Raw genomic sequence first — 112,500 nt, 5'->3', positions numbered from 1 at the left:
TCTTTGTCGGTAATTACTTTTTGGCAAACAAAAGAAATATGTATTTCCTCATACAATACAGACAACACATATAACACATGAATTGTTGTGTTGTTTTGTGCAAAAATTGCTTTAAGGTAATTACTTAATTTAATTTAAAAAAAAAAATTGAATTTAACAAAACACCAGTTTCATCACAATCTTTAACTTTATTATTGAGATTTGTGCAAACCCAAACAACAGGGAGTTAGAATTAACAATGGATATGGATCCCACTCAAAATCTGCGGAAATTCTGATTGAGATTTGAACCATTATTTCTGGATAGTCTGTAGTCTCTGGGCACATGAGAGAAAACAATTTAGAGATGTGCTATAAAGACAAATATGAGGTTGTTTTATCCCAGTCAGAAAAAAAGAGAAGGAAATAAGATAAGTGAGAAACAGACTCTAAAGCTCCCACTGCTGTCTCAAGGAACTCACTGCATTAATAACTTTATATTCATATTTAGTTTTTTAAGAAGGAGCAATTTATCAGAAGCCACGGCGAGATATTACAAAGGCTGGTTTGAAAATATACTATTTAGGATGAGAATAATATATACAAACACATGTAAAAGAAGTACAGATGTTGTAGGTGACACAATTGAATATTTGACACGATTATACATTTTCAAAAGATCTTATTGCTGCTAGGTAGCCACTTAAATCCTTAAGTTAATAACCCGAAACATAAGGCATAATATTATTCTATGAATCCATCAATAAATTAGAATAATGTCATTGAGCAGCCTTAAAAAATGTTCTTTAAACTGACATGACATTTTTTGTTCCATTTCCAAATGACCGCTGGCTGAGATTGCTGGCTCTCGTATTAATTCTCAGGTTTTCAAGGGAAAATATATCTATCATAAGTAAAAATAATGAAGTTGAAGAGCTGATGCCCCGAGGAGCAGTCACAAAGAATTATATCTTTCTATAACACAGGACACAGGCAAAAGATAAGTACCTGTCAGTTGGCATACTTTCTGCCACATGTGCCTATCAATAAAAGAGATTATTTTCTCCAGTTATTACAACAAAGATCTGGGGGGCTCGAAGATTGCACCTTTAATGAGAAGAAATGATTTCCTCCTGCACACTCATAACCACTCTTGAAGTAAGTGAGCTGAAATGCCATCAATTTCCCCTCTTTCTCAAATTCTTTCAAGAAGTTATTAAAATGAAATATTGCCAACATTAATTTACAGGGATTATTTACTACATTTTAACAGGATTATGGTGTGCAAAGCTTGATTTGGGATCCACACCCTGTATTGTGATATCGTGGTTTAGCAGTCAAATTGTGCAGACTTCTTGTAATTAACAGTGGCAAAATACGTAGATCATTGCCAAATGATATGCCGGTCCACAGCTAATCTTTCTTCCTGAAATATTGGAATACGGAAGCCGGCGTCCAGTGGATGGAAACTTGGATTTTCTCTCCATTGGTATAGAGGACGGCTTCTGATTCTGTGTGCACCACATTTCTGTGAAAGAGACTCTAGTTCAAATTGCAGGTGACTTCATCGTTGCTGTGTTTGTTATTGAATTGTAAAATGTCAGGTGCAGTGATGTCTAATAGAGCCGACATTGATCTCATGTCTGTCGTCGCTTTTCCTCACAGACACAGTTTTGGAGCCACGGTGTGTAATGCACTGGAACAACCATATAGATGCCTCAGTAATGACGATATAAAGAATGCGCGTGTATGAACCACAATGACAGCAGAGAAATAACTCGTGCAGCTTATCATATTCAGCAGAAAATCCAACACTTGCAGAACACATCTATTTAATCTGAAAACATGGCTGGTTCATGAAATGTGCCATTAGTTATACTGATGAAGGAGCATGACTTCATACCTTAATTGGGAAGTAATGTGAAGGTCCTCCGAACAAATCTATTATGAATGGTCCTGCGAGACATCACATGCAGGGGTCCTTCAGACATCCCACACTCTTTAGCCACATCATCACGCTGTGCCTGGTCATATAGTGTTGTGGACATTTTCCATGTTCTTTGTTACAACAGAAAGGGTCACTTTGAAGGTAATGGCTTTTGCACATTGTATTTACACCTGCTTTGTTTGCTTGTGTGTGTGGGAAGAAACTGAATCTATAAAAGGATGTGAAACAGGGAAAGCAATCAAAAATCTGGCCTTCACTCTCACTGTGCTGCTAAGAACATTTTTACAAGGCTAGGAGCTGTTGAAGCAGCATCTCTGTCTCTCTCAAGATGTTCACATGATAATTCCACATATAAGGTACATGGTTTTCTTCGGCCTCTTCTCTTGCAAAGTAAATCGCTGTCCAAGTTACCAACAACGTTTAAAAGTATGGCAGCACACAACGTTAACATGTTCCTCCTGATCCATGAAAAAGTCTCGAACTTCCAGCATTTTAATTCAAGCACGCTGAAGTTGTTTGTATGAAAAAAAAGTATGGAAAAAAATAAAATGGGTCAAGTGGAACAGTGCCCCTTGACAGTCCTTTTCAAAATGGAAAAGAGAGGGCTCACATACAAACTCTAACAGGAGACACAAATGAACATGAATATCTAAAAGCAGACCTCTACACTTTGATATTAGTGCAGACAGGTGTAAAAATATACATAGCTAACACAGAGCAATAATAAGAGATTTATGTATGTAGGGCGCAAAGGAAATGCCGAGCTGTTGCCTGCTGCTGTCAGGTTCATTTTCTTGTTGCGTCATTCACCGTGCCAGCGCACAGTGAAGCCAAATATGGCAGAATCCTCTATTTCTCCTACCACGTGCATCATGATCTCTTGTCAGGCAAACAGATGTATGAGCACCATGGATTGTTGGATGTTTGTATAAGAAATGAGTAAACAAGTTGAAATATTCCCCCCTTAATTTGATGCACAATGCATCCTGACAGCTAATTCAATTCATGCAGATTTAAGATCCAGTGGCACATGTCGGGCCCTTTCTGCTCAGATAAATAAGTTAGTTTAGTGGCTGGCGGCTAATAACTCCATATCACCACTTACCATGGCGAATCAGGCGTTTCTATTTGTCCTGTAATATTATCACCTCATTCTGACCCTATCTAACCTTTTACCTGTACAGTCAATACACTCAGAGGCGATAAAAGAACCACGAGTGAATGGAGTGTGTGTAATGTTGCAGCCAGCAGCGATTACAGAGGTAACACGAACACTTGGAAGCGATACTGAGACAGGGCTTTTTGTGCCTCCTAAATTGCTGGACAGCTCCAGGGCTGACATTTAAAACATAACATCACCAAACAAAAACACATTAAAAGAGAAAAGCTGAGCAGGGGGCTTTAAGCAAAACCTGAAATTCAAGTTTTGGCGAAGGCAACTGACCCAAATTTCCTGCCCCTTCTTCTCCTTAACATGCTTCTGCAAGCCTGGGCCCTGGGGTGACGTATCCCTTACACAGGGATTGCCAGTGCATTTACATAGCATGGTTAATGAGAGATCAACACCAGGAAAGCGCCTTGAATATAAAGCTTTCTTGTAAAAATAATGAGCGAGCGATTGATCCATACTCAAACAAGTCGGTTTGCTGAGTTAATACCAAAGGCAGATTATAGCCAGTGCCAAAAGTGCCCTGGCGTGCGACGCCTTTTGCTTAGAGGGTCCCCAAACTTGTCATCACATTAGCACATGGTCAAGGAGTACATCCTACCACTCTCATAATCTGCTTTCCTGCACAATTAGCCTTCTATAATAAGGCAGCTGCCTGACAGCCCGCAGGGAGAAAAGAGGGAAATCACTGAGTTTCACATAGGACGGATAGATCGTTTACCGCCACTGAAATATAGCCTCTGAGGTGATTCTCTCTTTAGCTCCTACTGGTCACAGGTCTGAACGTTATGACAACATGGAGGCTTGCTCTTCTTTATTGTACCAAGCATCTATTGCACTTTGATGAAGCCAGACAAAGGAGGGTAAGGGAGTGTGAGGGTGCAGAAGAGGGAGAGAGAGAGAGAGAGAGAGAGAGAGAGAGAGAGAGAGAGAGAGAGAGAGAGAGAGAGAGAGAGAGAGAGAGAGAGAGAGAGAGAGAGAGAGGGAGCACCCGTGGCCAGGCTAGATGTGTTTTTTAGCTGAGGAAATCTGAAAGAATCAGATGTTGGTGACGGTAGAATGGCAGGGGATGGCAAGTTTTCTGAATAAAATAATAGATAATTTCATTCTGACAAAGGCGAGGAAACTATGGCCAAGAGAACAAAATAGCAGGTAGGGATAGAGAAGGGAAGGGTTTTGAAAAGAATAAGAAGAATTCAGTGCTGCTTCTTGCAGGGAAAAGAAAAAAAAAAACATTGATGACACCCGGTTCCATTCTTCCGCTCTCCCCTTTCTCTGCTCCTCGCCTCGCAGCACGGCGGGCTAAGCTGGGAGCTGTAATGTCATTAAATTGCAAATGCTTTTTTTTCATTTCCGACACACACTGTTTACTTATCTGGCAAAAACATATGTTGGAAGGAATCCGTTAAATTCTGCCCATTGCCTTGGGTGAAAGTGCAATAGAAACGGGCCCACTGAGCTCCTTCTGTCGTCTCCTTTTAGCACTTTGCCTTATCTACAAGGCTGCTTAGCAGCAAACTGGCGAGTTCAATGAAAAATGAAGATACAGTGCAAGATTAGGGAAGAACAGTGAGGGGAGAAATGCTTGGAGAGAGGGTCATCCCATTGCAAATGATTTCACTCCTCTCCATCTGCATAAATGACTATTTTTAAGGCATCTCCAGCGTCTGTATATTTTTCTCACTCTGCCACACATTTAATTTCACGCCCCGTGTTCTGAATATGCTTAAATGCATATCTCTGATGCACCTTTAAGCCAGAGGAAAGAGGATGGGGGGGAGTGGGGAGGGTACGAAAGCAAAATTAAAGATAAAATGGTGTGATTTGCACTACAAGTCTATTACTTTATGGCATTTACATATAGTTTACCTCTGCAATTCCAAGATTTTTTTTCTACCACCTTCCTATCAGTATTTGGGCTTGTATAAATATGTATAAATCTTTGTTGAGAAAAAATAGAATTCCTAGCACTGCACTGGAAAGTTTGAAGGGTGCACTTTCTTGCTTCAACTTCTTCTCTTGCTCCCATGAGATTGTCAGCATATCTGCTGGGGGGTGTTCTCTCCCTGCTTGCCCCAACAAAGACACAGGCTTCAAGCACTTTGTGCCCCATGATCGCAGATACTCCTCCCCTCAGTGGAAGGAGAGGGGAGAGGGATCCCGGGTCAAGACTTGGCCATGGCTTTCGAAGAAGGGCCGGATGCGAGCAAGGAGCAGCATCCTTGTCAAACAAGTGGGTAAAGCACACCGTGGTCTCAGAATATGTCATGACGATTGTCATCAACGGTATTTACAGTGGACCCCAGACTCCTGGGGGATGGGGAATATCGACATGTGTGCTGCTACTGCAATCAGGTGGATGTGTTGTTCTTCGGAAGAAGTTTGAGCTGTGAGGGAAAAGCCCACCCTTACCAGCAGAGAGGAGGAAGGCTGTGAATTGGCCTGGGAATGAAAAGGATGGAGAGAGAGAGAGAGAAAGAGAGAGAGAGAGAGAGAGAGAGAGAGAGAGAGAGAGAGAGAGAGAGAGAGAGAGAGAGAGAGAGAGAGAGAGAGAGGGAGAGAGGGAGGCTATTCAGAGCACGATTCCTTTCCTTCATTGTCTGGCCCGCTTAGATTTGAATACGCTCACTCAAAGCAGACGAGAAAAATGCTTCAGACCCTCGCATTGTTGGCTTTCTCTCTCTTCTTTTCTATTTGCAATTAAATGCATTTCAAATGGAACAACTGTACAGAAAGCATTTGTGATAAGAAGGAATTCCATTGCCTTTAACCTCCTTTGTAATGGCTTTGCAATTTTTGAGCACTCTTATTATGAGAATTGCACAATCAAAACATATCTTTGAATAGAAAATGCCATACAACTTAAGTATTGCTTCATTGAAAATTAAATTGCATTTAAAATCATTTTTAGTTCTCTGTGTTCCTCATTTCTTAAGCCAATCTCTGTTTTTCTGGGTTTTTTTGTGCGCAACATTGTGCCTTGACAGGACCCTTGTGTCCTGAGCAGTATCATACACACTGGTCCTAAGCATGGGATGAGATCAGTCAATTAGAATTAATGTCATCTGGTCATTTACAGCTAAACACCCTCCATATGTATTGTGCTTGCTTTGTGTGCAAAGCATCAACTGCAAAACCAATCTCATCCTCCAGACATGAATTTTTGAAGGATTTGAACGCTGTAAATAACTCCAAACCCTCTCTTACGAGGTTTACCCCTGGAGCACTTTGTAACTTATCAGGGCTGCCTTGTGCCTCCTCTAATGCTTGCATTATGCTCAAATGTAAATCGGTAAGCTGCCAGAGAGGTGGGCGGGAATCACTGAAGAAAGAATCACTGAAGGGTCTAGCCAATATTCTGATTGGGGCATAGCAAAATAAACAGTATAGTTTTGTTTTTTTCAGAAGGAAAATGTTTAGTTTTTGTTGTTGTTTGTGAACAAAAATGTATCACACTACTATGTTTTATTCTCAAACAATAGTCCTTTAGTGTGACACACTTCCAGCAATTTTAGCTTAAGTAATAATAGGTGAGACTCCCGCCTTCGAAATATTATAATATTAGAAAAAGTTGTTGAGGGTTGTGGGTTTTCATTTTCCAAATGCCAACATTAATATTAAAGGAAACTCTAATATACTCTGAGTAAATGATGCCCAGGGGTCTGTTTTGTATTTCTAATATCCATCTCTAATGGTACATGAGACTGATTAGTAATTGGGACAGACTCATTTAAATGCATGTAATGAGCATTATAGGTTTCCCATATACTGTGCACTTCTTACTGATGAAAATGGATAGCATCTTCATCAATTTGAACGCATGTTGACCTTTATGGGCAATTAATCTACAACACAGTTCTTCATGCTGCTTGTCCTTGAATTTGCTTTATAGCGTAATGACTATATCATTGGCATCTCCCAAATAATTGACCTCAAGCATGCTTTGCAGCATAACTATTAATCTTATTTTCCAGTGAATAATTTTATCAGTTTGCTGGAGAAGTGGGTTATACAAGTACAAACTAGTGCAGAGGAATATGTGGCCCCTAGATATTAATTTGGCGATGGATAGGAGTCTTAAAGAGGATTAAAACTCTATGCAGGCTAGTCATTTCATTTAACTGCATACCACCCAGCCCACTGTATATACTGTCAGTCACTGCTTGGCATGCTTTATATTTGAAATGGTGACAGTTAAAGTACAAAGATGTCCAATACTAGACTATTTCATGGCATATTTCTGGGAGCATCCTGAAGGAAATGCAAACTGTTCGGGCCATTCCAGTGAACCAGGTCCATCAGAAACAGCAACACTGCCCCCCTGCTATTGTCTGTAGTCACTGCATCCTCCTCTCTGTCTGCACCGTACCACTGTCACCAGAATATATTGTCATAGTGAATATAAAGGCAATACTATACATATAACCATTACCGTAAGTAGTGTTATTTAAGTGTTGATATTTGCATCGGATATTTTCTAATGATCTTCTTTTTGACATTTGTTTTTTCTTCATGACCAAAAACCACAATGGCTACAACTCGAAATGTTCTCATAATATCAGAAAAAACACGACAGAGAAGAGACTTTTGTAGGAGATGTAGTCAAAGTTGTTTTGTGATACAAGCAGTGAAAATGTAAGATACATCATACAATGTGGATTCAATGTGTTCTCATAGGAAAGAAAAAATGTCAGAAGAGGAGAGACATGTTGAGTTCTTAAAAATCAGGCGACCAGGACGTGTTAAAGTTTTATCAGAATGTTGGAATAATTACCACAATTGATTATTGTAAACTTATATTGACCTATAGGCAGTTTTTATTTTGAAAATGAGGTTGTTTCATCATGTCTGTTTAAATAAAGAAAAAAATGTATATTGTATACGGTTCAGTGCTCGCTGAACAACATTTCCGTGACCATCCTTGTCCATTTTCCATCGTTTTTTTTAAGTATTGTATTTCACAAAGGAATTCGATTAAAGACTAATTAAAAAATAACAAAAAAAATTGAAGATACGCATGTGAATATGGAAAAGAAACCTAAAAGCCCAGCAGGGTTTGCCAAGTGGCTCTTCAAATTACACAGCATTAATGAAATAAGACCAAATAAAACACATAACACATGCTTTTTAACAGGTTCTAGGACACTAAGCTCTGTTCTTCATAAATGTAACTGAAGTGGTCTCAATTAAAAATGTAAAAGGCCTTCTCTTATTTATCTAGCACATATTCCTGTAAAACAGATGCAGAGTGGGGGTGTTAAGTGCAATATTCACAACACTGTCAAGAAAATGGAGCCATATCTTCATCCATGGTAACAAGACCATTTCACAAATGAATAATCACTTCCTTCTGTGATTCTGTTTGAAAGACTAATAACAGATGGTTTTAAGTGTAATGCCTGCATTATGCACTATTATGCACATCCGTGAAGAAAGAATCCAAATAAAAAGAGAGTGTGTAGATGCAATGAGTTTTACCACTACTAAGTGATATGCAAATTCAAAATATGCTCTAGGCAGTATTCCTTTGTTTGTTGTTATACATATATTTCTCCAAGTTGTCACTTCAAAATATCCCCACATAAATATACTGACAGTTATTCATTTGTTATCCTGAACTGATTGGCAGAAGTTTCCAGATAAAACATCTTCTAAATATTAGACCCATTTTCCCTTTATTAAAACTATTCGTCTTTCACACAAGCGCGCTAATATATGTGAAAGTTGGTTTCTTCGTGGCTCTCTGGCACCATCCTGTGTTTCAGTAGGAATAATGGCTTCTGTTTATTCACACATTTTTGATGGAGTCAGTTTTGGGGAGAACATTTTTTCCAACAGCCAGGTCAAATAATGGAGAATAATAAAAAACGTAACACAATATGGATATTTATACAACTCTGTTCAGCAGTTCACACTACAGTTACAATAATGGTCGATCAGACGACTGGTTCAATTCAGGGATATTGGATGTCTTACTTTTTTTTTCAAAATAAATCACTTAAATACAAAACGTTGATACATAATAGATATAATAATAGAGAACTTTATAAAAAAATAAAAAATAAATATAATATTTGAAAAACAAATAATAATAAAACACACTTGCAGCTGCTATATAGATGTAATATATACTAATCCAGTGTTGGTTTTTATTTTTACGGTCAGTAAATTATGGATATTAACAATTCTGTTTCTGTTCTCATCTTTATTTTTAAAAATGTAAAAACTATATGAAAAAACATTTAACTGCTACTATGTATCCTTTGTTAAATGTAAAAATACTTAATTATAAGGAATCCATCGGAAATCACATTACTTTTGGCCCTCAAAAACACATGATTGCAGTGTAGTATGTGTGAGTTTGGATTAAAGGTGCTCCCTCATGTCATTTACTTACTCCTAAATTGGTTTGCTAAACCTTTAAGCGTGTCTGTTTTTTTTCTTCTTGTTTAATACCATTTGATTTTATCTTGTCTTTAATTTTATTTATGGAATATGCTTTTTGCATGCAAAACATACCATTTTTCAAAACATGATAAGCCATTACTGTGATGAATGACAATGAAGTAATTGGTAAATGCGTTAGAATCCCATATACTTTAAGTCTTATGACTCTTTTTTTTCTTTCACTTACACACTCACAGACTTATTTTTATGTACATAAATGTGAAATTATTTCTATAGAGGAATGCCATCTGACTTCTTCCAGGAATTCTGCTCACTAATCCTGTTGAGTGCAGTGAACCCCACACAGCCTGTTGTGTAAAAGACTCAGTGGTCACACATGAGATTTCTCATGAGGCCATGTTCATGTCTGTCTGTGGGCAGACTGTCATTTTTATCTGAGGCTTAAAAGCATTTTGGACGTGGACACTGATTCTAAATCTGACACTTTTCCAGTCAGATTTTGACTGGAAAACAACATTGAATATGATTTTCTTTTAAAGTTTGGATTCAATATTGTGATCATGAACACGCTTCATTATTATTTTCATGCATTTACAGTGAAATACAATGTGGATATAAATGCAAGTAGGCAAACATACTAAATATATGATGGACGTATTAAGAACAGCTTCATCAATTAAGAATACACTCGACAAATATAATAGCAGGGGAGGGATTAGAATGGGACACATTTCCAAATCTTTATGTATCACTTAATCTTGCCTCAGTTAGGATGTATATATCACTTATCAATTTATAGCTTTCATTACAACAGTATATTTTTTTTGGACGCACTTTCTAACTTTCTCTTCAGTATAGCGGAATACAGACTTTTCTTATATGCACTTATGCTACCAGCAGTCACATGTCAGGCCAGAGGAATGCATTAGGAGTGCAAAGTCAATGAGATAAAGCATCAGGAGTTTCTCCCATTATAAAGCTTCTTTTATGGGTGTAGGGCTCCTGATTCTGAACAAAGGCTGCTTAAATAACATGATAGCTGAGTGAAAACAAATAATGCCCACACTACACAATCATCCTCTTCCATCGTGACTTCTGGTTTATCGTTTTAATCACAAGCACAACCTTATGGGTGCTTTTCTTATATATGAATGTGTGTGAAGGGTTTGGATTTGACCTTCATGGCATGTGTGTTAAAAACAAACAAAATTGTAATGAGAAAGAATTTAGATGAGTTTTAACATTTTGACAAATTGAACCCCCAAAAAGGGAAATTCATAAAACAAAAATATGCAGAAAGAAAATACAAAACATATAAAAGAGGAAGTTATTCAACAGAGACAATTTGTAAAAACTACATCCATCTCCCTAAATTCAGTTTAAATTGTCTTATAGTCTATGCTTTCAAACCTGTATTGATAAGACTTATACACAGTAAATCTATTCATTTCTCCTTATCAGAAAGATGAAAGGAGAACAGCATCATCCACTCGATTATTTGAATAACTCTCTGACGCTGTTAGTCATTTTTCCACGAATCATGAATGGAGAAGGAATGTTCTGCCTTTTTGGCGTTTTAGTTGCTCACACTCATTCAAAGAAACTCAATTTAGAGCTTTTTAAGAAACCACACCAGCAGTTTAGTCCGTTTTATTCTATTTACTCTAAATTGACACATCTTCCCATACCTTCTAACCACCTTGAAGCTTAAGCTGTTGATTAATTTTTATTATGCGCACACAGTTTTACAGATCTCAGTGTTGGTTGATGTATTTTTTAACGATGCACTGCAGTACAAAACACTATTAGTTGCCACAATAAGCAATACATGTCTAATATCTTTTTAAAACCTTGTTTTTATAAACTAAATTTGTGTAGTTATTTATTGTTTAATAATGTGAAATACAGTGACAGTATCATACATTCACAATAAGTACTCAAGTACTGTTTCAATGAGAATATAGCAGTTTAAAAATACTCCACAAGTAAAAAACCTGCATTCAAATCCCACTTTAAAAAGTACAGTTGTATTCTGAGCAAAATATGTTAATTACTGGTTCAGCAGTAAAATGTTCTGATTTAACATCACATGTGACACTATGAGATGCTCACACCGTTGCGTGAGTGCATATTCAGTCCGGTGATTTACCATAAGCCTCCACCAGAGGGTCACAAGTAAACCCTGAGTGGTGAGACAATGGGGTATAACATTCTCTTTTTTAATTACTTTTATCTCCTGAAATCATTTAAGATTGTCAATGTCTGTTTTCTAAACCCATCAAATGTTTTGCTGTAATATCTCAATCTAAAAAGCTGTCAGAAAAATGTTGTACAGTAAAACGCATAGTCGTTAACTCAGAAATGTATGGAAGCAGTACATGTGGCATCAAATGGAAATACTTCAGTAAAGTTCAAGTTTCTCACCTCAGAAGCTTTGCACACGATGGCGGTGAAAAGTTTAATAAATTAAACAAAAAATATGAATGGACCTGCTAAAATAACAAGCTCCAAAACATCTGAAACCTGACCCTTCTGGCTGGATTAAAGTGATTAATCCTCCAAAAAATGTATGTAACAGATTTACAGAAACAGCTCCGGATCAGAAGCAGATTTTTCTAGATAACTGAGAATGACACAACAAATCCATTATTTTGTTTTGAGACAAAGCTTCTATTTCACATGTAGTTCCAGAAGTATCTCTACATTATGTTTGTTCACACATTAATACATTTGATATTTATTTTGGATTTGTGCACACGTGGCTGTACAGTCTACTCAGTTTTATTATTTGAAGTAATACAGCCGACAGTCTAATATTTTTTGTATGAAGTGTCCATACAACTGTTTAGTCCCTTCGGGCAGTTTCTTGGTATTCATCCAAATCCTAGTGCAGCTCACTGCTCTGCTGTCAGGTGATGATCACAAGACCGAAGGCTTAATCCTCCTCAGCTCTACATAAGCGAGAACATAAATTAGAGTCTTTCTTAATGTGCATGTAACCGACTGGAACGCAACATGATTTGGCTTTAAGTGTTGTTTTCACAGATGTTTAAACTATCACTGAATCTAATTTAAAGATACACAACTGGGGACCGAAGCAGACTGGGATTCCACACTCTTCAGGGGGAACTAATCGACCGTCTTCTTGCTGGAAGTTGATCTACGGACTGATTTGTCACCACTAACTGGAGGAAACAAACAGGTGAAATAGGATGAATGCTCTGGGTTTTGGTCTTCTTTATATGCTCCTCTGGCTTGAGCCTGCAGAGGCTCAGTTCCCCCGCGTGTGCTGCACAGTGGAGGGGATCACGTCCAAGCAGTGCTGCCCCGCTCTGGGCTCAGATTCTGCCAATGTGTGCGGCTCTCTGTCAGGAAGAGGAAACTGCTCAGCTGTCAGAGTCGACAGCAAACCCTGGGGAGGACCGTACAGATTGAGAAATGTTGATGACAGAGAGAGGTGGCCGACTAAATTCTTCAATCAGACTTGCAGATGTACTGGTGAGTCATGTGCACTTGTATTAAATATTTCCCTGTGTCATGCTAAACCGAAATAAACTCAATAAAATCAATATGATTTGATACATTAAGTTTGGTCTCTGTGTTTTAGGTAACTTTGCAGGTTATGACTGTGGTCAGTGCAAATTTGGCTGGACCGGACCAAACTGTGACCAGAGGAAAGCCCCTGTGGAACGGAAAAACATCCACTCCCTGACCCCCGAAGAGCTCCAGGAGTTCCTCAATGTCCTAGAACTGTCTAAGACCACAACCCAACCAGACTACGTCATTGCCACCCAGCACTGGCTGGGACTACTGGGACCAAGTGGAACTGAGCCCCAGTTTGTCAACATTTCCATCTACGACTTCTTTGTCTGGCAACATTACTATTCTGTCCGGGACACTCTTCTGGGTAACTAAGCACGGTCACATTTCTTGACTAAAAAAACAATTGTAACTGTTTATGTGATTGATTTATCAGGAACATGATAGGAGTATCAGGTTTACAAAAATATTAGGAACGTGTGTATTTTTTTTTTAAACTAGCTCTGCACTGTGTGGCACTATTTAAGATTGCGCCAAGCATTTCCAGATTTTATCAGTTCATATAAGATGTAGACCTAATCCATAATACTGTTGAGCACATAGATTTGAGGTATATGCAGATTTATAAGGGTAGAGTTAAATATATATATATATTGTCGATCATAATTGAAAAAGCAGGCCTTTGTTACCATTTTCCACATTGTTATCAAAGCAATACAAGTTGAAAATCTGAAAAATCGTGGATTGTTACAGATTTTGGTGTTAAAAAAACATTAAGAGGAGCAGCAAATTGTGTTTTCAAAATGTTTTTTTACTGTGACTTTAACAATTTATATTATTTGCAAAACAATTAAAAAGTAATTTGTTAACTCATGAACAAAAGGTATAGTATTCATAATTATTTGACACGTTAGTGTGTGATGTGCATCATTATTGCCTCGTGATCAGTTTTCTTCCCTGTAGGACCCGGTCGTCCCTTCAAAGCCATTGATTTCTCACACAAAGGACCAGCATTCATCACCTGGCACAGGTATCACCTCCTCAGCTTAGAAAGAGAGTTACAGGTATGTGTAATCTTCTGAAAACATGTTTTTAAACTAATTGAATCCCATGAATGGGAGGAATAAGAAAAACTATGGTTTATATATATTTTTTATTCAACCAACCGGTTCGAATATACAAGACTAATGTGACAGTGAAAATGTAAATTTCTCAGTTGGGGGTGCGATTTTCATTAAGTTATATAATATTTGTTTATCCTAAACTGCAGTAAGAATACCTTGGAGTTTATGTATTCTAGAACGAATGTAGAAGACTTCTGAGATGCAAAAATATTGGTCCAAAATCTAAAAAATGCCAGTGAGAGACAAAAAAGCTGCTAGGATATATAGATGTGACCGGATCCAAGCTGGGGAAGTCACAGTTCCAGTGTAGCAATCAGAGATTGCATATTAGCTGTTAATTAAATGTGTCTATTGCCTGCAGAGATTGACTGGCAACGAGAACTTTGGGATCCCATTCTGGAACTTTGCCACGGGACAAAAGGAGTGTGATGTTTGTACTGACTCTATGCTCGGGGGCCGAAACCTTGACAACCCGTCTCTCATCAGCAACCAGTCCAGATTCTCCAGATGGGGGGTGGTATGTGACAGGTTAGCGAGGGGAAAAGGGGATAGAATTGAGACTGTTGGGCAAATGAATGCATGTTTTTATTGGTAGAAACCACAATATTTCTGTTATTTCGTTAATTTTCAGTTTGGACGAGTACAATCGCCTGGTAACTCTCTGTAATGGCACCAATGAGGGTTCCATTCAGAGAGGGATCATGGGCGGAGGTAACATGTCTCTGCCCACCATGACCGATGTCAGAAGTTGCCTTGGAATCAAAGACTTCGACAGCCCTCCATACTTCACCAACTCCTCCTCTAGTTTTAGGTACAACTCATCTGTCATAGTAGAAAAAATATACCTCCTGCTTCTTTGCAAAACTACTGTTGAACAGACTTTGTTACCAACAGAAATGCTCTGGAGGGGTTTGAAAAACCAGATGGAGAACTGGACGAATCCGTCACTAACCTTCACAACCTCGTCCATTCCATGCTCAATGGAACCAGCGCTTTGTCTCACTCTGCTGCCAATGACCCCATCTTCCTGGTCAGAGTCTGATTTTATGTTGTAACTTCAGGTAACACGGTAGCTTTGCTGTTGCTAAAATCCCTGTGTTTTTTTTAGGTGCTCCATGCATTCACTGATGCCATTTTTGATGAGTGGATGAAAAGGTTTGTTCCATCCAACGCCACCTACCCAGATGAGATGGCCCCCATTGGCCACAACAGGGACTACAACATGGTTCCCTTCTTCCCTCCGATCACCAACGAGGAGATATACGTTACATCTGAGCAGCTGGGATACTCTTATGCCATTGGCCTGGATGGTGAGCAAGTGTTAATTTTTGAGGAAATACGTTTCACATTCTCACAGCTAGATGAGGCGATCGACTCCATTGTCATTTTTGGCTGGTAAATGTAAGGCTATCTTAGCTTAGCAAAAAGACTGCAAACGGGAACAGTTAGCCTGGCTCTACAAAAAGTAACACAAATCAACCCCACAGCACCTCTAAAGTCAACTAATTAACATGTTTTCTCACTATTATCTTTGTTTAATCTGCACATCTCAAACTATTCTTTTAAACTCACTGACTCCCACCTCAAATCGGACTACAAGGGTATAGGATTGTCTCTAAAGTTTGTTGAGCTCTTGAGTGACAAACAGCTGGCAAAGAAGAGAAACACGTCTTATGAAAGAATTACATCATGTAATACTGTAATCATTCTGCTTTTACATTATTATTGTTTTAGCTTGAGTATACATGCTTGCGGGAGCTATTGTTGGGTGGCTCAAAATTTTAAATTAGCCATCAGAGGGCAGTTTTTGTTGCAAAACACAGTGAGGCCTATGAGATTTGAAGTAAGAAATTTCAGTTCATTGCTGAGCAATGTTGAGTTGTTTATGTCAATTTATAGTCTCCTGTAAACCTCTCAAATCCCCATTCTAAACCTCTTATTTGAACAAATATGACTGATATTTTCATTTAGTTTGTATATTTTGCTGCAAAGTATCAATGACCATCTCCACTTGTGCTTCATCTTTACAGACGCAGATGGAGGGCGGGCTGTGTTTGTGCTGGGCTCCACTCTGGGGGGAGTCTTCATTGGTCTCTTGGCACTTGTCCTTATCTTTGTGCTCTACCTGCGTCAACGGAGAAACAGAGGCTTTGAACCTCTGATAAAAGCAGACTTCACAAATAGAAAGTACACAGATGAAGCATAGATGTTCTGTACAAACCTTGTACAAGGTTATACAAACCTGAGAAGGATGGAGCAGCCAATCACCAATATTCTGTATGCCCTACTGTGATGCAAGAGAAAAATATGAACCCTAAATCAGGACAAATGTTTTAGAGATCAAATCTATGTAAAACACTTATGCGATTCATGTAATATCCATTAAAACATATTATTAGAAATGTCCCAAGACCAATCAAAATGAATGTATACTTTAACTGGTTACATACAGTTTTTTTTATCTTATAAATGCACATAATTTTATGCACATTTTACAACACAAATATACAATACATATCTATTGGAATGTTTTAATAAATATTTATTCTCAATAAGAGTAACAAAACACGAATGCAATCATCTCAATTGCACTGGAAAACAATAAGGCATATTTGCTCAACTAGTTGTTTGCATTTCTTAATTTGAAATTAGATTCAAACGCCAAACCAACCGCATTATGATTTGACCCCATACAGAAATGCATTGATTGTAAAAAAAAAAAAAAAAGAATGTTGGAAATAAAATTTTTCAGATAATTTGTCCCTCCAGGCATCCATTTTCAATATTTTATAGCAAAAATAGTACGATTAAAAGTTCAATGATACAAAACATAAAAAGGGCATCCTGTAAGGTCAATATTCATAATAAAGAATCCTTTTGAATGACACCTTTGACATATTTTCTCTATATTTTCTGTACGTGCAATGAGAATGCAAACGCTGACTTAAATGCAATAAAGAAACGCAGAACAAATATTCACTGATATACTGTGCAGGGCATAACACTGGTTAATTCCTTGGCTTTGTAAGCTTAGCTGGGCTGCTGTTATGGAGCTGAGGGGCTCTCAGAGAACAGTGGACGTACATACAGGCTGGGTTTTGTCCGCCCCCCTCAGCAGTGCCAGGCCTCTCACATTCTCTGTAAGTACGCTCTACTGAGGAGCTTCACTGAAGCATTCAGGCCTGTCCGGTCTCCACAGATTCTCATTTCACAGGTGACTGTGGTCGGCTTCCAGTATGTCTGTGCTGCAGACACAACCGTTCAAGCTTTACAGATAAATCTAGAGGCCCTTTCTTTGCATTTCCTGTAACCACTTTGTGCTGTTTGCAACTTCCTCTCCTAATAATTCCCCCACACTTAAAATACCTGTGGTAATACATTTGCAGAAATAGCAAAAGATAACTTTTTATTCCTGTCTAACAGTATTTCAGTTTTGTAGCGTTTTAAACACTACAATTAATTATAATAGCTATAACATCCAAACTCTGATAGTAGTTACAGGATAAGCTTTGCATATTCAATCACGCATGCAAAAGTGGCACCTTTTTAGATCCTCTATGCAAATTAAGAATTCCTGAAACTTAAAAAATATGTAATATTTGTGACAATATTTGTAGACTAATCTGAGAATACAGAACAAAACAATTTTAGCTCCAATTACTGGAAATTAATGTAAAAATTGCAGCGGCAGACTTCCATCTGTGATGGTGATTCTGTATTGAAAGGGTGTGCTTTTCATGCTGCAATCTCCATTTACACATTTACAGACCAGGGTCATGATTTTCAATTACTGTGCCTTGATAAAGCTTATTCATGTCCACAGAGTATGTTTTACATATATTTTATAAATGGTTGATTTGATTAACTCTTTCCTGATGGGCATTGCTTGCAGATCAATAGTGCTGGAAAGTCGTGAGATAGAACTTAGGCACTGGGTGACTACTTAGAGACAAGAACCTGTATTGAAAACAAAATAAAAGAAATATATTATTGATGAATGAAAACATATACGTTAGTGAGGATTAAATTTTGTTTAGTCCTCTCAAACATTAATTAATTAATTAATTACTCTCCGGGACATGCACCCCACAGCACCACAGAACCAGCATCACTATGACAGCATCATTGCATGTTGGTGATACCTTCTGTTTGTCAATACTTGTTCCACATTAATTCAGCCGAAGCTGTCTACTCCTGAAGCCAAGCTTGAGAAACCAGCATGATATGAGAATATTGTGCAGATAATACATTTGTTGCAAGGCAAATGAGTATATAAAAAGTAAATCTTATCCCTTTTAACAAAATGTGAGTTTTAGCAAAAGGCAGCTGTTGAACACAGCAGGCCCATGACCAACCGATGTTATACCTAACCTAAGCTCTTGTCAAATGGTTGACATTACTGAGAAATAAAATATAAAGGAACATGATTCACTGGTTGCATCTGCTCCAAAAATCATTAATTGGCACATGATTTAATGACATGGAACGAGGATTCAATCAAAATAGCTGGAAATCAAATGTTTCAGAATTGTAGGTCATTATCCCTTGTATTTGTTTCAAAATATAATGTTAACCAAACATTAAACCTCTTATAGGTAGATCAAATAACCACATTCTCAACATTTGTTCAACACAACAATTTTTGCAGAAAGAAAATTGAAACAAACAAAGTGCGTGTTATATTTTTCCACATGGAGACCTACATTAATACCTGCCATATGTGCAAGAAATCTCTGAAGCAGAGTTTGTTGGTTTGGCATCAGTGTTAGGTGGTGAAATGATGCCATAAAATATCAAGCATAAGGATGGCGCTGCACAATCTTTGGGAAAGTGGGAAATCACGATGTATGACTAGAGTCCTCTTGCCTCCAGACTGGCAGCCTGAATACTGTCTGCTTGAGTGTAGCTCCAATCTGCCTGAATACAAAAACTGCAAAAAGAAAAGAAAAAAAACTCAGCATGTCCATGTTTAGCCGGTTCCTCCAACATTATCTCCATTGTCGGTGGAGTGCCAGGGCGAAGAGGGACAAAATGGTTGGCAGGGCTAGAGAGGGTGCACAGAGCGAGGCAGCGTCATCCACCGGCCCGCTCCGGTCGGCTTCCACCATCGGGGCTTCGGTGGCAGCAACGTTCATTTCTGTGGGGCAGACCTCTGTGCAGCCGCTGCCACTGGCTGAGCCGCTACCTTCATCACCTGCAACAACAAACACACGCCAAACTGAGCATATCACTGAAAATGGAATATGAATCAACAATACAAGCAGATTTTACAATCATTCACTCTTCTTTATGCAACTTTTTCCAGTTTGACTTAAGCTGAACACACAAGCAGATAAAATATTGGTTAATGGAGGTGCATCAAGAAAAGAAATGGCATGTACAATGGCAGTTTGTATCTGTTTTTGACTCTCTGTGAATCCCAATTTGATTATTTTTCTTTGGATGGATGGGCTTTGTTGGAGTGGAATTAAATGAAGGAGAATACCGCACATCCAACACGCTGCCTCCAGGTTTCCCCATACCTTGATGAAGACTGGAACTGGTGGCATTTTTTTCTATACACTGCCTGTGTTAGTTATTTGCACCTGCAGTGGCTCCTGCGGCTTTACTGATGTTGATTACCTCCGCTTCAAGGTCAGGTAGTATTTCAAAGTAGACAGCTTATCAAGATGAGTGGCATGGTGGAGAATGAACTTGACCAAACAGGGAGACCAAGACTAAAAATACATTTTCCTCCAAAAGTAGCATGTATCACATGTGTGTGTGTGTGTGTGTGTGTGTGTGTGTGTGTGTGTGTGTGTGTGTGTGAGGTAAATGCCAATTGCTTACTCGAGTCTTGAAAGTAGATATCATTGCCGTTATAGGCGTTTTTCAACTTGTTGGTCATCACCCTCAGAGCCATGATCTGCTGGCGTATGAGTGTGTCTGGGCGGGTGATGTCCACGACCACCTCAGGATTGTTCACCTGGTGGGTCAGTCCATCCTTCTGAACTTCAGGGAAGTACCTTGAGGTTAAAAATACAACAAAGGGAACTTTTTTTTTGACAAGAAGCTTGTGAAAAGAACATGAACTCTGGTGAGGGCTCATTAGTCAATGAGAAACAATATTTGTAACATTAGACAAACATATTGAGTTATGTTAAGCTACGAGTCTAATTTATATACAGCACTTAAGAATAGCCTTTTGAGGTTTTAACAACAACATTTTCCTCAATCACGCTTGACCTAATAATCATTCAAGGTAATATTCTGACATATTTGTGAGATATTTCCCCAGGAAAAACATGTCAGCTGCCTGCATTCCTGTCTGATATATAAGCAGCAGGCCACCATGTGAGGCCATTCCAGAGATTGTCTCACACAACAGCACTTGTTTCCCATAATCCCGGGTCACTCTGGGTGCCATACACCTTTGACATCTCAGTGAGTTAGTTCACATTTTATGTTTTCTTTTTGGTCAGAGAAAATGACAGCAGCTTCCTTATGCAATACCAATATAGAGGGTTAAATTATCAGCTTCAAGGGCTATTCAAAGAATTTAAAATATGAATGCTGATCATAAATCATACATTGTATGAATAAAAGTAGCACAAATCAATTAACTGTGACCTCAGCCATGGCTACGGGCATTTTGAGCACTCGTGCAAATGTTTTCCTTGACAATGAAATCAGATTATCATCACGCAACATGGTGGCTGCCCATGTTCAAGAAGAATGAAAACACTACTCCATAACATAACCGACAATTTGTAAAAGTCATTAAAAAAGGAAATTATACTTTATGGTATACTATGTTGTAATCAGAACGATCAACTAGTGTATTTCAGAGACAACTTCCTTTTGTTTGTATTGCAAGCTTCTGCACGGTTGTGTTTTAATCAAGGAAAGTAAGTAATCTGGTCCTTAATTCTAGGATCAGACTGATTAGGATTAGTGGAGTTAAACAGACTTTGGACTTCTACGTAACCTTTTGTATTAGTCTGCGCCCCCCTGGGCCATGGTGCACTTACCTGCCCTTGGTGTGTCCATTCCAGCACTCCTCATCACTGGCGTTTCCAGCGGTCACTCTGTCCTCCACACATATCGCCTCAGGCATGTTGGACCAGAATTTCTTTGACAGCTTCAGTTTCTCTTTTATGTCAACCACCTAAGCAAAGACAGGGGTTGTTACATGGGAGGAAAAAAAAGCCTGTACAAACAAATCAAGGCCGTGTTCCTATAGTTGCAGCCTTAAACGTCAAAGCTGAAATTATATACACATGCATGAGTGAAGAAAAATACAGATTTATTGGGCATTCGTACACAATTTGTTGAATTATGCATTCTTTATCAAGAGCAAGAACATGTGTAAAAAGACAGATCAGTGCCTTTGTTTCTTTTAAATGTTGATGACAACACCCTCATTTCTTTATTCATGCTGTCACCCTCAAAGTATTACAACAATCATATATATATATATATATATATATATATATATATATATATATATATATATATATATATATATATATATGACAAATGGTAACTGAGCTGAAGTATTCTTAAGCTCTCCGTCACTCATGATACATCTCATTTGTAAACTCATTATACAACTGCCCCATCGTCCCTTATTACCACATCTTATCAAAGGGATTATAAATCTTCGGATTTAACCCTGAGACATCTTTACTCCCCAAAAATTATTTGGGTTTAATTTTCCTTCCACGTCGACTATCGAATGTTTGCATCATGAAAAGTGAGACCATGCAGGCTCGCAGCAATAATTTCAGCTTGAATGTCAGACTTAAATGCTCCTTTGCATCCCGGCCATGTGACACAGTCAGATATCGTTTCCTGACTTGAGCCTGTTGAACTCCAATCTTTCATCAAACACAGAATTTGACATATTTCACTGAAGCTGAGGGAAAGCCTGATAGCAGAAGGTTGGCCCCATTATCTTTTTCCGTCTGACTTGCTGCTGGCTTACGTGAAATTGTAGTGAACCTGAGCAGAACATGAAAGGTGCTGTACTGACTGTGTGACGCTGCTGTAGGCCCTGACTCTGCTTTTGATGTGTTAATCCTGTCACACTGATGCCAAAGCACTTCAGCAGCTCTGATGCTGCCCAGAGGGTCAAGGCTGCACTCAATGCAAGAGATTGACTGGCAATGTTTGACTAAACCTCACACATTAAGTTTAGTTTAACAAGTGAGAGATTTGCCTTTTTTTTTCTCAGGATCTGCTGGCAAAACCTGGCCAGTAAAAAGTGTGAATTAAACTGGGAAGGAATGTATATTACCTTTAGGTAATATACATATTTAATCAGCACCTGCATTAAACACAGTGATGCCATGTTTCACATGACTGACATTAGAAGGGTTTGCTATTTAATGGGCAGAGATGGCAGACAATGTCTTCATGATTATTATACTTCATAATGTACAAAGTTGAAACAAAGCTGTACTCAAACATTTATCTGTTATACAGATTGAACATTTATTTCAACCACAACAAGCACATCTCTCAAACACAACGCTCTATTGAGACAGATACTTGAAAGAAAGTCATTGGTAACCAAATAAAAGTACTCAAGGAACCTAAAATACATGAAATGTATGATGTTGAATGCAGAAAACTGTACTAAGAAGGAAAGGTGGAGCTTTTTTTTTCACACAACAAAAATATACCTTTCACTTCATAACGTAACGTAATGACAATGAATAGATGATACGACTGCAACAAGCAGCCCTGGCATGCAACTAGTTGCTCTGCACACTAGATGGCACTATGTCTTTTAAAAATGGGGAGGCAGATGAAACCAACCAGGCAGAAAATACAGAGAGGAAATTAAAAAGGGGGGAAAAATACATTTTAAACTAAAACCAATTATGCTTACTGATGGTGTTTCTTTCATATTAAACTTCAAATTCACACAAATCTCCATGTGGTCTAACATACAGCATGTCATTGCCATGGAAACCGATGAAATTTGGAAGACCAGTAAAAAATAATTGCGTACCAAGAAATTGACAGTACTAACAGGAAAATCATGCCCACGCTTTCATCACAGTGTATGAAGGTGATGGCATGTGACGAGGTAGAGTAAGTGTGTGTGGAGTGTTACAGACTGAAAGGGTTGATATCCTCATTAAAGATCACAATGAATATCATAAAAAAAACCTCCCTCTTACCTCACAACATTGCAGTGCATTAGTTTTCACTGACCTAGATGAATATTATCAGGAAGTGTGATCATGAAGACATTAAAGGTGTTATTCGTGTGTGATACATGTAGTTATGTATAATGGCTGACAAGGCAGCTGATAGAAGCATTTACTCACCCGATGAGCAAACCACGATCGTTAGTATTATATTTTTGTCCTTCAAAAGGAGCTTGTAAACATATGTAAGATATTAAAGCATTCCCAACATATGCAATGTGTCACAAGTGTTGGCCTTCTGTTTACATTAACTAAACAAATGTTATTTTTACTAAATGCACTTTTCCACTGACACAGAATATTATTGTTAATATGACAGATAAAAAACGGATTTTGTTTTCCTTTTTTTTTAATGCCAAACCCCTACTTATTGTAGTTGAATACAAATCATGTATCTCCAAAATGCATCTCTTGTCGATTTTACATTTTTATAGAAATTCTCACATTTTTAAAAAGGTAAATTAACCTTTTAAAAGCCTATTAGACCACCTGAACATGTAACACTTTACTGTAAGTCCCCATATCAGGAATGTGCCACATACAAACATTTAAAGAATGGTATAACACAGTTTTGAGTTGAATATATTTCCCACTTCCACTTTTGAATGAAGGCTTGTCCTTTCGAGCTTTATATGGCCTATATTATCAATTATTTTTTATAATTATGAAATAGAAAATCTGTTTGCTTTTGATTTACAGAAGTACTGCTAGTCTTTGGCTAGTTCTTCATATTAGGGAATACAAATATTTTAAATGTTTGTAAATATATTCATCAAATGGTTTCAATGGAATATAAAGACATTTGTCTCTTTGCACAATATACTCAACAAAACCTTTTTTAAATATATATATATATATATATATATATATATATATATATATATATATATATATATATATATATATATATATAAAACAATGTCTGGCATTTTTGTCCACAAGTGAAACAATCCTATCAAAAGACCAAAATGAAAACGGCTTTAGTCTTTCCATTATAAAAGAGTTTCACACACATTGGTTCCAACTGAAGAAAATGGGTGAGACGTATATAGTTTTATTGTTTCAAAAGGCTCAGTAATCTTTTTTAATATCCAGGCACTGTAGTTTTAAGCAAATATCACTAAAGCAGACTATTTTCAGTAGTGGAACAATACACATTTGGTGCCCCTTAGTATGCAGCAGGACGGTGTTTGTGGGATTGTCTCAGAACAAAGTACACCAGCCGTGTTTATTGAAGGAACGTGTTCCCCAGTGCGGCAAATTGATGGGCTTTTAATAGTTTTTGGATAACAATGCAGCTCTATGGAACAGAAGAATAGTGTGAAATGTTTTACATTTTTGCTTCAGAGATAAAGGATCAAGTCGTTGGTCTGTCTTTTCTGATGTTGATGCCAAAAACACAGAATCTCGCCAGACTCATTAAGCATCAATTTCAACCTGTAGGATAAAAAGTTGCACTAAGGTGTCGTTTCGCCAACTCTTCCTTTACTCAAATATATTATTTTCTCCTTTGCCCTCTGTCTCTCTGCTTCCTGTCATGAAGCATATACGATTTTATGCTTTTTCTCTCTCTTATTCTCAGCCCCCTTGCTACTCTGGCCCTTTTCTCTCTTTGGTCTTTCTCTCTGGCACCACTCTTATAAGTGAAAGTGATGGTTTCATGGCTAGCTGGCCCTTGGTTTTAGACAAGACTCCTCTTCAAAAAAGCTTTGTGAAAAATCGCCTCTGGTCTTTCTTTCTACTGTAATACAACCGTGTGTGCCCAGTCATCTCTGGAGTGCATAGCATATATATACTCTTCCATTGTTTCTCCTCGAGTACCAAAATGGAAATGAGCTTGAGAGCATGGTAACAATCACTCAATTCTTCTGCCACTTGATGTATGATTAATCTTGTTATGAATCTCAATTCAATCATCAATGTAATCAAACCAATCATCTATGATGCTTCTCTATCTGCGCTCTGTGTGTCTCCTCAGGAGCAGGAAAACAGGAAGTCTACCCAGCAGCTAAACCTTGATAGAGAAGATTAATTTAGCAATAAACAGCACTGAAACGTAGCCCATAATGTATTACAGCTCACACAGCTTAGCGGGCTACGATCCAAACATAGCCTCACCGTTATCTTTTCTTTTAACCATGTACACAAATCCACCCAAACATACTGGATCCAATGTTTACCAGCTGTGTAAAAGTAATTGGCTAGCTTGAATGGACAAACAAAGGAAATGTTGACAGATAATTATTATTTCCAAAAACAAAAGTATGACTCAATGAGATAATGGTGTTAGCCGGCTTAAAATATCTGTTTACACATACTCCAAATATTTCTTGCAATATTTATCCCCAGTCTTGTTTTGAGCAGACACAAGCTGGACAATAATGATATTGTGATATTAGACTAGATGTCTTAGATTGTGGATATCATACTAGTGTTGTAGGGATATGTGTTGTATTGTCCTGGTTATTCTGTTAACAGGTGGCAGCTGTTTCAGTTTAGCACAGACATGTGAGAGAACTGTACTTTGACCACTGGTTTTCAGATGCTCTTGCCTATTCTCAGATCAAAAGCTGACGTGTCACTGCCTTTGAAGCTGTGTAGTCACACTCCTGGCAGCAGCACAATGTCAGCAACCTAAGCTTTTATCTGGCTGTTGGATGATGCCCGGACGTGCTATCTGCCTTACAAAAAAGAGAATTATGTGGTCAGACTGTTGCTCAATTTTTTAGTCTCAATACACATCACAGTGCTGCCAACGCTGACCTACAGTGTTCAGCTGGCTGTTCGGTCAGCTGGTAAATCTCCCTTTCTCTCGCTCACAACCCTTCCCTCAGCTTATCAACCGGTCTGACTCACCCACAGTTATAACACCTCTATGTTGTCACTGCTTGACAAAGAGCATATCCCTCTGCTGCAAGTCTGAGCTAAATTAGTGCATGTTCAATCTAATCATAGACTTGGCAGCAGGTCTCACCACTAAACCACAAGGGGCAGACAACTCCTCGATCAACTTATTTTCCCTGGCAACTGCTCCTCCTGTCTGCGTTAAAATAGTTTTTCATTTGATACGAATGCAGTATTCTTCCTGCATCTCAATTACAGAGGTCAGGGAGTCGGTTATACTCATACCAAGACCTTGGCCATGCTATAAGTCTCTCCCTGACCAGTGACCACTTTGAGGAAAGGCCGAATAGTTTCTCACAAGAAGGAAGTCCGCAGTAAGAATATCTCTGCCTCTTCATCACATTCTCGATCAAGTTATATTGTTGACTGAGCCAAAGCTAAAGATTATTGCACCCTCCTTGCTATGTGGTCATGTTCAACTGCCAGAGTGCTGACGCCTTGTGGGTGCATGTCCCTGGACATAGCTGTTTAATCTAGTGTCTAACACGTCATAAAGTCCCTCTCATTGGTTCAGGTTTACAGATTCTCTCAACCAAGACTTGCCATCTGGACTCCAAAGTACTTTTAGCACATTAAAAAATCGGTGGAGTAGAAATAATATTGGCTAGCCCAAAGCAAACCAAGAAAATGACCTCTGAGATATAATGTTTTGAGTAGCAGTTGCCTTCCCTTTTGTCAGGCCTTGTTTTGTCCTTGTCTGGAAACATTCACATCAAAGGTGACTGGCAGTGTTGCTTAGAGCAAGTAACTACCAGAGTGCATATGGATGTGGCCTGTTATCCAATCAATATCCATCAACAGAGGGCAAAAGCAAATATGTTTCCCCTCAGTGACTTCACAGATGAGGCTAAAGACATCGCCTTGCTGTTTATCTTCCACTGCTCACACAGACGGGAATAGTTCACCAAAGCAAATCACGGTTAGAAAACAGAACAACCACTTGCAGACTAAATTTTGGTTGGATATGACAGTGGTGGTTTTGGTCCTTCACTGCCGGGCTACATGATAAATCCATTTTTAGCATCATTCTGTGGGCCATTGCCCTTTTTTCAACTCTCAGCTGGAGCCGCCCTCCTTGTTTCCCCTGATTGCAACTGATCACGTCCTAGCATAAATTTGACACAGCAGAATACTTCGACCTGATTTAACGCACACATCTCGACAAAGCATCAGCCTCGGCAGTATGTTCATCTTTCTTATATCTCCTGGCGAGAACACTGTCAGTGACAGCAATGTGATGTTGTTTTAATGCTGCTTCCTGGCAGTAGATACTTGTTTTGATTTCGTCTTGTTTCGCAGGCCTGTGTTTTTTAACAGTAGCGGAAATGCTGAGACCCATTATAATAGTATACAGAAAATGAGGACAGGACACAGAAACTATTGAGGCAATCAGAAAAATTATATTCATCACTTATCTTGCTTACATATACCTTAAGATTTCAAATAAATCTGCCATAGGAAGTACTGTACAACATGTTAACGTAGTTGCGTGGGAACAATATATTGGATTTGTTTTCATACTATCTCACCATCTTGTCAAATTCAGTTTTGATTCCATACTTTAGTAGGATGAAGCTGAATACTGAATTAAATCGCTCAGTTCTGTGACACACTGGAGGCATAACTTTATTTTCAACTTTCAACAGTGTTCATTGTAGGAGAAATAATTCATCATGCCTTTAATTTAATGTGACGGCGAATATCTGTGTACCTTGAGAAAAAGAAAAGCAAAGAGCAAAGAACAATAGAGAATCCAAAAATAGCAGGAGCTGTTTTGTTACAAGAGATGCAAGATTACAAATCAACGACTTTGGTCTCTTTAGGCTAATTTGATCACTGAGAAACAATCCCCAAAAATACATCACGTTTCAAAAAAGCATCCAAAAAACTAATGATATCTTACATTTAAAGGATTATGCAGCTGTCCTTTGTGATTGTGACTACCCAGTTAAAATGTATGAATACAAAGATGTTTTAAGAGCCCAACTTCAACTGGCGGTAACTGTATTTTTGTCCATATTTCACACAACACAAATGACAAATTGCTGCTTGTAATTGTAGTTCATGTAATATTTACATACTGTCAATGTACAATGGGAACTACTCTACGGCCCGTTTAACATAATATTGCCTCGAACCATTTGCTCAGTCCCACGGTATTTACACACTTATGCACTATGGCATATCATGGTGAACAAAATGTATCACACAACGATCCCACAGTGAGAAAAAAATGACAGAATATTGATGAAACAGTGGTGAGTTTGCGCAGTGCATGACAGGAGAAGTTTGAAAAAAGGAGATGATTAAAGGTTCTGCTAAGCTCTGTGGAGAACTGAGCAATCATCGGCCGGCCTGCTCGCTCCCTTCTGCCCTTGTTCCCCTGAGAGGCAGGCAGCCCAGAGTGGATTGAGGCCAATGTGCCTCATTAATGTATTGACAGATATGAAAAGTAGCAGAACCTTTAAGGCACCAGCATGGTAATACATGGCATGGTACCATGCATCAGCATGGTAGTCTATGCATTAGTGTATTATATTATTATAGTCTGGTGTTATAACTGTTGATTTGGCCTATGATTGTACCTTAAGAAAGCATTGTAAAATTCACACATTGTACTGATTATTGTCAAGATGATGAGGACAGGACACAGAAACTATTGAGGCAATCATATGAAAAAGGTAAAAACTGAACTAAGAACACATTATGTCCAGAACTGTTCAATGTTAAGTCCAGAAACTGTAAACACCATTTACAGTTGTCATTTTAAGTGTCTTACATCCCTGTGGCTAAAAGCCAGACGCACTTTAATACACTTTTGTTGACACCAAGACAAATAGACGCAACCTCATAACTCCAATCATAAATGTGATTGCATCTGCCTTGTTTTTTTCCCCATCGGTAGATACATTTACAGTCTAGAGGAGGGATCATCTGAATGTACTTCCTCTGTTAGCAGCAGACTACACTTCACTTCTAGTTTGACCAGCGTCTAATAAGTGTGTCCCTATTGTTATGGTTAGTGGCTGCTTGTGAATATCACATGATAATTGTTTCTCAAATTATAAAAAAAAAAAAAAATGTCATAGAGCAATTTGATGGGCCATTCCTCTCTGGGCACAAGTGATCAATCACTTAATTGCTTTTGATTTACTCCCAAAAGTTGCTGCTACACTTTCCTGTAACTAGGCCTAAGTTGTTTGACTAATGTGTCTTATTTTTCACTTTTGGTGTAAAACTTGTTTGCTCATGAGCTGACTCCAAAGAGCTTTCTTAAATGGACCCATGACTCCCTACTTTGTGATACAGAACCCTGTTTTGCTACTACAGTTTATTTTCCACCTCCTTGGACTAGACAAATGGTGAAAGTGTGAGCATCAAAAATGGTTTCAGAAGCATTATTGTTAGATCCACACTGCCGACACATGCATGCATGAAATATGTCAGAGTTTTACCCAGAGAAAAAACTAACATGACAGCATTGTAATACTGGTGACTTTTGTATTACTTTTAAAATGTCTCTGTTATAATATACCTAAAATATGAAAGAAGACTAGGACTTGTTTAGTTCGCACTTTTAAAGTCTAATGCATTAGAAGCATTACTTGTGTTGCCTTGTGAATAACATCAGTGCATTGTGGATGATACATAGTCTATAAATGGTTGCTCAATACATCTTGTGTGATGTCTTAATCTCACGACAGGAAAAGAGTCTTAAAGCCCTGGTGTACAGTATGGATGTAACCCATGTGCCTGATTGAGATGGATTGTGAATTAATATGTTTCTTTGCCAGACTCATTATTTAATTATGCCCTTCCATCTGACAAAGACATGGCTGTGTAATGAGGGAGGGCTGGGCTTTCTATCCATCTTCATGCACAGCTCTTTTCTCTCCCTCAGAAGATGATCATTTTCTCTCATGCAAGGAGAGAACAAGGCTCACAGCCACAACAGCACCTTCTTTTTTGGAATGAATGTTTAATATATTTATAGAAATAACTATGAAGAGTTTCTCCTGAAATGTATCTGCTTTGGTGGATGTGGTAGTTTGTGGTGACTGTTATTACTGGTCACCTTGACTGTCTAAACATACGCCATTTAGTGTGCATTAAGCAAGACTCATCTGCATGCATACCCACACAAACTGAAAACCTTTACCTACATCCACTATGGCTGAATGCTCTTTTAAATAAATGTCCTGCTCCACACTTACACAATTACAAACATTGACTAACTGGAAGCTGTCTAGTATAATGCCAGTCTGATCTGTTGGTCACTGGGCTCCACTAGAGGAGTTGGGTGTTGTAAATGCCTTGCTCAAGGAGAAGTCAACACTGGCCTTGGCAAGTTAACAGGGTCTGTATGTCACCCTCTGAAATGCCAGCCTGGGGATTGAACTAATACTAATAAGTTGTGTGAGTGTTTTATTTTTAAGAAAGTCATTAAAAGCAAGCAATTCTCAAAAGATTTACTCTGCATGAGAGATCATGAATTAATGGAATGTCTAACAATGGTAGTAATTAAATATTGTATGTTTTGTAAAAATTAAGACTTTAAGAATTTTGGTCAGTTGTAGATAACATATTCAGATTACTCATATTCACAAAGTAAAAGTATAAATACTCCATTGTAAGTAGTTTATGTGGTAGTAGAGTGTAGCAAAACAGCAATTTGAGTAGTCTTTGAGTAAAAAAAAAACATCACTGATAATAGATTTTTAGAAATCTATTATCAGTCCAGAGTCCTCTCAGATATTTTCTTCAGGAAACAGCAGCAAATTAACCTGGAAAATCACACAATCATCCCAGATCAGCTCCACCAAGCTGCATCCTGATGAGCAGACAACCTTTTTCACCATGTGGGTGATGGACACGGAGTCAGTAGATAATGTTTCCACGTGTCGGCTGTTCTGAGACACTAACGTGAACGCTTGGAAAAGAGAAACATAGAGTACTATCACTGCTGTGAGGGCACAGTGCAGATGCCTTCACAAATTTGCCTACAGTGAAATGAAGAGTGTCTTCAGCCTGCGGTGAAATGCCACAGCTGTACACCACACGCAGAACAATCCAATTCGAGTATCATTCTTTAAAATAAAGACGTTACTGACCTGTCATTATCGCCATTGTTTGTTTTTCCCAATTCCATAGGAATAATGAAATAAGCAGTCAGACCAAACTTGTTTCTGCTGAGGGGTGATTTACATTTAAAAGCATGAATGTGGTGTATAGGAGTTTGTTACACTCGACTGAGTTACAGTCAAACAATGCCTGACCAAGCGATTATGCCACGTATGCACATCGAGACTATTTATTTTGTGTGGTCTCAGAAAAAGTACCAGTTATGTTGTACTGATTCTGTGGAATCCACATAATTGCATGGCTTGGGCAAGAGTCAGTAGGTACATCAACTCAGAGAAAGGAGCTGTGGACAGGCCCACTTTGCTTCCATTAAGCTGTATCCAAAACAAGAATGTTTCAGTGGCTTGATGTGCTCTTGGATTGCAAAAATATAATGCCAGGGTCAGGATTTTGGGAAGGGAGTGGTCATGCTTTTTTCCCTGACAACTGACTTCACAAACCACACATGGATGTCCTCCTCATTGTTTCTTACTGGACATGGCAGAGCATGAGAGAGAAACAAGATTGTGTGTATGAGTATTGCAGTTTTACTTAATGTTATACTATTACAAGTTAATATTTTTTCCTCACATGGAAAGTGATATCCTGGTTTCTACCATTTGCAAAGTTATTACATTATGAGACGCTACACAGCTTAATAGATAGTTTGGAGCAATCCAGTCTCCATCACTCACAGAGACCTTTTTTCCCACCTTTTTATTCTATACTCTTCACACTTACTCATATTCATCCAGTCATGGAAGACTGGAGCCAAAGCAAGGGAAAACCTCTGGTAGATCACTGGTCTCTCGCAATGCTCACAAACAGACAGATAATGACAGAGTTACAGCTAACAACAGTTTATTGACCTGCATGGCATGGTTGTAGGAAACTTGAGTGTCTCAAGAGAAAACAAGACATACATACAACAACAACAACAATACCTTTTTCCTTTTAATTTCTAAGCATTGATCAACCATGCTGCCACTTTTTCTCACAGAAGTCTAGCCAAGACCACAGGATGGATTGTCTCTTTTGGACTTGAACTACTGAACTGCATCCACATTGGCACAATTAGGCATATAGCAGACCTCAGGACATAACACAAAACTTTAAAAAAAGGAAAAACCATGCACAGAATTTCAGTTTAAATAATTTGAGTCTCTTTTGTTGTTCAGTGAAAAGGTCAGAGGTGGCTTTTAGTTATATTCCGACTCCAACCGAAAAATTATGCTCAAAATCATGCATGTGCAGAGTTAAGATATTAGAAGGCTGTCCTTACATTCATTATCCAGAGTTTGAGTTTCTCTGCTCACCTCAAATCTGAGCTTAAGACATGAAAGCATGATTTGTGACATTGCAACTAGTTGGCAGGTCAGATTCCATTAGGTATCAGTTTCAAAAAGGATAACTTCAATCAAGTCTCACTGTTTCCTTAGAGTAATTATCAGTACCTTAGATTAGTAAAACTACGCAGTATTTTAGAAGATTACGAGCAGATGTTAAAAACACATGACCAAAAAATAAACTCTGTTAACTTCTATTAAATTTGTGACCCTGGGTTTGTAACCACTGTTGTCTAGCAGTTTTATTTTTTCCTACAACATTATGTGAAGTGTTTTACTGTTTCAAGCAACAGTCTGGTAAGGTTATGACTAACCTTAAGGTGTATGTCTGAATGCACGATGAATAGCCACTGTCAATTGTTGACTTTGGTTTCCAAAAAACATTGGCTTATGCCAACACTACAACAACATGTTTGACAGGGTGAGAAAGGCAACAAAATAAAAGAGAACAGCAGGCGTAAATCTTATTTGCACAGTTAAAATAGGGTGCTTTAATTTAAGAACAATTATAGCTTAGTAGTCACAATCATCGAGCCTAAAAAAGTATCATATTTTAATATTAAAGATGTAAATGTTGGATGTAAATATAAAATCATATAATTATATCGTTACATAATGAAGGGAGCTTTTTAATCCATCCGGGATGTTGGAGCTTTCATTTATTAATAATCAAGGAAGAGCGTGCACATGAATAACCTTGTAGTTGCTGTTGATGTCTTTCTTTTTTTTATTTATTTTTTTTACATCTGATTGATTTTCAAGGAGTATCCTCTGAAAGCTTTGTAAAAAGAGAGTCTAACTCTATTTAGGAACAAACAGTTATGGCAATTATTGTTCCCCACAGGCTCTTTCTACAGTCTAATCTTGTCTGTGTCTGGCTCTTATTGTTTATAGTGTTATACTGATAAAATGCAAGTCGTGTATAACACAAGAGACTAAAAGGAACAATAAAACTACTCCAAATTGAACTGCAGCAAACTTGTTACAAATGTCAAATTAAAAGCTCCACCTCTTATCTATAATCCGCCTCTGAGCCCGACAGTCTGTTGTGCCTTTATCCCCTCTTTGGACTTTCAAATCTCCATTTCTCTCAGAGCTTTGAGGGCGTGTGCTCTGACAGAATGTCAGGCAATTAAACAGTCATGGCTCATTGAGCTGGAGGTGGGCCTGCTCCTCCAGGCTTCTCTATAGGCAACAGAAGAAATGCGACATTCTTTGACTTAAAAAAATCGGGACAAGAAGTTCTTATCAAAGGACACCTTAAACAACTGTCAAGTTTCACAAGGCTGAGTAGTGTCACTGTTACAGGTAATTATCTAGTGCCAGAATGTAAATGAGGACAGTGTGAGGGACAACAAAAATGTGCTCTCATAGGGAATACAGTCATGTCCCTGCTGCAAGATAAACACATGAATGCTGCCACATTAATGATGGCACGAGGCAGCAGCTACAGGAGACTCACACGTTCACACTTATTCTGAACGTACACCAAGTGTGAAAATATAACATGCAGCTGATTCAATTAAGAGACACACATACTGACAGAAAGCTTCCGGTAAAAACCTGTTTCCATTCTTCATTGTATTTCCATGGAGCTGGTCAAAATCTGTATTTGCCTGTCTGTATTTTGTTCATGCTTGAAATGGAAAGAGAATCGATAACCGTGACAAGATCTCCCACGACTGCAGTTGCAGACTGACAATATCTAAAACATTCAAAAATACAACCAGTCTAAGAACTTCTGCAGGTGTTAAAGACAATAAATACAGTGTATAGTGTATGTGTGGTGTTATTAATTACGATGCTTTAAAGCATGTTTTAGCTTACTGTCTTGGTTTGAAGGCCGACAACCTTCAGTTCACCCTTTCTGCTCTCATCAGCAAAACGTTTTGCGGACACATCACGGCTGTTTAAGTGAAAAAGCTCTCATGAAGCCAATGTACACTATCTGCTCAGCATCAAACTGAAAGGAGACAAAGTTAACAGCTAGCTGGTGAACATTGTGAAGCCTTTAACAGCTAAAGAGCCAGATATTTTATAAGGAATTAGCGAAAGCCAGAAGCAGAGCGAATATCCGCCCGTTTGCTTGAACCATGACTCCAAATGAATGCTAATGCTGCTCCGTTGGGATTTTCAGCAGACACCTGACAGCGGTTGAAATAATAGATGCGAGTAAAAAGAGAAACCAAGCCTTCTCTTTTTCTTTTCATGAACCAAACAACCCCCATTACGTTATGGAAATGTCATGATTTGAAGTTACCTGTGGCCACTATGATCAGCATGGATTCCTCATGCACATTCCTCTCTGTTTATAATGGAATTTGCTGCTCAGATATACTGCTCTTGCATGTTAAAGATAAGTCCCTGTCACTGTGCCCCATTGTGTCTTCACAGGCTAATTGCCCAGTTATTCATGAGCAATCTGGAGCCCCCCCATCTTCACTACCTTTGCACCATGGCCCAACACTTCACTGCTCTCACCTCACCTATTCCAGTTCTGCCGGGTCAGGTGACATGCAGTTTGGTTGGCTTCCTGAAGGAGTTGACTTTATTAGCTATGGCAATGAGCGTCTTAGCCTGGGATGTGTCTCGAAAAGATGTGGTGGTTTACAAAACGTGGATCTCTCGAAAGGAATCTTTATGATCCGAGGACATCGTTGCACGCGGTCTATAATCCCAGTGTAATCTGTAAAATTCCATGTTTAACAGCCGATACTTTGATCCTATAATACACAACAGTGGCCAATATCGAGGCCAGAATAGTTTCTGTATTAGATCCTCTAATACGTGGAAGACAAAATGCTCTTTTAGAGCCATTTTGATGAGACTGGGTGACACAGACTCCCATGTGAGATGTAAATGAGACACTTTGGACACAGACTACTGGGATTTACAGGTCAAGATACTTGTTTGTTGTAATGCTTAGAACACAATGTATTCCTCACCACACAACATTAAAATATCATGTTCGCTCTTAAAGCACAAAACAAAAGACAATAGTCCCAACAAAAAACATCTGAAATTTGTATAAAATGTTGAACCTTACGCTGTGTTGCATCGCATTCCAAACAATCCTCTGGTTTGCAGCATAAAGGCAGGGAAAGAGAAAGTCTTAATTAATTCTGTGTAGGTGCAAAAAATCATTGACGGACATGAAAAGCTAAAAAGGAAACTGCTATACATGAGATATGAAAACTGTGTGCAAAATGAATTGGTTTGTGGAAAAACATAATTAGCATTGAATAAAACAGATACATAATTTATTGTTGTGGGATTCCGAGAGACAGATGGCAGAAAATATTGCTGCTTTTCAAATGATGTATTCATTAGCTACATAACCCGCTATTAACCTGACACAAAGCTCTGAGACATTTTATTTAGCATGTTTAGTGGGCGAGACTGCCTTTCCACTAAATATAATTCATACGTTCGGTACTTTTCAAAGGTCAATAATGCAAACAAAAATGTTTGATTTCAGGTGTCGCCAACATAACTACGATATAATTTGCAAACATTTACCCTGAAAGGGCTAGAGGGGAAAAAGGAAGGACACTCTGGCTGCAAAGGTAATCCATGATGTGAACTGTCTCTCAGCTGAATTGGTCTGTCAGCTCCGTGTTAACCTTTACCCTGATGCAGCATTTTAGGTTTCAAGGTTGTTTGAGATGGAAATCCATGTCTCAAGATCCCAGTCCAACAAACATACAGGTAATCTGATAGAAAATAAAGGTGTGCTTTACAGCAAACAATTGATATGGTCAGCCGCAAAAAAATCTATCCATCTCCTCTTTCATCCCTTTCTTTTCTGTTTGCCAAGTACACAGAGATGAGAAGGACACTGAAGGCAGCACAACACACCTTCCACTGCCCTCTTGGGGTAAAGCTGTTGATTCGTTAACAAACACAAATCGATAGAGGGGCCTGAATGGAGGACAAGTACAAAGAATTAATTTCCGGCTCTGGGGGCTTACGATGGCAAATCACCAGCTTTAATCAACAGTGTCAAGTCAGAAAGACAAATGATGTTTACACTGAAGCAGTGTCTTGTCTGAAAACAGCAGCATCGGCTCGGTCTCCTTACCAGTCTGTCTAGGCTTGTACGAGAAGCAATGGTAGGTCGTTCCTCAGAGCTGTAGGGCCTGAAGCGAGCGTTGAACACATCCGGAACACCACGAGTAGACCTCGTCATTCCTGCGGGTTTTGGCTGGCCGCAGCCTTGAAAAACCTGCAATTACGAAAACATGGGCACCCAACTGTCAGAGGTTTAAATTACTTGGGAAGCGGAAAATAGGAAAACATGCTGTTTTGTTAAGGTCTTGTGAAGCATTCACCCCACATTACCAACGTGACAGTGCTCTTCGTTAAGCTGAGGTAACCACGTTGATAGGTGATTCAACTTGGGGCTGTGACCAATGCTATTTAAGATGATAGAGTTAAGTTTTTACAAGCTTTTGGGAAAATACCACATATACTTAAACCATAAACAAAACTGCATCTGTTGCATGTGTATGCCAACAGTGCATTTAGCTTTGAATGAGAACAGGCATTCAAAACTGCGTAGGTAGAAGAAAATCTTCACAAACCGCCTACATTTTCTTTCTTTCTGACTACAATTTTGTGGGCAAAAGAAAAATGCAGTAAAACACAGGAAACACATTAACTACTGTTAGTTGAACTAAGATTATCTGACCAAGTAAAAACATATAATTCAAATAAAAAACCTAAACTTGAACATAATTAGAATGTGTTGGACTACACACCTTCGACACAGCGCAGTACGACTAAAAAAAAAGTCATACTTGGTAGTTTCCCTTCAAGTTGGACTTCAGCAACCTGTTTGACTTGTTACTTTTGTTCCATGGGGAAGAAACATAATGGACGTACCCTGTAGGACACCTGGGCACTGTTATCTTGCATATTCATGATGGCCTCTGAAATCTTGACATCAATAGGATCCATGACAGATTCAATGTTGAAGGGTCCCTCCAGCCTCTGTGCCACCAGCAGCAAAGCATCTGTCATAACAGTGGTACAACAAAAGAAGTTGGGGTGGGGCAAGAAGGGAGGAAGGAAGAAGTGGAGCAATTGCAAACTAATTCAGTTTAATTTACACTTCTCACAGATATCCAAGTGGTCAAGCACTGAAATACAAAATCATCTTCATTATTGCATGTTTTGTCAAGTTTCTTGAAACACAAAGGAGGAGGTACTATGTGGTCTCATTCACTTGCTTTGTGACTTGCTTGTCACATGTTATGTGGCCCATTCCAGTGCACTGCAACTTGAGAAAAATACAATCAAATACAGGACAACTATTCACAAATTTGGTTAAACATGTATAATTTCACTGCAAATGAGGGAAACACAATCATAAAACACAAGCAGGAAGGATTCCACTCACATCCCTGGATGCATTTCTACTGTGTTGCAGCTCAGTTCAGTTGCATGCTTGACATGTACTGGTGTTCCTGTAACTGCGTGTATCTACGATTTTTGTTTTTTCCTATGGATTTTTTGTATAAGCTTGTGATTTCCGAATGTATTTAAGTGTCCTTCAAAATACTAAGCATACGTTTTCAAAGCCCCATTGAAGGTTTTCTACTTTCGTTTTCTTACACTGCTCGTATCTCTTTAAGTTGCAGTGTTTTTGGGCTCTGTCAGCTTGCAGAGAAAATTTCAAAAAAGAAGCCGCAGAAAACCAATGAAATAGCTTTTGAATTTAGTTAAATGTTGTGCCAGTGTAATAAACAATAAAATAAATTGCTCATCAATAGGACTAAAATGTATTCCAGATATTCAAATGTGAGGATTTGATTGTTTTCTCTTATATCACTGTGAACTGAATACCTTAAACCAAACAACGTGAAGACATCCCTTATGGCTCTCGGAAATTGTGTTAGCATTTTCCCCTATTTTCTGACCTTTAAAAGATTGCATTATTAACACACTGAAAAAAAAGCAAAGGTCTTAACCTCAACAGCAAATGATTATGTCTTGCCAGTATTGACAATTACCTCCACCTTCTCATTAAACTCACTTACTGTATAAAGCAGCATGCATGCATCTTGGAGTGAATTAAATTTTCATGTAGATCAACTCAATCAAATCAACAAAATGTTGTTAGGCTAAATGCAACAAATAGCACTGATGAGTCATTGATTTAATAAAACTTTTGAAAGCCAAGCATTTATCTACAACTGCTGCAGGCCAATGAACACTATAAGGTCAATGGCTCATTAATATCCTCATGTGGGCACAAGCCAGAGGGCCTTACACTTATCATTATCATCTCCACAGAGCCAATCTGTTTTAATTACTTTCAATTAACACTGATCATGTAACAATAAGATGTGCTTAACACATTTAATATTTTCAGCTGTGATGGTGCTGATTTCACATTAGCTAAGACAACAGATGTTATTTGTTTGAGGTGAAGAGTATTAATTGATGTTGCCATGAAACAGAAACACTGCTATAGTGCTCTCAAGCCCATGGGGTCTATACACTAATGTGCCACAATACCTTGTAATGGCAGTTCTGCGTTTGTATGGCGTGGCCCAGGGAGTTGGACATCACAAAACCACTAACTCATAACTGAGTGAGTCCCAGATCTGGAGACAGTACTTAAGTCGTCTATCAGGAAAGGTTTCTGCATCCATAGCCCTCCCAGGACAAGACCTCACCAGCAGGCTGGCGTAATGACTCTACAAATACATCCTTACTAAATAAGGTCATCCTGTCATTTGGAAAAAACGGCCTCTCGCATGCTCATGACAGCCCTACCAGTTTACTCAATCTGCACTAAAATGCAGTAGACAGAGTGTTGTTTTTAGAGGACCATATGCATTCCCAACCCTTCATAAGGTACAATTATTATACAATTATTATATAAAGTACAATTTATTCCCAAACTGTGAACACACAGATACTGTTTCAGAGAACAGACCAGGAAGCAGTGAAGGAAACTGTAAAAAAAAAAAAAAACATATGAAAAAAAATTGACGTTAAAATATCATTTCATTAGCCATTGATAAATATGAGAGGACAAATAAATTAAAAAAAGTTTTTTCCAGCTTTTCTAGTCACTGTTGTGGGGCTTGAGATCATTAACTGCAGAGGAAAACAAAGTGAAGTCTTGATTTCCTTTCCAATAAGAAGTCTAAGCCTTTGAAGAACTCTTTGTTTGCTAACAAAGAACAATGTAATAGCCTGTGAGGCTTGCTGGGATTTTAATATACAGACTGTCGGGCCAAATGTTTTTTTGTAGGAGCCCTTCAATCGCACCACTGTGCGTCCATATGGTCTAAGAGTAGATGACACTTGTACCAGCAGAAACACCAAGCAAAAAAGAGCATGTTCTACTATTTGTAAATTGCGTTGATGCTGATCAGCTGCTATAATGTGTTTCTTGGCACTAAACTACCATTTAGGCAAAACACTTAAAATGTTGAACTTGGCATTGCGATATAGCTTGCTGTTCAGTCTGATTATAATGTAAATTAATTCAACTGCCTCCGGTATGTCTGCTTACTTGATAACAAACACATACAAAAAATTTCAATTCAAGCGTGAGCTTAAAAACTCTCAAGTGCAAACACTGAAAATGTAGGTCAAGGGAGCCAACTGGGAACAACTCATATTTCATAATAGGAGAAAAGAAGAGTGCCTCAAGCACCATAAAAGATGGAAACCATGGTGACTTGTCTGCAACTTATCAGATGGGCTCGTCGAACACAGAGAGCCCAGAAATGTGTCTTCGTACATAACTGGGGGAGAGCAGACAGCGAGCGAGAGCAAAGAGTAAGAGAGAAGGAAGAGAGCTAGAAGACTGAGAAGTGGCGCTGATTGGGTTGAACCAGCCCTTAGTTCAACTTTGTCTCAGAGGAAGGGCTCCTGCACCACATGTGGAAAAAAAACTCTACCTACATGGAGAATTAATGACGATCATTTATGAGTGCATGAAGTCCAGTCCTCTGTGGCATAGCTGCCACTCTGAGCCAAATTTTCCCTGCATCACTTTTGCATCACTGCGATAGGCCACCGGCCAGCTGGAGAAAATCTTTTTATCATCACGACACAGCCATGCAAATAGACACATATTGTCCTATTCTAAGCAGCGGGTGTTAAAAACAACTGAGACTGTGTCTAGATATAGACCCCAAAACGACATCATGCTGCTCCAGATTCAAATATTTAGTTTCATATAAGAGGTTTGTGTTTCAGTTTGTGGCCTGACACATGTTTATTTATGTTGTCTAGCTAAACAGCTAATAAGAATATGAGGAGGTAATATTACTCTGGGCTTTGCCTCTTTATCGAGATTGATGTCCACTTAAATTCAGGCTATGTCAGCCAGAGGCAACCTCCAGCAGACAAGGACAAATAAGGAAAGTGAACAGGCCTATCTATGGCTCTTTGCCTGTGAAGAGTGCCACAGAATGAAAAATGGCTCTAGTGTAATTTTGGACTCTATAAACCATAGCTCATCTGTGGTTCAGTCAACCAACTAATAGGAAAACTGTAGGAAACTGTATAGAAATGGATAAAGAAAAAGAAAAGCATGTTGTTCCTTAGGTGGACCAAAAAGTCTGTGAACATAGCCTACACATTTGTGTAACACACACAAAGCCAAATTTCCAGGTAATTAAATCCACTTTTACTTTTAAAGTATTAATAGCAACACATAGTCCACACATGGACATGCTGGCTGGGATGTAAATCAAAACATTCTCATCTGATACAAGATTTACAAAGAGAATGTCATGAATATAGGCTGCACGGTAGCGCTGCCATTCTCGCAGCACGAAGGGCCTAGGGTCGATTCCCGATCCCAGGCGGTCATTGTGTGTGCAGTTAGCACGTTCTCCCCATGGCAGTGTGGTTCCCTCTGGGTTCTCTGGCTTCCTCACATAGTACAAAGACATGCAGCTCAGGTTAATTAAAGACTCTGAATTGCTTGTAGGTGTGAATGGTTGTCTGTACAGCGCCCTGTCCAGGATGTTCCTGCCCAATGTCAGCTGGAATCAGCTCCAGTGCCTCAGGATCCCAAATTAGATTTGTCATGAATATATATTATATCTACAACAGAAGCTTTCCTGTAAGCTTAGATGGAGCCCACATAATTGAACTTAACCCTGATACAATCTAGCAAAGGTGCAATAGACAGGATTCAGAGCATCAATAGCCGCTAGTGGTGTAACGGACCATTGTCGATTTGTGATCCATATGGATCCTCCTTCACGGTTCAGTGTGCATGTAAACCGTGGATTAATTACACAGTTCAAACATTAACCATCACAGTGTGATGCAGCACGTTTTACTGACGATCGTTTTCCAATATTCAGTAAAATATGTGATCAGGAGATCAGCATTCCTGCTTTTCTAGTTGTTGATCTCTGATCGTTAACGGCCAACAAACAAAGGCCAATAGCCGTTTATTTCTCAATAAATACAGTTCTTTAACCAGCTAATCAACCATCATTATACTAGTGACAAGATTTTTTTTTAAATCAATAAAAATACAAACTTGTATTTCCTTATCATTTAAATTGTGTTTTTATGGAGACTTTTTTTTCTTCTTAAATTACGATAAAGTAAAAGGATAACATTTAGTATTTGCTTCTAGTGCATGTTAATGCATGTGAGCGTGCCCCACTGGCTAGCTCATGACTGCTGCTCTGCAGCACTCTCATATGGGGATTACGGCTGATAACGCTATCCTGACTGACAGCATGGTCATAGAAGAGTGGCACCCACCCTCCCGTTCCCCCTCACAAAAACCGTTTAGATCCATCAGCACATCCGCCGTACTTTGTATTGTTTGCACTGTTAGCATCATTAGCTACGACCTGCCTGCTCAGGCAGATATCAAAAGATCTCAATTCCCGGTTTGAATGTCAAAGACAAATGTGTGTATACGCTATGAAGAAGTGGAATGTAACAATGTATTTTTACTTTGTGATTGTAATAAAGTAAATTTTAACGTATCTGTACTTTACTTAAGTAAAAATAAGAGTGCATACTTTCTACTTTTACTCCGTTACGTTTTGTAGCTATTATATATACTTTTACTCCACTACATTCCTACAATATGTGTCGTTATTCGTTACATTTTTTGAACACAGTTTCGCCAAAATGTTGCCTACACAAAAATATGGATTGCGTTGCTGTTTTGGAAGTTTAAACCAATCAGGTGGCTCCATCAGCTCCAATGACAGCAGGGTGTGCATTTGGCAGCAGCACTAGTGGTAGCCTTGCCTGTTTTGCTTAAACATTCGATAGACAGCCTGACTAACAAACAACTTTTCAACATGGATCCTGAGTCAGCCTCATCTGAGCCCTCTGATATGAGCCACCCTTTGCCCTATTCAAAAAATATGTTCGATTTCAAAGGCCCCAAGAATGACTCGTGTAAGTTTTAATGCCTTTTTAAATAAAACATTTAGAGATATAAAATTTTGTCTTCATTCGTTTGGCTTAATGTTATTAACTTTGCAGATAATCCCTGGTAGATGACTTGTCATCCGCAGAATTGTAAGATAGTGTGAAATGTATAACAGAGGGTAAGAACAATAAGTACACCAACCTTTCCAATAAACACATGTTGTTACTTATAAATATTACTAGTATTGACTTCTGTAGAGGCATAAGTATTACCAGTAGCTATATCTGCATTGCGTGAGTACTTTTACTTTTAATACTTAAGTAGGATTGTTGATGTAGTACTTTTACTTTTATTAGTATTATTTAGTATTTGTATTTTTACTTAAGTACTAAACTTCAGTACTTCCTCCATCACTGACGCTTCGTCACCAGCGTGGGGATGTGTAATTCGATTCGATCCTGTTGGGCAGGTGGCTACCTCTCCCATCAGTGTTCGTGTGGGTGAATGTTAACATAGTGTAAAACACTTGGAGTGGTCAGAAGACGAGAAAGGTGCGATACAAATGCAAGTCCATTTATCAAAGCAGCATTACACTACAACACACATATGTGATGTGAACGGGCTCAACAGCAACAATAGTGCAGCAGCTTTGAGCAAAGACAATGTTAGGCCTCGCTGCTCATAAATACTCCTTAGAGAATAATTTATCTCCCTTCACAGAATGTCTCTCTTTCCGCAAATTTGTAATTGCACAGGTGGGAAGTGAGTCTGTAATTAGATCCACTCAACTACATCTCTATGTAACTGTGAGTGATTAGGCAAGCAAATAACTTTCAAACAAAATGTCGGTGCGACAGATGCCTCGGCACATAAAACAGAACAAGAGGTCAATGTTACAATAAAATAAGTTCCACAATATGTGTTTGATGGAGTCTAAACTCTGCCAGAAACAACTTCGGTGAGTAAGCCATACAATGTACTGTTATTCCCTCAGTCCTTCATATTCAAGTTTATGGTTTTCTCACAGCTGGAAGCCCTAATGGGAAACTTTAAGTATTAATGGTTCCTACATTCCAAATACTGCAAAAAGGCAATTCTATCGTAATTGTAACCTATGCTCGATCAATAATAATAAAATAACTCTGTCAAGCACCATGTACAACTTGTGTCAGGGGAAACAACTACATATTTCTGAAATTCATCTATTTTCAGTAAGAGGTCTGAAATGGGGTTTGCATGATTTTCATACTAATAGCTCTAAAGAAAAACTAGATGGTTTTGTTTTCAATAGTAAGCATGACAAAAACAAGATATGTGTTGTTAACTTGGCACTGCAGAATGAAATAAAGTATGCAGGCCGGGTAATCTTTAAATTGAAAAATCAGACTAGTAGACTAATTGGACTGAAACTATTGTTGTGATTTCTTCAAAGTAATCTTATTAATTCAGCAATCTTAGATTTAAGTAAAACACTTTAAAAGTTCCAGTTTCTGGTCTTGCGCTGGGGCGCAGGCAGTAGAGCTGGTTGTCTACTCCTGATCATAGGGTTAGTGGTTTGGTCCCCACCTCCACCTGTCTACATGCCGAAGTGTCCTGGGAGAGGACAAAGAACCTCATAATGCTCACATTGGTCAGGCCTGCACGGTAACCAACTTTCATTGATGTGTGAGTGTGTGCATGAATGAGCAGTAACAGCCTTACAAAATGCTGTGGAGGATAATATATTTGTCATTATATAACTTTTCCTTTCCGGACTTTTCCTTACAGTTCTCCTACACTCTTACTTGAGTGTTTGAATTTTGTCTCTCTGGAATCACAATGTGTGCAAAGCTTTGTTTTTGGCGAAACATAGAGACGAAAGAAAGAAACAAGTGCAACAGTAAATGATAAAGAAGCACAGCAAAACCAAATTCATGGATTACAAACTAACCAGTGGTGGCTGGTGACGAAAGAAAAGCTTGAAAGCAATTATTGCAGGCTCTGGATTGGTACAAACCTTGTGTGTGTGCAACTTGTTCCTAGAAGCCTGTCAGTCAAATGAAGGGGTTAGCAGTGCAGAAGTCCATCGGACCGCCGTTTGCCTAAAATGGCGAAGGCATGACCCGCCCCACTCTACTCAATCATTATAAATCCATTTAACTCCAAAAGGTGTGGGTGGAATGGCTTTTAGGCACCACTGTTCTAAAGCAACTATCCTCTAAATGGAAATTCAGACTTCACACAGTTCGGAAAACAAATTAGAACAGAGGATGAAGCTAGTTGCAGGTATGCAGTACTTGACTCTAATGTTCTTTTGACATCACCTCCAAACGGGGTGAAACGGGCAAAGATGGTAAACCATATGAGAAGTCTTTATATTAAATTAAACTTCCTTCCATTAGCTGTGGGTGTTTCAAGTTTGAGGAGCTGAAATGGCAACTAAATATAAACTAAACTAAACTAAATATAAATCCTGAATTTCTGCAGCTTGTGAGAGTTCAAGCTCTCCAAATGCAAATCCCCTGATTGCACAATCCGATGTGTTATTAGGCACATCAGATGCAAGCGAGCTTTCCGTCTCCCTTTTTCTTCCCTTATAAATCTTTCATGATACAGAATGCAGTGTGAGCAAAGCTGAGAGGCTGAAATCTGTAGAAAATCATATTAATCAATGACCGACCGCTTACGACACAATAGCTATATTTAATCAAAGACAGAAATAATTGAAAATATTTTTAATACAGTATAACTCATTACTTGCAGTGGTGGAATGCAACTGAGTAAGGTATGTGTACTTTACTTAAGTATTCTTTTTTCATGCCAAATTATTTATTTTTTTATATATGGACTCAAAAGTCTGAAATAAAAGGAATATGATATTATTCTACTTCACTACAGTTCAGAGGGAGAAACATTGAACTCCTTCCTGCAAAACAATAAATTGACAGTTTGAGTGAAAGTAACCTGAGAAAAATAAGATTAGATACAGTAAGAACCTTGAACTACCCAACAGCATATACCACTATAGAAACAATTAATCAATTGACAAAAGAAAACTGGCATTTTTCGTATAAGATTGCATGGTTCCAGCTTCTCAAAAGTGAGTATTTATCGTATTTAGTCTTTGAATTTATGTCGGTATGTAGCACAACTTTACTTTTAAATTGTGTATCTCTTGTATCACTTAGCTGTACTTTCACACTTTTTAAATTGTAAATATTTTACCTTTGCTGTGTAAAGCACACTGTATGAAACGTGCTATACAAATTGAGTTGTCTTGCCTTGCCGTCAGCATCCTTGTGTGCAGAAAACACTTTTTGGTCTATTTGTGTTAGGGAAGGTTTTTCCACTCAATATTTTATTCATGAGGAATTTTTCACAAATGTGTTGCTGTCTTGAATTTTTATAAACAGTGAGGTTGTGGCTGGCTCCAGTTACCAAGCAAAACAAATCACCTAATTAAAAAGAAATGAGCAGAAAGAATCAATGCAGATCACTTCCAATGTGCGTCACATCTCTCCAGGGAGAATAGTTCTAGCCTGTACACACCAACAAGCGACAATATGACAAATAAAGCTAAACTATATTCACTTAAGAATGTAAACCAATCATGCAACTCATTCTGTGAATATTGTGAGGGGCAGGAGAAAAAGTTCCATCACTACCTGTCAGCACATACCAAACAACAATAATGACCCAAACGGTGTAAACTGCAGCGGACAATATTCCTCGTCAGAGCGTGTGATTAGTATTCAAACAATCTGAGAGGTTGAAGACAGCCGGATAAAAAATATTGAAATGTTTAAAAACAGCCTCCTTCAGAACATTGTTCAACAAAAAGAAAACCCAACCAGATGATTTTTTTTAACAACAGAAAGACGACTAAACACTGTCAAAGTGATCTTCTTAAAACAGATCCAGTGATTTATGCAGCAAGCACAATGCTCTATATATGAGAGAGGACTTGGCATGTGGGTCCTGATTATGTTTAGTGTCGAGTTCCCAGGTGCGGTGAACAGACTGACAGATGTTATGAACCTCCGTGCTTCAGTTAATTTATGTAATTAAAAAATAATCCCGCTCTTAATCTCATCAAATTGCTCATGTACTGCTTTTTTAAATGCATGTTTATAATGAACATAAAATAAGTATTTATGACAAATGAATGTCTAAATCCAATACAATAATTTGCAATTCAACATACACACAATATACCGCTTAAAGCATTATGTAATTAGCCATTTCCATAATGAATGCCATGAGCAAGTCGTATGAGCAGAATGGGTCGAGGTCAGCGAGGATTTGTCCAATGGAAACTAATGGATTATAGACTGGCGACTCAGCAGAGCCCATTTAATCTACTGTATGATTTATTCAGATTTGATTTATTCAGTGTAACATGAAGGAAGAAAGAAACATTTTGAACTAAGGTCACTGAAATCGCCGTATTGGTTATTTAGGGTTTTGAGCGGTTGGTAAACTTCATTAATGTGTATTTACTCTCCACCCGCTTTGAGAAGAAAGATCCCTAACAACTCACTTCACCAAGTTGGAGGACTTTATAGCTTTGCAGGTGAAATGAAGGAGAGGCCTTGGGTAATGTACACTTGCACGTTCTTTGTCACAAGTTGGGATGTATTTAATCAGAGGTGTTGTAGAGAAAAATCGTTACCATCACGGGCACAGCGTTAAAGGTTTTCTCACTCTTTGGGTGGATTTTTTTTTAATCTCCAATATTTCTTCTTCCTTGGTCAGTGGAGCAGGTATATGATATTGATCTGGATGGAAGCCACAGGAAGCGAGATGAATATCTCAGCTTCACGGCTGTACCGGCTCTGTAGAGAATCTCAGGTGTTTCTCGTAACTTCTCTCTGAGCCCTTGAACTAAAGCTTCCCATTTCGTTCATTAACAGATATCCACTTTTAGTTGATAGCTCTGTGTAAATGACGGCAAGATGACATGTCATGGTCGGAGTAATAATTTTTAAATATGTACATATGTTTGTCCAGTACAAGTGATATTAGCATCATTTATGTGTCACGTTATGTCACTGTTGATCCTGAACATGACACAGCCCTCCTGAGAATTTTGCAGCGAGAGCCAAGTCAATACCATTTTTGTGGTTGGACTTCAAGCTAATTAAAAATATTTTGTCCTATTACGAGCATGAAATGTCAACGCCAGAAGACAGAACTGGCATTTAATTTACATTGAAGAGCAATAATCCAACTGGCAAGAGTCTTGATGACTACAGATTGAACGCATACAGAGGGACAGTGTCACGACACTCAAGTGTTTCTTCAATAGGCAAATGGAGATTTAACACTAAAATCAATAAATAAATACTACTCAGCTGGTATGCAGTGTGAGCTGTAAAGTAGAAAAAAATACAAACAATAGTTCGACATGAAAACATTAACAAATGAAAAACTGGATAAGACGTCATATCAAACCAAAAGGACATGACGTGATAAAGATAGATCTGTATGTATATGCACATATTCATATCGAGTTTTTTGTGTCAAATGCAGATATCTCATCCTGAGGCTGTAAGGCAGCAGGCCAACACATCCCTGTGTTTGTTTTAATGACTTGAAAAAAAAAAAAATGTCATGCAACCTTTTATTAAACATGTTATTGACTGAATTAGCCATGTAGAGGCATGGCTTATGTACATTTGTACAATACATCTATGCACAGCATTCAAAAGCCAAAGAAAAATGAATGAATGGTCATCCTTGAAAACATGTTAAGTAATTCAAATGATGTACTATGCCTTGTCAAAACATATGGAGGATATTCAATTGAGGTGTTCAAGAGCAAGAAGATGGAGGAGAAAATAAAATATGTACCCTAATATGTTCTAGGTCATTTTCATAATACACACTTGGATATGCAGTGAAATATATCAGTCTTACAAAACTACTGCTGCGGTTCGGGAATCTTAGTTGTTGAAATAACTCCCTACACCGTCATTATATATATCACAAGGATCATTGCATAAAGAATTGCCTGCTTTAAAGCTGAACTTGCGTCAAGATACACCGATGTCAGTATTTGTGGACTTGGTTTAAACTGCAAGAACATAATAATAATAATAATAATAATAATAATAATAATAATACAAGTGACGTATTATGAGGCCATGCTTTTTGAGGGTGTGACAGATGAGAGTTTAAACATTTATCTTTAGAAAACTTTGGCAGCCTATTAATTAATAAAATCCTTTTTGAGATTTTTTTATTCAACAAACTATCATTGCATGGTGAAAATAGTACACCGAATTAGTTTACAAAAACAAACTCTTTGAACTAAGGTCACTGAAATCTCCGTGTTGGTTATTTAGAGTTTTGAGCGGTTGGTAAACTTCATTAATGTGTGTTTACGCTCCACCATACACCCGCTTTGAGAAGAAAGTTCCCCAACAACTCAGCCTTTTGTCCGACCACACTGCAGCTGCGCTCCGCTGTGCTTGCTGAACACAGAGACATTCAGGCCACCATGGATCATCCAAACAGATCTGCCTCCACATCGATATTAGTGACTGCATGCGTCTAGCAAACACCCACACACGCTGCTTTCTTTTCTGTCTGTCATGAAGTGTATGGTGACAGAAATAAACGGTCAAACAACATGGATAGAGGTGGAGGATATTATATTATATCATTGCAGTAATCTGTTCAAATGCTTGTTTTTGAGTGCTTCACAAAATGAGCAAAACTCATGGCATATAGTTTCGAAGAAATACCATTTTTGTGCATTATGTCCATAACACTGTGTCCTAACTGGCCAGAAGGGCCGCAGCCCTGTGCAGCGTGGTGAGTTGTTTTGAGCTGAATATTTGTTGTATGCCCTGTTTCTATTTATTCCTGTTGCCCGCTATAAAACCTCCACAATGGATGAAGATCAGCTGATTCATAAAGTTGAAATGAGGAGTTATCTGTACACTACCACCTCATTCCACAACAAAAACTTAACTAAGGGGGCAGCTGGCTGGAAGGACACCGCTGGGGAGCTGAAAGGTTTCCTACTTGTTGGCTACAGTATCTGTAATTTCCACAAAATATATCACAATATGAAACATGTTTCCAGTTTAAAAAGTACATGTCAGAAGATGTAATCTTACGTAATAGCCTTCCATCCTTTAAGTGTCTACGTCTCCACTCTAGGTAGGTACTTGGTTTGTTTACATGATGTATCTCATGAATATATATAGAGATAAGTCACGACTATATTTTTTATAAACATTCAAATGCAATTTCTAAGGTGGTATTTCGAAGTTTGATTTGCAGCACGCTGGCAAGGAACAACCAGAGCTCCTTCTCTTGTTTCTAACTGCAGACTAGTCACGTTTTTACTGTCACCGCTTTAGTTCAATCATACAGGAAGACTCTATCTAAATGACAGCAGGAGTCATCTATGTTAGGCATTCTATGAAATATTAAATAAATATATAAATATTACATTCATGTTTGTAGTCTGAGCTGAACAAGTTCCTATTGAATTTCTCCTCACAAACTTGACATTCCCCGCTGTGCACTTCTGCCCTATTACAAGTCCCCATTTAGCCCAGCAGGAGAGAAGAATCCCATGAATAAAATCTTTTCATGCAAGAAAACGTTGATAGAAGTATGACAAATAAAGCAGCCTCTTATCCGAGGGCCCAACATGTGTCGATGGAACTGATGCTTTCAAAACAAGAACACAGCACCAGCTGTAACCTTGCTTTAAATAGACTAAACCACATAACACACCTATTTCTGTAATCCTGCAGACTTACAAGCTCAGCATTTTGACATGCACAATATTTTAATACATTATACCAGGCAATTTTGAACAAAACTATTGTACAATATTTTACTATAGTCACATACATTCAGATTACTTTGGCCAAAAATAACTACCAACATGATGGAAGTAAAAAAAAATGATAGAAAAAGTCAAAGAGATGGAGACCCAAATATCATAAATTCAAATTGACGTTGAATGAAGTAAAAATCAGCCTCAAAGTGCCAATTCATATATGCTTGAACAATAAGGTGTTTAGTCTTTCAAGAGCATATATTGAAAAGGGCAAAAGGTTTCAAACTTATTGAAGCATTATTAGTGAAATCGAATCCAGTTTCTAGCTTTCTAGCTTTAAACTGCTCTCGGCTCATTGTTATACAATAATCTGTTGGTCCAAACAATGCAGTTTAACGTATGATTGAACTCACAGTCTCCACATGGTTAAACCATTTTAAAGTAATATGCTGTATGTTATTTAGTGGCTTCAGCCTGCTACTAACATGCAACACTGTTTAATGCAACACATATTTGCAGCTGTTACACTACAGTGAATGTGAAAATTGATTATAAAAATGTCTCATTATGAGAGTGCTAATGTGCTTTTTTCTCCACATCCATTAGACCCATTTGACCATATTGTAGAGCCATGCGCCTAGGCGGAATTACATTAACAAAATTGGTTGGTTTGATGGGAAATAACAGAACCGCAGAACCCAGGTGAAAAAGAAGACTTACCAATGTACAGGTTCCACTCTGGATCCAGATCAGCTTGATTGGCCAGGCAGCCCTTCACAACGTTCAGGCAGTAGTTCTTACAGGGTTTCGCTGCCGGCATGCCCTGACAAAAGGGGCAGTACAGCATCTTGGTCAGTGCCCGAATACATGCTGGAGAGCTGCTGACCTGCAAGAACATAAGAGTGTGACAGCAGATATTAGCTCCCACACACATCCTATAAAATCCTTAATACTTTAAACCACACTACAGGAGGATAATGGGATCTGTCATTTTCAATTTTGTGTTTACTAAATATTTAAATATACTGATTGAGGATCCTTGTTGAATACCAATTATCAGAATACAGTAATTGCAGTTTCTTATTTTGAAAAAAAAGGTGAACCATGAGGATAAAGATTTATTTTAGTATGAAATGAAATGCATAAATGCCACACGAGCGACGAAAGAGATGTTTAGCTGACCAATTACCTACATTTGTAAGTAAAATTTTACTTAGAGACAACTCTTTAATTGGCCACTCATTAGCTGAGTTAGCTGTCAAGCAATTCACATCTCAAATTATTCATCCTTCTCATCTTCACCAATGAGATGATATTCATGTGTGACATGGGGAGTTTGAAGAGGGCGGCATGGAGTCATCACACACAGCAGGATTTACAAAGCCCCCAAAATAATATATGCTAGAGACAAGATAAGCATAAATATCAGACACAATATTTCGAGTGTGTTTTCACTGATAATCCCTCCATAGGGATGATGTTTGATAATTCATTATTCATATTATTTTAGTGGGTGGAATGTAAAATGATTTCAACTAATTAGCCACAAGTGAGTTAAAATACATTTGAAGAGGGTGGAAAACAGCAACATAAAGCTTAACAATATGTTGTGGCACTAATTGAGTAATTCATAGTTGTTTAATAGAATGCTGAAGCAAGTTCCTTCTCACTAACTGATGCTTTTTAAATCTTTTCCAAGACAGAATCATAATTGCGAAAAAAAAGATGTGCAGATCTAGATACTCATACGTCTGTTTTTAAGAAGACAGATTAGATGAATGTGCAGACTAATTGGGCACTGTGGTGCATTGACCAGATGTTTCTGATTCCAAGTAGCTGTTTCAAACAAAGCATCTTGCTCATAGAGGCTCTTTCTTGAAAACGCTTCTTCAACTCAAAGCTACTTCAACAGAGAAGTGTCTGAGGATAGTGTTGTAGGTTTTGCATAACTTGTAACGCCCTCTAGAATCTCAAATATGTCTATTAATTGTGAATATAATTGGCTTGACTGGTGTGAGTTTGGTGAACAGCTTGGATTTGACAAAGTATGAAGAAACGCAATTAACTGTATCATTGAGAAGGTATTGTGACAGTGAGGTAATATCTATAGAAAATAAACTAAAGGAAACCATTGGCTGGACCAGCTGTTCTCTGAAGTATTACATTCAAGTCACATGTAGACTGTGTGTGTCGCAAAGTGCAACGCGTGAGCGAGTATTGTGACCTTTCAGACAGCCAACACAAACTTGACTGCTTGACCTAGTAAATATGTTGTTATCTGGTGATTTCTTAAAAGAGTGCTGCACTCAACATTCTTATCCTCAACACTCAAATGCTTCCACTCTGGAGCCCTGTCAAGATGTTTGAAATGAAAGCTCCTGGGTCTCGGCTAATGGACTGTTTTCTGTGTTTCATCAAGTACCAAGAAACATCTTTCAGGCTACACCCGGACATGCCTCTGCAAGCACTTACTAATGTCTCATTTTCTTTGAAAAGATAAAAATGTGACACTAAGCCTTGTATACTGTAGTTCTAGAGACGCTCTTACTGTAGTTATTTTTCTTTTTTAAAAGAGATGCACTTCAAATGTTTGAAGAATTTAGTTTGACAGACTGAATGCACTCACTGTAAGTTGATTTGAGCAAAAGCTTCTGCTAAATGAATATTTGTAAAGACCCTGAAGAGGACAAAATACATTTTGTTTCTTTACTTGATGACCTCAGGTCACACAAACAATAAAAGAGTTTGGTGTATGAAATTAAAACTGAATGTGTCTGCATTCTCGCAGCTGTATGAAGAATGTAATTATTCTGTGTCGGTGGAAACCCATGAAAATAACTGCTCGGTAAAGTGAATAGAGAATGTATACTTTGCTAAAAGTTTCCCTCCAAGTGGCATCTAGTGTAATAACATGTTATATAAAAGGACTTCTCAATAGAAGGTTACATGTCATTTGCAGTAAAACAGGGATAGCAAAGCAATACATGGTTAAAACAATCATAGAATTACACAATAACATCAAAGAAAATATTTGTATAATTTAAAAGACTGAGAGGGCTTGACCACAAGGGCAAGCCACTTTGCGCAAAGCTTTAAAGAACAAGTAATAAGGTATTAAATATTAATACTAAAGCAGAAAAGCAAGTGAGGTGGAGCAAATCATTTGGTAAATTTGCTAGGAATGTGAAAATATTCTAGAAGCAACATGTTGTCTCATCCGTGAATATTTCATCTGGAAAAAACAGAATGAAGTAAGTAACTATAGTCCGGCCTGGAGGGGATCCGACCTGAACGTGGTGATGTCACATTACAAATTGGTTAGTTAAAATATCCTAATTCTCAATGACCAGATGGAAAACAACACAATTTGAATCACTGCAAATACAAAAAAGCAGATGTACTGTTTGGGTAATGAACTGGGATAAGTATGAGCTTTGATTGGGAGATGCCGATTCCAAAACACCAGTTTCTGTTTCCTCAAAGCTCTCGTGTTTTGTCTCTTGTCTCTAAAGCTGTGAAAAGAAAGTACTACATTGTCTACTTTAATTCAATATATATATCCCAGCAGCAATAAGCATGACTGTCACATCTAGAGAGACTGTGCAACAGACACCTCTTGCAGGGTGTCCCATTTCATTATGCTCTCAGCCAATTCCTTGTGATAAGTTTATACCCTGGGGATGAAAGGGCTGCAGTCTCAGACACATGAACTGGATCTCAGGTCCCACTGAAATGTCAGGAGGTGAAGCTGGGACATTCTGACTAGTGAGAAACACAAGTGTAACTCAGTAAACACATACTAACATCACATCCTCTGTGGCTGCTTCTACATGAGCCTCACACCTACTACTGGTGAGGAGGGAACTCATAAACACACTGAAGAGAACATGTTCTATCAGTGCACCACAGTGGGGACACAAGCAAACACATTTGGGATTTCTTAGATAATAGCAGGGTCTTCATCTTTGCCTCCAATGATTAATTGAAATGATGTTTTTTAATTGTCCTCCTTTTATATACTTATACATATATAATATATAGTTATTAATGTAATCACTGTGTTATCACTATCAATAGTGAAAAGAAACCAGGGTGGTTGAGTATTTGCAGCAGAATACTAATCAGGGCTTCTCTCACCCCATAAGAAGGCATGTAGAAACCACACTGTTGTTGTTCAGTGTGACTAAATCCAGCCTTAGCCTCTTGCTTTTCCTTTAATCTTACTTTGTACATGACCAAAACTACACAAGCTCCCAGAGCAGTATTATAAACAGCAGATGCAGCATTGAGATTACATAGCATCAAACAGACGACTACGGCTACATCATGATTAATGGCTTCTGTATACTGGGTAAACAAATATTAGGAAACGAGCAATACACAGTGATAGCACAACATTTATTTTCTCTCCTTTTTCATTGTCTGGGCATTTCTACTGAACAATCCACATACCCTTCAACACTGTGTTCTAGACAGCACATGAAAACAAGCCGCCTCGAGCCTCAAGCTTCCTGAAGACATGCACCAAGAGAGCACATCTTACTCAGAAAAGTATCAGGAAGGAACTTGTTGGCAGTGGAAAAGCCAGGGGGAAATGTGTCCTGGCTGCACAAACACCAAACAAGATGTCGTAAAAACCGGTGTCGGACACACAGCAAGTCTTAATTTCAGGTGAAAATGCTGAATAATAGAAGCAAGCAGTTGATTAGCTGTTTTATAACCTTGTTAAATTTGATTCAAGTGGTGAGCACGGTTACCTTAGACACTCTCTGGGCCACCTCCCGGCCAACAGAGAGCCCTTGGACAAATGTGCGTGCAGCGATGAATGCCCGGGTAACCTGAGCCTTGAGCTTCCTGGGCACGTCTCCAAAGGGCTTGAGCTGGTCAGTGTACTTACTGATACACTCAAGATAGTCCTCAGTGATGACATACTGGGAGTTGAGCAGCGTGAACATACGCTCCAGTAGCCGCGACCAAAAGTCATTAAGCATTTCCTCCAGGTTAACATTTCCTCCTGTGTAGTAGCGCTTCAGCTCTGCAAACAGGTTCTCAAAGACCTCGGAGTTCTGCATGTAAGGCTTGCCGTAAGTCCTCACAAACATTTCATTCAGGGACCTCTCTGTGTTCTCCAGTAGCTCCAGGAAGAATTCTGGGTATAGAAGGAAAGAAAAAGTGTTACTTATTGCCTCATTTTTTTCTTGTGTGACTGTGTTAGATTATACTGTACATGGCATAAATTGATAAGATACACCGGGAACCTAATTTGTGATTAAAACAGAAATGCAGCAAAATTACATCAACTGTGTCTGATTGCAAGACAGAACAAAGCAATTCTCGCACAAAAAAGCATCCCGGGCTGAAAGTGTGAAAGTGTTAAAAAGGAAGTCTACTTAATTGCGTTGCCGATACCAAATACGCCGGCAAACACAAAATACTAAAATAGCAAATCAATTAAGGCTTCTGATGTTGATTTCATTTTGAAGAGATTTCACAGCTTTGTTGATTTTGTATCTCCAGTAAACTACTTTTAACATCAATCTGAGCCTTCCTCAGATATATTTATGGAAAGCAATAACTTTTGTATTTGCGGTGCAAAAGGTCTGTATTGTCCCTCCATCACCTGTAAACCCGAAACACATTTATGTACCTTGAGAGGATGTATATTGCAGAATGATTTCCTAAACACCGATTTGTAATGCTGCTCAATATGGTGGAAGCATAAGGCTGTCGACCAAAATGCAATAAATGGATTATTGTGGATATGATTACAATTCCACAATAATCTGTAAGGTTTGCAGCCGTTCTGCATTCACCTTTATAAGTACCACTTGTTGTTTGCCTCATGACGTCTATGACTCACGGCAAATTGGGAAGAGATGATAATATTCCTGACCATCTGGTATCCATAATGATAGTCCTCCCTTTCAAGGAACGGGATTACAATTTAAATAGGCATAAAAAAAATCTGCGCATTCAATTGCGAAGTGAAATAGTTCCTAAATAGACTCCACTCTTATAAAAGGGTGGTGGAAGTCATAGAAAGTATTTTATATTTCTAGTTATTGTCTATTTTAAGGCAATATGTGCGATCCAAAGTTTTAAAGGAGGATTGTGTATTTATTTTGTCACTTGGACACTGAGGAAAGTTGTAAATGCAATATTGACAAATTTTCGCCTCATAAAGTTGAGATGGCAAACCTGTGAGCAAACAGTCGCCTCTTTACGCGTCACCTCCCAGACGGATTAGCAGTTACTTTGGAGCTGTCATTCTGGACATAAAGTTAGGTCCAATATTAAGTCTCATTTTTGGTCTCCGACAACTTCTGATGGATACATAGTGCTGAATACTGACATTCCTCTATATTTCTCTATCTTCAGATAGTGTGCGGTGGGTTTATCAGAGATGTTGTCACTTAAAACCGCTAGCTGTTGCATCTGGAACAGGGTTGAGTGGAGAAGAGAGACAGCATTAAAACAATGAGACTTTCAGAACATTTTGTCTAAAAAGGAAATCAATTAGTTACTTTTTTTTTTGTCTCTACTATTGCTCCCTTAATGAAGAAAACATATTTAGAATACTTTATTTCTAAAACAATTGATAGTTGCAGCCGAGTGTGTTATTCTTAAACAGAATAATGTAGCATAACATAATATGTTATCATTCTTCACCATATCATCAACTGTATAATAGTGTACTTCTCTTTTTTTTAAACTTTGTACTTAACCTTAAACTTTTAGCTGTGTTGGTTTTACTGTGCTGTATCTCCAAGTCATATAGCTGTCAAAATGTGTACAATGTATACTTGCCGAATACAGTGATTGTTTCATTCTAAAGCTATTCACAGTAGCTAGGTCACATGACCAAATATCTACTCAAAGATCAATTCTGCCCTCTGACCATCCACATTACAGTTACTTATCAGAATGGCCCAGATGAAACTGTAATGGACTTGAAGTGGTCATTAGTTCTCAGCAGGTGAAGTGACAAATTACAGCAGCAGAGAAACCAAATGGCATGACTCCTTATGATACCATTCCAAATCACATCTGGTTAGCTATAAAGCTGCCGTTGCACACGAACAAAAAGTAAAATGTGCCAAATGTGGAAGGCAGTAGATCACGCACAAAGTGTTTTCATAATGTATATCTGATTAAGACAAATGTATTTTTATCTGCAACCAGCAGCTACTTAAATTTGATGTTAGCTTGCAGGGTAAAGGTCACATTTGATTCCAATCCTTTATTCATTCTAAAAAGCACTTCTGATATCACATGCAACATGCTGACTTGATTTCTCTATTCTTATCGTACTGAAGGGTTTTTCATAAGTGTGTCTTATCAGCAGGTACCAGTAAGTCTTAATTGTAAGATGTCCTCTGGGAATCTGATTACATTAGCTCTACCTTCACACTTTTTTCTGCTATCTTAAGAGGGTATCATATCACTTTTTCTTTCAGCAGCACACATATTATGAAGGACTTGTGATGTTGGATAATACATTCTAAACACTTTTGTAAATGAAAGACTGCAGTGAGCACTTCTTTAAATAGACAAAGCTCCAAACAGGATGTGTGCTTGTTGTAGGTAATGAACATAGTCAGTGGTGCTGAGTGATGTGTGCCGATTAATGCACTTTACAAAAATTAAATAAATCACAAAACATATCTTAATGCAGTCAGGATATTTTCCACCAATGCTTCTGGTTGTATCAAATGAATATTCAAACAATGTAATTATGGCAGAATGTGTGGTATGAAGTAAATGTGATATAGTTTCAAGCTCTGTTTTGATTACAATGTATACTAATTACATTATGGATGAATTAGTATAATTGAGTGACTAACATGATTCGTAAAAATAAAAAAAAGACAACCTAATCAAATTAGGAAAAAAAAGCATTAGAGGGAGCAAATTTTTACAATAACAAATTTAGTGAAATCTCAAAGACAAAAATTACCCGGAAAGCTCACATAAATCGTTGACACGTCCAAGTAAGAGGTCTGTCCAACTGATTGGTTGCAAGAACTGCAAACAGAGGATAATGATGCTGAAATGCTGGACAGGGTGATTCTAACACTCCCAACATGCAGAGAGTTCATTACTTTTCGCTGAGAAAGCTCAGTTTGGCTCACTGAGCCCACAGCGCTGTGCAGAGGTTGCACAGGGCCATTCTTCCTGTGCTAAAGAGAAAGTCTGTTTCAGTTCATCCACGGCTGCTTGCTCTCACAGAAAACTGATGGATGCTCTCCTAGATGTCAGCAATGTCAGTCGTAGTCTCAATTTCAGCAGTCATGGAACAGACTATATGAACAGACCATGAACAGACATTTACAAGCACACCACTAGAATCACCGCCTCACTGTTGCCTCCATCAACCAATCAAATTGTAGTTTACCTCCAAAAAGTCATTACTTCATCAAATATCCTATCAGATGTTTGCGTGAAACTGGCATAATTGGCATAGGAAATCCTCAGTGAAGGCGCGAAATGTTTGAGTCGAAGTGGATGTTTGTGCCAGATTAAATGAAATTTGATATTGCAAGATAAAGTGCATGAGAATGGGACACACAGACTGATAGATGCCCGGAAAAGCCCAAAATAAATGGCTGTGTGTGTGTGTGTGTGTGTGTGTGTGTCTCTATATATATATATATATATATATATATATATATATATATATATATATATATATATATATATATATATATATATATATATATATATATATATATGGGCTGGGAAGTGATTAAAAATTTTAATCAGATTAATCACAGGTTTCTGTGGATTAATCATGATTAATCTCATATTACCAATATTCTCGGTATATATTTGTAAAAAGATAAAGATATATGATGAAAGACGGATATATACATTGTCATTTATACATTGGGGTGCTGTTAATAATGGCCGTGCTGTTAAACTACAGGCCGTGAGGTGAATTTATTCGTCGCGAGTGGAGGTGACAAGGTGCTCAGTGTTGCCAGATTGGTGATGGCGTAGTATCGTACCAAAGGCTCAAAATGGTTGTATTTGGAGGATAATTATCGTGCATCTGGCAACCCTGAGATCGGTCGACCAATGACAATTCTCTCTACAGTCAGAGCTCGCGCAAGAAGGTGAACGTAAGAGACCGTTTCCACAACTTGTAAGAGCGTAATAACAACTGGTAAGTAAAAGACTCAGAGAAACACAAATATCCAACAAGGCAAAATCCCGGACGTTTTTGGAATCCCTGCTGGACGCATTTTTAGGTCTCGAAAAGAGGACATGTCCGGAAAAAGAGGACGTCTGGTCACCCAGGTAATTCTCATTACTCACTAAAGTCCAGTGATCCTGTCAGTGCCACATGATACGTAGCAGCCAAGTTATTTTCCGTTTTGTTCTTTCCAGCTTCATACAGCTTGTGGATTTTTGTCATGATTGTGCGTCTTTGCGGTGCTTTGACGCTCGGGTTCGCCGCGAACTCCTCATCCTCAACAATATTAATTTAACCGTGCTACTCAGTTTGTCACAGGCAGACTTAGTGAGGGATCTACGTTGCTCAGTGAGGCTGGTTTGACGCATTCCTCTTGAACTCCCCTCGCCGACAAACATGCTTCGTGTTGAGATGTTACTTAAGCTGGTTGTGCTGCGGTGAAACGGCAACATCTTCCTGCAGAGTGAACATCTGACATCTACGTCTGACTGCATTAGAGCGTAAATAGTTGAATTTCCACTGTAATAGAAGCTCATTCTGCGCATGCATTAAAAAATTAACGCATTAATTTAATCATAATGCGTTAACGCGTTATTTTTCACAGCTCTAATTAATATATATATATATATATATATATATATATATATATATATATATATATATATATATATATATATATATTTTTTTTTAATATTAGGGCTGGGCACGGTAACGCGTTAACGCGAGATTAATCTGGCAATCCTTTAACGGCATTAACTATATTTGATCATGTGTTAACTGCATGGTTTTCTTTTTTGCATGTTTTTTTTTGCATTGGGGAGGGGCTTATCGCTTTAAATCACTCCGTAGTTCAGACCTGGCGTCTCAAGGCTCTCCCAGTCCTGCCCGCATGAGGTCAATCAAACATGAAAAATAAATAAGATAAACGCCATGAACGCATTAAAAGCGGCACTGCTTTCACTTTTCACTAAAATGTGTAAAACATATCAGTCTGTGTGGGTTAATTCGTAATGTTTAAAACTTCAGAAAATGCACATATATGTACAGTTACATTAAGTTGTGAATCTTGAGAAATTTATTAGAATTTGCACACCTGGAATATAGATCATTTGTTCACCTTCATTCATTACAGCTGGGGCCTCGGTAAAATACATTTGTAGGCATTTTTCCAGACAGTTTTTGTACTAGTGCTAAAAAACGCAAGACATTTATTTTAATATGTGATTTTTAAGAAAAATAAAATTGGAATTTTCTTTCATCGTGCCTGTGCAAAGATATTTACTTAAATTAAATTAAGTACTTATGTTACCTTTTTAATATATTTGAGTGCAGCACTGTATTTAATGACCGTACATCAGTTCAAGTTATGAATTCAGTACAAGAAGACATTTTAAATCATTGTTAGATGTCTTCTCTGTTAAACACATTCCTGCAAGCAGAATGTTCTCAAACTATCTGTAATTCATCAGTGGCGCTACGCTGAGAAAACTTACAAAACTGACTTGTTAGGCCAGCATGCAGCAGAATAAACAGCCTGTAATCATCAGCAGATCCATCGAGTGTCTTCTCCAACAGGGCTACAAACAATCAACGAGGGAAACCATCTCTCATTTTGTGGTTATTGAAATTGAATATCGCACAATGAAGCTCTCATGCCCCAACATGAATTTTTCTTTTTCTGCCAAAAGAAGCACTTTTAGATCTACTTATCAGTCGTGGATTGTTGGTTTGGAGGCACTGATCTACAGAAGGCCGCTTTAAGTGCTATGCTTCTGTATATAACATAACAGCCTTTTTATGTCTCCATTTGCATGTAGGCTACCCATTGTGAGTCACACATTGGCAGTTAAAAATAAAAGTCTTTCCACGTAAATGCACTCATTACCAAGATGTTTATATTAGGGCTGGGCAAAGTTGAAAAAAAGGAATCGCGATTAATCGCATGATTTGTCTGCGATTAATTGCATTATGCGCCAAATTCAACAAAACTAGTGTATTGCATGCTTTTATTTTAAAGTTTTAAAGTAATGTTACCAGAACAATATAACAGCACTCTGGAGCAACAACAAGTTAACATACATACATTTATACATTTATACATACATACCTACATACCTACATACAGCGGATCAGACCGCGGAGTCAGGAGCTTTGCGCATGCGTGATTAACTTTCAATCTGGACGCAGAACCTGTCGGTACTTGTAGTGTATTTGCCCGCCTGTGAGAGCGTGTGAAGCGGCAGGTTGAGAACAGAAGCTACAGAACAATACGTACTTTACGTCACTCACTTCGTTGCGCTTCGTTGCGTTTCGTTGCGCTTCCAGTCGGCGAAGCTGCGGAAGCGCGCATCAACATAAATCGCCTTTAAAGTGAAAGCAGTGCCGCTGTAATGCGTTCATAATGATCAAATAGTTAATGCCGTTAATGGATTGCCCGATTAATCTCGCGTTAACGCGTTATCGTGCCCAGCCCTAGTTTATATATAAGATAAACAGATTGATTTATATTTTCTAATATTTGAAAGTTAACATATCCAACATATCCAAGAGAGGGAATTTGAAATACATTTGATGGAGTGTCATAAATGCAAACTGGGAGTAGCATACTGTCCTTAAAGTGAAATTGTATGGATTCCATAAAACGTTGCAGCTTGTCCAGCAGAAATCCTAAGGAGAACAATGATTACAAATCTTGAAGTGTTCAGAGATACTGTGGTATCTCTACTTGAATCCTGCTCTTCCAGTCTCCAACTCGAGTTCCGTAGACCTAACTAAAGGAGGATTTTGCTGAGCCAGCATGCCCTTTCAGCACTGCTCAGCTCCGCTTGCATCTAGTCAAATACATCCACACCTGGTAGCTGGCCAGCACAGTGCGGCCTTCCATGGTTGGCAGCCTTTGAGGAGTAAATTAGGGTAAGTGCTTTGCTCAAGAGCATTCGACAATGGCTGCTGAGTGAGGAAAGAGATGATACAAATATTTGACTCCTCCCACACACTGATCAAATCAGTAAACATCCTTGTAATACTGGGTTACTTTGTGTGTGTTTTTTTTTTACCAAGTGAGGAAATGGCCACAAATTCATCATCACGTGTACAAAAACAATGTGCATATGGCATTTGAAACTCCAAAGGGTAGACATATTCATAACAACCAGCAACTTTTAGACAGTTACTGAGGCTCTCAACCATACTATTTTGTGTTTAAATAACCCAACAGGGTAATATACACGGGTCAAACTCTACATTATGTTCTGTGGTTTTCTATGCATGGGTAAAGTTAAGTATTCAACGGTGACAATTTTCAAGCAGGGATTTTTGATGTATAACAATACAACTGATGCCATTTTGTGCCAGTTGCTTAATTGTGATTTACGGCTAGGATTTTGTTTGGAGTTGTTAACTCCATAGAAGATCAATTGCAGAGGGTGGACTGCATTCATATTCTGTTTGGCTAACCAGCAACACAGTGTTCATAGTCAGAGGAGGGCCAACAATTGATTAGCAATTAAGACCCCTGTTTAACAAGCAAGTGGAAAAGAATGCTCTGTGACAGCCATTTATCTAATTTCTCTAAACAGTGGTTTCCTGGGGTCTTTGGGAGAGGAGTAATATTTGCATTAATTCACAAATAGACCCTATGTATTAATACATTGCAGTAACTGTGGCTGCATGTTTGGTACAGATTATTCAGATGTTGCGGTTTCTTTCTTAGATTCACACGGTTGAACAGTGCAACATGGGCTGTTATTGGATATTTCTGTATGTGTGCTGGATGGTCTTGGCATCGTCGAGACTGTGCCCTCTTACTGTGACACATAGCCTGTGGTGTCAGGTACGCGTGGGCTGGCCAGCTACTGTCAGTTACAGTAACACTCATCACAAGCTCTGCATAAAGAGACGAGGATACATACACTGACTCTGTGTAGGTGGGACTTTGTAGCCAGGTGCTAAATAGATGGTAAATAACTTCTCATTAATCTCACAGCTCTGTGTTGTTTGTATCTTTAACTATGTGTTCAAACCCAGAATCAAGGTCAATGCAATTATTTGGTAAACACAAAAAAAAAGTTTAAGGAAGATGAAGTTAAAATAATCTCAGAATTTCATAATACATCAATTGTGCTTAAAAGAAAAGGAAAGATATTTTTTGCGAATATGTACTGGCTTGTTAACTGTTAACTGATTTCCCCTGCTTGAAATCACACAACTTCCAACACTCTGATTTAGTTAATAACACGTAGATAGCTGAAATAAAATCCAGCAATCAATATCTCAAATTTCTCGAGCGGGTGGTCAGTCAAGAACCTCAGAAGACATAAAGTCTCCAAACAGCAGAGGGCTACAGAGCTGAACTCTGCATATGGCATCTGCTTTGAAGCCGAAGAAATTATGGAGAATGGCAGCAAACCCCAAGAGAACAGGGTTGCCTGGAGTCATGCATCTAAGTGCAGCTGGAGAAACCCCATTTCCTCCTTCACTGGAGTCCTCCTTTTGACATTCACTATCCTGACAGTGGCTGATCAAAATAACACTTATTTATTTATGCATACTTCCAGGAATCAAACAGGAGCTACAGAAGTGTATATTCCTGGAACAAAAACAGACAGATATCACACAGGCATTGTGACATTGACTTTCTGGGCAATGTGCAGTCATTCGAGAGTCGCATGCTGTAACTGAATAGTATAAGTTTCATATAATATGTTGGATAGTTTGAAAAGAATGAGTATAGAACTACAACACATTGACTGTTGAGTATTGAATTGCACTATCAATCACTAAAACGTTATTCAGTCTGATGTGGAAATATATGCTTAGACTTCTTACTTGTGGGAGAAAGATTACAATTACTTTGGATTAATTTAATCTTTGGAAGGGTTGCTCTTCAATCTGGGGGTATAAGAAGGGGTTTTATTCATGATAACATGTATTTTAATTAATTTATGTATACAGTAGATTAACAAATCTTTCAACGATATAAAAATAGTGAGGAGGTCTAAGATGACACAAGGTGCTGACACAATGCATGCATGTTATGTAACAGTGGTATATTGTGGACCCACAAAATGCAAAAAAAAAGATATACAAGTTGGAACTATAGGAGATATACAGTACTGGATTGGAAGACAAGCCTTTAGACAAAGTAGTAGTTGAACTCAAATGTTAAGGTTTGCCAACACTGCTGGACCACAACTGTTAAAATGAATAAAAGCTAGTGTGACTTTTTATTGCAGTTAATTATCCAATAAAACAACTATTGTTATGTGTGCTACTACTGGTAGCACAATACTCAATACCAATTTTGAATGCAGAGGTAATTCAGATCCATGGCCCCGAGTCTTCATTTCACAGCAACTTGCTGTCGACTTTTAATTGAAATTCCACTGACGACAGCCAAGCATATCAATTTAAAAGACAGAGCAGAATAATAATAGCAGAAGTACAGTAATAAGATGCTGGATTTGCAAACAACACTCAAACTTTGATTAATCGTATGTGTTCTTCAATTGATGTTATGTGTTTCTACATTCAAGCAGAAAGCTGTTTTTTTGGTTAGTGGCATACAACAGGACAAGATCATGCATCAATCACACTAGAAGGAATAAGGTTAATTGTATTATTTATTGTAAACTTCTCTCAAGAAGAACGTAAGCTTGAAAATGGGAACGTATTGGGCATGTAATACTCTTTTATTCCGGTGATTCTGCTTTCTCTGTTGCTGATCCTTGACTGAAGCATAGCCTGCCGCTAAAGTCTCAACAAAGATCAAAAGCCTCTTTAAACTCAACTGCTTTCTTTGGCTTTTCTAGATTGTATATTTTGTGGTACATTTATCCTTTCTTTTGCCTGTAAAGCATTTTGTATCCACTATGTTGAAGAGTATAATACATAAAGTGTGTATATACTGGCACTGACAAATTATCCATTATTTCAGTCAAAGTTTGATGGTTACATGTAGTAGTCTTTCAGGGCTACAACTGGAAATGTTTTAACTGAACATTTGCATGAAGAAATTCCTTATTTTTTATTTCTATTATTCCATTTAATCTTGATCTGTCCAGGATAGTCCGATTGAGATGTAAAAGCTCTTTCTTTAAGTAACAGACTTAAACAGAAACACAAACGAAATCAACCAATTAATTAGCAGTGCTGTTAACAGGCCTTGTTCTGTCAGTGTTCAAATTTACCATAAACCAGTTTTTTGAATATATCATGCTTTAACATATTTACTTTAACGAGTCTCTGTAGTTCACACCGATACCAGGCTGGAAAAAGTTTAAAAGCACTTTTTCCAAAGACAATTATTTTGAGAAATGACACATTCTATTTGTCCACATGACTGTATTGCAGCTATTGAGGAGTCAAACATACGGAGGCCTTTTGTGGAATATGGCGTTATACAGACAAATGTGCCAACGTCCCATTATGCTGTTGTATAAAGAAGACAAACCAACTGTCATCCAAACTGATCTGATGTGTGCAGAAAACCGAAATAGAGATAATCATCAAAGCAGCATGAAATACCGAGTCTAACATTTTCAAGAAGATTAATTTGCATGCAGATAATTCATTTCACCATAAAGAATTTCTGATAAACATCCCTGTTCAATTCCTCTGAACAACATTAGAGGCAGATTGCAGTAGTTTCAATTGCATTCGAAAGTGTTGAGGCGTAATTATACAAATTCTGATCTGGGGTCGTAATATATATGGGCTTATTACATATGAACCGTATGCCAAGGATTTAGCACTAATAATACATATTGGATAGAATCCTGTGTGTCTCAGCACTCTAAATATACATTTAGAAAGCATTATAATTTTTAAAAGAAATCACTGGGGCTTGTTACAATCAGTTTGCCCTGCCCTTAACAAGAAAATTCAGACAGTCATCTTTAAAATGTTTCTGAGTAATAACTCATTAAAATGTTTTATGCTGCATCCATTGTGAACAATGCTGACAGGTGGCTTTGCTTGACAATTGTCATCTCCACCACCCTTCATCATTGTTCACAGTGATGAGCTACTGCTTCCCACACAGTATAATGTTTGGAGCTGGAGGGATTATTGTTTCTCATTAAACTGTGCTAGTTACCAACTCCAACAGGGAAAGGTGGAGAGGTACAGTGAGTCTTGGTTCAGTAATGAGTACATCCCCTCCCGTGTGCGGTGGTCAAGACAGTCACCATCGAACTACGACAAGATTGCACAGAGCACAGGGACACCAAACGGCTGTAATAATGCAGAGTTTGGCTCTGCACTGCTGTTCCAGCTGTCAGTCTGCTGTGCAAGGAGCAATGTTTGTCTAATCCAACAAGAGGGTACTCCACTCCGAGGCATATTAACAAGCTTTTCACAGCTCATCTCCAATTGAGGGAGGACAGCTAAACTACAAACGGGGAACCTCTTCAAATTAACACAGTCTAAATCCTCTAATTATTCTTGTTGCAGCATTTTGTTGCACTGTGACTCACCCTTAAATTGGAAAAAAGAGACAAAATAGAACAATTAATCAGTATAAAGTGTGCACATAGACTTACCATCAAATCTTTTATGTCTGGAAACAAAGGTGCTTCTCAGTTCATGACTAATTTCATCAGTTAGATTCTCAAAGTCCTGTTTGCTTTGTTGGCCAAATGTGTCCTCCATTTCCTGGGTGCAACATGTGCTTCCTTGAGGACATACACGAAGATGTTCACCTGAAAAACAAACAGAAAAACAGTTTTTTTGTATCCAAACTATTAGTGAGACTGACTACACACAGTCTTCTTTAATCTAGGTACAAATTTTGTTTTGCCATCAATATCAAATTCAAGCTAAAAAGTATCTAAAATAATCTAAAATTGCATAGGAAATATAGTGATCCAATAATCCTGAGCCTCACTTCAGCAATTTAGGTGCATAAAATAACTCAATGACTCAATACAATTTCTGCAACAAAAACTCTCATTTTGGACAATACAACTTCAGTTTGTTGGATAACTTGACCAAAAGGAGTGAGAGTAGATGATCATAAAACACATGTTAATGAATTATATTCACTCCAAATCTACATAATGCTTAGATTATTTTCTTAGAACTGTAGCTCACAAACCAACTGACATTTAAAGTGTCACCAACACAAAACCCATGTCAGGGATCATTTACTGCCACATGAAATGGGAATTTTGACTGTAATTTTGGACAGTTAATTTGAACAAATAATTAGATGCTAATTTCAGAAATGGACAAGGTAAAAAAAAAACTTGTGACATATAAGGTTTGACATGATTGTATGTCTAAGAAGACCATAGTTTCTCATTTGGTTTGACAACAATGAGAAACTTCCCAGGAAACCACAATTAACAAAAACATCATTGCCAAGAGCCTATAAAAGTTCAATTCAGTGGGCACAACAGATAATGCATTCCTTTCAAATATTCTCCAGCATTACATGATTGATAACATTGAGAAAACACTGAAGAGAATCAAAAGTTATAGATCTACATCATTTCATTTTCCAAAGCAGACATTTTTAAAGAGCCACAGATAAACAGACTCATCTTAAAACAGCATGTATTTCACAATTAAACTAAAACCTGTTGACATAACATGTATGAGGACATACTAAATATATTTCTGGCATATTTAAGAGTACAGTAGTATGAGTATGATGAACAAGGTTGTCTCCTGCACACACATTATAAATCATATTTCTCTTTACCACATAAAGTACAATCAATTCAGATTTCCTCTAGAAAAAAATAAATGCAGATGTAATGTGCATCGTCTACAATCAGCAACCAATCAGGGTAGCAGCTTGTAAGCTGATGGCTGCTGAAAAAAATTCTCACTGCATGCATCGATAGATTCCACAGCAGCGGAACAAGAAATGGATTTCCCTTAGTGAGCACCATGCTGAGGGAGCAACAGTATGATACAAGCACAAGATCCTTTTGCACATTGCTGTCTTCAATTGGTGACAGGAGGTTACATCTTTACGATTTAGACTGTAACATTCAGAATTTGTACAGTAAATATCATAACACTTTCACATCAACCTGCAACCTTTCTAAACAAAATTACCAATTAGGATGAGATAAGCAAGTTCCAACCCCAGAACACTACCGTAACTTCTTGAAGGCCAAGCATGTCAGAAAACATCTGAAGGATATTGAAATATATTTGCTAGACAGTAACACATTACAGACATGCTAGCATGGCTGTCTATGAATGCTGCAGCCTTATGAATGCAGTCTTTTGTGCTTTTTGATGACTTTGATGAACAAGCATGTGCTGCAGGGGTCCTGCAGATCAAGAAACACATGTGCAAGTGCAGGATAACATAGATACCATTGTACCTATCATTTCTTTTCAACAAGCCAAAAAAAAAAAAAAAGAATAGAAGGAAAAACGTGGAAAAACGGGATTAGTTACAGCTTTAGCTATACAGTACACCCAGTACAGCATAGAGGAGAACCAGCAAGGACAAAAGTATTTTGGTATGAAAAATAAAGAATAGAGAATAAATAGAGGGTGTTAAAGAGAAAGCACTCATCGTATATAGGCTACTAACTCTATGCAAACACACGTTGATCTTTAAATCTATTATTTTCACAATTAGTGTTTTTTCTCCATCAAAAAATGTTTTTTGTTTTATTTGCTTGGAACTTAAATGTGTGGTTAAAAATGTGTCTCAAGTTGATCAATGTTATATTTCATGTCACAGTGGGTGTTGTCAAGCATGTAAATAGGGAATGTTTCATATTTCATTTCCCGATGAATGGTTCTGATACACATCATGTGTGGAAGTGTGAAAATTAGATACTGTCAAAATAAGGATACATTTATACTGTGTATAATCCTGGGTATGCATCTCCACAACAAGGCTTTGATCTTTGATAAAAAAAAAAAAGAGTGACTCCAGTGCAAACATGACACTGGAGCATTCGAGTGGACCTCCCATTGCAGATGTTTACTTGAATATGGCCCATAACTCCATGAAACTCACAATTCCTGCATCATATCAGTATATTCAGTTCAGTAAAGTTAAGGATGAATTCCGTAACTTAGTTAATATCACAGTCTACTGACAAGTCCCTCGGGCTACACATTTTGAGTGCAGCCTTTTCATCAGATATGTCAAGGGGAAGGGAAGAGAAAAAATTCATCTAGACAACAAACCTACTGTGTGTTCCAGCAGTCTCAACAGAGCAAAGACATCACTTAAAAATAAGACTGTTGTACATCAAAATAGGGGAAGCTAGAGCTTTTAAGGGACCTCACCACTCAGCAAAGTGCCACAACCTTTCTTGCCAAGGTTAAACCAGCACTGTGGCTTCCAAGTTAATCTATCAAGAGGAGCAGACTACACATTAGCGACTGACAGGATGGGGTATGGGCCAGACAGTTCAAAGAAAAAACGCTGCATCTTAAAGTTTGTTGTAGTGTCCTATAAAGATTGTACAACATGGAAAGGTGTTTTATTATTCTTTATAGTGTCAACATGAAAAGATAAAACTGGCAACAAATTGATCCTACTTAAAAGTATGGCCTGCAGCAACAGCCTGATAGACATCCATTATAGTCCAAAAAAATATTCAAACCTGTCAGACAGAGTTTTGCATTGGTGATATGTGATGAACACGGTACAGTAGAATATTGTGGGTTAATCCCGGAGCTTAATTGGAGACGCATGAACTTTAACTGGAACACCCCATAAAACTCAGAGTGCCTTATGAAATGACTTGGCCTTAAAATACAGTAATATTAATGTATTAGAATACCACCAGTTGTCCATCTATGTGGTAGAACAAGTTCCATTTAGCCAATCAATCATTTGCATAATGTAACGTTACTAACATTAGCGTTCTACCAGGTCAGTGACCTGCTTCACGAGATCAGGGTCACTACCACAACCAGAACCCACATTAGCTTGTGTGAAGTCTCTTTAGCTTATAAACATGAATAACCTACATACTGCCTGTACGGTAGCTTGTTGACCAAAACCAAAAAAACATTCAGCTGGGAAAATGATGCTACTAAAGTCTGTTAAAAGTTAGATCGTTAATGTTGATTAGTTGAGGTAGTTGGTCAGATGCAACACACAATAAACAGCACATGACTTTGGTCCACATTGATGCTCATTTGGTCCCTGGGGTTGCTAACCACACACTGTCAACAGATGACGTGAAAATAAAAGATAAATACTAAGTTTGAACCGGAGCCAAGTAAAACATATTTTTGCGTGTGCGTTTCTGTATTTGCAAAAGTGATCTGCTAATCTTAGCGTCGGGGATGAGTCAAATTGTTTACAGTGAGGATGTTTTTTTGTTACATGCTCATTTGATCTGCTCATTTCTTTAATAATCGCTCTTGCCTCCCTACCTCAAGTCCACATAATCATATTCTTTCAACAGTCAATGGTCTTACAGCTATTTATTCATCTCCCATGCCCTGCAGCCAGGGCGGAACCTTTCTTTTTTCTACAGAAAAGGACCTCTTTAGTTTGAAACATTGTTTAGTTGCAACCTTTCTGGTGGGCTGGATTAGGGATATCATTTGCTGCTCACGACATTCGTATTAGTATCACCCCCAAATAATCCATAGTATATAATGGAACAGAAAGAAACCAGTCCTGTGGCAAAATCTGCTTCTCTGCTATTGATTTGTATGCCCATCAGTGGCAGGCCGTGGGCTGATAGTCATGATCGTCGGTTACGGTGAAATTATTTTTGCATCCTGTTTGCATGTTACTTTTCTGTTGCCAGCGAGAGGCGCCATACTAAAAGGGTTAAAGTCTAATATCTCCACTATATGGGAACCATCACGAGCGTGGCTTAACATCCCACCGGATAAAAAACCTTGGAGAGGCTGGTCAAACTGGTGAGGAAGGTCAGGAGCGCGCTTGGGTGTCCTCTGGATACTGTGGAGGTGGTGGGGGACAGGAGAAAGATGACTAAGCTCTCTTCCCACGCCTCCCACCCCATGCAGGACACCGTTCTACTGTTTATTTACATTACTTGATGTTTATCTTTATTTACTTGTAAGCAATGCTGCTGTAATCCTGTAATTTCCCCACTGAGGGACTAATAAAGTATTATATTTTATTATATCATTATTGTAGAACATGATTAAGGTGGACTTGTGATGAGAATACTTATAACTGCTTCAATTGATAGAATGTCTGATTGTGAATAATACATACATACTGATCCGCCCATACACACATTCAAACTCCTAGTTATATGGTAAACTACACACACATACATGAATATACACATAGTACATGATAGGAGCATACAGTACATATATCTTCATAAGTACTGTGTGTGTGTGTGTGTGTGTGTGTGTATATATATATATATATATACATATATACATACATATATATACATACACATACATATACATATATACATATACATATATATATACACATATATATATACATATACATATACATATATATATATACATATATACACACACACACACACACACACATTTGTATATTATTGCCAGCAACCACATTTAAATTTAAATAAATATAATGTGATTTATGTGGGTGATAAGGTAACTAAAATTAGCAGATATAATTCCCCAATTTTCCATTGTAGCAAGAGAACATCATCATCCACCTTTGTGGAACCAACATATCCTATAGTCAATCATTTTATGAGATTAAGCTGGATAATAAGACATTTGATCGACTTCGTTGAACCAGGTACGAGGAACAGGGCACAGGTCTGCTATTGGACATAGCAGACTTGTGTAACAATGTGTAACAATGTACACATGTTGCTGGTTCGAGGCTTTGGGAAAATTAATTTTAACATACACAATTGTGCTTTGAGTAGCTGGAGAGTTTGCAATGCCCTCACCATATCGTATTGGCTGAAAACAGTTCCCATTGTTAGCATTTTTATAGAACTCAGCAAGTTTCTCAAAATAAACTAAATTGGCACCAACACAGTTAATTTAAGTATCCTGATTTTGTATCAGCCAAGGTTCCATTTTTCAAACTGAAAAAACAAATGATCTGAGGGTGACCCATGAGAGTTGCAAAGGGTTTGTAGAAACAGTTGTAAAAACAAAAGAGTTCTTCAAGTAATAGTCTGAGCACAGCTTTGGGAGGGCTTGAATTTTCACTCATTGGATCTGCACTGAGCAAAGTCTTATGCAGATGCTGGTATGGTACAATGGCTGATTTCCACCTGAAGCTGTCCGTGATCTGGAGCAAGCACTCTATTTGCTCAAAGCGAATTCTATGAAATGTGGCCTTTAGCAAGTCCCTCAGAATGAGGAGTGCTGTATGGGTAAAACAAAAAGACTTGGTCCAGCCAAACCTCTCTTTACGAACACATTCCCTGTCCTTTATTAGTCCGGGGCCAACCGCAGACATAACTTCTCTTTGCATCGAGCCATGGCAACCAGATGTTGCATATGCAGTAGAGCAGTGTATCCTGCTCACAATAAAATATAACAAAACAAGAGGCAGATTTATTGTCAACAGTATACACCAAAACTGTGAAAAAATATAAAGCTGAGTTTTAATGAGTGGTTTATGCATGCACTTAGTGATTTATTAAACACCTATTTAAGCTGTCGTAAGTCGCAATTAATTAATGTCACTCTCACATCCGTAATAAAATGAAGTGTCAGTCAAATGAGTTAGCTTATTATCACTGCTGATAAAGCTACACAAAAATATTTAAACTCCTGCTGCGATGTGCTCACATTTCATAGTGCATACCCAATAATAATAGGAAGCAGAAATTTTTGATTGGACCGCAAATATAATATGAATTGGCTTTTTCCCCATCTTTCGCCAGGGTTAAATAGTTTTTTAGATTTTTTTAGTGAAGCGTTTCAATGGTAATTGTCCATGCAATTATATAGACGCAATATGTAAAGTCATTGTAACTGCAAGATTCAGTGATAACTAAATTCACAGGTTTTCCCTCCTCCCCCGTCCAAGATAATATATTCCACTTTTTAGAAACATCAATGCTATTTGGTTGCGATTGTCCTTATAGATGCACACAGGTTCAAATTAAATGTGACAAATTTAGGCAGGACGACTATAAATAATATGTTTATGTCTCTTTAAGCAAAAATATTATTATTACACGTGTAATGCCCACATCATCACAGAAGCAATAGTTAGAATTAACAAGTACATTTATGAAAGATAACACAACTGAAGCAAACTTGTATGTAAAGTCAGCAGTGATGTAGTGGGTGTTGTTTGCTGTTAAACTGTATTGCTAACATAAACTACCTTTAACAGGAAGGAAAATTAAACATATGCAAGCCAAATAAAAAGCAAAGTAGGTGCCTGTAAGCCATGTTTAATTTGACGCACGTCAAATGTAGAGCTAAAGAAAAAGCAACCAATACATTTGTCTCTTGTTACCATTCTGCATACTGGTGTAGATCATCAACAGGTTGTGATCTGTATAAATAGTGACAAGCAATGATGATCCAACATACACTTCAAAGAACACCAGAGTGAACACTGAAGCCAGTACCTCCTCCTCAACAACTGAGTAATTTTGCCGGTGGCTTACATGAGAAGAAGCAGATAGGACGTTCAATCCAATTCCTCTTATAGGAGACAGCCCCAGCACCAATTCAATTAAAATTGCATACAACTGTAGCTTAAAAGGTTTCTCATAATCACAAGCTGTAAGGACAGGAACAAAACAGATCAGCTTTTTTACACAAGTAAAAACAGTCTGCCAGCGGGGAAACCAGACAAACGTGCATTTTTTCTCAAAAGTTTTGTCAGCGGAACAAATACAGTAGAAATGTTGCAGCAAAAACTGCATTAATACTAAACTGCATCTAGGAACCACATCAACTCTTTTGACTAAAGGATATTTATCAATGGCCTCCATCCTAGCCTGCACAGGACGAACTTCACCCTGGCCTACAATCCTGCCAAGATATGTCACTGTCGCTTTAGCAAAATGACCAACCACTGCCTTCAGACGTTGAACATGAGCTTCCCATGGGTCACTTTATACGCTTCACAACCAGCCCGGCCAACAAACACCTTGTTCACAAAACACTGAACTACTGCAGGAGCATTATTCTGCCCAAAAGGCCTGACAGAATAGGAAAGCAGCCTCCATGGTGTGATGAAACATAAAATCTCTTCAGCCCTGGCCGTTCGTGGCACCTGCCCATGACCTTTGAAAAGGTCAGGTTTGGTAACACATTTTGCACTTTGGTCCATGCAGTCGACCAGATGAGGCATTGGATAACAGCCAGGTTTGGTAACAGCGTTAACCTCTCTAAAGACTGAAAAAGCTATCTGGCCCATCAGTCTTATCTGCCAAGAGACATGGAGAGACCCAGCTAAGGCATCCTAGTTCTGCAAGCCTATGCTCTAACATTTACTCTCCTTCTTCACTGTGTCTTGCAGAATCCTCACAGGTACCGTCTATTTTCCATACAAAGACAAAAGGTGCATGCATTTCATCAAGACCTTTGGATAGCTGTGCAAATTGGACATTCCCTTTTAGAGTGTCACGTGTTTTTACATGATATTTTGAAAGTATCAAAGCTTAAATTTGTCACTAGAAGATTCCTCACAGCAACATGAGCAATGGACGCCACTTAACGACTAACTAGACCTGAATCTGAAATTGTCCCCCAGCTGTCCCTTTCTATGGACATGAGAAAGTCCTATGTCAATGGCATGAAAACATTTAAACAGTGAAAACATTTAAATGTGCCATAACTGCAGTCGCAGATGCTGTCTTCATCATTTTTTTCCTCATTAATAAACGAAGCAAGGCGGACTGGTAAGGAAGTGCTCCTTAATCAAGAATGGGTCAAATGCAGAGAAGAATTTTCCCAAAGGGATTAATAAAAGTGTACGTTTCTAAAAAAAAGTCTTAAAATGTTCAAACAATAAACTCACACAAATCCTCATAACTGCATTGAAAGAAGAGCACCAATGTGTTAAATGTCTTGTGCAAACTCAACAAACATCCAGTGCTTAAATCTCTGCCTGTATGGTTTAGGGACGAGAGCATATTATTTAAGAACTGCAGCTTTAACTTTAAGCATAATCACTATTTCAGCAGAATTAGTTGCAGGAAATGCTCTTCGGGCCTTTCCTGAAAACACACTTGAACATTGTCAGGCCATCTCCATATGCTCTACCACACCTTCAAATGACACTAACGAAATGTCATTGAATCTTTGCTAAATAGAAAGTTTGCAGAACTCAAAATATGACGTGGCTTCGGTAATACTTACATTGTCTTGGATATGCTCATTTTTCCATAGAAAGACATAAGTAGTAAATCTTTAACAGACTTATGAGTTCGCCTGGATCATCAAGTGTCCAAGGTCTTGCACATTCAGCCAAGGGAGGCCAACTCCCAGAAGTATCCATCAGTGTACCTGGCCAAAGAGACTCACACTCACTGTGTCCCATGGTTCCCCCAACCAACTTTGTGTGGGTTCACACGCGCAGACAAATTTAGTGAGATCAACATTCCTATTAATGTTCTTATTTACTGCTTCATGGGCACTCCAGGTGGCAATACTTGACAACAGTTTTCCCCAAAAAATTACCCTCTGGTCGGCATGTCATGTATTTACATTCATGCATCTTTGGTGAGAGGTCATTAGTGGCATCTGAGGTGGGAACCAGACATGCCTCTATGGAGGTGCTGGTGCCACGATTTGAGCTTGTTCCTACTGTCTTTGCTTCATCTTGATCATTTGCGATGTTTGTATGGATGTATTATTAGTGATTTTTTTTTATGAAATACACTTACTTGTCTGAAGAAAAACTCAATCAGATTGAAGAGTGATATGATTTTTCTTTGCTCAATGGGTTTTAGAATGGCTCAGTTGATGTTTTTTTAGGTAAGTCTTAGGTAAGTCTATCCAAGAATAATTCAATTCCCTACTTTGCCAGATGGGCAACATAATTGGCCATCAACCAGTCAGAGCTGCACTCCTTTCATCTCCAGAAATACAGGACGGCTCAGAGACAGCTTCCATACAACTCCTTTAGTGTGTCTTGCTGATGGGCTCTGGTCATGTTTTTCCTAATAAATATCTTGTTGCACAGTCTGCCCTACAGAGATTTAGGCATGCCTCTGTGAGACTAGATTTTTTTAGCCACATGATGGAATCCATAGCACTGACAACAACACCAAGCAGCATGCACTTTCAAATGCTTTTTTAGAGAGAATGCTAGCTAACCAACTGTTAACATATAAGCTTGGCCAGGTTAACTATGAGTGAATTAACAAATGTATGATCAAATTAATTAATTAATCAGTCAAACTGAAAGAAAATAAGTAAGTGGATTAAGCTGCATGAATAAATTAGTGTGAAGTTATTGTATGCCTTCATGAGCTCTAGATCTAGAAATGATACTTTGACCCTGTAAGCATCTCATTATATCTGACCGAAAGCAGACGAACATCTCTCAACCACTTCACCTCCATGTTAAACACAAATCAAAATAATAGCTAGAGGTCGCTGTGAATCACTTTTTTATATCATCATATTAACTTAATGTTATGTTCTTTCAGACCAGACACTTGATGTGCATCGTTTCTGTTTCACACCTCACATAGCCCATTGAAGAGAGTCCTCTTACTGGTGAATAATCAGACTTTGTGCATAAGGATGGAATCCAATGCATATAGGAACATCATCATTGATCTACAACGCTGTGTATTCCACACAGACTTTTTACACTTTTAATAATGTCTCCAGAGGGTTTTGTGTACAGAATAACCAAGTGTCTAACTCAAGTTAGAACTTGCATCAATCAAAATAGAATGGCATTATTCCTATCACATTTTGGGTCATGTCAGAAGTCATAATGAAAGGCATGCTCGTGTTTTAAATAACTGGGGGATGCCGATACAGAGGAGTATATGTCCTTGGGTGAATGAGGACAGGTTCAATAGGAAATGAATTCTCACTGTTATAAAACAGTCTACAATAAAAGCAGCACAGTACAATGGCATGATGGTATTCTTCATCCTCAGGAGAGTGAGCGTGAAGGGAAAAAGGACAGGAATAAAGATGCTGAAACAGTTTTATACTCTGAGCAAATGTGTCAGTATCTTCTTTTTTTGAATATGTCAAGAAACTCCACAGCAACATGCCATGTGCAAGGCTGTGTGCATGATAAAACTGTGTTAACTCAACGGTCTAGTGTTCATATTGAAATATTTTAAATGCATGATAAAGAAATCTCTTTGAGGAGAGAAATATAAATGCTTAGCTGGCCGCTGTCACTGGAGAAGAAACATTTTAAGAGGATTTGAAGAAATTGTTGGGGAGGAATGGGTTTTCGCTACAACATATTTATTTAAATAAGTTAATCATTTCCAAAAACTGGGCTTCACTGTGACTTCTCAACATTGAAGCTGCAAATAATACCCCAAAGATGAAAAGTCTTGGTATTCTAGCACAGAGAAAATTATCGTACAAGCCAAACTTAACTGAACACATTTTTAGATTGATCATTTAATTAGAAAACTAATGGGTAACTTTTTTGCTAGAATAATTAATTAATAATTGTATGTCATATGTAATAGTAAACGGATTAAGTTTCAGTTTTGGATTGTTGGTGAAATGAAATAACCATCTGAATAAGTCACCCTAGGCTTTGGGAAATGATCACGATCTTCTGACAATTTACAGAGCAGTTTATTAATTGAGAAATTAATCATTTGCATTAAATTGTACAGTGAGGCAACCCCCCACATGTAAAACAATACACAAAGACTAGATTTCTCCTCAAATATATCTTTGCCAAGAAGATAAAATACACAACTAAAAAATACCGTATGTTTGACCCTGAGTATAAGAGCGGTGGAATATTCATGTGCACCAATATCATTGCAGCAAAGATTAATGTATTGATTTCCCTAACACCATGTACAGCACATTTAGGAATGGCAAGCACCACATAATCAGCATATGTAACACTATGTCTGGCGTTGATATTTATCAAGGAGTAGGTATAAAAGGCCTAGTGGAGGCATGAGGAGGCCGGGGTGGATATTCGATCCACATGGGCAGCATGCCGAGAAGCCCCTGAAAAAGAGACGTGAGCAGGCAAGCCACTCGCTTCTGCGTCAGCTTGCTAAGTGGAGCATGGCAGAGGACTGCACTAAAGGTAGCAGCTGGTGGCCGTTTGAAGACCTGGAGGGCCTTGAGACCTGCACTGATCATTACCTTTCACTCAGCGTTTACAGCTTAAGTTTTCAGACTCCAGCGATTATTAGCCCTGCTGCCTTGTTGCATGCAAGTGTCCTCTAGTCAGCAGACTGCGAGTGAGAGGGAGAGGACACAATTGCACAACAATACACATCTCTGCACGGCAGCTTGTTGAAAATGCCCACACTGAAGCGCCCTCAGGAGCAGTGTAAAGATAAGCACCCTCTCCAGTTGCACATCATGTCTAGCCAGACGTTGTCAACAAGACCAGATTGGCAGACGTTGGTCTAAAGATAGATCCAGCCACTGCAACGAGGCATTCAAGGGAGCTTTGTTTCATGGTGGCTAGGTTTTGACAGGCAGATGAGGTGTCGGGGAAAAGTACCGACTATACGTCACAGCCAAAAGCCTAAATGTGATAGTTGTGTCAATGAAGAGATGCACATTGATCCTGAGGATTGTTTTCTAAAAGTCAGTAATGGCTTGCAAAGAGACAGCGGGATTTTGTCAACTACTCAAAAATGTGCAAACAATCCTGAAAAAAATAAACAGAATCAGACAGGGTAGTCAGATATCAAGTAAGAGATGTGTGCCAAATATGTCTCTATGATAACGTCAGTCAGTTGATAATCTATACAGAACATAACTCTGGTGGCTTTTTATGATTTGCAGGCGAGAACAGATATGACAGTCAATCATGATTCATCCAAGGTAACACTTCGCAACTATTTTTTAGAAATGAATAAGTCTATTTTGAGCTTCAACAGAATGCCCAAATGTAATCGTTGCAAGAGATTATAATAAGATATAACCCACAAAAAAGAGTAATATGCTTCTGTTTTGTATCATACTAGACATTTATATGCAGCGATGGTCTGGTCAAATGTTTCAAAAGAGAAAAGACAAAAAAAACTATACATCAGTGACTAGCGGAAATGTTTTTATGCCAGCTTGTTAAATGAGGAATGAAAAAGCTCTTTCTCCGTTCCAAGTTAGAATTTAATTGGACAGTTGTTGACAGGAACTAATAGATCAAAATAGCGTCTATTCAATCTCTGGTCGACAACAGGAGAACTCATTCTTTCACATTTCAAATGATTCTTAATCCATGAAACAGCTATTGCCATGCTGTCTCAGGAGAATCCCTTTTTCATTTTCCTTGTTTTTCACAGTAGATTTATCTCAAATGAGTTTGACAATCTAATTCTTTATGGCTGTGCGATCCTTCCTTCAGTAACCTATATGATACCAGCTGCTTATCAACAGTATAAACAAGGCACATCAGGCTTACAATATTTGGTCACAATTCAAAAACCCTGAGTCTTTTTCATGTGCTTGTGTTCCCATTCTTAATGCGTTTAGAAATTACAGCGAAGCAAGCTTCATTGCCAAGTTGACACAAATAAAAGTCAGATTAAAAAATATAAATAATGATTTCCTTCCTCATGTAATGTGCACAGCATGAGCAAAACAAAAGCATTGTTAATAATTACCATCTGAAATTCCTTTTGGTTTAAAGACGTGTAGACCGCATTAACGTTTCAGGTTATGAGCAACAGATTTGGACATAAACCCTGCTGAGGGCCACATCCAAAATAAACAGAAAGCTTGGGTCACAGAAGAGATTAGGGTTTAGAAATATCATCCAGAAACTACTTTTAGTGTTTAAAAAATAGCAACCCTGAAGGCATGAGTTTCTCTCTTGCTTTAAAGAAACCCAGACACATTTGATGTTCACAGACATCTTTCTTTTGGGAGCTGGAACAATGCATTGGTGCATAGAATGAAATAACTTACTGTACTGTTGCTCACAAAGAATAAGATAAGTACATGGCTTTATTAAGGCGATCATGCAAGTGCTCCACTTCTATATTACATTTGAAGAAATCTAATGGCCCATATACAACTGACAGTGACACTGGGAATGTCTGATGATGAGTGACAAAGCCAACATATGACAGAAGAAACAGATACTGGATGTACAAAGAAAGTCATTAGATACACCTGTTCCCACAGAAATGTCAATACAATGAGGTTGAGTATAGCCTTATCCCAGATTAGGATCACACATATCTGAAATACATTAGCTTAACAATGATATGGTTTAAGCCTCTTGAATTTGTACAAAAGTGACATTACAACGGAAAAAAAGCATTATTAGTTATTAAATATATCCAACACTCTAAAATCCTATTTGTTAATTTGCTTCATTAGGACTGATTAGGTGTGGTCGGGTCATATTTTATTGGCAGCGCTGGCAACATGAGAAAACAACAGGAATAGTAAGAGCAAATCCACAAATACAGAATTCTTACATGTGAAGTTAAGAAAACTGTTTGAACTCATGCCTCATAGAAAGACATGGCTAAAAAAATAAGCCCTTTAAAGCAGAACTATTGGATAGCATTTAACCAAAACAAAAAATTGTGCAGGTGGCCATAATGCACATCTCCACTCAATACAATATCATACAAAATGTAATTTAATGGTGAGGCAAATTGTAAAACATTGATTGTGAAAGTAAAATGTATATGCTTTGAGTGTTGTGGTGTTCTGCTTCCAACACTGCAACCCAAAAACACTTGCGGAACACAATGTTTCTTACAGCTCTCAGAGGGAACACCTGCCAAGAAAGCCCATCATGAGGCCATTTTGGCATTCATGAGCATGATTGATGACACAGAGATGGAAGCAGTGTTTGAGAAATCCGCACTTCCATGGGAAAAATGATGATTGTTTGGGTTCCTCCTCCCTGATGGTGCCCCCCTCTGCTTCTCAGTAGGAGACAGTCACATCTCATTGTCTAGCAGAATACAGCCTCAAACACTGGTGCTACCATATCAAAAAACTCTAACAATGACAGCCAAACACCCAAAAATCTAAATATTAGCAATTTTATCACAAATATTTTGATGCTTGTAGAATGAAATGTAAAAGTGTAAACACACTGCAAACAAATCAAAAGTTCAGATTCCTCTGTAGACTTCACTCCCAGATCAAGCTCCACATGTGTGAGTGACAGGAAGGTCACAATAATCTGAAAATGCATCAGAGCAACACTGGCGTATGCTGCCAGGGCTAGCAAAGTCACATGGCCATTCCCTTTGAAAGCACTCCCATTTAGTCCTTTTTATTCCTCTCCATCCCATTATGTGGCAATGTGGAACCTGTGCACATTACACGCTTCAGCAGTGATAATTTGCCTTGTTGTGCAGGCAGCCAAATATCACACAAAATATCAGCACCGTTATTTATGTCCCATGTCCATCTCCAGTAAACAGAGCTGGCCGTCAAATGATAGCATAGAATATGACACGCTAAGAAGTTCCATTGAAACCAGCAATCTGCTTTCCGTATCTTCCCATCTCATCTCAGACGCTGGGTAATCCACTGAGGGGAACCGAGACAGGGACAAGACTGAGTGCATGTCTCGTCTTAAACCAGAGCAATGACAAATTGGATGTAAGAGGCAGAAAAACTAGCAAGAGTAAGTTACATTTAAAAATCCTCCAACCCAAAAAACAGCCCAGTGTCTGTTCCTAAGAAAGTAGCCAGCAGTATAGCTCCAAAAGTTGCTAATGACAAGTAAGATAGTGACCAAGTTGGCAACACTGACAGTTCATCACTTCACGCCTCCCTCAAAAGCCACTACCCTAAATGTATCATTATGAACATGAACATATAATAATGGATGTAAAAAACAAAAACTACCCACATCTGTCAACCTCCCAGCTTTTGGAAGACTTCTGCGATGCACAATGAGTGCATCGGGCCAGATTAAATGATTGGATGAGTTTATTACAGTCCTTTTTTTTTATTGATTGCTGTCAGGATGAAAAGACAATGTATGTCTTTAAAAAAGATTCCCAATCCTAGATTTATAGATTGAAGTCAAATCTGCTCGGGAGAGACAGAGAGAGGCACCGGGGGTTTTAGGCGCACAAACACTTAAAGACCATAAGAGCAATCCACAACATCATGCTCCAGAGGTTTAAAATGCCTCCACCATGTAGCCGTTGACAGCCTCCAGCATGGCCCAGTCAGCTGGCAGAAGTATCACCTTAGTCCTGTGGAATTACTGTACCAACTGAGCCTTTATGCTTTGGATCAAAACAACATTCATGTCAATAACACCAACTCCACTGCTGTCATTCCACCTGACCTGGTTGCTTCTGTTTGACCAAACACAACAGCAAAAATATGGGATTGTAAGTTTTTCATTTTTAGCTTCATGAATAACATATTGAGCGGTCCAAGTGGTGCTGAGCGCAAGAATAAACTATTATTCATATATTTATTTATTTGTATTTGCAATGGCTTTAGAGTGCTTAAGATTGGTCAATACTCATGCACTGTGATCAGAAAGAGAAGGGCAGCAACTAACTGTAATCCAAAACTATTAGATTTAAACAAATAGCATTCATTCACATAGTGTAATTAATAATTCAACAGCAGTCTAATGAGGTCAACTTTTAACATGTAATGCAATTTTAGAAACTGTGGTTCCTTTATAAGATACATCTAGTGATTTCTGTCCAACATGGTCTCTCATGGAATCTTGTATCAAAAGTAATGTTAGCACAAACACATCCCTCCGTCACTACAATTTGATGTCTCAGACAACAACAGATTTAAAGTCATAAAACAGCAAAGAGCAGCCATTCAACGTGGAGTATGTGGAACCAGTGAAAGCATCATTTGTAGAAGTAGACCAGTAACATAAAAGTTGAAATTTTTTGGGGTGGCTGTGGCTCAGAGATAGAGCCTTTTAATTAAAGGGATTGGTGGTTCAATCCCCGGCTCCCCTAGTCCATATCAATGTGTCCTTGGGGAAGACACTTAACATCTCCCAGAACATCGTAATGGGAGCAATGTACATTTGGTCTGTACTTTTATGTAAAATAAGAGTGTGTGCTTACAGCTGGTACACTCATGCACAGGTACTTTGGCACAGACTGGTTCCACTACTTTTGGATGTGGTTTGCCTCTAAAATGACGAATCCCAGGGAAATATGGTCAATGTCTTTAAATAGCAGGGAAAAAACATTCACTTTTGAAGCAATATTTAATGTCTTTTCAACGGATAAGTGCTCACTGGACCAATTGCTCCCAATGGCTGCCTGCCTACTTTTGCCTGAGGTGTGTGACTGGGTGTGAATGAGGACTTAGTGTGAAGGACACTCTTGTGGTGGGACCTTGCATGGTAGCCCCTGCCATCAGTTTATGGGTGAATGACAAGTGTTAACAGGCGTTGAATAGTCGGAAGACTTGGTGTGACGCAAGTACATTTACCATTTGTTTTTCCTAATCATCAGTGAGTGTGATGGCAGCTGTAAGGCTCACAGAAACAATAAGCTACTGTATATGGGAAGCTTGAAGAGACACTCTACACCAAATCCCTCAAGGACCAACTAATCTACAAGTATTGGAATATTAACTCCCATGTACCGTCTGCCACATGGAAGCTCCATACCCTATCAGTGCCACTTAAAGAGCTAACATTTCAAACATGAAACAAAATAAAGGCTACGTACACGCATGTGTGCAGTGTCTATGTGATAATCTATCAGTAAAACCCCAAAATACAAACATGTTTACCACAATGGCGTATACTTATAAATGTTCTAACAGTAGTCCTACTTCAATTGTGTACTTTAGTGTAAGTAATTAAATAAAGTATTGAGTGCACTAAAATGCATACTTAAATAATCAATCAAAGCAGCTAATGATGCCCAATTCATCAAAAAAAGACAATAGAATTTAAAATCATCTTAACAATATATGAATCTCCAGAGTTTAAACAATAAATATGTATTTCTGCTTCTAATACTTTTTCATCAGACTATGTAATGCTTTAAAATTAACTTTCAAATAAAAGGTATTTCCACCTCTACTTTGGCTAAGCTTGATCATTGTTTGCATGAATGAGAGGCAAGCCTGAAGGGCATGCCAATCACTGTGGGAATTTGCTGAGGAGTTGATAATGTGTTGTCTCTCCAGCTGACATGTAAGGTTATGACTCATTCAAAGACCATATCAAAAGACGTTTACTCAGGGTGACAACGCTCAGAGATGAGAGAGATTGCATTTTGCACTCATTTGGCAGATTAGTTGTGATGTCAGGGACATGGATCCAAAGGATTTAATCAGTTAGGCATTCAACCCATCTCTGAACAGGTGTGTCTCTTATCAAATATGCAGCCTTTTACTTGTGCCAGATTCCCTGCTTTATAGAGACAATGATTGGCCCTGAAGCACAACAATGACGACCTGGAGAGGCAACTCAGATGGGATAATGGGGAAAAAAACACCTTTCATTCCTAATTACTTTCCTACAGATGCAGACATAATAACATGCTGAGTTGTTGGACGTGGATTCGACTCTGATGTTACATCACTGAATACTATTTAATCATTCATTTTGTACTATAGAAAATTTGACTGCAGAAAAACATTGTTTTCAAATTTACACGAGCAACCGCTAAAACAGAATGTATATATACTCATTTACACAAAAATACGCATTTAGATTTATTTTTTTTTACGTCACTAGTTTCCAAAACCTGAAAGTCCCTAAACATGATTCAACCTGTATCTTTTGCATGTACTATCTCTGTCCATTTAATGAATGACCACTCCAAAGGGTTTAGTGTCTGACATTATGTAGGCCCAGTTGACTCATATGTATGCAACTTCCACCTCATCTTATCACTTTATGTTGGTCGGACAGGAGCCAGTCTGCACAGTTGGTCATTCATTATCTCTGCTTGGTTTAGCACAGTCGCATACCTTCACTGGACACAGATCTTACCCAGCACAGCTGCCTGAGGGACTCTATGCACGTTGAGTATTGATGCTGGCTGATTTCGCTGCATGAATACATAATCAGTGAACCAGCTCACATTACCAGAAAGCTGGGTCCTGCAGGCGTTTTAGAAGAAGGGTGTCACTTCAATGATTCAAGCTGGGTGCAGGGGGTTCAGGAGGCTGTGCCATCTGTTCAGCATCCAGTCGGGTCCAGTATGACTAGTTTAGTAATTGAGGAGCCTATGTAAAGTTTAGGACTAAAACTTCGGTCAGTAAAACTCGCAGCAACTTGATAAGTGACAGGTGGTTGAGACAGCTACCCTCTGCAGCGCTCGACCAAAGGGATACAGGAGGAAAGACTTTGCATCATAAATGAGTTGCACTAGGATATTTGGGTTAGCTCAACATTAAATACAGACGCGTGTATTACACAAAAGCCTGTGCTCTCTGTGTCATGTCGTGAGCCCAATCGACGGGTCGCACTCGGTGCAGCCTTACCTGGGATCTCCTGGAGAGGAACATGTGCGAAGCTGAAGCCTTTCCCGATACAAGCCCCCCTCACCTCACTGCAGTTCCGTGCCTTAAAATCTGCTCGCGCGGCAACAGACAGCACAGAAAAAGTGCAAATGATGGTCTCGAGTCTGAGCATTGTTTTTTTTACTTCTGTGAAGATCCGTATTGTTGAAGGTGCTCTGCCGTATCCTTGCTGGTTTAAAAAAAAAAAAAAAAAAAATCCCCTGCAGTGGATCTGCAGGTACTTAATGATTTGAGCGTGTAATGGTTGCAACTCAACAATTAGTATCTACCAACACATTTCCCAAAAGTGCAACGTGGTTTCTTTCGCAACCGATAAAGCAAAAAAGTCCCCCGGCGCCACAGAAGAGAAGAGAAGTGCGAACGTGGAGGCGCCACATGTATCCAGGCGATGCGTCTCCAGCCGTGTTGTCTCAACTTCGTTGAGCGGACGAAGCCCGTGGTCGTGGTGTTGAAGTGGGAAATGCCGTGTGTGTGCTGGGGAGCGCTCTGCGTGCACATCAGATGCACTGGAGAGGCAAAGCGGGACAGAAAATATGGAGTGGACTACAGCCTCTTTCACTTGAGCTGGGGCTGCATGTCGGCACCTACAAACAGAGATTTAGTGGAAATAAATATATAAGAGGGGGGGAAACATGCACTGAACTGAAATGGGATGTCGGATGATAAGAAATCAATTCGGTTCGGTTTTAAAAGACGGTATAGAGATATGTAAACTGTGTGTGCATAATCTGCTTACAGCCTACAAGGACTTCTTACGAGGACATCTAAAAAACACTCTGCTTGTTTTGGGGTGAATGTTAGTGACTATAATACAACTACTTGACAGTACTGTACATCCTTATTGGTACATTTTATTTTGTATAGTTTTTTTGTTTTTTTTACAACATATTCGATTTGTTTGTGCAATGCAAATGTGGTTTGTTCATTGTCTTCATGTTCTGTTTCTAAATAAGATTTGAAACACGTGAACATAATTTATTTGGCCTATTTAGTGGGGATTATACTTATTTCAGAAAATGTAAATGCTGACAGTTTCATGACACATTCATCTGAAACACCAGCGGAATCAAACGGTATCAATAGAGGATGTAAAAGATGGGATGAAGACCAGAAGCCTTCATGGCTTCATTGATTTTGGAACAGCTTGACCTGAGGGTAGATCAACAGTGGATTAGCACGGCGACCATTGCTGTGCACAGCAGTGTTCCTATTGGAATGGTAAGACGCATTTTGAAAGGATCTTTAAAGTCTGTAGGAGTGTTACCAGAGATTTTTGATCAAATATCCAAATGCACTGTCAATAGTTGAATATATTTTCATGTTGATGCAATCTATCCTTTGACCGCAGAAGCAGCTTCTCCTGATCCAAAAACAACATTGTTGACATTATAAGCTTTGGTACAAGATCAAATTCAGAAACCTTGTTGGATGGTCTCACAGAAACCAGAGTTTTGATCAGAAAACACATACTTCTTGAATAAAATACACTTTGTATTACCACATGTACCACACATCTTTGCAAATATATAAACAAGAATTGTTGGATACTATCTAGGGTACAAATAGAGTCTAATTGGCTGACAGTGGCTAGTCTCGCTCTACCATGCAGCTCCGTCAAGAAATGTGTGCTTTTCTTTTAGTGATACTTTTTGACCTGGACATGTCAAAGATAATTAATGTATCCAACTTTGAAACCCAAGGGATGGTTTCATTCTAAATTTTTAATACAATCAAAGTTTAATTTCATGGGAAAGTCTCAGTTAAGATAGCTGCCGAGTTGCCTAACTAGACTTAAAAAGTGCCGCAGGAAGGATTTTTCTAGTGTGTGTGATGCACATGGTCTGCCATTGGAGCTAACCATTTGTAATACAATGTATGCATATTCTATTTTCAAATACTTTGCACCAAAACATGTTTTTCCTCCAGCTCTTTTAGGATTCCCATGCACACCGGCCAGAGAGATGTAGTCCCTCCTGTTTGTTTTAAGTTCATCATGTTCATCATTGTTCCAGCTGGAACCTGTGAGATGAGTGTGTGGACGAAGCACTATAATTTTACATTTTACTTATTTACTCTGGCTCTTTATTTTTGTATAACGTTACTACTCCACCACTTGTTCAAGTGGTTAGGTCTACAGCATGAACCTCACAATAGTGAGTGTGCGACTTGCCGTTAGTCGGTTTAGTTTATTTGGAAGTCAGCCCCCTAATATGGTCACAATGTAAATGGTAGGCTGTATAAAACATGTCCAGCACTCTGGCCATCCTGCTACGTTGATTTAAATGGTAACGTCCAGTCTACTCCTATTCTATACCCACAACACTATTCTAGTCAATCAACAAAATCTCATGCTTGTGCATAGCACAGGTGAAAGCCCATGATGAAGAGGACACCTGTGGGATTGAGAAGGGACAGTAAATCTATTTGCATGGATGCCTGAAATTATATGCAGATGTAACATGTTTAATTATTTACTGTTCTCAGTTCATACCCAAGAGAGCACCACATGAAGGATATATTTGTGTTTGGTCAGTAAGGCTTGAACCATTGTAATGTATAAAGAAATGTGAGGATATTCTGATACATAAAGTTGAGACTTGTGGTAGATCACTTAGAGTTGTTCCCTTATTAACCTTGCCATTGCTATTGTCTAATTAAAAAGTCATGATGTGCTCAATTACATTGTTGATCCCAGCACTACTTGAGATGATCAATAGGTGATAAAAAAGAGACTGAGATATAAAAGAGCTGATCAATAAACAACGTAGTCATAAACAATTTGATATATTGATAATCTCCAACCTAAAGTTGTTATACATTGCTATGAACCGCACAAACCTCCTAAATACCCCTTCTGAGAGTCAATAAAAAGGACATTTTAAACAAAAGTATATGTCTTGGAAATCTTTTATTCTCCCTCTGAAGCACTTCAAGTGAAAGAAACTCATCACAAATTCACTTCAAGCTGATAATCACTGAGCAGTCAGCTTCAAATCATTTACTTTCAACTATTTTATTCAATGAACTTCTCAACCTGCCAAACCAACCCAGTACTCACTAGGGGACTCTGAACATTTATAAACCGGGAGCTAAGGGAAAGTTTCCTATAATTTCTCATTTTATGTCTATTTTTAGCTGCATTTTTTGGCACTTCAAATTGTTAATGCTTCCTGAGAGAAATCGCCTGTTTCAGGCTACACCTTCTGTAACTGTGTCCCCATTCAAATATCTCTGTGATGTGAAAAGAGGCATTTGCATGAGTTGTCTGAAGCTGTGGGGAGACATAACAACTCCTGCTGCACTGAACAGATGCTCAGAGGACAGGAACTTCTAATCCACTCGCGGTAAAAAGAGACGCTGTGTTTCAGCAGAGGACCCACTGAGAGGGGGGATTTACAAACACTGACTTCAATAAAGTTAAATTAATAATCAAAGTAATTAAGCAGTTTACTGGTGTAATATGCCACACAAATTAAATATGTTTTCACACATGTATTCTTATTCAATCCCACAACTGTGTCTGAAATTCAATGCAAATAAACAGTGTAATCAGTGACGTCCACATCGTCAATACTCACAGCCACTTATGGCAAATTGTTCTGTTGTTGTTTTCAGAAGAAAATAGTTAAGCAGAACTTGAAAATGTGCAGACAAATACTAAAAGAAGCTCGAATGGCAGTTGGGCTTTAGTTTCAGTTTGAGTGGTCAAACTGAATAAAGTTAAACTGTCAATTTAAATTGAAGAGGTGAGTGAAGCCCTTAAAGGTTGGATTTGTCATTTGGAGATTCAGCGGTAAAAGTAAAGTGTCAGAGAAAGTGCAAGTGATGTGAGTGTAAGTTAACGTTGTATTTAAAGACAATGGTGAGACAGTTAAATTACCTGTAAAGTTGAGGAGCCTCCTGTTAAAATATTATAACACCTCTCTTTTAAACACCTTTTTAATTGCAGATCATGATTATATTTGAATGTAACTAATCACTTTCAACAGATGGAGAGCTAATTTCTGTCACCTGAAATCAAATCAAGTGGTTCTAATTAAAATTAAATCAGTTTCAACTCTACTCTCACTGAGGGTTTCCCTCTTGCATTTTTTACCGTTCAGACTCAAACAACAGTAATAATCTGCTGTCATGCATTCATGCTTCTTATGATTGTTTAAGATTGTATTATTTTTTTTTAAGTTTGGATTTGGACAAAGACATTTAACTATTATACTCCAGAAATAATTGAAAATTGAATAAAAAAAAACTAAAACCGATAAAATCTAAAGTGACATGACCCTTTGAGTTTCAGGTTGTTTCTCCATGATGGATGCTACAGAAGACCTGAGAAGAAAAGAGAAAACACTAATTTGGTGATTCATTTTCTGAGTCTAAGTTGTTTTGTCTCCTGTGTTTATGACTTTATTTACTAAAGTCAGACGGAAAATAAGGGTTTGCTTGGACAAATGTTCTATGTTACTTATTGTTTGTGAAAGAACACCAAAAAAAACATTTAGCTGTTTCCATGCACGATAAACACACGGTATATATATTAAGCAAGTTTACAGGAAGAAAACATAAAAAAATGTAGTATTATTTAGAACAACAAAAAAACAAAAACAAAGGATTGTCCTCAGATCATTTTTTACCTGGTCATAAACACAGGCGAGAAAACAATTTAGGTCAAACTTAAAAATGGTTTATCAGGATGATTTTTCTCACTTGTCTGTAATGTGGACACCTGTAAGGATGATTAAATATACCTGAAAACCTTTGAAAGAAACTTTTGGTTGAGTTAAGCCAGTTTATTCTCCACTTTTTGGGCCTTGTGCTAATGTGAATTTTTAATCTTCTGATTAAACTTGTAACAAACTAAGAGAATAGTTTTCTAAAACCAACGGAGTCCAACTCATAAGGAAGGAGAGAGAGAGAGAGAGAGAGAGAGAGAGAGAGAGAGAGAGAGAGAGAGAGAGAGAGAGAGAGAGAGAGAGAGAGAGAGAGAGACCAGCAGGGTTGTTTTTCCTCATTGCTGGGATGAAACTGTCGTACAATAAGTTGCTCTTAGTTCTGACTATCGTATACTAAACATAACACTTCTTAAGTATTTTGGATAGGAACTGTTATATGAATACATACACATCTGTTGGCATAATTAGATTTGTTCACTGAAAAGTGTTAATTAATTTCAATGATTCTAATTCAATCACATTCTTACCCACACCTTAAAGTGAAATACAAGAGTGCAAAAACATGAAGACACTTGTGATAAAATTGTGCGTCTGTGCATCAACACTCCTCTCCGTCGTCTGTGAAGTATGGCAGGTCCCAACCATGCTCCACAAGCCAGAGGCAGGAGGACTCTGAAGATGTTTTCTTTACTCATTCTTTCTTATCTCTGGAGTTGTTCATTCCGATGGAAACAAACATGACTTTGGGGCTTTTCTTGGGCCGAGTATGATAAATGAATCAGTTAATATAATGACAAACAATCAACAGTTACAGTATGCAATCACAGCAAACAAGAAAACGCTTGTTCGTCATGATACATCCTGCGTGCATGCCATCCAAATCAAAATGTACTGTAGTTTGTGAACCTCAAAAGCAAAAATGAAATTAGCTCGCTTACAAAATTCACAGCTTTAAATCATTATTCTTTCCAATCCTGGCCAAAGTCCTTCCCCCTGGGACCTGCTGACTTGGAAATTAATTGGCCTTCTCCTGACATTGGATTGCAGTCTAATTTGAACGTGGACCACTGTGAGGAGAGGAATTCTACCTGACAGACCCTCCAAACACTAGCAAACAGCCCCGGTAAAGCAATAAAGCTGGGTGGATTAGCACATAAAGATAAGTGTGCTGTCATTTGACGTGACCATTTCAGTGATTTATCTGCAGTGTGATGGACCTGGTAGCACCAGTCTAGTCGTGGCTTGTTTATGGTACGGGTGTTCAAAGAACATGATTTGTTTCATGCTGACCATAATTAGGAAATTTTCATTTTCCTGTAGATTTGGCCAATATATCAAGATTGATTACATATTAATTATTGAGATAAATAATGAGTAAATTAGTTTACTTCCTACAATTACTGTGGTTACCTTGTAAAAACATACCCAGGGTTCAGAGGAACATGGATCTGACACGTTTTCTGCGATGACTTTCTAATTAGCTTCACTTGCAAGAGACTAACTTCCGAGGAAATTTAAAATATTGCTGGTCACAAAGTTACAGAAATTCACCAATACCATTAGCCATTTGCACTGTCAGTGACATAACATTAACCTGCTTTAAGAATATATGTTTTTATACGTATTGCGTATTGCAATTATAAGCTCCGTTTCCAAGGATTGCATGCAAGTTAAAAGTCATTTGCGTTGTAACTAGTGACTTGTTATTTTATATTTGCATTTGGATCTTCATGGGATTTCTTCATTCTACTGATGTTCAGCAAGACAAATTTAATATGCTGTGCAATCCTTCAAGCTGTGCCCCTTCCCTCCTCCCAGGGCATCTAATGCAGCATAATGAATCAGTGGCAGATACTCTTAGATGAAACCTATGTCAAAGTCAATGGAATGGATCTCTGAAAATCAGAAATGATGCAAAACATGTTGTGCATTTGTTTACTACTGTAGTGCTTGTTATGAATGTCAGATTAATTTACAAAGATGTGCACTGATCTGACTAATTACTTAATGTCGATTGCTCGCAGCAACTCAAATAAATGCCAAACATGTCTAAAATGTCAATAGTAAAGACAATATCAAATCAATAGGCTTCAGGGTGAGATTATACAATTCTCGTTTATACACATTCATCTGCTCACAATTGCCTTGTATAACTACAGGCATCTATGAAAGGAAAAAAAGACATGTTTTGGTTATGCCATTGCTAATTAAGACTTTCTTGAGCATTATGGCCTTTATTAAGCATATTTAATTTCACAGTGAATAGAAAATCTCTGTCAGACCATAAAACAACAAACATTTCTAACAAACCATGCCACCTTTTGTTTAAATCCTGATGGTATTAAAATACTAATAAAAGTGGTTAGAACATTTGTTATATAATGTCAGATGACTGTATCGTTCATTTTTAAGTGTAAGATCAATAAAACTGATGTGATAATTTGATAAAGGATGGTATTCGGTCTCGTTTGGGACAAACGTTTGTGAACAGTCCTTCTAATTGAAGCAACTGCAATTGCTTTTTCATGAAAATGCATCCATCAAGGAATTTTAATCAATAGATAATTATTTTATTTAATATAATACATTTTCTTATTGTTTTGGATGATTGAAAAAGTACATTGCAAGGATTATTTTCTCATTACAGTAATAAAAACAGATACTGGATTCTAAACTGGTTTAAAATCTTTTTTGCTGCATTCTGGTTTAAATGCCTTAAAGCTGGCGCCGCACATCCCTCGACAACCCAGCTCAACTTGAGGCAACGATTGGCTGGTTACTAAGTTTTACATTCAGGATGGCAGACTGACATTCATCATGACTGTGCCGTCACGAACAGGAGCAGGATGGATCAATACAACCCAATTAGAAACACTGTATCTCTTGGATCAAAGGCCTACACCGACCTTAGGAATCTGACTACTAGACAATACGTTAATATAGAACCCAGTTGTTCATGTGACAGCGGCTTCCCATCCTTTGACACTCCTCCTGCCACTGCCAGAATACCAACAGTCTTTCATTGTTATAGCCCTTATGCAATCAATTTCAATCTAAGTCTAGTGGTCAATCACTCTCCAATAGCAGACACACAGAGCCTGCAAAAAAGAGCAGAGATAGGCTTGACAAAGCTACTGGAGTCCGACGCCTCATGATGGCTGAGGTCTGTTGTGCTGGGCTGAGCAGACTATAGCACAGGGGCTTGTAAACAACACAGCTGGGACAAACAAAAAAAAATCCTGACACTTCTTGGCTCCTCTCTGGTTTAATCCTTTGCTAGCACTGTGCTGTATCTGCCAGAAACCATAATGATTTGGACTATTCTGTGTGCCTGGAAGATGTTCTGAAAATACAATGCAAGTTAAATTACTTGTGGGAATCGGTAAGACACAACACACCTGATGGCTTATAAACACAGATAAGACAAGATGGATGGGAACAGAGAAGGACCGTCGAGATCCAAACTGAGCTGTTACTGAAATGTCCAAGAAAACGCACTAATAGTGTGATGTGTTTCATTTGCTTTGTTGTGTGTGCAGGCATGTTTCAGAAGTGGAAGAGGGAGGAAAAAAAAAGTTTGCAACAGCACGTATACATGTAAATGTATAAGGTTGTGTGTTAGTGTCTGTGGTTGGGGTTCATTTTTTTTATCAAGCTCCAAGGTGAAGATTAAAAAGCTTAAATGTCTTTACTTCCACTTCAGATTCATGCATCTCACACAAAAGCAGCATAACAATCAAGGTCAACCTATTGCAGGTGTTTGTGTATTTCTGTTATTAGCATTGCTATTTGACCTGTGAACTAACTTCAGCTGGGCCAGTGAATCTGAAAAATTGCACCAGAATAATGTGAACGAACACTTTTTACAGCCCCTTCTATTAATAAAATCACAGCATGCGCTTCAGTATTGAAATTCAGCTTGTACAATATATTTACATTTTCAAAGCCGTCTCACCAGGGATATCCTCAGTGTATCATCTCAGAAGACAGCATCTCTCTTTCCTTTGCAAGAAATGCAAAAAAATAAAAACCAGTGTCTGCTTTTCTGTGCCCCAACAAAGGCCACCACACAAGTTCATTGTGTATTTCACAGACGCACCAGCAAGAGCATCTTCTATATATATATATCCATGGCACTGCACCAAACTGTTTTGGCATACTTCTCAAAATAAGGACAAAACAAATCAGTTTCAATGTTCAGTGAACAGCCAATTACCAGTGGCAGGCCGTCAGGGCCTGTTAAGCCTTCTCTGCTGTCCTAAACAGAATCACAAAGTTGTAGCTTTTTTTATAATTAAAAAAAAAAAAAATATATATATATATATATATATATATATGTATAATTTAATGATTTTTCACAAATCCACTATGTATTATATTTATTTTTTCAGATTATCTTATTTTCTCATTGCATGAGCTCCTGTCTTGTCTGTTCCTCAGCTCAGGCCAGCAGCATGGCTTATTTGGTATGTGTCTCTGGCCTTACTTACATAATCTTGTTACATGTTGCAACATCAAAGTAGTTCTACTTCACCTTTGGACCAGTCATGTGTGTCTCATTGGATGTGATGGCTAAAGGGTAACCTTTTTTTTTTGTAACTGGTCAATTTAATACAGTATTTAATTGAGAGTTTCTTAGTTTCAGGTAAAAATGTTCTATCTGATACGCCCTGAAAGCAAATTAAAAAGCTGTGAACAAGTCCAGAGTTGCTGTGAATCTTCTTCTGATTAAACTAAATTTCCATCAAGGATGTGACACGCTTTGAGAATTCAACACTGCCAGTATGGAAGGGTCCAGGCACCTTGGGGACCCCGAGTCTAATTTGCTTCAAACCTAAAAGGCAGATAATAGTGCTGATCTGACAGTGAGCCAATTCCCAGCTTCCCTCATCAAGAATACATTCAATTTCAGACATCAAACTGCTTGCAACAAAAATGAAAAACCCTTTGAGTGAATGAGAGTTGGGTGTGGGGGGAAAACCTTAAGGAATCCTTGATATTCCAAACAGGTTTGAAACACTATTAGCCTCTGAGCTTATCTATGGTCAAACATTTTAATTTGATAATGTTGTATTTGGAAGTCACAAACGTTTTTGAGCTTGAAGAAAAAGTGAAGGGACAGGAACCAACTGTCTTTGTCTACGTATTTAAGAAAAGGCCAGATTAACATCAACCATTTTAAATTTACTGACATCCTGAACTATGCTGTGATACTTTTTCAACTGACATGTACCTTTTGCTAACGCTGTTACATCTAAGTGCAAATTTGAGCATAGTGGAGCTGTTGTACATAACATCTACATTTAAGATAAAATGATATGCCTAATGTTCTTTTCACCATACATTTCAGGAGAACGGTGAATGATGAACAACGTATGAGTTTGCTATTGTTCAGAATCAGAAACCATTTATTTACCTGGAATGTTTACACAAACAAGGATTTTTTTTTATGGGAAGGTGCGTAACATGAGACATTAGACAAGACAAATAACAATCAACAATCAATGACAACAACAGTGCAATAGCTATTAAATTAAGTATAAGATAAAGTGCTCAGACAAACAGATAGCAGTATTGTAAAGTGTATGTTAAAGTGTAATGTTTAAATTGTGTATTTAAATATGAAGTGTGAAGGGATGTGCAGGGGAGTTACCGGTAAGAAAACAACTATTTTCTGTATATAGTTCGGTGCTTTTAATGACACTTAGATTCTATTTTATAGTTCAAAATATACTCTCAAGCAATACATTCATGTATATAAATGCAGAGACAATGATTGGTAAATCAATCCTTACATCGTCACTTATTGCAATCTATATAGAAACAAAGTGATTGTAAGATTGCAAAAATAAATCCTGTGTAACCCTGATAGTGTCATGGTGTCAATCTAAGCACTACACATTTTAATGGCCACTCTATGTTGCATTCAAAGTCAATTACCTGAGCTCACAAAGTTAAAACCCCTTAGAGTAAGCAATGACGTTGTGTTATCTTTAGCCAACTAAACCACTTGGTGCAGGTATTGTGGGAATTAAAAAAGTAATTCTTATGAAACTATGAAACACACTGCTTTTGCAAATAAGTTGTTAATGAACATAACTGGAAGAAGAAATGGTTTGAATCATACTGTAAGAGAAATCTATGCTGGTGCAGTCAAAGACAAAACGATTGTAATTCAAGGGCAAAAAGATAATGGAATTAAACCGTAAATGGTACATTAATCGACTTCCATCTGTAGCCAAGTAATTGCGTCAACAATCGACAGATTTCTGGCAGTTTACAGTGGCCTGTAATTGAAATAAATAAGCCAGCCAGTAAACCAGCTAATTAAAGAAGATAATCAATGGGTCACGGCAGAGATCTATTGAGGTAGCCTTGAAAACCTTAATGGAAATTTCTAACAACATCATGCCTGGCCATTTTGGAAAGTGAGGTTTTGTGCCATGCAGCAGCAGTAACCCAAAATATCACATTATTAACTCGTGGCTGTGGTGGAAGTTTTGTCTAGTGAATGTTATAAAATATAGTCATCTGTAAATTATGGAATAGAGATGAGGATATGTGTTATTACCCAGCATAAAAGCTAGTTATGTGTGTAGCCCTGAAAGCTTTGTGTTCTACTCTGCCTCTTCCTTCCTCCCTATACCTCATTTACAAACATAAGGTAATCAGGGAACGAGGAGCCACATTCTCAGGAAGTTGTTGGTTTTACAGGCAGCAGACACTGACCACTGAAAGACATTGTTGTAATTGGTGAGACACCAACATATCTTAAGGAGCCAGTAAATGCAGTGCTACTATTGGTTCCAGAGCCTTCAGTTATCAAGCTCCTCTTCTATGGAACCAGCTTCCACTTTCAGTTCGAGGGCAGTCATGGTCACCTCATTTAAGAGTTTTTGCGCTTTTTCGCCTCACAAGTTTCCATGAATCGTGGTTATATTTGGACCCCGGTCGTGACTCCTACCTCCTGGGTCCTGCCCCCTGATATAGCCTTGCTGAAGCCCACCATTCTTTATTTCCTTCTGTATGAATTCATGCACCATTAATGCACATTACAAACTTTGCTCCTTTTCCGAAATCTTTGTGCTTTCTCGCCTCGCAGGTTTATATGGATCGTGGTGATATCTGGACCCTGGGCCTGACCGACACCGACTGCAATTATCACTGTAATTGCTAGTTGCATTGCAAGTGGTATTGCCAATGCCATTACTGTTGATATTATTATTATCATTATTATACTATATCCACCTTTGCTGTTATTTTTAGTAGTTGTAGTGTTTCCATCATGCCTACTACTCTCATTATATGAATCATTGAATGTATATGCATATGCATTGAATGTATTGTAACTCTGTTATGTTGTTCGTTCTGTACACATGACATCTATTGTTTCTATCCATCAAAAGGGTTCCTCCTTTGTTTCTCTCCCAAAAGTTTCTTCCCTTTTTCTCCCTGTTAAAATGTTTTTGGGGGGTATTTTATCAGCATAGAACTCGGAGATCAGAGTATATTACCTTGAGATCAAAGCATATAACCCTGAGATCATAGAACCAAACCCTGAGGTGAGAGCATAGAACCTTGATGTTAGAGCATAGAACCCTAAGGTCAGAGCATAGCACCATGACAGGAGAGCATAGAACCCTGAGATCAGAGCATAGAACCCTGAGATTAAAGCGTAGAACCCTGAGATCAGAGCATATCACCCTGAGATTAGAGAACCCTGAGGTCAGAGCATAGGAGCCTGAGATTAGAGAACTCTGAGATCGGAGAACCCTGAGGTCAGAGCATAGGACCCTGAGTTTAGAGAACAGAACCGTGAGATCAGAGAACTCTAAGATCAGAGAACCCTGAGGTCAGAGCACAGAACCCAGAAATCAGAGAACCCTGAGGTCCCCTTGATGATGTCATATGTGGACAGATTGTAAAGCCCTCAGAGACAAATTTGTAATTCCTGTATTTTGGGCTATACAAAATAAATGGAATTGGTACTAAAATAGTTTATAAGCTATAAGTGATAAACAGTTTTAATCTTTTGGACATTGCACTCGACTTATCAGAGATAACGTGTCTGGCTAGTGAGATTGTTACGATTTTGCATTTCATGTTGTTTTTTATTGCCTTTTAGACATCTATTAGAGAGCAGTAAAGTCAGTTCTTATATTATTAAGTATGTACAATTAATCAATACAATACTTATTTGGTAGCTATACCAAGACAAAAATGTAAGTACTGTAATTATAGTGTCATCACCCTGTAAAGAGAAATTGTTCACCCTGTACCTAGAATGTAATTGTAATTAAGGATCTTGTTATATAGCCTGGTGTACCAATACATGTGCCTATCCCAAACTAGAATCCACATTCATCTTCATTTCCAGACGGTTTCTAGGGGGCTTTTTTGCTCAGTTACAGTGAGATGATGTGAACTTGCTCAGTTCACGCTCCATTACCGAGATGGCGCTACCACAGTAGTTACAGCTCATTAATTCAAAGCCTGTATGACTTGCACTGGGAGGATGGAGGTTAAGACAGAGGCTGTTCATTTGCAGATGAATAGATAGGCCTTGTAAGAAATGCAAAACGCTATTGGTAAATTCCAATAATGTGTTCAATTACTGTCTCTGAGTATTAACTAAAATGATGCTCTCCTGTTTGATGAGCAGCTACATGCTTGTGGTGAAAAACTCCTTTATTGTGGAAAACACAGTCACTCTGAAAAGAAAATAACATTATAGATGCTCTTATGGAGATTTATATGCCTGGAATATAATCCACCCACTAATTCATCAATAAACTCCTCAAGCACCCTGTTTCCATGTACTCCCACTCATTTATATACTTCCTTTTCTTCTATACTTTTACAATAAATTACATGCATAATGCACCTCTGTAAAGGGGGCAGTATCTTTCCTGGTATGTTCTGAAAAGAGTACATGATTGTGCCAGTAAGGCTGGCCAAATAGAACTTTACTGTGCTGACAAAGTGTGGCCCAATTCACTGTGATGACTATCTCTCTGGTGGTCACTTCAGTCTTTTCAGAATTTACTTTGGCAGCATCGGCAAGTTTCTTGTCGAAACTGTCAACAAACAGTTAATCTCGACCAGACTCCACGAGCACTCTTTGGATTAGCGGAAAGGCTGGTTCTTGCTTCTAGGACAAAGAGCATGCCAGTGTGATGATACCACAGGAGATCTTTCCCATCGACATTCAGAACTGCCTTGCGGCAATTATGAAATGTAGTGGCACAGAGAGCCGCGACTGAAAGGAAATGTTAGTTTATTTCTGACAAATGGTACATCTTTAGCAGCAGTCAGTGGCTTGTGTCATCTAGAGTTAGTCCCAGCTGTCTCATTTGACATCGCCTGCACGAGTACGAGAGTCAAGTTGTGATGTTCAGACAAGTGGGGTCAACCCATCAATTCTCCAGACTGAAGATGGTGACAGATAATTGCTTGCAGCTTTACTTTGAAAAACATTCAGAGAATAGTGTTGAAATATTATGCTAATTCAGGCAGAATAATTAGGAGACACATTAATCTATAGTAGCTCAGAGGAGATTCTCTCTGTGATGACAAATTACGTGATTCATCATTGGCCACAGTGGAACTGTAAACCTATATGTTCACTCTGACTAAGGAAAGAGGATTACTGCAAATGCTAATACATGTCTTCAGCAATACACATTTGCATGTAGAATTGTGTAGGATTACATCAGTGACCATTTGTGGTTTTATGCTTGGCCTTCAACAGCACATAAGACACAATGTTACAAGACCACTTCTTTCCCCCTTTGAGACGATTTATTAATTAATGAGACACTGCTGAGAGGCTTGTGTCTTTCTCCTCTCAGTTGAGATCTTCAGAGAAAAGCAATGTGTCATTTGATCTGTCAGTAAATCTCTCCTGCTACACAGATTTATTGCCCAGAGACCTTTGTATCAAACATTTCATATGGTGTGCAGAAAGACAAGGGGAAAATGTCGAACGATGAGATAGATCTCCACAGTTGGTCCAAGATCATGGCTTGTCAAAGAAATCATTTCTTATCCTAGTTTAAGGAATAATACATCGTTTTTGTACCAGTGACTGGTTCATGGTGCAAAATCTGTCAACGCTCACCAAGGCAGCATATCAGGAGCAAAACAGATTGACAATGCAATGACATAACTTGCTGCCAGAGCAATACAGTCATAGACAGTATATGCTCAAGGAATATACTTAATGGTGACACACAGCTTAACCTGTCAATGTCAGGTTCAGCAATAGAACAGATCAAGACGGCCAAACTACTGGGTGTAGTGTTGGACAAACAGTTGTCGTAGTCTGGCACATTGACGGCATTGTCACTAAAACGGTAAGGAACTAGCTATGACCAGAAAGTGCTTTGCTCATATATCACTGTCTATTGTTTGTCAGGTGTTACACTAACTGGTCTTTTGTCATCTGTTATATGGTCAGTAGCTGCTAAGAAGGACACCTGTCACTTTCACACAATCAATAACTTAATTTTGTGCACTTTACTTATTATTATTATTAGTTTGTTTTTCACTTACTTGTTGCATTTGTATTTATGTACTTGTTTTATCTAAATGTTCATACTTTCATTTTTCATCAAACATACAGTTATTTTTCGTGCAATTACTGCATGGAATGTAATACCTCCTCATATAACTCATACAGGTAATAATCTTTTTTTTTTATTAAAAAAACAATTAAAGGCACAACTTAAGGATATTAACCACTTGCGTTTTCCTTGGCTTTTTTAGTCATCTGATCTTTCTTTGTAAAAAAGACTGCACTAGGTGTCTGACTGTACTAAATTATTTTTTTTCTGTTTGCACTATTTTCAACTGTTTGTTTCACGTTATGCTTTGCACATTTTTGTATGTATTATATTTTGTCCTTTTTGTGGACCCCAGGAAGATTAGCGGCCAGTAAGAGGTCAGCTAAGGGGGATCCAGAAAATAAACCAAACAGTGTGGACTTGAATGGCTCAGGTTGCCATGTGACCTGGCTTCACAACTCTTCTCCACATAGCTTGCCAATCAGCATTATGAGCATGCTATGACATGCTTCCCACTCTATTCATCACTCCAGCAAACAATAAAACCATTAAAGCCTCCCTTGATATGATCTTTTTGTCAATGTGAAATTTTCATCGATTATTGTTCTTGAATGTGGAAAGATTTAAAACCAAATGTGTTGTTTTTCTTCAAGTGGACTTCATCCAGTTTGTATACTTTGAGAGAAAATGACTTATGTTAAGCACTAAAACGAAAGCTTTGCCTCTCTTTGAACATAACTCTAGCAGTAAAATGCCTTAGGTGAGATAAGGCTAAGCCAACGTATCTTGTTGCCATTATAAAACATAAGAATGGACTGAAAAGCTGCAGTCTTCTTTCTTCATTGTCTTTCTGAATATAAATATGTATTTCTGTAAAAAATGTATTTGGACACACATTGCAACAGTGTTCTGCCGTTAATCAAACATGTCAGTCAAATAAAACAGAAACAGTATGTGAAAGCTGACCATTAGTAAGAAGGTATTGTAATGGTTATAATTGTTGCACCACCAGCTGTGCTGCCTTTCTTGATAAGGGGAAATTTACTTATAGAAGAAGATAACATAGTGGAGATACAGCATTATGTATTTCACACTTAATGACATACACTGTTTGTTTGAGCCTTCCAAAACAACATAAATGATATATTGATATTTGATACATATTTTTGGCCTGGCAGAACAGATCGATCGCCAACGACAAATGCCTGAGACAAAAACGATTCACAGGACACTTTTCTGATCTGTCACCATAATATTGGCTTTCGTTAGCTACTTGGTAAAAGTAAGGAAATTATCATGTTTAATAAACAAAAACAAACTAACTTTAGCACCATTTTCACAGTTTGTGATGTATAGACCTATTTATTAGCTAAATAGTCATGCATCCTTGTTTTAACAAACATGAAATGAGATATTCAATTAACAAAGTTTTTCCAGATCAGAAAAAAATAAATACCGGCAAACAAACACCAGCAAATAAATACCAGCAAATAAATACCGTGGGAATAGAACAAGATAGTGTTGCAGTGCCACAGTTCATGAAAAAGTAGAGCAAAAGTCCAGATGATACATTTTGGATAGTTCACACCATATACTAGTGATGGAATGCACACAGATGTTTCAACACAGTTTGCTCTATGTGGCCTTTTGACAACCCAAACCCAAGAGACAGCCAGCACTTTTATTGCTCTCCTCGCTTCTCTAAATCCATATATATATATATATATATATATATATATATATATATATATATATATATATATATATATATATATATATATATATATATATATATATATATATATTAAGCTCTTCCAAATGGCAATTTGGACAGAAAACAGAAAAGACAGCTGCCAAAGTACAGGTATGTGGTTAATAAAAGAGGGGGAAGTACACCGTCACAAATACAGTAAAACATTGTAAATGTACAGACTGTCCCCTGAAATTGTCTCTCCGACTGCCGGGCCAGATAACTGGAGAGCAGTTGCCTCAACATCTGCAGTGCAGAGAGCTCTGCCAGTTCTATCTTACCGCCCGGCCTACTGGAAATTAGTTGAGCAGATGAAAAAAAGATTGGAGAGGTTTTTAAGCCAAAGGGAACTTTGACTCCCCAAGGACAGCAAGTGAGAGACAGGTGACAGAAGGGGTGAGTGAAAAATAGGACACAGATTGGTCGCTGTTAGATAGTGTGTTTTCAGACATTCAAGCCCAGCATATACCCACAGTGCTCTCTCTCTCTCTCTCTCTCTCTCTCTCTCTCTCTCTCTCTCTCTCTCTCTCTCTCTCTCTCTCTCTCTCTCGAACACTATGTCTTTGGGGCACTGTTTAAGATTGTAGCTTCTCACAACCATACTGGCCTATATTTTATAAGGACATTTTTGGACATTCAAATCAACATATAACTTAGCAACCATTTCCTAAAACCTAGATCATACATTCATGCTATATTAGGAGTAGTTAGATTATAATAGCATTTTTTGTATATTTATAGCACAGCCCAACACAAATGCGTGTGAAAAACATAATATTGGTGGAATCCTGTTTCAATATTTGTTTAGTTTTTAAGTTTTACTGAAATATTATGCCATACATGATCCACAAGTTCATTGAAGGTCTGAAATATTAGTGTGATATTTGATACCGCTTTCAATTGTCACAAACTTGTGCATTTATTATGGAAAATGTGTGAGTCTGTGTTACTTGCAAGAATTGTCTAATTATTAGGCTATTAACTCCAATAAATCACAAGGGTCCATCTTTGCATTGCAACAGATCAGGTGTGTGTAAAGTATATTAAGCAGGCAAGAGAATGTTTCCTAATCTCGATTGGACATTCTTTGAATTCTGTCCGTGTCTCCCTTCACAGCCACATAGTCAGCAAGTGTTCTGGCACAAAAGATAGTGATTAAGCTCCTTGTGAAAACTCCTCATCAACCTGCTCGGAAAATTAATTGTTTTTCATGGCTAATTCAAAAGTACATTAGCATAAATTGACAGCTGCGGTGTGCCATATGCATATGTAAAATTGGAGTTCACGCTGCGGTCGGGCACGATCCTGGGGATAGAGTCACGGTTAACTCACAAAGGTCAAATGAAGGAACAGACCCCTTTAGAGTGAATGCCAACAGTGGATTGCAGCCTGAGCAGCATGCCTGACGCAGGGTTTTTTTGTGTCTGTTAGCAGAATTAAACAATCCCTCGGGACAACACAACACACACACACACACACACACACACACACACACACACACACACACACACACACACACAAACACAAGGTCCCTTCTGAATATTCAATTAGCCCTACAAGTACTAAGAGAAGCTGACCAGGTTTCTGTAAAATCAGTCACACCCTGATAACCATGAAAGAAGGCTTGTATTGAGCTCTCTCGGTTAAACACTCTTCAACAACAACAACAACATCAACAAAAAGATAGCTACTAAATTGTGACGATCACAAGTGCCACTTGTAACTCGATAGTAAGAAGCGGACACAGTTGAGGCTGGGTAATTACTATCAGGACAGGAGTCTGTGTTCAGGACTTACATTGATTAAGTGTTTGAGGCCATCTGCAGACTCTTGGGGGCTATTACATTTTGATGAAACTAACAGCCAACCCTCCATGAAGAACGACTAACACTCAACATCACACATCCTCTTTTTCTGAAATCCTTGACAGAGTCTCAACAGTAATTGCACCAGGGAACCCAACACATTTAGGCGCACACAGAGTCTCCCATTACTTCAATCCACAGGGAATCCCGGCATATAGATTATTGTGTAAGATTCCAGTTATTATTCAGAGGAAAGAAGAGGACATCGCATCCAGATAACAAATGAACAGTCTTGTTAATTCAGCTGTTGTGTCCTACATCACCTCCTCTAATCAAGGGACAGCGAGAGCAATAACTGTTCACAATAAAAGGTCAGTTTTGCATAAGCCTGGGCTGAAAAATACCAGTCATGGGTTAAGGGGCCATAAAAGGAATCATTTCTAGCCATGAATGAAGAGAAAGCAACAGAGAGAGAGAGAGAGAGAGAGAGAGAGAGAGAGAGAGAGAGAGAGAGAGAGAGAGAGAGAGAGAGAGTGAAAGCGAGGCATAACTTTGAATACAGATTAAGAAGGAAAAGGTCCACGAGATGTGAACAACACAATCAAATTGAAAGCCAGAAAGCCCAACAATTGAAGTAAAGAACATTTAACTGCGTCTTATTTAGAGTTTGTCTTTGAACGACTTGAGAGAACTGGCATCTGCAAAGAGACAGGTGTTCATTTCCCATGACTTCACCAAATATCTCATGAACAAATATGCTCTCATCAATAGCAAACGCAATACATGTTCCAAACTAAACAGCCTTTTGAATTATTGAATAACTTGAGAGTCCCTTCAAATATTATTAATAAGCCTTCGCTATTATTTGAAAATTGTTGACTAAGAATGAAACCGTCACCATTTACTGATTATTTATTGAAAATAAACATGTGACTTCTTTTTATCTTTCTTTTGGGTGATAAAAAACCCGCGGAAATTCAGTTTACTTCTTATTCAGTTTACTCGATCCTGAAAGTGTACGGAGAGTTAGCTCTTCTCCCATCAGTGTCTCTAAGAACACAAAACCAATATTTTTTCATAAGACCTACGTGCTGACTTGCTAACATTGGTGAAAACCATAACACATTTATAAAATTGGTCTCATGCAGCACAGACGTTGTTTGTATTACTTAGGCTGTGTGTAAATCATTTAATTAAATACATATTTTATTGGAACAATAATGGGAACGGTTTTAATAGTTCCTACAAGATTTGACTGTGCAACTCAAATTTCAAATCAGAGTTCCTCACTACAGTAAGTTTATGCTTCTTTTATTTCATTCAATAATCCTTTATGAAAAAGTGTGTCCTGGGGGTGCTATTGATATTTTTTTTGGTATTCATTTTCAGTCTTTGGGTCACATCACATTATGGAAGTTATGAAAGAAATATGTATGTAAAATAATCACATATCAGTAATACAAATAAGTGTGCAACATGAGACCAATTTAGTATACCCTTTAATTATGTTTTTCCCACTAACATTGGTAAGTTAGCATGAAGGTATAGAAAAAAACAAATTGGTTATATATATATATATATATATATATATATATATATATATATATATATATATATATATATATATATATATATATGTATATATATGTATATATATAAATATATATATATATATATATATATATATAAATATATATATATATATATATATATATATATATATATATATATATTGGTTTAACGTATTGATGAGATGATACCTTCAGCCTCCAGCTGTAACTCAAGGAGGTGCATGCACATCCTACTTCCAACATTGTCCGGCAATAAATAAGAAGATCCTGCTCTGTCCGGATTTAATGATGTTTGTTGAATATCCAACTTAAGCTAAGGCTACAACAAACCAGAGGAGCATGCTCTCATGCACGACCAGATGGCATCATGGCTGGCCCAGCTCTGTAAACAAAGCTCAGAAAACAACACACACAGAGGAAGAGTGGCTAGGTAGATGTCAGTCCATATATCTTTACATAGCACATGATTGTTTGCTGCGCTATTAATGCTCTGAATCTGGTGTAAAGTACCTCTCAATATTCTTTATTTGAAAGACAGAAGATCCTATTGGTTGATCCCTGACTCAGTTCTGCCACATTAATACAACTTGATAACAGGTGCCACCGGCCTGACACCCACAATCAAGCAGCAATCTAAAGGCATACGATTTTCTGGACAACAAAATAAATAGAGGTTGTGAGAGCAACCAGCATGGGCTGACAAGGAATGTATTCTTTGAGTTCATGTCCTTTCTGGATGGTTCCCATTTATATTGACTGTCAAATAAAAAGGACATGATAATGAAAGGTGAACACTCCAGTGAATGGCTCTCTGCCAGCCTACCATGCAATACAGAATATTGAAAACTTGGCTCAGTGGCCTGAGGTTGGCTGTGTGTGTGCGTAAGATAGGTGGAGCGTTCATCTTTTTCAAATATATAATACATGCTCGAGACAAACGTGGCAATGGAATGTAGGGTAAAAAGCAACAGAAAACATGCTTCCAATCAATTTTTGGTGGCATTTATGACTCGTCAAATACAAAACTGCCATCATCTTTGCCCTCCGAGGCACATCTGTAATTATATTTATAGATATTTTGTAGACTTTGGACGTTTGTATAGTTTCATACTGAAAATTTCCCACTTATGTTGTTATGAGCTCTTTAAGTATACAGATACCTCCCTCTGCTGGAAAAAGGAGTAACTGCACATTCAATTTTGAGGAACAATTAAAATGAAAAAATATCCCTCATACTTAGATTAAATACAGGACTGAAACCTGGCTGATTAGTTGAAGTAGTAACACCTGCCATTAGATACAGCATATGTGTTGTTTGTACATGATTTATAAAATACCAGCAGGGCATGTAAAATGTCCAAATATCAAGTAAGACAACTATTTATGCACCACACATCAGGAATAAACATCCAGAATACCGGAGGTGTGCTCCAACCCAGTTTGTTAAAGTTAAGGTTTAAAATTTCGGTTTGCAACTGCTTTTACCCAAGCCATTTAAAGATGTTACATTCTTAAACTTCCATTTGTTGAAATGAAAGCAACAATATTGTTTGAATTTGCAGACACATTGTGTTGGTATAAACATGTTTAAGTATTTACATATATTGCCAGAATATTTTTGTTTTCCCTCAAATCAATGTCTTTAACATATTTGCAAACTTTATACAAAGCCCACGTTTTCATTCATACAAAATGTATTTATAAGGCTTTAAAAAAAACAATAAATTCAGCATGAATGCTTTGAATGCCCAACACCTTTTCAAAATGTGTTGAGTCTTGTGTTATTCAGCACATTAAAACTACCATAATTTTAGCCAGTTGCACATACACAAACGTCTCCTACACGCTTAAGTGATATAGTTTGGCTCTCCATTATTCAAAGGAGGCACTGGATTATTAAAGCTTTGTGCATAACTATTTGTTCTTTTAAACATTCTTTGCAGTAAAAAAAAACAACACTTAAACACTGAAATCTTTATAATCGACGCAATAAATCTCATAGTCAATGAAAATATAAAAAACATGTTTTAAATGAATGATTGTCAATTTCATTACAGAGTTTGATTTTTTTTTTTTAACATTGAGACAAAACAATCCATATTAATCAGTTGTTTGAGAAAGAGGTGGGATAATTCATCTGCATTTTGCCATTTGATTGTTCCTTCCAAAAAAAAAAAAAAAGGAGAGATTGTGGCATACAGATCATTCAAAACAAATGTATCCTAGATTAATGCAAGCCATATCGCAGGAGAATTTAGTGCGGAACAATTCCCCATGTCCTCAACAGGCCGGGACAAGTGCAATACCGCACAAGTACAGAGCATTGCTTCCTCTCCCAACCTGCTCAGAAAGGGATCACTTTTGACAGATTCATTTCGGTTCTATGATCAGTTTTGCATGGATTTGCACAGCAGTACAGTGAAAAGCTGAAAGCAAACCAGCAAAACTAACCAGAGACCCATATGTAATGTATAAGCTACAGCTGTAGTTTCCCCATGAAGAAACACGCATCTAGAAGTATTTTAAGTGCTCACACTGCAGTAGAATTTCATAAAACTACCTGCACTATAAGCACTTTAATACTACTGAAACATGTCTTTAACAGAGCTGTAGTGAAATGTAGTTGACCCCCATGGAATACGAATCAACAAAAAGGAGAATTCAGATGGAAACACAGGCCACCATTAGTTTTGCATAGATTTGCACAACTTATTTCTTCTCGGAGCGCAACTATGCAAAACTAACAGAGAACTGCTTTAAATAAACGTGCGTTACTTACACCGCATACACAAAGACACACAAATAGATACAGGGGAGATGAGTGGCCCAGCTCCTTATGCCAGAAGGAGCACTTAGGGCAGTAGGTGCTAGTCTACTTCACTATCTGCACTAGATGCACCTTAGCATAAGCACTAGTGGAAGGCATGAATGCACAAGTTAAGTTATGCCAAATACCCATTTCACAATGATTTGTCACAACAGTCCATTTTCATAAAATGTACCTAAAACAGAAAGATCAACTGTAGATCATTTGGTCTGTATCTCCCAGTAATGAATGACCTAATATACAGATGATTGATTAACGCTCAGAAGCCAAATAGAATTAATGCACTGCTGAATGCTGAAAAGAAAACCGTGTGAGGATGCCTCACAAATATCAGTTGCCTGACTCAGGAACAGCAGGTTCGAACATCACAGCAGGACGATGATGAGGTCCTGCCTGATGTGTATTCAGGATTCAGTCTATTCAGAACATGCATAAACCAATCAAGTCTGAATAGGCCTGCTCCTTTAGTTGCCATTATCAGAATAGTGCTGAAAGTGCCTTCACTGCAGTAGATTATATAAAACTACCTGCACTGTAAGCACTTTGACACTACAATGACTTTCACAGGAAGCTTTCAAATGACATGATGAATTAGGATGGATTATGATCCACAAGGGGCTTTCCAGAGGAGATACACAGGGTTCTGCAAGCACAAGAGAGACAATATCAGTAACATTAATTAAATCTGAAATCTATTACATCATTACCACCCAAATTCATTGTTTTATTGATCAGTTAAGTTGCAGTCTACTAGATGTCAGAAGATTATGGAAAACACGTGTTGGTGATGTATTTAAGGTGCTGGTTATCTCTGACTAATAACTACAAACTCACAGATCTTTAATTTTTTAAAAAAGGACACTCATCCTTAACTCTAGAACCAGATAATATCAGCCATCATTGTGCGATAAAGGATTGACAATAAACTTCAGAGTTGAATCAATGAATTCAAATTACCAGTAATGTTACAATGCACATATTGTGTATTTGCATAAGTGTCTTTGTGTATTTAGAAAAACCCTAAATAAGATTTAAATATTTTTATTATTAATGTGCATCACTTTAGCTAACTAAGACTGATATCACCAAACATAATGACCATTGTTGTGACTTGTTTTGTAACCTCCACCAAGTGGGTTATGTTAAGTCTTGTTTCACGCTCGTATTTAAAAAAAAGAAAAAAAGGGCATAGTAAAACAATAAGTTGGACCATATGGAAACTGGTGCAGATTGTGCATGTGGTCATGGGTGATTCGTTTTGCACGTAAAATCTTGCAGAAATCCCTTATATCCCTAGGACGGAAGTATTGTCCAACCCGCCTAATTGCCTATTATGCAATTTGATGCGCAGGAGTTCATGAAACCATCGGAAAAGTTTGTGCAACTGAGTTTGTCCATGTGTATGTGTGTGGGGGGAACCACCAAAGAGAAACAACCACGTGTAGCGCATCTTCAATAACACATTTCAAAAAAGGAAACACGAGTGTAAACCTGGGCTGCAGGAAGATAGCGACACTTGCCCCGTCACATTGCTGCACCCCTCCCCCACGCGCTAACATGGCGCCCACGAGTCCGCATTTTGTAAACTACTTCCACCGGACTTGATAGCACGATACACGTAGAACTAGATTGGTGACGTTAACACGGCTGTGCACTCAACACTCAAATCAGGTGCACGTGCGCAAATTACAACCTGCCGCACCAGGCTGTGATAAGATCTGCTGCAAACTTACGCCAAAATCCAGCACGTAACAAGCTAGTAGCACCCGAGGGCTCCCATCAAAACAGTGCAGCGCAAGCATGTGCTAGCCAAACGGGCTAGCGCGTGACACATGCGAACCCGGCCAGCTTTCACCTAGAGTACTCTCCGACAAATAATGACAATACCACCGATTCGTAATATATGGAAACAACCCGGCGTATTGGCAAATAGCGTAAAAGACGCACCACGCGAGCAGGGCTGTGGTTGGCTAACACCCTCCATCTACTTCCCAGTAGTCTCTTATCTTAGCTGCTTATAATAGCTTACCCCTACGTGCTAACACAAACTAAATGTCAGTGCATGTCCCCCGAGTGCTTGTGGACACCGGCGCTCTCACTAGGCACATGCAGTATAAGCCTTAAAGCCAGTGTCAATATTGCAACTTCACGATACCGTCGGTTTGCTCACGTTAGCAGCTAACTCGCTAACGCGACTCGCGGGATAGCAAAGGCGCGCGGCCTGCTGCAACCCCATGTGCTGCTGCCGCTTTGTTCTGGAGGCACTTTTTAAGTGTACATCACGCCGCACAAATGGACCGAGAACTTAATATTAGGCCAACGTGAGGTCGACAACCGGAGCACGTGAGTCCATAACTCGCAGCTACTACCGAAGTGTGTAACGCCTCGTTTTTTACGAGTATCGCTTCCCCCGTGGCACCGACTTCAGAGGTGCAGCAGCAACACATGCTTTTCAAATCTCCCTCATTCTCCAGCCATGGAGGAGAGGTTGCCATGCGATGCGCCCCGTACAAGATTGTTTTTAAACGCGGAAATAAACGATATAAACCTCTCCCTCATTGTTAATACATTAAAGTGTGGCTCCGGTATCGCACACAGCGGCGTGCATTCCCACTTTCGGACATTGGCCGTGTCTCTAGAAAAACCTTACAGGTTTCTTGCCAATAACATGCGC

At 38.2% G+C, this 112,500-nt stretch overlaps 2 protein-coding genes across 3 annotated transcripts; one reads left to right on the top strand and one right to left on the bottom strand.

The window, feature by feature from the left end:
• Positions 1–12,593: 12,593 nt before the first annotated feature.
• Positions 12,594–17,046, top strand: dct (dopachrome tautomerase). Its single transcript, XM_068572319.1, has 8 exons — positions 12,594–13,000; positions 13,110–13,409; positions 14,006–14,106; positions 14,528–14,694; positions 14,798–14,977; positions 15,061–15,196; positions 15,275–15,476; positions 16,197–17,046. The coding sequence occupies exons 1-8, from the start codon at positions 12,715–12,717 to the stop codon at positions 16,370–16,372; spliced, it is 1,548 nt and encodes a 515-aa protein (XP_068428420.1). The 5' UTR covers positions 12,594–12,714; the 3' UTR covers positions 16,373–17,046.
• On the bottom strand, positions 16,688–87,062 carry LOC137782740 (glypican-6-like). 2 transcript variants are annotated; one of them, XM_068572316.1, is made up of 10 exons: positions 86,600–87,062; positions 67,642–67,800; positions 55,662–56,053; positions 51,625–51,790; positions 37,622–37,752; positions 36,819–36,962; positions 35,784–35,813; positions 21,177–21,313; positions 19,996–20,171; positions 16,688–19,360 (listed from the first exon to the last, which is right to left on the bottom strand). In XM_068572316.1, the coding sequence occupies exons 1-10, from the start codon at positions 86,748–86,750 to the stop codon at positions 19,155–19,157; spliced, it is 1,692 nt and encodes a 563-aa protein (XP_068428417.1). In that variant the 5' UTR covers positions 86,751–87,062; the 3' UTR covers positions 16,688–19,154. The 2 variants fall into 2 exon arrangements, with proteins under 2 accessions (XP_068428417.1, XP_068428419.1); XM_068572318.1 differs by lacking the exon at positions 35,784–35,813.
• Between the last annotated feature and the right edge of the window lie 25,438 nt (positions 87,063–112,500).

This window comes from Clinocottus analis, unplaced genomic scaffold (assembly GCF_023055335.1).
Source record: "Clinocottus analis isolate CAN_PGR_092001 unplaced genomic scaffold, fCliAna1.0.p SCAF_12, whole genome shotgun sequence".
NCBI classification, from domain to species: Eukaryota; Metazoa; Chordata; class Actinopteri; order Perciformes; family Cottidae; genus Clinocottus; species Clinocottus analis.
Note: the sequence above shows the minus strand (reverse complement) of the source record. Positions and strands in the feature narration are given on the sequence as shown.

Bases quoted from the DNA above. Each gene is read 5' to 3' on its own strand.
- LOC137782740 (XM_068572316.1), bottom strand. From the start codon at position 86,750: ATGCTCAGACTCGAGACCATCATTTGCACTTTTTCTGTGCTGTCTGTT. The intron at 36,963-37,621 runs GTACGTCCATTA...TCGTAATTGCAG, and splicing joins GTGCCCAGGTGTCCTACAGG to GTTTTTCAAGGCTGCGGCCA. The intron at 21,314-35,783 runs GTAAGGTTCAAC...GTCTTTGCTTAG, and splicing joins GGAATGCGATGCAACACAGC to GTGGTTGACATAAAAGAGAA.
- dct (XM_068572319.1), top strand. From the start codon at position 12,715: ATGAATGCTCTGGGTTTTGGTCTTCTTTATATGCTCCTCTGGCTTGAG. The intron at 14,107-14,527 runs GTATGTGTAATC...TATTGCCTGCAG, and splicing joins GCTTAGAAAGAGAGTTACAG to AGATTGACTGGCAACGAGAA. The intron at 14,978-15,060 runs GTACAACTCATC...TGTTACCAACAG, and splicing joins AACTCCTCCTCTAGTTTTAG to AAATGCTCTGGAGGGGTTTG.